At 46.5% G+C, this 104,150-nt stretch overlaps 2 protein-coding genes across 9 annotated transcripts; one reads left to right on the forward strand and one right to left on the reverse strand.

The window, feature by feature from the left end:
- The first annotated feature begins 784 nt into the window (after window positions 1–784).
- On the forward strand, window positions 785–10,513 carry HNRNPH1 (heterogeneous nuclear ribonucleoprotein H1). Of its 8 annotated transcripts, none has more exons than XM_045999946.1 (14): window positions 1,274–1,429; window positions 1,913–2,041; window positions 3,305–3,460; window positions 3,672–3,815; window positions 5,350–5,488; window positions 6,428–6,606; window positions 6,690–6,761; window positions 6,818–6,951; window positions 7,106–7,241; window positions 7,649–7,708; window positions 7,801–7,890; window positions 8,551–8,643; window positions 9,107–9,156; window positions 9,760–10,513. In XM_045999946.1, the coding sequence occupies exons 2-13, from the start codon at window positions 1,945–1,947 to the stop codon at window positions 9,154–9,156; spliced, it is 1,350 nt and encodes a 449-aa protein (XP_045855902.1). In that variant the 5' UTR covers window positions 1,274–1,429; window positions 1,913–1,944; the 3' UTR covers window positions 9,760–10,513. The 8 variants fall into 8 exon arrangements, with proteins under 8 accessions (XP_045855899.1, XP_045855902.1, XP_045855903.1 ...); XM_045999947.1 differs by having other exon boundaries at window positions 7,801–7,860; XM_045999943.1 differs by lacking the exons at window positions 1,274–1,429; window positions 9,107–9,156 and adding an exon at window positions 785–807.
- A 1,793-nt stretch (window positions 10,514–12,306) lies between these two features.
- Window positions 12,307–71,878, reverse strand: RUFY1 (RUN and FYVE domain containing 1). The gene is made up of 18 exons (XM_045999941.1): window positions 71,604–71,878; window positions 62,616–62,789; window positions 60,708–60,825; window positions 57,285–57,386; window positions 55,292–55,415; window positions 48,545–48,606; window positions 46,031–46,096; window positions 43,324–43,393; window positions 40,870–40,971; window positions 39,980–40,096; window positions 38,780–38,947; window positions 22,466–22,563; window positions 20,752–20,871; window positions 20,020–20,149; window positions 17,896–17,990; window positions 15,713–15,761; window positions 14,566–14,643; window positions 12,307–13,513 (listed from the first exon to the last, which is right to left on the reverse strand). The coding sequence occupies exons 1-18, from the start codon at window positions 71,875–71,877 to the stop codon at window positions 13,370–13,372; spliced, it is 2,091 nt and encodes a 696-aa protein (XP_045855897.1). The 5' UTR covers window position 71,878; the 3' UTR covers window positions 12,307–13,369.
- Window positions 71,879–104,150: the final 32,272 nt, after the last annotated feature.

Consider the following 104,150-nt stretch of genomic DNA (forward strand, 5'->3'; position numbering starts at 1 on the left):
TCCCTATCTCTGGGATCCTATCTTGGATCACGGTCCCTCTTTTTTAAAGATTTTTTTTTTTTTTTAATTTATTTGACAGAGAGATCACAAGTAGATGGAGAGGCAGGCAGAGAGAGAGGAGGAAGAAGGCTCCCTGCTGAGCAGAGAACCCGATGCGGGACTCGATCCCAGGACCCTGAGATCATGACCTGAGCCGAAGGCAGCGGCTTAACCCACTGAGCCACCCAGGGGATCACGGTCCCTCTTTATTCCCCCGATGTCAGAACTGTTTTCGGACTCCAGACGGTTGCACTTGGGCAGGGATACGCGGCGCCTGGATGTTTCCATGGCAGCATTCAGAGAGGCCCTCGAGAACTGTCCCACGCTACCTTATTGTTAATGTGTTTTAGGGCCCGCGTCCAACAGGCCTGAGCGGGAGAGGACAGGCGTGTCGTTTTTCCGCAGTGCTGGTGGGACTCGCGAACCTCACTCATCTTGTGTCATATGCGCACACGAGGAGACCCGGGGTCATCCACCCAGTGTCTCCGCCCAGGAAACGGACCGAGCGGTACCTAGTTCGCCTCGGAAGAATTGAGCGGGAACCCGCTGCGGCGAGCGGAGTCTGGCGCTCACGAGGCGCAGCGGGACGCGGCATCCGGCCACCCCTTCTCGTGCGAGCGTCCCGCGGCGTTCAGGGCCCGCCTACCCCCGGGGCGCCGCAGCGGGAGTCGCGGGGTGCGAGTTCGTTAGGGCAAAAGCGGGGTACAGGACTGAGGCACGGGCACGGGGACCCCGCGCGGGTCCGGGCCCCAGGCCCGACGGTGGCAGGTAAGGGGAGTGGAGGCATACGCGGCTCGGACGTGCTCCTGGCGTTGCAGCCCCCCAGGAGGCCCAAGTAGTCAGGGGCTGGCTCTGCGGAGAAATGGGGTACAGGCGGCGCCAGGGCCGGGAGCGGCTGTCCCTTCAGGTCCGCCGAGAGCGCGGGTAACGGGCTAGGGTAGGCGCAGGAACACGGCTTCCTCACCACAACCCAGAGCTCTGGACTGCCTTACACACGGCCGCCACGGGGATTTGATTGCCGCCATTCCCCTCCCCCACTCTGGCGGGTAAGGCGACAGAACGGTTTGAAAGAAGACGCATGCGCATGAAACGAAATCCTAAACCGCGGAGGCTTCAAGTTCAAGAATCGCGGGTTGGCGCAGGCGCAGAAAGGCCCAGCGCGTTTATGGAGGTGGGAGGGGAAGGAGCCCAAAACGCATGTGCAAAATAGTGCGCCGGCTGGAGGGGCCCAGCTCCTGAAATTACGCATGCGTCTGAGCTCTATGTGACTCAAGGGGGCGGCGCGGGCACCTAGCTGCGCGTGCGCAGAGCTTGTTCAAAAGGCCTTATTTAGGTTGCGCAGGCGCTTGCTGGCCATTTCTTCTCAGCCACGCCGAAGTCGTGTGTTCAGGTGAGTGTTTGTCGCCCTGTGTTTGCCGCCCAGGGGTCCCCGAGGGTGCCATTTTTGCGAGGATCACCTGCCCCCAGAACTTTGTAGAGCCCGGGGTGCCCTAGCAAGGTGCGAGCTGCCGGTTGGAGCCAGGTAGAACTGGCTGAGTAGCGGCGGGGCCGCCGAGGCCTGCAGGCCGCGTCGACTCTATTGTGTGAGATGTCGGAGGAGGCGGAGCGGAAGCGGCCGCCGCCATTTCCTTGCCTCCACGCTGGCGCTAGGCCAGGGCCCCCTCGGCTTGGGGCAGCGGCCCCTGGTGTCTAGACTGGCTTCGGGGGCCCGGCCGCTGGCCGGAGGGGTGTTGAGTGTTGGTATCGCCGGGATTCGGGCGTCTGCACGGGCTCGGGTCTCCGTCGGGCCCCGCGGGCGGGCGGGCGTCTGGAGGGCGGGGGCCAGTCTATTCTGCCCCTTTTCTTGGTCTGACGCTCGTCCCCCGCTTTGCAGTTCGTGTGGACGCCAGGACGCACTAGGAGACGATGATGTTGGGCACCGAAGGCGGAGAGGGATTCGTGGTGAAGGTCCGGGGCTTGCCCTGGTCTTGCTCGGCAGACGAAGTGCAGCGTTTTTTCTCCGGTGAGTTTGAAGCGGAGGCGGGAGTTCGCCGCCGGGGCGGCCGGCGGGCGGGCGGTAGGGCCGGGGGGCGGGCGGGCTGGGCCCGGGACGCCCCCTGGCGGGGCGCGGGCGGCAGACGTTCCCGCTGGGCGGCTCGCGCCTGCCCAGCCGCTGTTACGCAATGGAAATTGCGAAAGCCCCGCCCGCCCTCCGAGCCCTCTGGAGGGTGGGGGGAGTGCGGCGCCTCGGGCGGATTTTTTGTCCTCTTTGCCTGCCCGTAAGCACCGGTCTGTGTACGGCTGTCTTTTCTGAAGGATAAATGGGATTTTTCTCCATCTTGGGAAACTTGTCAGTTAACTGGGCAGACAGTGCTAATAACCTTTTGCGAATCCATAAAGTACAACAACTTTCCAATTTCGGTATGTACTCACTCGAAGCGGGGCTTTCGACTTCAGAAAGTTGAAATGTCACTAATTTCAAAAAATCTTCCTGATCCAGATTGGGTAATTGTGAAGAGTTCTTGCTCCACTAGTTATTGATCTGGCTCACTTCACAGTTGACACTGCAGCCCAGGGAAGTTCACTTGTCTACATAGCTTCTTTCCAGTGTGCAGGTTTCCTGAATAATTACACCAAAATGTCCTTGTCCGCGTTGTTAGTGTGAGTTTAGACTGATACAGCTATATTTGGAAGAAATTTACAGGTTTTGGAAGGACACTTGTAGGATTGACTTACTATCTGAATTTAGCATTCGTAATGGAAAACGACCTGTAAAACGAGAACCAGGTACACTGGAAGCCACCTTGCAGTGAGCAAGACTGGGTTTGGCTTCAGCTGTGCAGCTTGGAGCATTTTAGCTTGCTAACACTGATCCCCTTTTAGGTGAGTATTGGCCCTGCAATTTGGATTCGCAGGAGAAATTGTATGTTGCTGCTAGTAAGGTAAAACCATCAAGTGCCCCAGACCAGAACTTGAAACCAGACTCAGAAAATGGCATAAAATGAAAGTCCAGACTTGGATATTCAATGGAGAGGACTTGGAGATAACTTTAAGAAATTGCATGAAGAAAATCCAATACAATGGGAGGGTGTCCAGGGAATAAGAATGTTTGGGGGAAGATAAGTGTTTAAGTACTAGACAGCGGGCCTGGGAGTTGGCACTACGGTCAATCTAGGCTTTGTGGTAGCCTGCTTTGTAGCAAGGGAGTGAACAGGCGTTTCATCTGTATCACCCAGAGGTGGTTTTTTAGTTTTAAATTCTGTATTAACGGTTGTTTTCTTTCCAGACTGCAAAATTCAAAATGGGGCTCAAGGTATTCGTTTCATCTACACCAGAGAAGGCAGACCGAGTGGCGAGGCTTTTGTTGAACTTGAATCAGAAGATGAAGTCAAATTGGCCCTGAAAAAAGACAGAGAAACTATGGGACACAGATATGTTGAAGGTTTGATTTATGTTGCCCTAGTAACAGTAAATAAAATATTAAACGCATAGAGCTCTATCTTACCCCTTCTGAATTTTAGGTATTTGACCGCATGGAAATGGTCATCTAAGGGAGTTTATGGCAGCTCTTCCTAGATTATCTAAAGACCCAGGAAGTCTGAACTTTGTTCTCTAATTTTCCAAAATTGACTAATTCTAAGCACCTTTTTCAGTATTCAAGTCAAACAACGTTGAAATGGATTGGGTGTTGAAGCATACTGGTCCAAATAGTCCCGACACGGCCAATGATGGCTTTGTACGGCTTAGAGGACTCCCCTTTGGATGTAGCAAGGAAGAAATTGTTCAGTTCTTCTCAGGTATGTAGTTGTGTTTGATGCTGAGCAGTGAGTTCTGGCTAGCTTCTGGCAACATGTGATTTAATAGACCTTAAAGTCCGTTAGCTTAGATACTTAAACAGGTATGAGTATATGCAGATGAATTAAATGTTTTCTTCTTCCTGGAGACCTTCAAATAATTTAAGCCCATCTTAAAGGTGGAAATTAAGTACTTCCAAAATGCTAACTTTGCTTGTATTTAGTGTTTGTAGTTCAGAGTAGATCTTTGAGGATTGTCCTCAACAGCTTAACTACTTTCCTCACAATGCTGTTCAGCAAGGTACTTCAAGTTAAAGGTAAGATCCCTTAACGTTAGATTAGTATCAGGTTGTTACTTCTGGCAAGTGCCTGTGTCTTAAGACACATTGGGTCATGGGCCCAGAATTGTCTCTAATGGTCTAATTCTCTTTGTGGGAGAAGGAAAAAAAAAAAACTTCTAGGATTGGTTTAGACAGGGAATTACATGAACTTACTAAAAGTCAGTCTAATGTAGGAGTAGTTTGAATATACTCTAAGTATCTGAAATACATAAAGTGTTTTGAAATTATTCTGGGCCTAAAGTATTTGAATGTTTTTATGCTGAAGAGCTGATAAAATTGCATGTTTAGCAGAATGTTAAATCTTATTTTAAGTAACTATATTAATGTGATAAAGTGGAATTAAGAACAAATCCTTTCATGGTTCAGTGTAGTATGTAATAAAACCTTAGATATGTATCAAGTCCTAATATTTTGCCAGAACTTTTGAAATCAAGTCTGTTCTGATTGTTTTTGTCTAAATTGGTGAGAATTGAATGCTATCTGTCAACGTTAAATATGAACATAATTTCATATCTTCTAGGAAAGTGCTTTAAGCCCTTTTTGTAAGCTTGGGAATGTATCCACGGAAAGGATTTTTCATAGACGGAATTTCCAGAAGTGAATCATAACTACTGTTAGAGCATAAGAGTGCATGATTGTGTTGTGTAGATCAGTTGTTTGTTGAAAAGTTTATAGATTGTATGTTTGTCAATTATATTACTTAAAGCAATGTTTCAATTTGTATATAAAATGTTTAAATGTGTAATTTTTTTTTAAAGTTGAAGTTCCACTAACTTAAAACATTGAAATATAAAATGAGGTAAAAGGTGTGTTTTAAGTTTAGTAACTGTTGTATTTAATGCTTGAAACTTTCTTAAATTGTTGTGTAATTCTCAACATTATTTTGCATAGATTAGAGTGTTAATTGTTGAATTCTTAATGCATCCTGTGTTTCAAGTGTTTTTTTTTGTTTTTTTTTGTTTTTTTTTGTTTTTGTTTTTACATACTATGCCATGGGGTGTGTTAAGAATTGAGTTATACTTTGTAATAATGGAACTTCATATTTCTACAATGCATATGTAAAGAGTACTTGTTGAAAGCATACCGTTCGCCTAAAGTTAAAATTCTGGTTTATTTAAAGCTATAAGAAGAATCATTTCTGGGCTTGTGATGTTAATATTGCCCCCCTACTGGGGTTATTTGTCCTTGGGTTGAAGGGTTGGAAATCGTGCCAAATGGGATAACATTGCCGGTGGACTTCCAGGGGAGGAGTACGGGGGAGGCCTTCGTGCAGTTTGCTTCACAGGAAATAGCTGAAAAGGCTCTAAAGAAACACAAGGAAAGAATAGGGCACAGGTGGGGATGGATGGTTGGTTGGATTTGTCACTTTTCTTATGGTAAACAATTAAATCCATATTCTCTCTGCTTAGAAGGAAGAAATCTATTTTCTAGTCCCAATTAATATTTTGCCACAATTTTCAAATTTCCTGTATAAAGTCCCACAATGCATTGAGATGAAAGTTTAGGTTTTAAAATTGTCCCCAGTTAATTTGATCTCCCTGACAATATTGCAAGATTCCTAATTCTAAACAGTAGAGTTGAGAGACTATGGCTTTAAACAAATGTTAATGCAAACCTGGCTTTAGCTGTAATAACACCCACCCAGTAAATTAATATTACCATAAGAAAATGTGATACTTTCTGATCTTGTTTTTAAAGTTGAAATGCAACAAACTTTTTCTTGCTGTATAAATATTCTGCATATGTATTAATAAGCATAGCTTTCAAGAAATTGTCACAAAAGGTTTTATTCTCTTTGCTTGTGACTATTTTTCATTGAAGCATGCGCTTACCTATGCTGATTCCTACTAAAAGCATAGGCCTGGGGTATTATTGGCGAAAGGAAATGTGTAGTGTGGGCTAGACTGTTGGTGGAGGCTGGCTTTTTAGCCCACTTGCTATACATACTGCCAATGGATTTAAGACCTGAAATGTTGAAAGTTGAGTGGAATTCTTTCCCTCCTAAGATACTGATTTCTAGTACTCCTCTCTACCCCTAAGGTTGGGCTCTCTGCCTCTGAGGAGTGAGTTTTACTCTATGAATTTTACGTTAAATCTTAAAATTGAGTGAATTTCTGGTCATTGCCTATGCAAATATAAGAAATCTGGCTTTAAATATTAGTCAGTTTCATGGCTATGACTACATTGTTTTCTTGTGTAACTAAATACCTGTATGAAATGGACTAATGTTCTCTCTCCCTTCCCCATCCCCTTCTCTCATGAACAATGCTTTAGGTATATCGAAATCTTTAAGAGCAGTCGAGCTGAAGTTAGAACTCACTATGATCCGCCACGAAAGCTTATGGCCATGCAGCGGCCAGGTCCCTATGACAGACCTGGAGCTGGCAGAGGGTATAACAGCATTGGCAGGGGAGCTGGCTTTGAACGGATGAGGCGTGGTGCTTATGGTGGAGGTACGTGAGGACATGCAGGCATCATAAGATCTGTTCTCCTGTAACTTGTTTTCATTTGGTTGATTGTACTTACTGTCTTTCAGGTTATGGAGGCTATGATGATTATAATGGCTATAATGATGGCTATGGATTTGGGTCGGATAGATTTGGAAGAGGTAAGGTAAGAATTGAATTTCTCAACTGAAGGATGCTTACACTCTTGTCAATCTAGACCTCAATTACTGTTTTTCAGGAATGTCTGATCACAGATACGGGGATGGTGGCTCTACTTTCCAGAGCACAACAGGACATTGTGTACACATGAGGGGATTACCTTACAGAGCTACTGAGAATGACATTTATAATGTAAGTGAAGGATAAATTTACCAATTGTCTTGTTCAGGATAGCAGTAAAAATGTGGTTCTTAATAATCTAAGTAATTGAAACAGTAGGTTATAAATTGTGCTTTCTTGTAATGGTAGATCTTTGACTTTGTTCTTTGAAACACCTTGTGTTTAGTTTTTTTCACCGCTCAATCCTGTGAGAGTACATATTGAAATTGGTCCTGATGGCAGAGTAACTGGTGAAGCAGATGTTGAGTTTGCGACTCATGAAGATGCTGTGGCAGCGATGTCAAAAGACAAAGCAAATATGCGTAAGTGTGGTTTTAAGTATCTTGGGGTCTCTCTAACAGATGATTGAGTGACCAAGGTTTGTGATAAATAGGGTGTATGAGAAATGTGTTCTCCAACAATGGATTAGTTTTTTGGTGTGTGTTGAAAAAGCATATGGGTTTTAGAAATTAGTCTGATTGTGAAAAGGGGTTTGTGATAACCTGGTCTTTGAAGTATATCCTTAATTGGCAAACTTAAAGCAATTTAGGTGAATGTTTAAATCAGAAAGCTGGTTTTTGAAACCAATGTAATCAGCTGAGAAGGAGCTAGAATTTTTTTTTACCAAAAGTATTGAAATTCACATATTTACTTGTTTAAGAACTTTAAGTGCTTATCTTCTTTTCTTTCACCAACAAACACTTTCAAACTTTTTTTTTTCTCATTTCAGAACACAGATATGTAGAACTCTTCTTGAATTCTACAGCAGGAGCAAGCGGTGGTGCTTACGGTAGCCAAATGCTAGGAGGCATGGGTTTGTGTAAATATCACTTTAGTGTCTTTTTTTTAAGCTAACCTTGTATGCCTTTTCTCTCATTTCAGAACACAGATATGTAGAACTCTTCTTGAATTCTACAGCAGGAGCAAGCGGTGGTGCTTATGGTAGCCAAATGATGGGAGGCATGGGCTTGTGTAAATATCGTTAGTTTTTTTAAAAACCAAAACGTTTATATCTATATAAGTCGATTATGTAAGTTAAGTTAATTTATATTTTAATGAGTTTAGCATAATTAAGTTAAGCAAAGAGGTTTCAGTTTGAATTTTGTGTCTGGCTTATTTAAATTCTTTCGAGTTAAAACTGTTTAGATAACGTTTTAAGTAGTTTTGGGGGAGGGACTGCAGAAACTAGTTGAATTGTCTTAAGTATGAAGTAGAAGTTTAAGATGAATATTTAGTTAGAAGCACAAGGTTAGTAAAGTTTTGGGCATGGTTAATTGGGCATAATTAGGTATTCAGTGATAACCTGTATATGACCTATCAAATTATGGGGGGAAACCCCACTAAATCCATTTAAGCAGTATCCTAAGATCTTCTCAAAATGCCTCTACTTAGAGAATCGTGGATTTAGTCCTGCTGATGTGCATACTGTTGGCCTTGTGGTTTATAAATGTTTGTCTAGTTCATATGGGTAGAAAGGTAGTTTGGTCATAGGCTATAGGCAGAAGGAGGCAGAGGGTTGTAGTGATACCAGGTCAAGACTGGAAAAATCATAGATTTAGAATTACAAGCCCGGTACCACCAGGTACCACATTACATATGGAACAAGGTCCTAATGTTCTCTTAACTTAACAGCAAACCAGTCCAGTTACGGCGGCCCAGCCAGTCAGCAGCTGAGTGGTGGTTATGGAGGCGGCTATGGTGGCCAGAGCAGCATGAGTGGATACGGTAAGTGTGTTTTTTTATGTACTTGAAGTAAGTTTTAGGCAGGTTTCTTTAGTTTGGGGAATATGCAGGCACCTTTTTGGCGAAACTGGGTTAATGTTTGCTTTTGATCCAAATGTAACTTGTTCTTGATAGCTTAACTTTCAGCACCAATCATTGGGAGGGGGAAGTGTTCTATATATTAAAACTAGTCATTGCAACTTGGAATAATGTCGAGCCAGCAAACATCTGCCTCCATTTATTAAAAAATTAAACTGTTGATTTTTTTTTTGTCTTTTGATAAGCATTAAATCCATTTTAGATGGAGGGAGACTTTTAAATATTAGTAGAATGGTGGTTGGGTTTAGGACCGTATTTACTAGTCAGTTTTATCCTAGGATTGCTTTTATTTTTATTTTTTTTTTCAATTGGTCTAAAGAATGGTGATTTTGGTATTATAGTCTTACCCTACAAAATCCTTTTGCAGACCAAGTTTTACAGGAAAACTCCAGTGATTTTCAATCAAACATTGCATAGGTAAATATTTTCTCAAAAAATATAATTTAAATTCCCAATAGCAAATACTGATATGTTGTAATAACACTATTTCTATAGCAGTCAATGGCTCTGACTTAACTCCATGGAGGCTGCCATTTTGGGCACAGTGAGTTGCCTTTAGTCCCAACTTTTGTCCTCTCACTCCCTGCCCACCATCAGTAGGAAAAGCAAGAGACTGCCCCTGTCCTCCCTATTCATATATATGCCATTCGATGGACACATTGTGAATGTTTATGGTAAATTTTTTTTTTTAAATGCCTTGCTTAGCTTTAAAAACAACATGAAGTAATTTTGCAATTTTTGAAAAACACTAGTTTTCCTTTAAACTTAAATTTCTATGTTGATCCTGAAGCATCCAATTAAATGGTAGCACAAGAGTCTGGCAAGTTGGTACTGCAGAGAAAAGGGGTTAATTGAGACTTGTTTGGAGTCGGGAGTCCCCTTTCCCAAACATGCTTCTCGCCACTTGGACAGCAGCCATTTGTACTCGTATACTTTTTAAACCTTTTTCTTGGAATGCTGTATTTTATTTGGCTGATGATCTGATGATTCTGCTGACTTGTCGCATCGCTCTCTCTGCAGGCAGCCAAGGAGCAGTGAACAGCAGCTACTACAGTAGCGGAAGCCGAGCATCTGTGGGCGTGAACGGAATGGGAGGGATGTCTAGCATGTCCAGTATGAGTGGTGGATGGGGAATGTAACTGATCCTGATCACTGACTCTTGGTCACCGTTTTTTTAAAAGAAACAGAGTTTAACAGTTTTGCAATACAAGCTTGTGATTGATGCTTACTCTAAGTGGAAATCAGGATTGTTTTAAAAGACTTAAGGTTCAGTATTTTTGAACACAAACATTCATCTAGGATGTAACAAATGAGTAAACTATAACTGTTAAACAATTTTCAGCTTTTCTCTAGTTCTATTGTAGGATGTACTTAAGCAGCAAGTGTATTTAGGTTAAAGCAGTTGAATTATGTTAAATGTTGCTCTTCTACATTACATTGAACACTGTTGGGATGCATGTTGAAAGACATGCTTTTTTTGTAAAACTCAATATAGGAGCTGTGTCTACAATTAAAAGTGAACACATTTGGCATGTTTGTTAATTCTAGTTTCATTTAATATCTTCTAAGGCACGTAAGTTGAAGCTTTTTTTTTTTTTTTTAATTAAGTTAATGGGGAACTTTGAGACGCAACACCATACGTTAGGATTTTGGTCTTGGTGTTTGTATGAAATTCTGAGGCCTTGATTTAAACCTTTCCTTGTATCGTGATTTCCTTTTAGGTGTATTGCGCTAAGTGAAACTTGTCAAATAAATCTTCCTTTTAAAAACTGCACTTTGTCTTGTCTGTGCTTCAGTGTCATGTGGACTGTTTCTTGGTGCTCTCTTCCTGCCTGGGGCGTAGGTGACAGTGGCCCATGTCTCTGGCTGTGGCAGAGAGGCTCCGCAGCCAAGGCTGTTGTGTAGATGTCGGCCGACTCCTCTTCCCTCCGGTGCGACTGAAGGTAAACGTAGCTTTTGGGGGCCCTTGTGGAAGGGCTGCGTGTTTGGCCTGGCTGCACAGGACCTAACCCAAACTCCTTTTGACTTGCTAAGCGCTTGCACAAAACCCAGGGAGAGGTGGCACTATACTGCATGATCTGCATGTCCCCAGAGGCCCGTGGCAGGCATGGCTGAGAAGGCAGTGCCAGAGGCAAGGTGGGGGGGACTCACTAGGTGACCAGTGGCCTCTGAAGTTTCTCTTACATGGGGCATGAGGGAGGGTTTTAGGAGCTAGCTTATAAATGGCTTTGAAATGGAGTCTTTTGGTCCTATTTTTGATTCCTAAAGATCAGGTCCACTTAGGGCAGAATTCATTCCTTATATGTCTGAGGTAGACTACCAAGTTGCATTTCTGAGCAAGGACTAGTTTAATTCAGTAATTGAAATCCATTTGTTTTGGTAGACCTCTGAGTAGCTGGCATTAAGCACCTTTTAAAGGTGGTGTCTCCAAAGTCCCTTCAGTAGATCTTCCACTAAAGACTGAAGCTTAAGCCAAATTGATCTGAATCCATTTTTCACTCTGACAGTGCTCAAGATTCTCCCCTTGATCCTGGGTGAGATTTCTACGTGTCTGTACATGGCAGCATTGCACAAGCATGTGCCACAGGGGCCCTGCAGACCCTGCCCTGGTTCATGGCTTCGGCACACCTGGGGGCACTGCTGTCCTGCATGGTGGAGGGGAAAGGTCTGCAGTGGGGCTGGGGTACGGGAGGGTTAGACTTGGCATGTGTCCTCTAGCTGGTCTTCTGGTTTAGAGCAACCGTTTTCGGGGGAGGCATATCTGAGCGTTTGGTCTTCAGCTGTGTTCTCGATCTAGTACTGCCCCTAGGATCTTGGGGTCGCTTAGGGTCTGTGGAACTGACACGTTGCACGTTGAGAAAGCCCCAGGAGGGTTCCTTCCCTGGGTGCTTCATATTCTTTATCTGTGTTGAGAAAGGCCTGTTGGTGGAAGAGGAGGAGGGACTGTTAACTAGAGGCGTGGGAAGGAAGGCTGAGTGAGAGCAGAACCATGCAGCTTCTGCAGAGTGAGTCTTGGGCCATTCTGGTGCGTTGGAACCTCGTGCTCTGTGGACCTGCCTCAGAACCCCCCCCCCCGGGGCGCTTGCTAGCTGGGACCAGAACCTCCAGATGCTACTGGGAGTTCATGTTCTCACATGATCCCTGTCTCTGGGTTAACAGCCCTGTGTGTGTCCACTTGAGCGGCACTGCCCCAGGCCATCTGTGGTTTCTTGGTACTCAGGAAGGTTGTCACACCATAGCCTGAGGGTTCCAAAGTCCAGGGGCATGTCTGATGTGTGAGGAGAAAAGTTCTGTCTCAAGCAGCTAAATAAATACTCGTGGCAGAGGGGTACCTGTTAGACATCTGTTGCTTGTGGGTGGGGGAGGGAGGGGAGAAGAAAACTGGTTATGATACACGGAAGAGCACTGAGCGGTGGGAACATTCCCACTTAACTGAGTTGCCTGAACAGTCTAGGAGTCAGGTGTCTCCTGCTTGCTTTTCTGTGTGCAGATGAGCGCTAAGGCCCAGAGGTGAAGTGACATGCCTAAGACTCCCCAGCAAGCTGGAATCCAAATTGGGTGCACTGAAAACAAGGTACTGACTTCTACTGCTAGACCAGGTGGGGGCAGTGCAGCAGCACGATAAGCATTTTTGGAAAAGCTGAGTCCTGGATGAGATTTAAAAAGCTGCTTAGAGGAAGTGATGGAAGGGGAGAGGGGGCCTCTGGCAGCTGCTCTTAATGCCATGTTCTTCCTGCTTCGATGGGAAAACCAGCCCGGAAGGAACATGGCTTTGGAGTTGGGCCTGCAGATCCTGGGACCTAACCTCCCTGAGCCAGGCGGCGGGTCAAAGCCCACGGAGTGAGGCACTGGGCAGTGAGCAAGGGGAGTTCACCAAGGGCTCCGCAGATGGACAGACTAGTCTGGACAGCACTATGGCATTAGTTTTGGTTTCTTCACCTGAACATTCAAGACCTGGACCTGTCAGGTGGGGGTGAGCATGCGTGGAGTCTTGTTTCCAGAGCTGACCAGTGCCTGTCCCAGCACTGCTTGGAAAAATGGCTGCCTGGCAGGTGCTTCCCACAGGTATCTCCACCTGGAGTGCGCTAGACGAAGCTCTGTCCTCTGGGTCAGCTTCCTGTGGCTAAAGGAACACCTTCCGAGCCGAGCGGGGTAAGCTCACTTCCTCTGTGCCTACTGGTGGAGGTAATGGCCTGTCCTGACATGGGGGACACGGGGTGGGTCTGAGGCCTCCTGCAGAGGCTGACATTTTCTGCACCAGAGTGAAAAATAAAGGATTTTATTATAGATCTTGAGATGCATTGTGACACGGCCAGACTTGGGAGCAGGGAAGGCACAGTGTGTGTGTGGGGGGGGGCATGGGGTGCTCACTATACTAGTGCAACTGCTGGAAAACCGCTCAACTGTGTGGAAAGTGAAAAATGACAGTAGCAAAATCCTGAAGTTACGTGGGAGTCTAGCTGGTGATGCGGCCAAGAGAGAAGGAAGAGTTTCGATCCAGACGCTCTGGAAAGGTACGTGCCTCCCTGGCAGACCCTGCGAGGAGTGGAGTCCTTCTTGCGATTTCCTCTGGCAGCAGACCTGCCCAGCCCCCGTCAGCCCCTCAGTCCCCGGGGACCCCCTCTGACGCTCAGGAGCCGGTGGAGGAGCAGCGCTGCAGGAGCAGGGTGTGGCAGCTGTCGCAGACGCGCACCGGCCTGGGGTAGGAGGGCAGGGCCAGCTCGTTGCTGGAGCACGTGTTGCAGAAGATGTGGCCACAGTGGCGGCAGTGGTGCTGGAGGACACAAGACGGGCAGTCAGGGTGGGCCAGGCGCCTCTGTTTGCCTAACGCCCTTAGAATCCTTCCCCAAGAAGCTGGGGTCCATCGGTAAGGGGTCCCTGTAGACTTTGGCTCCCCCATGTAGAGCGTGGGTGGAGGGTGTGTGGTTAAGGCCCTAAAATGCGTCTTCCCCGAGCTGCTGCATGAAGAGCCCTGCTTAACTCCCTGTCATCCCTGCGCCTGCTGGAAACTCAAGTTTCCGTGGCCAGTGCCTCCTGCTGGGCGAGGCTGGTTTTGTGCAGGTGCTGCAGAAGCCTTGGGCATGGAGGAGACAAGGTGGAGGCAAGCGTCCACGTAGCTTCTGCCAACTGGCCAGTAGCAGGTTCCTGGCTGGGCCATTCAGGTGTGGGGACTGTGAGGCCCCAACCTTCAGCAGGTCTTGGGCAAGGGCCTGATCTCAAGGCCGCCTCAGGAGGGCAGTCTTCACCTCTGGACCTACTGTGAGGCACAGGCCAGGACAGGGGAGTTTTCCTTCTTTTCCAGAGAGGCCTGATGAGACGCAGACGGGGGAAAATGCACAGCCACACGGTGGGGGGTAGGGTACTTTGGGCTGTACAGGTTTCCAATTTTGCTAGGTATCCGTGTCCTGCTCCTGTCCTGCCCAGCTGGTCCATCAATGCCCCAAAGGCCAGGTGCAGGACCTCCTGCTCTGGAACCGGAAGGCAGAGGCCGAGGCCCTGTGGGAACGGGCCCTGCCCAGGTTGCCAGGGAGCTCTAGGTGCCACGTGGATGCCTGTCCCGAGACCCATCAACTACAGGTTCTCTCTGGATTGTTTTTGCCTAATTGAACCAGGTTTTGGTCCTGTTGCTGACAATGAACCTTCATGTTCTGTACGTGAGCAGCCCCAACTCCCAAAGAAATCTCATCCTTGAAAGGACGGACAAGCTGGGACGCCATCTGTGTGGGCCAGCCCAGCAAACCAGCGAGTGCCATGGTCATGCAGTGGCCCCGGGAAAGGGTGGAAGGGGAGGCCGTGTGGGAGCTGGTGCAGAGCCACCCCACGTACCTTCCTCCGGGAGATGGAGAACTCCTTTTCACACTGCTTACAGTGCGTGGCTTCGTCATCCTTCAGCCAGGTATGGCCCTGCGGGGGAAAGACCACAACAGAATTCCATTTTCCAGCTCGGCTCCTGACAGCCCCGTAGCCATGTTCTCACTGCCCACCATCAGGGTCTTTTGAGGGGCTGGAGCTCTGCTGCTGCAGACTGGAGGTGGGGGTGGGGGGAGGCCTGGGAGGCCCTGGTCCACATGCTAAGCCCCCACCCCTCAGCACAATGTGGGGAGGTGGGACCTGAGGCTCTGCAGAGCTTTCTAAAGGACAGAGGATGGGCCATGTACTCAGCCGGAGGGACTGGGCGCTCAAAGGGGCCAAAGGCCTGATAAGCTTTTCTGGCTCCTTGGCATCTGGCGGCCATCACCTTCCTGGTGACAGAGTGACCTTATGCAAGGCCCGACAGCTCATCCCTGTGGTGCTGCTGGCTGTCACTGTCTGACACATCTGGGCAGGGCAGGGATGGAAAACATGCTGCTCACAGCAGTTCCGTTCAAGGAGTTTTCCAGGTACAAGGCAGGGGACGCGAGTGCAGCCAAGTTCACGTCCAGGCCACTGTAAGTGGCTAGGACAGTCCACCGTCCCCGACCGGGCGGGCGCTAGGGTCTCTGATCCAGCGGAGAGCAGACTCGCCTGTCCCTCCTCTTTAAACTGCCCCCTCCTCCTCTCCTGTCTGCACCCCCAGCGGGCCAGTCTGGTGCCTGCACCGGGTCACCTGGTCCACACGTTCCCACTCTCCCTGGGTGGCAGGCATCCTCGCCAATGGGCCCCTCACCTGCAGGGAGAGGTCTCATGCTCCCTGTTTCAAAATCCCTGGGTTTCTTTGGCCACTCTTTGCTCCCTTCACTTGGGCACCTGTGACCTAGGCCTACTGTCCCAACTAGGGCCAAGGGGCCGGAATCAGCACCAAGGCTCCCAGCTGGGCCCTGCCGCTGTCAGTGCCGCCCGTCCCTGGGTCCCATGTCTCTGAGCAGCATTTTTGGATGCCTCTGGGGCACACCCTCCCCTGACTCCGGAGAACCCGGGCACCTGGGGCATTAGCGTGAGCTCTCTAAGCCGGGGGCAGGGGGTTCTGAGGCCGAAAGGGTTAATAATCCAGTACCTTCAGCGCCTTGTTCACTTCTTTGATGTCTTCCATCTTAAGCTTTGACCTAAAAAAAAAAAAAAAAAAAAAAAAAGATGATTTATGGCTGTGAGAGACTCTTGAACTCGGTAAGCCCACTGCCACTGCCTGACTAGCTGGCTTGGGGAGGGTGACCGGGAGCAGGACAGAGCAGCCCCGCACAGGAGCTGTTCCAGAACATGCTTTCTGCCTTTTACCATCCCAGAGTCACCTCATCATGTTGGCTCACATCTGCTGCTCTCTGAGGCGGAGCCTGTGGACCAAACGGGGTCCCAAGACAGACTGTTGAGGCTGCAAGGTTTAAAAAGACTTTGAAGTAGTTACAACCATTTAAAAACTGGAAGGGATGCCTGGGTGGCTTTGTTAGATGTCTGCCTTCGGCTTAGGTCGTGATCCTGAGGTCCTGGGATGGAGCCCCATGTCAGGCTCCCTGCTCAGCGGAGAGTCTGCTTCTCCCTCTGCCGATCCCCCTGCTCCCCTGCTTGTGTTCCCTCCTTGCTGTCAAATAGGTAAATAAAATCTTTAAATATTAGCAATAATTTACTAAAAATCAGGTTCCTGGCTTCTCTGGGCCACCATTCCTGCGTGGGACATGTCCTAAAGGGGCTGCGGGGGCTCCCCTATAGCAGGCACCCAAATCTGCAGGGCTCCCCCGGCCCCTTTTGGGCTGCCTGCTCCTAGAACAGTTCTGCTCTGATGACAGGCTCACTTGTTCTTGCTCCGTTCTTGTTAGGGAAAGAATAATTCCTTACTGTCCACCTACAACACAGGCCTGAGCATGGTCTACACTGGCAGAATTAAACCAGAGAAAACGCAAACTTTATATATTTGCAGTCTGGGTGACGTCAGCCTAAACTGTCACTGGATCAATCGAAGGGTCAAAGTAGCAGGGCTCTGAGACACAGATAAGACTTCCAGGCGAGGACTGGGAAACTGAGCATCAGGACCTTTGGTCCGCCCCGAGCAGCTCAGAGAAAGGCCTGCAGCCTGACAGGACTAGACGCTGCCTCGGGGGAGACACCAGAGGACCCCAGGTTGAGATGGCAGCCTGAATGTGCAGGCAGGTCCCTGGAAAACACAACCTGGGAAGGATCCAGATGCTGCCCAGACAGAAACTGGGCAGCTGCGTCTAGCTGGTTGAGGGATCTGAGGAGAGCCCTGTCCTGTCACCTGGTGCTGGCTTGCAAGATGGAGAGGAGAGAGCATGAGGCAGGGAGGAAGCATCAAAAAAGCTCCTTGGGGATCCCCGCCCACGTCACAGTCCTTGACACAAGCCCAGCCCAGTCTGACTGATACGCGTGCTGCTGCATCGTGTCTCTAGCCACTTCTCTGTTGGTCCCCGTGTCTGAACCTCTTCTGGTCACAGGCTCCCACAGGACCCCCATCTCTCCAGTCACTGTGTTTGGGGCAGGAGCCAGAACAGGACTCTGCTGGGGGCCAGCCACCGGGGAGGGAGCAGCAGACAGGATGGCAGAGGAGGAGGGACAGACTGAGTCCCAGTGGCTTTTTTTGCCTTGAGACAGTATGAGTTGGATTTCTGTCCCTCTGCAAGCAGGAGTCCTGACTCCTAAGGAGAATAAAGCTCCCCAGTGGCTTTGAAAACACAAACATCAAACAAATGGGCAAATTCTACAACCTGCAGTGTAACCTATCGGACCGGCCAGAGCAACCTGGCAGGATGGGAACCCCAGGGCAGAGAGCTGTCAGGTCAAAGGAGAGACAAGGACCAAGGTCTGTGCTCTTTCAGCAGCACCCAGCAGGACAGACAGACAGATGCTGGTGGGCACAATTATCCAGAAGGGGAGGTGGTGACTGCTTCCACTACAGCAGGTGGAAGCCCCCCCATCTGACCATGGGCCCAGTGAGCACCCCGCCGCCATCCCGACTCGCCTAGGACCTTACTGGCTGATCTAGTAAACAGGAGGGCTCACTAGAATGGACTTCCTAATTCATTAGTTCGACTGGCACTTTGTCTCCAAGGCCTCACTTTCCTGGGGGGTGGCCCTCGAACACTTGGCCGGCCTCCTGCCTGACACAACCCCCACCACCCCGGACAGCAGAACTTGGTTTGGGGACTGGTGGGCAGGCTGATGTGATTCCGGGCAGGGGCCAGGCCCAGCAGTCATGATGCAGGTCGCAGGGGAGGGGGCTGGGCTTCTTACTGGCTGAGGTGCAGGCCCATTTCCTGGAGGGCTTGTTCCTGCTCGTCACAAACCTTCTGCAACTCCGCCTTCTCGTCCTGGAGCTCCCGCAGCTCCTAAAATGAACCAACCAGAGGCCTGACACACTCATGTAATTGCAGTGACAAGCAGGTCAGAATGTTTTTCAAGAGCAAAAAGCAGTTTTTGTTGTGTTAATCTCATTCGAGCTGGGGTTATTTCATGAATTACTTCTCACTAGTCTGTTTCTCCACGAATGGGCACCTGCAGAAGGGACAGTAACATAGGACAGGAGAACAGATACGTGTAAAGCAGCCACCTGCACAGGATGACGAAACCCTTGCCTGAGTTGCTATTAAAAGGCTGTGTAAACAGAACGGCTTCAGAACATGCACAGAGGAGCCTTATGTGGAAGTGGGGGACACCTGCACAGTGAAGGCTCATTTGAATAAACGTTTTGGAAACGGCTGGTTGAAACTTGAGAATGAACGAACGAGGCTGATGAAGGCCAGGATGTGGGAGCTCATGCACTGAGATCACGAGCGTGTGTGGGAAGTGAAGCTCACATGCTGATAAACACTGTAATCTGGGGCCAGTGACCCTTGAGGACACAAAGCTGGCGAGGGCCCTGACAAAGACCCAGGACAGTGATTTGGGGTTCAGGGCTGATGAGAGGTAGCAACAGGGCTTAGGCCTGAGTGGTGGACACATCCCTCCCAACTGCCCCCTAAGGTTTCTGCCCCCGAGCCTGGTGACACAGGAACACAAGGGCACCCTGATGACGTCACATGTGTTGTTTCTCATGCGTGTACTTAAGTGTGGGTGCGGGAGTGAGGCGGGGGGGGGTACAATTCAAATCTTTGACCAAAGTGGAATTTTGAAGTGGAATAAAGGAGGCAAGATGCAGAACTTTCTAGAAGTCCTCTTCTGCCCTCCATTTTTCCTCCCCTCAGAGACTGAGAGCTCTTGAGGCACATCTCCCCACCTCCCCAGTGGTCTCCACCCGTGGCCCACTGGGCTCCCCCGGGAGGGGCTATTAGACATGTTCCCACAGGATCAAAGGCTCTTTGTGCGCCCATTCAGACCATGCAGCTGTACCCACCACCATGTTCAACACAACGTCATCGCCGAGGAGCCTCCGCAGGTGTGTGGATGGCGTGCCGGTCCCACTAGGAGAAGCTGCGGAGGCCAGACACACTCCGGGGCAGCCCAGGCCGAAGCCAGCTCCTGCCAGCACTGTGGACACCTCCTGCCTTCAGGGGAGACCCTGCAGCCTGCCTGGGTTCCCAGGGAGGCCTAGTTCTGTGAGCAGACCAAGGTGCCACTCTGGGTCCCCAACCCCCTCGCACTCTCTGAAGCTTTGCCACCGGTTCCAGGCCTCGCCTTCCCCAGAGGACCGAGGTGACTCCAGGGAGAGACGAGACTCGGGTCTCGTCTAGGGGAGAGGGAGGCTTTTGGTTCACTTGGCTTCCCAGTGGTGGCCCAGGACCAGATGGCTCTGGGGAACCAGGATACCCGACCCTCGGCAGAGTGGCCAAGTCACTCTGAGGGAAGGTGTGGACTGGCACTCGTTGGAAAGCGCCTGTGCTTACTGCTCCCCTCTTGTGAGCCCCCTACCCCCGCCCCCAGGAGCTGGTGGACTGTCCTAAAACGAACCAGCTCCGCTAGCTTCCTACTGAGCTCCGGAGAAGATCCAAATCTCTTTGCATGTCTTCGGGGGTCCGCAATCAAGTCTGCCCGGTCGAGGCGGCAGCTCCCAATGCCTCCCTCCTTTGTGCGCCACAACTCGGCCTCTTGGCCCTGCTCTTTGCTCCTTTACTGTGACAGACCCTCATGCTTCCTGCAGTCTGCCTGAGCCATCCTTTGCTCGCCTCTCCACACAGCTGGCCCTTGCTCGTCCCTCAACTCGGCCTCCCTGGCACGGTTCCCTGGCCACGGCCGCACTGCGGGGTGTCTCCCTGTTTTATTCTCCCCACTGCACTGCTCCCCGAGTGGCTGGTGTGCACGCACCATCTGCCTCGAGCAGAGGCTCCACAGGGTGGCTCTGGCTGTGCTGAGGGGTCTCCGTGTGGCCGGGGGCTCCTGGAGATGCCAGCAGCTCTTTCCTTCCCCCGACAGCTGCCTTACCTTTTTTAATCCTTCCACTTGCTGCAGTTCCGCTCGGAGTAGAGAGGAAGTGTCTTTCTCCTGCTGTAATTCTCGCTGAAGAGCCTGTCTCTGCTCTTTTTCTGATTTCAACTCTTTCTCTAGACTCGAGCTGTTTTCCCAAAATGAACTCGAGTTAGTCTTAGTGGGAGAGGTGCATGGAAAATGCACAATGTCTAACCCAGTTCTCTGCCCGGGAAATGGGGCATTGACAGGAATCAGAAGTGCCACACATGCACCTAAACCCGTCACGCGAGCAGGGAACCCAGGCTCTCTCTCCCGCAGGGCCACCTGCCCCTCCAGAGGGAAGACCAGGACCCCATCAGGGGAGCAGGGTGGGCATGCACTCGATAGCACGTCAGCAGACAAAGGAGAAGGGCCTCCAAACACTTAGGACCACAGCAGGGGGTCCTCTACCAAGGTGGAGACCTGAGGGGAGAGAGACTGCAAAATGTCTTCTGCTTTTTCCAAGCCAGAGAGAGCTCCCACTGGAGGGCCGGGGGTGGGGGTGGGAGAAAGCTCCCGCACTCCTCTCACCAGCTGAGAGGCCCTGGGACGTTCCCGAGCGCCCTGAACCAGCACTCTCACTTAAAAAAGGGGGACACTGACACACAGCCTGATTCCAGCCTCTGGAGGGGTAAGCTCAGGAGGGACTGGGCCTGTGCCCAATAGGGAGCTGCCTCCGCCCCCCCACCCCCGCCCGGCCCCGCCTACCACTGCTCGTGCAGCTGGGAGAGCTGCTGCTGCAGCGCGCACGTCCGGCCGCCCAGCTCCTGCTGCAGCTTGTGGCTCCGCTCCTCCGCCCCGCGCCGCGCCCTCTCTGAGAGCTGTAACCTGCACCCAAGAACCAGGTCGGTGTGAGAAAGGAGCTACCCTCGAGGCTGAGGGCAGCATCTGTTCACATTCCTGTGGCTAGGGTTTGAGATACACACACAGCAAAACTGTTCCGAGTTTTTAGCGCACGGATAGACTCGTGTAACCACCGCAGCGGCCAGGAGCCATCTGGAGACAACAGCGCCCTTAGCAGGAAAGCTCCCTAGGGCTGCCCTCTGGAGTCACCCCTAAACCCCGGCAACCACTGCGGTGCTGATACCATGGCTTTGTCTGTTCAAGAACGTCCTAGAAATGGAATTATGCCTCATACAACCTCTTGAGCCTGGCTTCTTTTGCTCAGCACGGTCTCTGAGGTCACTCCAGGTTTGTGTCGGTGGCTCATTCCTTCCGATGGCCGAGTACTACTTCATGGTATAGGGTGCCAGGTTGTTCCTCCTTCAGCGATGAAAGACATCCAATTCGCTTCTAGTTTTGGTAATCCAATGAACAGACCTGCTCTAAACCTGTGTGTGAACATCAGCCTTCACTCTTCTAGGGCACACACCCAGGAAGGGGCTGTGGGGTCCTCTGGTAAGGGGATGTCTAAGAGACTGTTCTCCAGGGTGGCTGTACCATTTGGTAGTCCCGTCGGTACTGCAGGGGCGTTCTGGTCACTCTGGAGCTCCGTCAGCATTCAGTGCTGTCGCTGAAGAGACGCTTAGCTGTTCTAATAGGTGCGCAGCAGCCCCCGCCGTAACTGTAACACGCACGTCCCTGCTGGCTGGAGATACTGAACGTTTTTGTGTGCTGGTTTGCCGTCCGTATGTCCTCTTTGGGGAGGTGTCTGTTCAAGCCTTTTGTCCATTTTTAAACTGGATTGTTTGCTGAGTTCTGAGAGCTCTTTATACATTCTGGATACAAGTACTTTGTCAGTTATGTCATCTGCAAAAGTTTTCTCCCAAACTGTAACTGGTCTTTTTATTCTCTTAACCGTGTCTTTCACAGAACAAAGGTTTCAGGTTTTGATAAAGTCCAATTTATCAATTTTTTCTCCCATCGACCCCAGGCTTTCATGTCACATCTAAGATCTTTTTGACTAACCCAAGGGCACAAACATTTTCTCCTACATTTTCTTCTAAAAGTTCGAAATTTTAAGTTTCCCATTTAGACCTATGATCCATTTTCAATTAATTTTTTATAAGGCATGAGATATAGAGTGAGATTCATATTTTTTTGCTTATGAACGTCTGACTGTTCCAACATCATTAAAGAGACTTTCCTTGCTTTGCTGAACCGCCTTTGCACCTTTGTAAGAAAATCAGTTGCCATATTCATGTGAGTCTGTTTTCAGACTCTTGTGATCCACTTCTGACTGATGTGGAAATGTGACCGTGATAAGGACCTCACTGTATCGGTATGATCCCAACTACGATATGATACAGGAACCCAAAAGTTGTTTACGGGAATACACACTTAGCGCTGGGAATCAGCCCCTTTCAGCAAGACTAGGATCCCAAAGGACCATCACCCCAAGCTGTCTGTACTTCTGAGAGACGGTCCAGGTCCAGAGAATATCCCTACCTTCTAGGGAGTATCTGTCAGGGGGACTAATTACCTTTCTTCCATCTGTTTCATGCTGGACATAACTTGGTTGTTTTTTTCTTCAAAAGATGTGATGGCTTCATCCTTCTGCTGTAAACAGCTCTCTGCACTCTGCCAAGGCAAGGCAAAGGGGTCACACTCTGCCACTCCCTCACCGCCTTACCTGCTCAGGATTATGAGCAGGTATGATTTCACCCTGTACTTTCACAGCACTTTGAGGAGCATTTCATTAGTTGCTGCTCTCCCTGACAGCCCTGGAAGACAAACTGGGTTGAAGTGCCCAGTTTTATCAACAGAAAGAAAGGAGCAGAAGGAAGTAGTGAGCTCTCCTCTATGAAAGGTCCATGTTCCATTTTTTTTTTTAAGATTTTATTTATTTGACACACAGAAGGAGAGATCACAAGTAGGCAGAGAGGCAGACAGAGATGGGGTGGGTGGGTGGGGAAGCAGGCTCCCTGCTGAGCAGAGAGCCCGACCAGGGCTCAATCCCAGGACCCAGAGATCATGACCTGAGCCAAAGGCAGAGGCTTAACCCACTGAGCCACCCAGGTGCCCCTCTGTGTTCCTTTTCAAAAAGGAACTTCAGAGTGGGATCTGACAGTGTCACTGAGCTGTTCCCACATGCCCAGCGCACATGTGAGTTCTCCAGCCCTGGCAGGGGTCACTAGCCCCCCTTCTGTAGGCAAAGGGAGGGTCAGAGAGAACGCCGGGTGGGGAGACTGGTGCACATGCATGGGGTAGCACGTTCACACCTGAGACTATGTGACTTCTGAATCCAGGGTTTAAGCCAATGCAGGTACTGAGGGACCAGGCAGGGCAAAAAGCACCATGTTCCTGTGTGTCTATAAGAGACTCTTTTAAAAGAAAAGGGTACAGAAAGGCTGAAGACAGAAGGAAGTCCTAATAAATTCCCAAGAAAATGTATTCTTGGACAGTAATGTGATACAATTCGACATTAACAACGAAAGAATGACTAAAAACAACTCGTATCTTGTTAACAAAACTAAATGGCGTATTACTAAAGCTACTGAGCTAAAAATATAAACCAGAGGAAGGATTATGAAATACTCAGAGGTAAAAGCTAATGAAAACACTATGCAATACTGTATGGTACTGAAGACGCATGTAAGGTGTGTCTTAATTTTCTACACCACTAAGAAAGAAAAACCTGTTACCTGGAACATGTCAGGCATTGACTGTGAGGTGCATCTAGGTTTTAGAGATGCTAAGATGTGAAAAATGTGCTTCTTCGATGATATTTTTGTTAAAATTTGAGGACGATGTCTAAATTAGCATTTGCAGGTAATTTTTAACTTTAAATAGCATTTCTGTTATTTATTTATTTATTTATTTATTTATTTATTTATTTTTTTTAGAGAGAGAGAGATCACAAGTAGAGCAGCAGGCAGAGAGAGAGGGGGAAGCAGGCTCCCTGCGGAGCAGAGAGCCCGATGCGGGGCTCGATCGCAGGACCCTGAGACCATGACCTGAGCCGAAGGCAGCGGCTTAACCCACTGAGCCACCCAGGCGCCCCTATTTTTATTTTTTAAGTAAACTCTTCCCGCTGGTATGACCCTGAGATTAGGAGTCACATGTTCTACTGAGCCCACCAGGCACCCCCAAATGACATTTTTTATTTTTAGGGGGGAAGCTAAAACAGATGAGCTAAGCATGCATTGCAACAGCCAAAAAGGAACTAGAGAGGAAACCCAAAGAAGGCTCTCCTGGGTGGCTCAGTGGCTGCGCGTCTGCCTTTGGCTCAGGTCATGATCCTGGGGTCCTGGGATAGAGTCCTGCTTTGGGCTTTTGGCTCAGCAGGGAGCCTGCTTCTCCCTCTCCCACTCCCCTTGCTTGTGTTCTCTCTCTAGCTGTATCTCTATCAAATAAATAAATAAAATCTTAAAAAAAAAAAAAAAGAAAACCCAAAGAAATCAGAAAGAATATAAAAAAAAGGAAGGCGGGAAATCAACAAAAGACATCAATCAACAGTGCAGAGTATTAGGGGAAAAAGGTGGCTCTCTGAAAAGATTATTAGAGAAGACACACTTCTGGCAAGAATAAAGATAACAGAAAATGCAAGTAAGGAAATCTTGCACGAAAGAGTTTTGAAACCGTTGTAAAAGAACATTATCAACAACTATGAACTAAAATATTTGAGAACCTAAAAAGATACATTTTGGGAAAAATACACCAAATTCTCCTGAGAAGAGACAGAATGCACAAGTAGGTCAGTGAGCATTCAATAACCGGAGATGCTCATCAAAGACCCCCTGCTCCCAAAGACTCAGACCAGGTGAATCCTATAACACAGGTGGGTTTTCAAAACGTTTTGAGACTAGACCCTTGCTACCTCGTATGAATTACTCCAGAGAAAGAGAACTTCGAGAGAGCACGAAAGCTCACAGTGCCAGCCTACCCTTGATTTTGAAGGCAAATAAGGTTAGTAAGAGGAAAGGTAACTAGAAGTCCATCTCAAATATAAACTAATGTATTCTATATAAAATATTAGCTAATAGCATCAAGGGTATATTTAAAATATCATAATCAAGTAGGATTCCAGGAATATTAATCAATATAAATTACAACACAAATAAAAGGAAAAAAAAAGAATATGATTATCAAAGTAGATACAGTGAGGCACCTGGGTGGCTCAGTCAGTTAAGTGTCTGCCTTCGGCTTGGGTCATGATTCCAGGGTCCTGCAATCCAGCCCTGCATCGGGCTCCCTGCTCAGTAGGAATCTGCTTCCCTCTCCCTCTACCATTCCCCCTGCTTGTGCTCTCTCTTTGTCTCAAATAAATAAATAAAATCTTAAAAACAACAACAAAATAGATACAATATAAGGGAAAAAAACATTTAATAAATTCAATACTGGGGCATGATAAAATTTCTAAGCAAACAAGAAACAGAAGTTATGTTCCTTAACCTCACTGAGGATCACACAGCGAACATGGAGCAAGCACACAGCTAATGGAGAAACTTAGATGCAATTCTTTTAAGAGCTGGACCACAAGTTTGCTCACTGTTTCTGCCACTGTGTAATGCAGTCTTAGAAAGCCCAGCCAATGCTCTAAGAAACAAAAATTGAGGGTAAAGAGATTAAACTCTATTTGCCAATGATGTGATCAATCACACCTAAAGGCAGGAGGATCAAGTGAGGAACTATCAGCCCTGGTGGTGTGCAAGGCGGCTAACAGAAGATCAGGCCTGCAAACACACAAGTTCTTTTCTATACCAGTAAGACCTGACCAGATGATGAAGCCAAAATAAGGCACTGGTCACATAAGCAACAGGACTACTATATGGGAACTCACCTGGAGAAAATGCAAGACTCTTACCCAGTAAAAAGGACAAAAAAGAGAAAAAAGAATTATTTGACTAAACGAAATCCACCCCATTCTCTTGGATGGAATAACTTTATATGCTATAGAGGTAAATTTTTTCTCAAGTTAACCTATAAATCCAATGTAACCCCATTTAGGAAATCCATTTGTGTTTTGTTTTGTTTTAATAAATTTAGCCTGGGACCTGCTACCTGGATCCCGGCCTCTGCTCTAGTCCGGCCCTCCCCCCGCTGCTCATATTGCCTCTGTCTGGGGACTGATCCCAGCTTGCTCCAGCTGGGTTTTTATTTTTAATTTTCTTAAAAAAAAAAAAAAAAAAAAAAAAGATTATTTATTTATTTATTTATTTGGCAGACAGAGATCACAAGCAGGCAGAGAGAGAGGGGAGAAGCAGGCTCCCCGCCGAGCAGAGAGCCCGACGCAGGGCTCGATTCCAGGACCCTGAGACCATGACCTAAGCCGAAGGCAGAGGCTTTAACCACTGAGCCACCTAGACGCCCGTTTATTTTTAATTTTTATTAAAAATTTTATTTTAGAGAGAGAGAGCGATAGCGTGTGTGTGCCAGTGGGGCGGGGTGGGGGAGAGGGAGAGAGAGAGAATCCGAAGCAGACTCCCTGCCAAGCTTGGGACTTGATCCCATGACCCTGAAATCATGACCTGAGCCAAAATCAAGTCAGATGCTCAACCAACTAAACCACCCAGGCTCCCCTCAGCTTGATTTCTAAAAGGAACCTCATAACTATTCTAAAATTTTCACCAAGAATAAAGGTTTACAAACAGATAAGTTGATCTTAAAAAGAGGGGGCAAAACAGGGGACAAGGAGGGCAGGCTTGACCTCCGTAATGGGTTGAGTTCCATCCCTCCCAAATCCGAATGTGGAAGGCCTAGCCCCTAGTACCACGTAGTGGGGCTGTATTTGGGAAGTGGGCCATTGCAGACATAATTAGTTAAGATGAGGTTAGGGTGGGCCCTTAATCCAGTATCACCTGTGTCCTTATGAGAAGAGGAAATGTGGACACAGTCATGTACACGGGGAGCATAGCAAGTGAAGGTCTGCCAGCAGTGGCCAGCAACCACCGGGAGCTAGGGGACAGACACGCTACCATCTTCCCCACAACCCTGTGCTGACACCAGCTGCAGTTGCCTGGCCTCCAGACTTCAAGACAATGAAGCTCTGTCAAGCCACTCAGTCTGTGGTACTTTGTTATAGCCAACTAATAGACTAGATATAAAACACACTACAAAGCTATGGTGATTAGGTAACTCAAACAGATGCAGAGAATAGAATTCAGACACAGGTCCACTACATACGAGAGTGAGAAGAGTGGACTAGTTTTGAAGTGGCGAACTAGATGGAGAAAGCCACACCTAGATCCCTCGGTAAGGCTGTAAAAGAAATTTAACTCTAGACATTGAAAACCTGTGTCAGGTTTATAAAACTAGCGTAGAATGTCTTTGCCACCTAAGCTTGAGAAAGGGCTTCTTAAAATCCCCAAACCACAGCCCATAATGTGAAAAGTCAGCATATCTGACTATCCCAAAAATAAGGACTTAAGGATTCCAGAGAAAAGGGACACCTGGGTGGCTCAGTTGGTTAAGCATCTGCCTTTGGCTCAGGTCATGATTCCAGGGTCCTGGGATGAGTCCTGCATTGGGCTCCCTGCTCAGCGGGGATCCTGCTTCCCTCTCTGCCTGCTGCTCTGCCTACCTGTGCTCTCTCTCTGACAAATAAATAAATAAAATCTTAAAAAAAAAAAAAAAAGGGAGGGCGCCTGGGTGGCTCAGTAGGTTAATCCTCTGCCTTTGGCTCAGGTCATGGTGTCAGGGTCCTGGGATCGAGGCCCGCATTAGGCTCTCTGCTCGGCGGGGAGCCTGCTTCCCCCCCTCTCTCTGCCTGCTTTTGATCTCTCTTTCTGTGTCAAATAAATAAATAAAATCCTAAAAAAAAAAAAAAAAAGATTCCAGAGAAGAGAGGAGGTCTACCATAGGTGAACCAGTAAGGGCCTAGTATTCACGCTATACACGTAATTACTGCTAACTTGCAAGGACAATCAAAGCAAAGAGAGGGTCTAAGATGGTGACATTGGAAGACCCTGAACTCTCCTCCTCCACAGACACACCAAACTCTCACCTGCACCTATAGTGACTCCCCCTAAGAACTGAGGGCAGTCTTCACCCCAGCAGGGGGACCACCCGGAGAGGGGCAGGAGAGGTGGAGAGACAGTGAGGCTGCTGCATGTGCATGGGAAAGGATGGCACTGTGGGGCCTGCATGCTGATGTGTCTGCCCTGGGGCATGGGAAGAAGCTGCAGTTTAAAATGGCAACTAGACTGTGGGTGAACTAAACCCAGAGCATTTGCCAGGCGCTGGGGTAGTTGCTGGAATGCTTGCCTGGTAGGGAGGTGCTGGTGAAGACCACTGTTGATGGACCCCCTCCACCTTGACTGCACAGACAGGAGCACGGTCTGGCCATTCTAGCCGGCCTGACACCTCAGTGAGCCTCAGTTCCCTCGCGTTCATCAGCCCCAGGCATTCCCTTGAGGCAGCCCTCCCATCTGAGCCCATCCAAGCTCCAACTGTCCCACCAAGGCGGACCCAGTGCAGCACACACTGGGAAACCCTGGATGGTACCTGCTACAGCTCCAGCTGTCTTGCCCACACAGCATGGGTGAAAAGCACCTTGGGACACCCCAGGCCCACACCTGCTTCAGCTCTACACAACCTGCCAGGACACCCACTGCCCACCCCAAGTCTGTGCTCACTTCAGGTATCCTACCAGGCCCTCTACCACTTGTGGAGCACCTTGGGACCCCCTGGCCTGTACTCACCTAAGTTCTAGCCATCCCACCAGGGCTTCCACTATGCAGAACACCCTGGGACCCCCTAGCCTGCACCCCCTGCTCCAGCTGTTCTGCCAGGAACCCCTTGCTTTATGGATTACCTTGGGACCCCCTGGCCCCTGTCCCCCTCAGCTCCAGACTCCCATGGAGTGCCCTGGGAACCCCAGCATGTGCCTGCTACAGTTCCAGCCAAAGACATCAGGCACATGCAGACTACACAGGGCACAGTCCTACACAAGGCCACTCACTCCTTTAAGACTGGGAGAGGTAGCTGCTCTGCCTAATACACAGAAACAAGCACAGAAAGTCAAGCAAAATGAGGAAACGAAGAAATATATTCCAAACGAAAGAATAAGACAAAATTTAGAAAAAGAACTAAATGAAATGAAGGTAAGTGATCCCCCGAGAAAGAGTTCAAAGTCAAGGTCATAAAGATGTTCACTGGACTTGACAAAAAAGTGGATGAACTCAGTAAGAACTTCAACAAAGAGAAATTATAGAAAAGAATAAGAGTTGAAGAACATTAAGAACTGAAATAAAAATACACTAGAGAGAGGCAACAGCAGATTAAAGGATGCAGAAGGTCTGGATCAGAGATCTGGAAGACAGATGGAAAATGGAAAGCACCCAAGTTGAATAGCAAAAAGAAAAAAGAATACCACCCCCGCAAAATTAAAAAAAGAGGTTAGGTCAAGGAACATTTGGGACAGCATCAAGCATGCTAACATCCACAGTGTAGATATCCCAGAGGGAAAAGAGGGAGAGAAGGGGGCAGAAAACTCAACTGAAGAAATAACAGCTGAAAACTTTCCTAACCTAACCTGGGGGAAGGAAGAGAGCCCCAAACAAGATGAAGCAATAGAAGTCCACACCATGATGCATAATAGTTAAAATGGCAAAGATGACAGAGAGATATCTTAAAAGCAGCAAAAGAAAGGCAAATAGTTACACACAAGGGAAACCACATTAGGCCATCAGTGGATTTTTCAGCAGAAACTGCAGGCCAGAAGGGAGTGGCACGATGCCTCCAAAGCACTGAAAGGCAGAATCCTATACCAAGAGTACTCTATCTGGTGTGAGAGAGGAGTTTTCCAGAGAAGTGAAAGGAGTTCATCATCCCTAAACCAGCCTCACAAGAAATATTAAAGGGGCTTCTTTAGTGGAAAAGAGGAGGCCATAACTACACTAAGACAATTATGAAATGGAAATACTTTACTGGCAAAAGCAAACATAAAATAAAGGTAGGAGATCAATTACTTATAATGCTAGTAAAAAGCGTAAAAGACAAAACAGTACAATCAATTATATCAAAAAGTAGTTAAGGAATACACAAAATAAAAAGATATAGAATATTACATCATATATATAAAAAGGAGTAAAAATGTAGTACATTTATTTATATATTTATTTTTAAAGATTTTGCTTATTTCTTTGACACACAGAGAGAAAGAGCACAAACAGGGAGAGAGGCAGAGGAAGAGGGAGATGCAGGCTCCCCACTAAGCAGGAAGACCAATGTGGAGCTCAATCCTAGGACCCAGGGATCATGACCTGAGCCAAAGGCAGATGCTGAGCCAACTGAGTTGTCCAGGTGCCCCAAAATGTAGTGCTTTTACAATGTGTTCAAACTTAACAGACCGTCAACGTAATATAAACTGTTACATACTCAGAATGTTATACATGAATCTCATGGTAACCACAAATGAAAAACCTACAACAGATATACACACAGAAAATAAAAAGAAAGGAACCTAAGCACAACACTACAGAAAGCCATCAATCACGAGGGAAGAGAGCAAGAGAAGGAACAGAGAAGAACTACAAAACAACCAGACAATGAACAAAAAGGCAATAAGTATACATACCTGTCAATAATAACTTTATTTTTCATTTTATTTATTTAAGATTTTACTTATTTGAGAGACAAAGAGAGTGCATGTGCATGAGCAGGATGAGAAGTGATGGGCAGCGGGAGAAGGAGATTCCCTACTGAGCAGGGATGCCTGATATGGGGCTTGATCTCAGGATCCCGGGATCATGACTTGAGCTGAAGGCAGGTGCTTTACCAACTGAGCCAGCCAGGCACCCCTTTATTTATTAAGTTTTATTTGTTTGAGAGAGAGGGAGCGTGTGTGCATGCATGTGTGTGCAAATGTGCAAATGAGGAGGGGTGGAGGGAGAGACGGAGACTCTCTGCTGAGCAGGGAGAGTGACTTGGGGCTCTATCTCATGACCCTGAGATCATGGCCTGAGCAGAAATCAAGAGTTGGACACTTAACCAACTGAGCCACCCAAGTGCCCCATCAATAGTAACTTTTAAATATTTTATTTGAGGGAGAGAGAACGTGTGCTTGAGTGCGTGCATGCATGCAGGCAGCGGGGAGGAGTGGAGAGGGAGGGAGAGGGAAAGACTCTCCAGCAGACCCATTGCAGGGATTGATCTCATGACCCTGAGATCATGACCTGAACTGAAATCAAGAGCCAGCTGCTCAATTGACTGAACCAGCCAGACATTCTGTCAGTAGTAACTTTAAATGTAAATGGCCTAAATGCTCTAATCAAAAGACACAGGGTAGCAGATGGATTAAAAATACAAAATCCATTTATATGCTGCCTCCAAGAGATGCACTTCAGACCTAAAAACATACAAACTGAAAGTGAAGGAAGGGACAGAAAAACACTGCAGGCAAATGGAGGCAAACAAAAAAACCAAAACTGGGGTAGCAGTACCTATGTCAGAAAAACAGTATTATATAATGATAAAGGGATCAATCCAGCAAGAAAATGTAACAATTGTAAATATCTGTGCAACAACACCAGCGCACCTAAATACATATGGCAGCTATTAACAAACATTAAGACAGAAAATGACAATGATACAACAGTAGGAGACTGTAACACCCCATTTACATCCAAGCAGATCATCCAAGCAGAATATCTATAAGGAAACAGAGGCTTTGAGTGACACACTGGAGCAGATGGACCCAACAGATCCACACAGAACATTCCATCCTAAAGCAGCAGAATATGCATTCTCTCCTTGTATACGTGGGACGTTTTCCAGGACAGATCACATGTTAGGCCACAAAAGCAATCTCAATAAATTTAAGAAACCTGAAATCTTATCAAGCATCTTTACTCACCACAACAGTATGTAACTTGAAGTCAATTACAAGGGAAAAGAACAACAACACACACACAGAAGAAACACAAACATGTGGAAGCTAAACAACATGCTACTAAACAACAAACTGGTCAGCCAAAACGTCAAAGGAGAAATTTTAAAAAGTACCTGGAGACAAATGAAAAGGGAAACACAATGGTCCAAAATCTCTGGGACACAGCAAAAGCAGTTCTAAGAAAGAAGTTTAGTGATATAGGCCTCTCTACAGAAAAAGAAAAATCTCAAAGAAACAATCTAACCTTATACCTAAAGCAGCTAGAAAAAGAAAAGCAAAAGCCCAGAATCAGTACAAGGAAGGAAATAAGAGTAGATATAAATGAAACAGACTTAAAAAACAGTAGAAAAGACCACACGGAAACAAGAACCGTTGTTTGAAAAGATAAACAAAACTGATAAACTTTTACTCAGACTCATCAAGAAAAAGAGAACTCATGGGGTGCCTGGGTGGCTCAGTCAGGTCAGGATCCCAGGGTCCTGAGACTGAGCCCCATATCAGGCTCCCTGCTTGGTGGGAAGCCTGCCTCTCCCTCTCCAGCTCCCCTGTGCTTGTGTTCCCTTCCTATTATCTCTGTCATAAATAAATAAAATCTTAAAAAAAAAAAAAAAAAAAAAAAAAGATGGGCGCCTGGGTGACTCAGTGGGTTAAGTGTCCTCTGCCTTTGGCTCAGGTCATGATCCTGGGGCCCTGGATGGAGCCCTGTGTCTCAGGCTCTCTGCTCAGCGGGGAGCCTGCTTCCCCCTCTCTCTCTGCCTACTTGTGATCTCTATCAAATAAGTAAATAAAATCTTAAAAAAAAAAAAAAAACAAAAAGCAAAAGAGGACTCAAATAAATCTGTTCAGAAATGAGAGAGGAAAAGTAACAATCGACACCACAGAAATATGAAGGACTATAGGATATGCTATGAAAAATCATATGCCAACACACTGAACAATCTAAAAAAAAAGGGTAAATTCCCCGAAACCTATGATCTTCCAAGACTGAATCAGGAAGAAATAACCAGTTTCTAGTGGTGAAACTAAATTTGTAATAAAAAAACTCCCAATGAACAAAAGTCCATGACCACTTGGCTTTACAGGGGAATTCTACCAAATATTTACTTAGAGTTAATACTTAATCTTCTCAAACTATTCCAAAAAAACAGAAGAGTAAGGAAAACTTTCAAATTCATTCTACCAGGCCAGCAGTGCCCTGATACCAAAACCAGAAAAAGGCACTACAGAGAAAACTACAGGTCAACATCCCCGATGAAGACTGATGCAAGAATCCTCAACAAAATACTGGTGACCTGAATGCAATGATCCAAGAGAAGGATCATTCACCAAAGTCAAATGGGATTTATTCCATGATGCAGAGCTGGCCCAACATCTGCAAATCAATCAACGTGATACAACATATTAATAAGATGAAGGATAAAAACCGTATGATCATCTTAATAGATGCAGAAAAAATATTTGACAAAATATAACATCCACTCATGATAAGAACTCTCAACAAAGTGGGTTCAGAGGGAATGTACCTCAACATCATAAAGGCCATGTATGATAGACGCACAGTTAGCATCAGATGCAATGCAGAAACACTGAGAGCTTTTCCTCCATGATCAGGAACAAGACAAGGATGTCCACTCTCCCCACTTTTATTCAACATAGAGCTGGTCGTCCTAGCCACAGTAATCAGACAACAAAAAGGAATAAAAGGAATCCAAGTTGGTAAGAAAGAAGTAAAATTGTCACTATTTGCAAATACATGATACTCCAGACAGAAAACCTGAAAGACTTTACCAAAAAATTTTTAAAACAGATAAACGAATCCAGTAAGGTTGCAGATACAAAATTAATATACCGAAGTCCGTTGTATTTCTACACACTAATAACAATGTAGCACAAAGAAAAATTAAGAAAAAAACCAATCCCATTTATAACTGCATCAAAAATAATAAAATATCTAAGAATAAATTTTGCCAAGGGGGTGAAAGACCTATCCTGTGAAGACTAATAGGACATGAATGAAAAAAACTGAAGATGACAGAAAGACCATGCTCACAGGCTGGAAGAATTAATATGGTATTCGTACAAAAACAGATACCAGACTGATGAAAAAGGATGAGAGCCCAGAAGTAAACCTAAGCTCATATGGTCAATTAATCCACCACAAGGAGGCAAGAATACACAGTGGGGAAAGACAGTCTCTTCAACAAATGGTGTTGAGAAAACTGGACAGCCACATGGAAAAGAATGAAACTGGACCACTTTCATACACCACACATACAAATAAACTCAAAATGGATTAAAGACCTAAATGAGACCCAAAACCATAAAAATCCTAAAAGAAAGCATAGATTGCAATCTCCGGGACACTGGCCTTAGCAAGGTGTTTCTGGCAAGGGAAACAAAAGTAAAAATAAACTACTGGGACAATATCAAACTTAAAAATTTTTGAATACTGAAGGAAACCATCAACAAAACGAACTGGTAACCTCCCGAATGGGAGAAGACATTTGTAAATGAGCTGTCTGATAAGGGGTTAGTATCCAAAATATAAACAGAACTCCTACAATAAACCACAGCAAAAAGTACTCTGATTAAAGATGGAGAGAGGACCTGAATCGGCGTTTTCCTATGGAAGACATCCAGATGGCCAACAGACCTGTGAAAAGATGCTCGTCACTCACCAGCAGGGAAATGGAAATCAAAACCACAGTGAGGTGTCGGTGGACACTGGTGACAAAGGCTAGGGTGGGAAAGACAAGAAATAACAAGCACCGGTAGAGGATGTGGTCTCAGTTTGCTGGCCTGGGGGCTGCGTTAGCGATCAGTCACAGACTTCTTCGGGCCTGACTCATGGTTTCTTTGATAATACAGTTCTCTCAGTCATTGTCTCTGGCTTATCTCCCCTCAACCCATGTGACCAGTTTATTGCTTCATTTATTAAACACAGTTCTTGTGCCTGTCTCATTGCACAGTTTGGGGGAACGTACATTGGTGCAGCCACTTTGGAAAACAGACTGGAGGATCCTTAAAAAAGTAAAAATAGAAAGATTTTATGATCCAGTAATTTCACTGAAGAAAATAAAAATATGAATTCAAAAAGATACTTGCACCCCTATATTTACTACAGCATTATTTCCAAAGGGCCAAGATATGGAAGCAGCCCAAGTGTCCATGGATAGATGAATGGGTAAAGAAGATGTGGGGTATACACACAATGGAGTATTACTTAGCCACAGAAAAGAATGGGATCTTGCCATTTGTGATAACACGGATGGATCTAGAGGGTAACACGCTAAGTGAAATAAGTCACAAAGTGAAAGACAAAAACTATCTGAATTCACTTATATGTGAAATCCAGAACACAAAGCAAACCAGAAAAAGACTCAAGAATACAGAGAACAAACTGGTGGCTTCTAGAGGGGCGGCAGATGGAAGAAAGAGGTGAAGGGGATTAGGATGTAAAATTTCCACTTACAAATTAAGTCAGTCACAGGAATGAAAAATATAGCATAGGTAATTGAGTCAATAATACTGTAACCATGTTGTATGGTGACAGATGGTGACTGCACTTATTGTGATGAGCTCTGTGTAACAGAACTGGATTCACTAATGTTGTACACCCGCAACTAATGCCAACTGTACTTCAATTTAAAAAAGAAAACAAGGACGGCGGGCCTAGGTGGCTCAGTCAGTTAAGCGTCTGCCTTCAACTTGGGTCACGGTATCAGGGTCCTGGGATGGAGGCCTGTATCGGGCTCCCTGCTCAGTGGGGAGTCTGCTTCTCCCTCTCCTTCTGCTGCTTGTGCTTCTCGCTCTCATCAGCAAATAAAATCTTAAAAAAAAAAAGAGGACAAAAATATGAACAGGCAAGAACAGGAAACATGAAAGGCTAACAAACATATGAAGGGATGTTGCTGACACTCCCCAGGCCAACCAGTGCACATAAAACAAGCACGCTCAGAATACAGATGTCAGCTGACGGCACTGAAGGGGGCAGCGTGTGCTGGTGCAGCCCTCCTGGGAAGAGATGTGGCTGGGCTTCCACAAATCAAGGACACAAAAGGAGGGTCTGTCCAGCAGGTACTCCAGCTTCTGTCTGGCAGAGAGACCCTCCTGAACCCCCGGGGGGGGGGTGCGGGAGGACGTGTAAACCAGCCGCCATGGGGGTGTTTGTGCTGCCTGCTGGTGGAGTGGCAGGAACAGTGTCCACCACAGGGGAGGGATGGGCAAGAGGCAGTGACCCCATACACCAGGACTAACCACTTCGAGCCCAAACCAGGTACACCTCCGGCTATGCAGAGCTCTGAGGGGGAAAAAAGGAAGAGAAGAGAGCCACGCACAAGACCAAGATGATACGCATTTTAGAATGACAAATATCCATACAAAAATAAGCACTTTACAATGTGGGCCCAGAGGAACAAGGATGGGAGAAGGCATGAGGAGAAAAGAAAACAAGGGGTGTTTTATGACAGTGGACCCCACACTGAGGGGCACTCCTGAAGCCCCCGTGCCAGGAAAAGTCCTATATGTAGCAAGGACTAGGGAGTCCAGGGCTGGGCACCGTCAGAGCAGGGGTGACAATCGTGGTGAACAATAAGCAGAATTATTTGCCCAAGCCTGGATGTGGAACCATACCAACCATGCCAGGGCCCCAGGGGCTATGGCTGTAAAGAGCCAGAGTGCTGCTGTGGGCGCCGTGACCGAGGGGGCTGTGGGCACAGGAGGAGAGTCCAAGGGCAGGGGCCTGACCGGGTGAGGAAAGCCACCTGCTGCTTCTGCGCCCAGAAGGAAGTGAGAGAAACTGGCAAGTGAGCCCAGAGGCCCCATGGCATCCTGCAGCAGAGATCGGGGGTGCGGGAAAGCCCTCTGTGGGCTGCTGGGGCAGCTGGCTGGCCACTGATGTGAGGGGGTGGGTGGGAGAGGCTGAGGCAGGCACGAGAACTGCGTTTAGTAAATGGGACAGTTAACTGTGGGCACCGACACACAGACTAAGGGCAAACACACACACAATGACCGAGGGGACTGCATTGTCAAATAAAACCAGTCAGGCCTGAAGAACATCTGCGACCTTTTGATCCTTAAGAAAATCTCCAGGCCAGCAAACTGACATCAGGAAGGAGTTGGCCACAACAGCCACGCTCCCACCAGGAAGGCCCCAACCCCAAGAGCCCGCTTCTCAAGGCCACAGGGACGGCAGACCTCCCAGGGACCATGGAAGTCCGCAGACAAGTTCTTCAGTCCACAGAAGAAGGGTAGCCAGACAGGCTAACAGATGGGGCCCCTGGTGCCTTGGCTAGCCTTCACGGTTCCTGCCCAGAGACGTAGTGAGCGCCATGGCCGACTGGGGTCTGCCCTGCGTGTCCCTCGTTTCCCTTTGCAAACAGGCATTTGGCAATCCTGTTTTGTCTCCCCCATTTTACTTTGGGCAATGTGAAAGACATTTATGTGAAAGACATTAATGTGAAAGACAGTTGGTCTTGTGGTTTAAACAGGCTTCAGAGTGCTGCCCAACACGCAGGGGCTGCGGACAGTGAGAACTCTGAGACTGAACCAGACTTCCAGGAGATCGGGGGTCGGGGGGGAGCTGATGGGGGTAGCGACAACTCCGTCTAGTAACCCATATGCTCCCCTTCGTTGGGCTGGCAGCCCAGAAATGCCAGCCCCAGGCTCTGCTCGCAGCCACGCCTGGCCATGCCGCCTCGTGTCGCCCTTCACTGTGGATTCGAACGTAATGATGCGTGTAACTTCTCTCTCACTGTCTGGGAGGAAATCCTGCCTCTGGACTTTTCTTTTTCTCTCCCCTTCCACTGGCAAGAATAGCACCGATCAGAGTGGCCTGGGTCCCTGAGGGACCGTGGGGAGCAAAAATGCTGGTCTGGAATGCTCTCTGTTTTAGGGTCTGCTAAGTTATTATGGCAGGATGGCTTCCCCTAACATGAGTTAAGATTACGTTTACAGATGGACCCAAAGCAGAAGAAAACATGAACAAATTAAAAAAGAGAATGTGTCAGGAAGGAAAACAGTGGGGCTATTTTCCATTTCCTCCCTACATATTAACTTCCAACTGCTGCTATTATGATAATGTCGGTTACATAACAGTTTAAAAACAGCCGGACAGAAGAACACACGCGTGTCCGCCCTCACGCCATTTCTCACACAGATGCACGACAGCTAAGGAAGGGGAAGTGGGACAGTCTGGGCTTCTGGGCAAGAAAGCTTTGTGATTTTTTATTTTAAAGATTTTTTCTTCAAGGGGGACTGGGAGAGAGCACATGCAGGAGCAGGGCGAGGGGTCAAGGGAGAGGGAGAAGCAGACTCCCCACTGAGCAGAGAGCCCCAATGGGGGACTCGATCCTAGGACCCTGACTTGAGCTGAAGGCCAACACTTAACTGAGCCACCCAGGTGCCCAAGCTATGTGACCTCAGACACTAGCTTCAAACTATGGCACGACTGTTTCTTTCTGGGCCAGCTCCCTTGGACCACTCCAACACGACAGGAGACACGGCTGGAGACTCGGGAAGATGAGTGTCACAGCAAAGTTTGAAAAGACAATACTAACTTATATCACTCTGTACTTCATTTCTCCAACCCCTGGGGCCAGGCAGTTGGTCACTGAAGCAGAGGCGACAGACACTGGGGAGACAGAGAAGGGAACAATGGGCCAAGATCGGGTTTGGGTTCAGAAGGCACAACTGTGTTGTCAGCTCTACTTAGGGGCTGGGCCAGCCCCGGCATGTGATGCAGTCATGGGGTTCTGCCTTATCACTTACGTTTCCCCCACATTATACATTTTTCTCGGGGACTGCTGGGAGGCCCAAATAAAATAAGCACAGGAATGTGCGACAGGGCCTAGGGTCTAGGCCTGCCTCATGTGAGTCTCCTGCAGGAAGAACGGGGACGGACTGAGAGGCAGTCTGCAACAAGCAGCAGGAAACCAGGCTGTGGGACACAAAGCTAACTCCCACCTGAACTTTGTGGAACATCTGTAAATTAATCGCTTTGACTTCTTCCAGCTGCTGGCGGAGGGCGACCAGGGTGTCCTGCTTCTCGTGGGTGTCCTTTTCGAGCAGCTTCATGGCAATTTCCATTTCTGTCTTCATTCCAATCTGTAACTCCAGTTCTTTTTCTAGTTCCTTAAGAGGGTATTAATAAGGAAAGTATTATTGAAATAGCTGCAGAGATGTGTTTACCTGGGGCTGGATCCTGGGCAGTGCCAGAAATAAAAAACCCAAAGTCAGAATAGGTTAGCAAGATGCAGGAGAGTTTGTCTGGAAAGGACTAGATTAAGTTTTCCCCTTTTTCTCACTGTATAATGAATACTGGCTTTGTATGTCAGAAAGCTGGTAGGTGGCACTCAGCCTCAAGTTGCAGCAACCATGTTCTTTAAGCCTGAAGACCAGAACGCGGAGACTGAAAGAATGTCTGCTCAGCAATGCAATGTGAGTTTTTGGAATGGGATGCTAGATTATGGCAACAAGGGTGCGACCGTATTGAACCAGTTCCATCTTGGATAACTCAGGACACGTCTCCACACTGGTGCAAAGAAGCAAAGAAACAAAGCATTTCCAAGAGTTGAGTCTAATAAAAAACACTGGCTGGGGTGCCTGGGTACTTGGCTGGCACCCTTGACTCTTGATCTCAGGGTTATAAGTTCAAGCTCTACAATGGGTGTAGAGCCTACTTAACACAAAAAACAAAACACTGGTCACTGGCATGCAGATTGGGTAGAAAGAAACAGACCAGAGGTTGTGGGTGAGGGAGTTGTACTGGCAAAGCAACCATGAATCTGATCTCATGGTGATCTCTGACAAAGGTTTATAGAGATGGAAAAAACTAAAAGCTTAATAGTAACCCTTAAAAAAAATTTTTTTTTTTTTTAAAGATTTTATTTATTTGACAGAGAGAGAACTAAGCGGGAGAGTATGAGAGGGAGAGGGAGAAGCAGGCTCCCAGCTGAGCAGGAAGGCTAATGAGGGACTCCACCCCAGGACCCTGATATGACCTGAACTGAAGGCAAGTACTTAACATAGTGAACTACCCAGATGCCCCCTAAAACGCATTTGTTTTTAAAAGCAGATCAAGGAACGTGTTTGAAACACGGCAACAAAGAACCTGGCAAGCTACCAGGGAATACCTTCTCAACACACTCAGTCCTCCATACTCACCAAACGGACTTTCTTCTCTTCTTTTAGCTGCTTCCACACATCGCTATACATTTCATCCAGACCTTGCCGAGTTTGCTTGTAAGTCTCCAGCTCAACTTTCGTGTCTTGTTTTGTTATCTGTGTCAAACAAGAACAAGAGGAATGGTTTGTTTATGGAAGTGAGCTGACTATTTTAAAATACACCATTGGGATGCCCAGCTGGCTCAGTCCATAGAGTATATGTGACCCTTCATCTCAGGGTCATGAGTTCAAAGCCCCACCCTGGGCATAGAGCCTACTTAAACTAAGAGAAAAAAAAATTCTTTTTAATGTCACAATTTTTAAAGATGTAGATAATTTCTATTTTTAAGCATAATAGAAAAAGATTAAAAGATATTTCAAAAATATCTTTGAACTTGAAGGACAGAAGCAAGTCCCCAGACGTTTGAAAGCTGGATTCGGAACACAATTTGTATTTAATTTTCTTTAAAGCAGAGCAGTTGTTCTCAGTGGGAAAGGCCCCCATTTAGCGCGGACTTTTCTTTACCCGGCACGTTCTTCAGCACCCGGGGATTTGGAGATGAACCAGACACGGTCTCTCCGTGCTCTCAGGTCATCAGGTAGGACAGCTGCCGGCCAGCAGCTGTGCACCACAGGAAAGGGGTTCTCTATCGCAGGGAGGCGCAAACAGCTGTGGCACCGGGGGTGGCATCCCAGAGCCGCCCAGGTGGCCCGCGAGGGGGGAGGGCGGGCGCAGCGGCCCCAAATGCTGCAGCTGCGCACTGCGTGCGGCCTGCATCACTGCCGCACAGGGGGCTCGAGGTTGGTCAGGGATGCATACGCGCGTGCGTGCGGCCGATGTGCGTGCGTGCGTCGTGCCGCCCCACCGTGAGGCCCGCGTCTCGTCTCACCTCCACGCTCTTCTCACTTCTTTCGCGAATTAACTCGTTTTGTTCTCTCAATTGCTGCTGCTCTTCTTGAAGTGAACAGATCCGGTCTGTTGCAGCTGAAAGCTGGTAAAGAAAGACGTTTATGTTTCTCGGCGTCAGGACTGCTCTTACCGCTCAAATTTTAAAAGCTGACGTCCGGCACCTTCGCAGGTGACGATGGATTTCCACGTATCTGATACTTTGTTTCTCGTTTCAGTTCTGGGTTTTGAATAGGTAATGCACGGACGTAGTTTAAAAGACACGAGAGCAAACTAGTTCACGGCAAACATTCGCGGACACAAACTGACAGACGCTTGAATGTCCAACCCTGGAGAAGCGGTTTAACGAATGGCAGTGGGAGCATCAGATGAACACGTAGTTACTAGAATGTCTGCAGAGGCTTTTAATGACCTGAGAACATACTTAGGGCAGAACAGCGGGAGGGGAAAAAGGTGGGTTATGGAGGATGTTCTCACCTCTTTTAAAAAAAAATCCCCTAGGTGAAAAGTGCCTAGGAAAATTTGGGGCCTATATGAACACCAATGATGAAAGGAGTCACAGTAGCTCTCACCTAGCAAAGGGATTGTGGGCTTTTGTTCTGATTCTTGGTTCTTTTCAGTTTTGCCAGCCATTAAGCAGAAGGATATTTGATCCCTGGAGGGAGAGTGAAAGCCTTCTGCGGGAGGAATCACACCAAACCATTGAAGACAGGCCCTGGAGAGCCTCTTTCTGTCCTTGAGTGAGTTCCCACAGTTTAAGGCAAAGTGTATAGGAACAGGATGCCTAGGGAGAGGTAGGCAGAGGCATGAGCACATCCACCAACCTCTCCTTATCCAGCCTCCCAACACAGCCTGGTGAGAGAAGGGCAGGCTGGGGAAGGGGTAAGAAGAGGGACACTTGGCGGTGCTCTTGGCATCACTCACTGAAGGGGGGAGGGCCTGAAGCACCCAACTCTTTGCTCACCTTCCTCAAAAGCATCTAAGTTCAAGCAGACCAGGAACCCATGACTGGGGCTTCTAACCATGACCTGCTGCACCCAAATAAGGAACTTCAAGGCTCTAGGGGGTGCTGGTTGCTACAAGGGGAAGAAGCAGGCAAAAGCCAGACGCTAATTCCCATCCGCTCTCTGAAGATGGAGAGAGCATACCCTGAGGAGGGACTTTTCTCTAAAGCAGGTTTTCTATGAAAAGGGTTGGCCTTTGAAGAAAAAAATAACCCAGTTGTTTAGTTTCAAAAGCTAAGATTAGACCTTCACTGAAAGTATGCCACCTAGCCAGGAGAGCAAAGAATCAATCTGTTTGATCTAAAATCAACTGATGTCTCCACACGCCAAGTGTTGTATTAGGCAAATTTACGGAATACTAATCTAATTTCTACAGTACTGTAAGGTATGGGTTATCATGCAATCTGGAGATGAGAACCATGAGTCCAAAGACCTGCCTACCTAAACTGAGGCCCAGAGGCCCACCCACCCCAGGGAAACGTGGGTTCTCTAATTCTAAGTGTGGTGAAGCTGCTCCCGGGAAGCCCATCTATGAAGGCCACCTCTGAATTTCCTTCTCTCAAACAAATCTGACCTCCTCTCCTTAAAGCTTCTCAGGGCTGGCCCTGTGGGAGAGAGCAGTCAGTTTAAAGTAAGACTTAAACTGGGCCCTCCATACAAAAGCATGCTCTGTGTCTCTCCTTTGGCTGTAATCTGCCTCCACACCGAGGTGGGGGGGGGGTCACACCCTGGCCCCTGTCACAGCCCTCTTCCTCCCCAGGGAGACCTGGTGGGGAGGCCCGAGCAGCCAGGGACCGCTACCTGTGGAAAGCCTCAGAAAGGCTGAGCAACCCCCCTCCTGCTAACAGGAGACAAGATGTGTCCACCAAGGAGACTGCCGGGCAGCTGGCAGCAAGCTTTCTTCCTCGGCCTCAGCCCTCCTTCTTCCTGTCCTTTCATTCTCTCTCTTCCTAGTGAGAAAGCAGAGAAAGACCACACTGTGGGGAGACTGGTTCCATACTCCTGAGAGGCCGAAACACAGAAGGGGTGGGCGAGGGTTACTTTTACCTCATAACAGTCTGTGCCTTCTGGGCAGCAAGGGGACAGACTACATCAGAGGAAGGTGGGTAAAGAGGAAGAGAAAAGCATCTTCACCACAGGAGCTGGGCTTTCCCAAGGAGGCCTGATCTTCCCCGGGTGCACTGTGTGGTGGTGAAACCTAAGTCACTTAGAACTGGCTCATGATCAGCTGCCCTGGCTCATGGGAAGCCCCGGCAGGGCTGAACACAGACATTCTGAGGATGCAGAACTCTGAGAACACTGACCCCCCGTGCAGCTCAACCCAAGCTCAGCAATGCCATTCTGACCAGCGAGAAGCTCTGGTCAGATACACCAACCATACCATCTCTGCACCTCGGGCCACTCTGTTCTAAGAACTTCAGAAAGTTACAAACCTCTTCTTGAAGTTTTGAATTTGTCTTTTCCAAGCCATCTATCTTGCTTTGAAGATCCCCAACTGTGCAGCTAGAGAAAACAACACATTAAGTAACAGTGAGCTTATAAAGGCTGTCTCCCCAGCCTGTGAACAATGAGAACAGATTCCTAGGTTTCCTGTGCTGTGCATGGAAAGCCGAGGGTCTCTAATGAACGGAGACGAGAATTCTAAATACATATGTATGAGTGCGTGTGTATACATTTATTGAAAAGGCTTCAATGTCTTTCCCCCAAAATATGCTATCCATTTCTTTTTTAGCCAGTTGGAAAGGAAACAGATTTTTTTTCCCCTAACACAAAATGCATCGGTGGTCATTTATCTAGATCATTATCTGTAACAAGATATTGGTACTCTGGGGTTGTAGGATCAAAGGAGGTTTTAAATTGTTTTTATACTTTGCTTCATTTTTCAAATGCTCTAAGTAATCTGTACTACCTTCCTACTGAAAAATATGTCAAACTGATGTAAATTTGATAAACAATAAAAACAATGGCAACAATAACAAGCAGTAACTTCCTTTCTGGACGATGTGCCAGGCCCCGTTTGTTCTAAGCACTTCAATGCATCAACTCATGTGACCCTCCCCCCCATGATTCTGTGAGTAAATCTCACTGTTACCTGTTTCACAGATGATGAAATCATAACTTTACATTGGAAAACTCGCTCATGTTCATTCCCCACTGGTGGGGCACCGGGATCTGAACCTAGGTGGTCTGGCTTCAGGCCCTGTTGCCCCAAACTGGTGCCTTTTGCCACTGGGGCAGGGACAAAGAAACAAACCCTGCGAGACTTGTGAATCAAGGTTCAAGCATTGCGGGCGGGGTGGTGGTGGTGGGGGAATGGGGGACGGAAGGGTGGTGAGAAAATTATACAATGACACAAAGCGGAAAAAGGGAACACAAACAAAAGATATGGAGGTAATTACAAGGTTTTTGTTTTAAGTGGGTGCCACACCCAGGGTGAAACCCAATGCCGGGCTTGAAGTCAAGACTTGAGATTGAGACTTGATCCAAGATCAAGCATCAGATGCTTAACCAACTAAGCCACACAGGCTCCTTGGGAGCTACAAATTTTGAAAGTGTACCACTTTCAGTTCTATTCCAACTATATAACTTAGAAAATGTCACTAAAATTTATACATTTCTTAGAAAATATAGATGACCAAAAGAGATATATCCTCAGAAGGAAAAAATCTAAACAAACTTAGGAAAAACTGAAAAGCTAAAAAGCAAAGTACTACCTCAACAAAGGCTTTGAGCTTCACATTTTCTTTCTTCCTTTTTTTTTTTTTTTTTAGTAATTCCTACGCCCAACAAGGGGCTTGAACTCAAAACCCTGGGATCGAGAGTCCCCTATTCCACGGACTGAGCTAGCTAGGCATCCCAAGCTTCATGTTTTCAAGCAGCAAAGAATGCTCATGAACCAGAAGCTCTTCCTAATTCATTTTGTGAAGCTGCATAACCCAGACATCACACTGGAGAGGGAAAACCAGATATCGATTAGATCAGTTTACATATTAAAAAATGATTATTAAGACTACAATCAGGGTGTGCTTGGGTGGCTCATATGGTTAAATGTCTGCCTCCAGCTCAGGTCAGGACCCCAGGGTCCTGGGATCAAGTCCTGCATAGGGCTCCCTGATCAGCCGGGTGTCCATTTCACCCTCTCCCTTTGCCCCTCCCCCCTGCTAATGCTCTCTCTCAAATGAAAAAATTCTTTAAAAAGTAAAATAAAATACAACTACAATCAAGTAGGGTTTATCCCTGTGATATAGAAATGGCTCAATATAAAGATTTCTACTAATAAATATATCCCATCAACAGATTAAGCGATAAAAATCATGACTGCCTCAATGAAGCAGAGGGCACTTGATAAAATCTGACATCTGTTCCTTATAAAAATGCTCAATAAATAAGGGATCTATCAAGAATGTCTCGCAATAGCAGCCAACATCACACCTAAGGAGAACTTGGAGCAGCTTTCCCCGTATGGCGACACTGTGCCAGCTCCTTCAGCTGTCTCACTGGCTCCTGGCGCCAGAGGGGCCGCTCCCATGGAGCGGGGCTAACATGCACCGCGCACCCTCAGAGGGAATTCAGAGACACAGAGAACAACAGGTCTCCCAAACCCCTGACTGAGAATCTCTGCCTGCTCCCCACCAACACCACCATCGGCTAGTGCTTCAGGAAACACAGCAGCAGCTTTCCAATTAAAATGAAAAAAAAAAAAAAAAAAAAAAAAAAAAAAAAAAAATCAAGGTACAAGACGCCTGCTCTTTGCTACTGAATTGTTGTCAAAAGTCTAGCCCTGAAGGTTTTTCAACCCTTTTATCCTGCCCTGGCACCCCAGAGGGATGCGTGCTGACTGCCAGCCAGAACAGGGCTTCCCGTGGCTGTGACTTCCAACCAGGTGGCTGAGGGGCGAGGGGTGGAGATTCAGGGTATAATCTGGTTGCTTTCTACATTGTCTAACTGCACGAAACAAAGAATCCAAGAATTCCCAAAGCTCCTTATCGAGAAATCATACTTCTCCAGTATGCATGATAACCTTCTTTGTTGGTTTGGCAAAAGCGTCAGTTATGAATATATGGCAGTTCAAAAATGTTCCATGAAACAATTATTGGGTATTGAGACCAAACTAACTCTGGAGAAAGGAGCGAGTCCTACCTTAAGTGCCGGTTAAGTTCTTCCACGTAATTTTTTTGATCAAGGACATCAGTAATTCTTTCGTGCCTTTTAAGAAGAGCATAAAGAGAGACATTCCTTTTATTTGTGGCTAATACTTTCTAACCATCCCCCAACCCGCTGATCACCTTGAAGAAGTACCAAAGTCATCAGGAAACTAAGGGACAGTCAGACCTCCGTAATAATGTCTGCCTGGTCCCGATCCCGGAGTGAACAGAGAGCAAAGCCGGCCAAGGGTTGGGGTGTGGCAGGGCCAGCGGCTAGGGTCTTGGGAGATGCACAAACATGAGCAGACCTCTGGCAGACCCCCTCCTGCCCTGGCAGGCCGGGCATCTGGGGAGAGGAGAGAAAGCCATCTGGCACAGGTGCCCTCCCTTGAGGTGGCCAATGAAGCAGCCCCTGTCATGCTGAAGGGAAAGTGGGTAGCTCAAGAAAGCACACCAGAGGCTTTTAAACACATAAAGCTGACCAGTCTGGCTTAAAAACCAACCAACCAACCAACAAACAAACAAACAAACAACCCTCCCAAACTTCTACATTTTAAAGTTATGCTTTCCTCCAAACCCCAGCTTCTTTACATATATATGTATGTTCACACAGGTGCATGTCACGGGAGCTGGATTGTTCAGCGTGGTCAGTTGTTTCTTTTACCTGTTCTGCCCTTCACATAGGTGTACAGGTAACCCGCGTGAATAGTCTGCTGAGCCTATATGCATATGATCCTAATATCCCTCTGTGTCATACACACAGGTACCAACACATAGGTAGGGTATGTAATTGAAACATAAAAATATATTAGGGATTTCTTAGGTTTGTCTGCAAACATGATATATGGTTGACCCTTGAATAATGCAAAGGTTAGGGCACTAACCCTTATATGCAGTTGGAAATCTGCATGTAACTTTTGACTCCTCAGAAACTTTAGTAATAGCCTACTATTGACTGGAAGCCTTATCAATTACATAATCAACACATATTTCGTGTGTTATATATATTATATACTTTAGTCTTACAAAGAAATAAGTTAAAGAAAATCACAAGGTTGGGGGGGCCTGGATGGCACAGCTGGTTAAACAGCCGATTCTTGGTTTCAGCTCAGGTCTGATCTCAGGTTTGCGAGACCGAGCCCCACACCAGGCTCAGTGCTCTGTGCAGAGTCTGCTTAAGATTCTCTCTCTCTCCCTCTCCTTCTGCCCCTCTCCCCTTCTCTAAAATAAATAAATCTTAAAAAAAAGAGAGAAAATCAGAAGGAAAACACATTTAAAGTACTGTATGTATTTATTGAAAAAAAAATCTATGTATAAGTAGACTTAAGCAGTTTGAACCCGTGTTGTTCAGGGGTCAACTGTATACACCTGTCAGTATCATACTTTTCTCACTCAGGAGTACCTTGTGGAAATCCCTTTAAGTCTATTATACCCAGTAGGTGAAATTTGTTCTGTCTGCGTAATATATCACAGAGTGGAATATTCTGAATGTTCCATAGTTTATTCAATTATTCCCTTACTGATAATCAGTTTATTTCCATTTCTTTACATTAATCATATATGTATATATAAATTTTATTTTTAAGTAATCTTACACCCAACCTGGGGCTCAAACTTGCAACCTGAGACCGAGTTGCATGCTCTACTGAGTCAGCCAGGCGCCCCAAGAATCTATTTTTGTTTAAGTCTCAACTGGGTGAATTATTGTACCCCTGAAACATTAATGGGGTTCCCACTGACAGATAAGGTGTGCTGCTAGGGCACAGAGACCGTGAGAACACTTCTCAGAACACACTTGAAAGATAGGTGGTAAAATATTCAAACACAACCCAAAGGCTTACAGTGAAACTCCCCCCGCCATGCCTGCCTCCCAGCACCTTCCCGGGCAGGCAGCCCATGTTAGCTGGTCCATACGCTACTCTAGAATAGAGTCCACGTGCGGGGAAGCACAACATGTAAATGTGGTTGTATATTCTTTATTGTAACTCAAATGGCAGCATGTAATACACAGTGTTTGCTTTGTTTACTTCTCTTCTGTCCCAGAAAAGCTCCTTTAAAAGAATGTTCTTGCTAACCAGCATGAAGGAAAGCTACGTGTGGCACGAGGAGACATCTGAGACACCAGGATCAAAGAACAAGTCCCAAGGAAACTTATGTCTATATAATCGTACCGTCCCACTTATATTCAAACAAACCATAAGGCAAGTTATATGACCAACAGATATGTCTGCAGCATTTGGAAAAGCCATGGGAGGAGACCCAAGCAGGGTCTCCCCGCCGAGGGAGGGGCAGGAGGGGCAGTGAGCTGGGGATGTGAATGGACATATTTCACTTGTCCTCTCTATTCTGCCGAGCTCAGTTCCTTGTACGAGGGAATATTACTGTATTACTTCTGTAACTAAGACACCCGATGAGAATGAAAATGGCACACAAAGCCAACGCCAATATAGCCTTGTCTGCAGAATTTCACGAAACCGTGAAGAGCAGCAGCATGCAGGGCAGTACTTACTCTTTGCCGCCATCAAGCTCCTGCACATCCTTAAGGTAGAGGGAAAAATCAATCACGCCAACCTGATTGACATGAAAAGCACAAGTTTAAATAAGAGAGACTTGTCCCGTTCTCCACAAACCTTGTAACTTTAAAATTCAGGGTATTTACGTTCCTGTCTCTTTCCTACAAACATCTAGTTGGCTTAACCAGCTCTATAAAAGCAATCGATGGAACACACAGAAACCAAGAGAAAAATAACCCTACGCCCTTCTAGAAGAAAAACATATTAAAAAACCAGAATTTGGGGGAGGGAAGTGCACCAGCATGGCTCAGTCGGTTAGGCAACCGACTCTTGATTTTGGCTCAGGTCATGATCTCTGGGCGGAATCGAGCCCTGCATTGGGCTGCACGCTCAGCAGGGAGTCAGCTTGAGAGTCTCTCTCTCTCTCTCTCTCTCCCTCTCTCTGCTCCTCTTGCTCTCTAAGTAAATAAATACATTTTTATTTATTTATTTGTGTATTTGACAGACAGAGATCACAAGTAGGCAGAGAGGCAGGCAGAGAAAGAGGGAGAAGCAGGCTCCCCGATGAGCAGAGAGCCTGATGCAGGGCTCAATCCCAGGACCCTGAGACCATGACCTGAGCAGAAGGCAGAGGCTTAACCCACTGAGCCACCCAGCCGCCCCAATAAATACATTTTTTTAAAAGATTTTTATTTATTTATTTGACAGAGAGAGATCACAAGTAGGCAGAGAGGCAGGCAGAGAGAGAGAGAGGGAAGCAGGCTCCCCGCTGAGCAGAGAGCCCGATGCGGGACTCGATCCCAGGACCCTGAGATCATGACCTGAGCCGAAGGCAATGGCTTAAACCACTGAGCCATCCAGGCGCCCCCAATAAATACATTTTTTAAAAAATCAGAATTTAAGGGAATTTTCTAAAGTTTTCCTCCCTTGTCAAGGTTAGTTTTGTGTATTTATTCGACAATCAAGTTGGTGACAAAGATCAATAACAACAACAACAACAGAAAAGAGGCCTGGGTTGCTAGACCAAGGTGGAAGGTAACCTTAACTGATATCCTGCCTCCTTCTGTCCCTAAATTGTGGGTGAAATTTCATTTTCCAGGGGACATTCTCTGCTGCTGTGGAGAACAAGGGAGGACCCAAACCCCTCCATCTGGATGTTAAGGGCTTTGTCCAGAAATAAAGCACTTGGAGAGAATGAGAGCCTGGTCTGCCACTGTCCACTCCAGTGTGAGTAAATGAAACCACTCTTATTTGAAAAATGGGAAAACTGGGTCCATCAGTAGATACTTATCATTCATGTAAGAGCCCTATCACAGATCCTTACACAACCGTAACAAAGAACGCCATGGAGGGACGTAAAACGTATAGCGACATGAAAAAAGTTTCAGGAGAAAATATTAAGTCCCAGAGGGACAGGTACCGCATTAACTCTTTATAGTAACACCATTTTTTAATTTTAATTTTTAAAGAAGATTTTATTTATTTGAGAGAGAGCTCAAGCACGAATGGGGGAAAGGCAGAGAGAGGGAGAAGCAGACTCCCCACTGAGCAAGGAGACTGATGGAATGCGGGGCTTGATCTTAGGATCCTAGGATCATGACCTGAGCTGAAGGCAGACGCTTAACCGACTGAGCCACCCAGGTGTGCCATAACACCATTAAAAACAAAAAACAAACAAACAAAAAAGATTTATTTATTTAAGAGAGAGAGGGAACACACGTGCATGGGAGAGAATCTCAAGCAAACTCCAGGGTGAGCACGGAGCCCAAGCAGGGCTCCAGCCATGACCCTGAGATCATGACCTGAGCTGAAACCAGGAGTCAGATGTTCAACTGACTCAGCCACCCAGGCATCCCTATAGTAACACCATTTATGTTAAAGCCAGAGTCATGTGGGAGGGCTTCTATAACTTCTCTGCCACACCTCCTACCAATCTATATTCCCGACGCTTGAACCTGGGCAGTCTCAGTGTCTGTCTTCAGTCAAAAGCGGCAGAAACATGGCTATGATTTCTTAATGAAGGCAACACAAGCTTCTTCCTGGCTCTCCCTATAGGGGTGTATACCTCTGAGCTTCCACGGAGGAATTCTGGCCACCCTGGAGCCACCATGCTGGAGACCAAGTGGAGAAGTCCACATGAGGACAGAGGTGCCTGAGAGGCCTCTGCTGTTCCAATCCCAGCTCACTGAGCCCCTTCTCAGCCCGGAAGACAGACAAGCAAGACAGGAAGCCTCAGTGGTTGCTGCCCTGTCACCAACCTGACTGCAATCACAGAGCCCTCAGTCAAGAAGTGCCTGCCTCTTTCAGCCCAGTCAACTCCCAACCGGAGATACAGTGATGACTACTGGTTACCGGGCTGGGGATTTCTTACCCAGAAATAGGAGCAAGAAAGGATTCACTTTGAAACAAAACCTACGTAAACATAAATGCAGAGAAAAAAGGAGAACTGGTTCTAGAAAGACTTTCCCCTCAGTTTTTACCATTCTCTGTGGGGATGAGTGAGATTGACAGGGGAAGGGAGAAAGGAGTTTGAATTTTACTTTTCATTTGATATGCTTCTATATAAACTTTTTTCAACAAGCACACATTTCTTTTGCAATAAAATTAATAATAAAAAGAAATAAAGGCCGCCTGGCTGGCTCGGTGGGTGGAGCAAGCAACTCTTGATCTCGGGTTATGAGTTCAAACCCCAACTGGGTGTAGAGATTACTCAAAAATAAAATCTTTAAAAAATTAAATAATAAAATTAAATAAGAAAGAAATATATTTTCAACTGCAAAAAACCACATACACCCAACAATAGAAAGAAAGAGAGGGATGCTAGGGTGGATCAGTCGGTTAAAATCTAACTTCGGCTCAGGTCATGATTCCAGGGTCCTGGGATCGAGTCCCGCATCAGGGTCCTTGCTCAGCGGGGAGTCTGCTTCTCCCTCTCCCCTTGCTCCTCCCCACTGCTCATGTTCTCTCTCTCTGTCAAATAAATAAAAGCTTAAAAAAAAAAAAAAGAAAGAAAGGCAGAAGGAAAGGAGAGATTTGCAATATTGCAAATGAGAAAGTGAGATTTTAAGACGCTATAAAGGAATACTCTCATGTAACTAATAGATTTGAATGAAATAAATGACTTCTGGAAAAATATAAGTGACTAAAAAAATCGTCCCAAGCCACAGGAAACCAATACACAGACCAACAGCTAAGTAAAAAATTAAAGTGGTCAAAGAACTAGGACCAAAAGAAAAGCATAAAGCTGAAGAGGTCATACCAGGAAGAAACCTTCAAATAAAAAAAATAATTCCTGCTCTAATAAACAGTTATAGAAAACAAGAAAAGAACATTATCCGCCTTATTTATGAGATTAACACAATTCTGACGCCGCGAAGGGACAAAGAGCTGTGAAATCTAGGTGTATGCTAGAAGAATAACACGCCATGGCCACTGTGGATTTATTTTAGGAATGCAGAGGCAATATCACAACGGGAAACCTATGCATGAATTCCACTGTATTTATGGGATAAAAGATAAGACATTTTAAAAGATGCCCAAAAAAGGGTATGTGATGGCACGGCATGCTCATTTTTAATAAAAACACGAAATAAACTAGACTGGAACAGTACTTTCTAAACATAAGAGGCTCCCTCAGACACTAGCAGCAAGCCTTCACACCTCCTGGCGGCATGAGAGGCACTGAGCTGAAGAACAGAGCACGGAAATGTACAGAAGCCTCAAGTCACTACACTGTCCACCTGAAACTAATAAAATGCTACATGTCTACTAGAATTAAAAGGAAAAAAAAATTCTACCCTGAGCACAGACACACATACGGAAATTCTTTTTTTAAAAGATTTTATTAATTTATTTCATAGAGAGAGATCACAAGTAGGCAGAAAGAAGAGAGGGGGAAGCCGGCTCCCCGCCAAACAGAGAGCGCGATGCGGGGCTTGATCCCAGGATGCCGGGATCATGACCTGAGCCGAAGGCAGAGACTTTAACCCACTGAGCCACTCAGGCAACCCGACATACGGAAATTCTATTAAAACTAAAAAATGAGGGGCGCCTGGTGGCTCCGTGGGTTAAGCCTCTGCCTTCAGCTCAGGTCATGATCCCAAGATCCTGGGATCGAGCCCTGCATCGGGCTCTCTGCTCAGCGGGGAGCCTGCTCCCCACCCCCTCTCTGCCTGCCTCTCTGCCTACTTGTGATCTTTCTGTCAAACAAATCAATAAAATCTTTAAAAAAAAAAAAAAAAAAGGTAAATTTGGTGGGGCACCTGGCTGGCTCAGATGGTAGAGCATGTGACTCTTGATCTCAAGGTCCTGAGTTCAAGCCCCATGTTGGGCATGAAGCCTACTTAAAAAAATAAATAGGGGCGCCTAGGTGGCTCAATTAGTTAAGTGACTTTTTAAAATTAAATTAAAAAAATATTTTATTTGAGAGAGAGCACACATGTGTGCGCTCGCATGAACAGAGGGAAGGGTAGAGAGAAAGAGGGAAAAGCAGACTCCTCATTGAATGGAGAGAGTCCAACACAGGGCTTGATCCCAGGACCCTGAGATCATGACTGAAGGCAGATGCTTAAATGACACCCTTAAACTGACTCTTGGTTTCGGCTCAAGTCACGACCTCAGGGTTGTGAGGTCCAGCCCCATCTGGGGCTTCACGGTCAGTGGGGAGTCTACTTGAGATTCCCTCCCTCTCCTCCAGCGCGTGCACACTCTCTCTTTCTAAGATGAATCTTCAAACAAAACAAAACAAAACAAAACAAACCACCCAAACTAAACATGCTTTAAAAAAATGTAAATTTGAGAGGAGCTGTTTTGGTCTGTGAGATTGAAAAAGATCAAGATGTTCATCATGACGTCATAACACTGACGTAGGATGTTTACTTTAATACAGAAATTCCATAATTTATCCTAAGGAAGTCAATGGACAACAGTGCGAAGAGGCATGAGGATGTTTATAGTACTGTTGTAATACGGAATCAACCTCAGTTAATAAGGCCCTGGTTAAATAAATTATGGTACGCTCATCAAATGAATCCAGGCATACATTGTTTTATTACCTTTTGCTTTACTGCACTTCCCAGACACTGCATGTTTACAAGGTGTGGGTCGATGGCAGCCATGTGTTGGACAGGTCTATCAGCGCTGTTTTCCGAACAGCATTTGCTCCCCCTGTGTCTGTGTCACATTTTGGTAATCATGGATTTCAAACTTTTCCTATTACTACATTTGTTATGATGATCCGTGATCAGTCATCAGGACTTGCTGAAAGCTCAGATGATGGTTAGAATTTTTTTTAGCAAGAAAGCAGTTTAAAATTAAGGTATGGGGCACCTGGATGGCTCAGTTGGTTAAGTGTCTGCCTTCAGCTCAGGTCATGATCTGCGGGTCCTGGTATTGAGCCCTGCGTTGGGCTCCCTGCTCTGCAGGGATTCTGCTTCTTCCTCTCTCTCTGACCTTCTACCCTGCCTGTGCTCCCTCAAATAAATAAATAAAATCTTTAAAAAACATTTTACATTGACTTTTTGTTTAATTTACTTAGCTTAATTTATTTTTATTATTTATTTACACATTGATTTTTTAAAAAAGATATGGTGCTATCCCACACTTAATAGGCTACAGTATGGTTAAACATAACTTTTATATGCACTGGGAAACCAAAGAAGGTCATGATTCGCTCTACTGAGATATTCGATTAACTGCAGTGGTCTGGAACCCAAGCCACAGTCTCTCTGAGGTATGCTTCTACTGTGCAGCCATTTAAATGGCACATATCTCTACTGACATTGAGAGCCACGTGGGACACAGTGACAAATAAAAAAAAATTACAAAACGGGTGTGCCTGGGATAATCGTATTTTGGTTGAAAGAAAGAAAGAAGGAAAGATCCAAATACCTCTAAAATACAAACACACACAGCCTTTATTCATGTGTTGAAAGGATAGGTATCAAAATGTAACATTAAATCATTCAGCTATCTCTGAGTACTGGGATTCTGAGGCCTGGTTCTTTTCAAAAATACTTCTCTGTATTTTTTTGAAACATTTCAACATGCAAAAACAAAACTATTGGGGGGAAATAGAAAGGAGTGGCTTGGGTATGGAGGGGTTAGGGGAAGCTTTAGATTCTACAGATCTGAATTTGAACTTGTGGCAGGAAGAAGGCCAGGCAGTGGCCCAGCCACAGCTACATGTGTCTCCCCGCATCACCGACTCACTGTCCCTGCTGCTAGGAGTTTAGGCCTCAGCCCTGGTCACCCGCTCCAGGGCAGGGAGAAAGGAGGGCTGTCCTGCTCTCATTTCATGCCCCCTGCACCATCTCCCTTCCCCAACCTCTCCCAACTCTATCCTCACCCAACATTGGGGACTTGTCTGCTCCATGTTTTTGATGTCTCCACTCTTGGCCATGTCTAACTCATTTCCTGGATGGTTGCTAGATTGCTCTTTCTCAAACCCGGGCCTGATTATGCTGGCACACTGCTTAAAAACCTCTAACGGCTTCCCAAAGCTCCAGGGACAAAAGCATGGCCGTTAGCATGGTATGGATGGCCTGAAAACTGAGGCCGGCCTCTAACTTTGTGGGTCTCCGTGCCCTGGCCCGGACCCCACCCCAGCACAACACCCGGCACAGCCCTGGAGCAAACACCCTCTGCCATTTGCCCCCAGGAAGGTTGGCCACGTATCCACAGACCTGTGTAAAATCCCAGGCCCAAAGAAGGAACTCCACCTAGAGTCGAGATTCCCATCCTACCTGAGAATCCAAGTCTTCTCCTTTTAAGCAGAGATTGGCATCAAGAACATTGAGTCCCACCAGCAGACCGACAATCACCATCCCTTCTTCCTCCATCATTAATGCCTCGGGCTCATAGAACTCACTGCAAGAGATTGACACAACGGGGGGCTGGCCCCTCAGGAAGGGAGGCTCACCACCACTTCTCCCTGACCCGCCCTCCCCTTTCACCCCTCAGTGATGGGCCAGGCTGTCAGCTTCATCACGTACCCAGCAACTCTATGGTGCTATTTCCTGTCCCCACTTCAAGTGCTGCTCTTTTTTCTCTGGCTCCTCTTCTCTTTCTGTGGTTGAGGATGCGCTCCTCCTGCCTCCAGTCTGAGGCTGACTCCTCCACCTGGACCCCAGACCCCATCCTTCCCATCTCCTCTTGGCTCCCGTGCTCCCAACCATCACTCTGCCCCGCCTGTCCCCACTGGCGCCTTCTTCTGCATTGCTGTGTACTACTATGCCAGCAGGAAGCGGGATCCCACAGCCCCTCACATCCAAGAATAAAACTCCTCCCTCTTCCCTGTGTCCCATGGAGCCACACTGGCCGCTTTACTTCCTTACCTCCCAGTTGCCTTAGCCCTTTGCATGGGGACTCCATTCCCCATCTACTACTGCTCCTGGTCACCAAGGATGGGCTCATTTACCCACTGTGTGTGTGTGTGTATGTGTGTGTGTGTGTGTGCAAGAGAACTCGGTGACTTAAGAATTAGGGTATGAGGTCATGGGGATGAAAGGTACAAACGGGGAACATAGTCAATGGTACTGTCAGAACTTTGTATGGCGACAAATGGCAGCGCACTTATGAGCACGACACAATAGTGTAGACTTGTGGAATCACTCTGTTGCATGCCTGAAACTACTGTAACATTATGTATCAACTCTATTTCAATTAAAAAAAGAGTTAGTTCGTCAGAACAAAATGTGCACCTCAAAGTTACTCAGTGTGATTGTACTGAAAGCACAAAGTACACGAAGTATTTGAAATCCCTGTGTATCATGTAAAGATATGTGCAATAAGCCATGACTTGCAAACAATGAAAAATTCTGAGTGGCAGGCCATACTGTAACAGATGTTTTTAACTCAATCAGACAAAAAACACTACCTCTAGGGAGACTCTCCCCTTCCAAATTCCCAGGTTCTAGAAAAAAATTCCTTTGTGAGGATTATTTGTGTTTACATGTGAGTATCAAAAATGAACCAGTCATCAACTTCAGGGACAGCCAGTTAGTCGTTACTGATGCTAAGAGATAGAAAATTTTACAAGATGGATATGGAATCCTAAAATAGGTAACACAGGTATTCTCTCTTATAAAAGGCAGGTTTTTATACTTTAAAATTGTCCACTGCCTCTAGTTTTAAAGGCCTTTCCCCCCATTATCAATAAATCTAATACGTACCATATCATTGAAGTTTAATAGAATGGGTTGTCTGCTTCTTAATCTTAGGTATTTCTAAAGAATTATCTTTTAAAGGGCTTTTCAAAATGAAAAGCAGTAGGAATCTTCATTCAAAATGACTTTCAGATACCCAAGTTCGAAAAATGAAATACTCTTTAAAAACTAAGCCACAGGGGACACCTGGTAGCTCAGTCATTAAGCGTCTGCCTTCAGCTCAGATCATGATCCCAGTGTCCTGGGATCCAACCCTGCGTCAGGGCTCCCTGCTCAGCAGGGAGTCTGCTTCTCCCTCCCCCACTCGCCCTGCTTGTGTTCCCTCTTTTGCTGTGTCTCTCCCTGTCAAATAAATATAAAAAATCTTTAAAAATCTTAAAAAATAAAAAAATTAAAATTAAAATCATAAAAAAACCACCCCAAAACCAAACCACGGGATGTTTACGATGAACAATAACCCAAATAAAAGCTGTGTACGTCGTACACTCCTGTTGTAATTCCAAACCATTTCCAGAACTATGTTCTAAGTATTTACAGAGCAAAAGACAAGCAAAGACAGGAGGTAAAATACCTTAAGAGATGTTTATTGTCTATGAGCACTTTCAGATAATCTGCCAGTTTCTTCTGCATGAGCGCAAGATACAGCCAGGCTCTGCCTCTTCCCACAGCCGTCCTGGAATTTAGTGAAGCAGCAAACTGTTAAAGCATGACACCAAAAACCCCCAAGCCCCCAATTTACCTGAAGAGAGACACATATTCCCGCCTGTACGTGCATGTGAACACAGGGAACACCGTGGGAATAGCAGCTTTGGGGTCTGGCTGCAGCAAAGTCTGGGAAGGCCCAGAAAATAGCTTTCTGCAAACCTCTGGGTACAGTTTGAATTTTGTATCACGGACATGTATTTTTGGTTTGTTTTGAGGAGAGAAAAAAACTCTTAAGCCACAAAAAATATCCGATTTCTGGAACAAATACAATTAGATAAAACTTGGCATAGATTCATAAAATTTCACATGGGGCCAGGAAATAGCTGATTAGTATACTGCATAAACACTTCTTCGGGGCGCCTGGGTGGCTCAGTGGGTTGGGCCTCTGCCTTCGGCTCGGGTGATGATCTCGGGGTCCTGGGATCGAGCCCCGCATCGGGCTCTCTGCTCAGCGGGGAGACTGCTTCCCCCTCTCCCACTCCCTCTGCTTGTGTTCCCTCTCTCACTGTGCATCTCTGTCAAATAAATAAATAAAATCTTTTTAAAAAATTAATATAAGGAACATAGTGTTTGTTGATGTGTTGAAGTCTTACGTCTTTAGGCATTAGCTCAAAGGTGCAACTTTATTTTTAATTGTGGCAAAATACACAGAACATAAAAATTCACCTTCTTACGTGTACACTTCATTAGCATTTAATATGTTCATGCTGTTGTGCGGCCAGTCTCAAAGAGGTAATTTGGAAAAGGCCTGCTCTAAGCATCAGAAGAAACCCAAAAGCCTCCCAGCTGTAGACCTAACACTGCTTGAGGAAAACTTCTGTTCCAGGCAGAGTGACAGCATCTGTGACCTCCAAGAAAGTTGTCGAGGCACTCTTGTAACCAGTGTCTGCACCGAAGAGAGCTGTGGGGGTCGCTTCCAGGAGCCAGGCCCGTAAGGGTTAATCCAACTCCATCAGTACAAAAGGCTTTGAAGTCCTCCCCTCCCCCCAAAATAAATGAGCTTAAATCGGAGTAAAAAAGGAAGTAAAGAAGAAAAGGAAGATACTGACTGTTGGCAATGATGCGGCAAGTCGACACAGACAGGCGTGCCGTGTCAGGCACATAAACCCGCACCACACTTCCAGCCAGTGATTTGATCAGGGTATCAAAACTCTAGATCTAATAATGTGTGGTAAGGAAATAATTCAGGATGCACATAAAAACGTACTTGTGGGGCAAGTCTGCCACACTCCTCAGATAATGAAAAACTGAAGAAAAGCACAAGGCCCAAAGAAGCGTTAAGATGATGAGCTCCATAAAGGAATGCAATGTGGCCATTTCAAAAATGATGTTGTGGGGATGCGTGGGTGGCTCAGTCGATTAAGCGTCTGCCTTCAGCTCGGGTCATGGTCCCAGGGTCCTCGGATCGAGCCCTGCATTGGGCTCCCTGCTCAGAGGGGGTGTGCTTGTCCTCTGCCTCCCCCTCCACCTTCTGCAACTGGTGCTCTCTCTCAAATAAATAAATAAAAATCTTAAAACAACAACAAACAAATCAACAAACACCACCCATGACTTGAAAACAGTGAAAAACCTTGGGTCACGGGGTCATACTACGTAAGATATTTTCATTTCAATTAGGGGAACTGAACTTGAGGGAGATTCCTGAGGATACAAAACGCACCCTGCCAAGTTTCAAACTACCCTTCCACCCCCCAAATTTTAAAACTTTTGTAACTATTTAATGAAATAGGAAAAAAGAAAAGTCCTTCCCAACACGACCCCTGGTGAGGCTACTTCTCTGCAGGCATCAGAGAATGCCTGTGTCTTTCCGTCTGGGGAAGACAGGGGAGGATTTTGGTACCTGAGCCTGTCACCTGTTTATAGTTAAAGAGTTAAGAAGGGAACAGAGGTAGTGGGTTTGGCAGACAGTGAGCTCTTTGATAATACAAGACTTCAAACCTGCCTCTCATGCTGAAGTGGAAACAGAGGTCTGAGTGTGGGAGGGACAGCCCTGGTCTGCTGCAATCTGAATACACTGGGACTCTGGACTGGGACTCCATCCCCCCGGCCTCACTCAGAGGGAGGGAGCTGGATGGAAGGGGTGGGCAGCAGGACCACAGAAGGAACTGCTGAAACAAAGCAGACGTGGGAAGTGCCTGAGAGCTCATCAAATAGTATCTGAAAGTTGTCATGGTGCAAAAGGCTTTCACCTTCTGTGGGCTAGGCTCAAGGGCCGAACTAGGGACAGGGACCGAGGCTTCAATTTCACCTTGAGAAGACCACACAGGGCTCTGCAGCAATGGAGGTCAATAGACTTAGAGGCTTCTAGAATCCCCCAGACCTGTGTTCCCTTCCTGGCTCCACCACTCACTTGCCAAAGGGCCTTGGGCAGGTTACTTAGCTGCTCAACTGTGATCCCAATAGCTTTCCCGGAGGCTTTGTTGTGGGGAATTCAATGAGATCCTGAAATGTCCTTAGCACAATGCCTGGCACACAGCAGGCCCCTGGTAAATGCTGACGATTATTATCTGAAAACGGAACAGGCTGCCTCCCCAGGAGAAGCACCTGAGGCTGGACAGTGGTGTCCCCCTGCAGGAGACTGCACAGTGCTTGTTTGCATGGGCCTAGGGATCTCTAGGTCCCCTTTTAAATGCAGACCTCATGATGATGCCTTGTTTGTATTGTCAAGTTTTTTTATTTTGAGCCTATGCATGGGGATCTCAAGGGCCAACCCAGACATGGTAAATGATTTGTCTCACCTTTTCACAAATGTCCCATATCCCAGAAGCTAAAATCTGGCCTGAACTATATTCTGAAAACCGCCCAGATGCATCCAAAACTCAGATTCCAGGGGGCCTAATGATGACCCTTTTACTTTTGTAACTGCTTCTCAGGTAACAACACCTTTTCTCCCCGCCCCCCCCCCCCCTTTTAAAGTAATCTCTATGCCGAACATGGGGCTGGAATTCATGGCCTGAGATCAAGAGTTGCATCTTCTCCTGACTGAGCCAGCCAGCTGCCTCACGACACCTTTTCAAACTACATGACCTAAGTGTGACCTACAGGAATCATGGTCCCCATCTTAAAGATAAGGTAACTGAGGCTTAAGGAGGGAAAATATTGCTCAACATCTTGAGCATAACGAGCAGCAGAGCTGAGACTAAAGTTTAAATCGAGTGTGGCTCATGTTACAATTTGTTTGAAATTAGAAAAAGTTTTAACAGCAAGGAATTGAGAAATAGGTAAATATGAGGGAGTTTTTTTTTTTTTTTTTTAAACATTAAATCAGTGTTAGCTACTTCTCACTCACTTTAATTCTGGCAGGTTTCTGACGCTAGTGGCTATATCCGATGCTTCTGGACAAAGTTTCTCCACCAGCTCCAAAGGACCGAAGAAAGATTTATTTTGGCCAATAAAACTCTTCTTAACTAAAAGGGAAAACCAAAGTGTTATTCATAAGAGTAGGTTGCAAAATGTCCTCGGGTGCCCACAGTCTCTCTCCCAAAAGCCAAATGGACAATGCACACAGCTCTACTGCTTAATCCTGATTTAGTCCTGGGGACTCAGAGATGTCAGATAACAAATGAGCCCTCCCCTCCTCTGGTGACAGGGTTTCTGTGATACCCTGACTATATACACTTACTCCAAGTATTTATTGCCCATGAAAGCAAACAAACAAACAAATACACACACACACACACACACACGATATATATTTATCTTGTAGAAATCCTTCCCCTTTCTCCCTCCCACCTGATGCCAACATCAATGCTGGATTTCAAATCACCACCATCCCTCATCTGAATTGCTGCCAATAAGCTTCTAATGGGTCTCCTTGCTCCTAAGAGGGACACCTCACCACCCTCCTCCCCCTCATAATCTCTTCGTACACGGAAGTTCTTTTAAAGGGGCGCCTGGGTAGCTCAGTTGGTTAAGTGCCAGCCTTCAGCTCAGGTCATGATCTCAGGGTCCTGGGATCGAGCCCCGTGTCAGACTCCCTGCTCAGAGGGGAGCCTGTTTCTCCCTATCTCTCTGCTGCTCCTCCTACTTGTGCTCTCTGCCAAATAAATTAAATCTTAAAAAAAAAAAAAAAAAAAAAGGAAGTTCTTCTAAAAATGTTAAGTCAGGCCATGTTTTTCCCTTTGCTTAAAATCCTCCAGATAGACCTACGATACAATCCAGTTCCTCACGTGACCTGCAAAAGCCTACATGACCCAACCTTTTCCTGCCCCCCAATCCATTTCCCTGCCCTCATCTCCTCCCACTCTCCCTCTGAGCCCACTGGCATCTTCCTCAAACCAAGCCTCGTCTCACCCAGGGCTTCTGCCTACCTGTTTCTTCCCCCACTAAGGAATGCTCTTGCCCCAAATCTTGGCACAGCTAACTCTTTCTCCTTTAGGTCTCAGCTCACAGTTCACCTCCCCAGAAAGACCTCACCTCTCACTCTCGCTGAAATGCTTGCTGCTTCCTTGAATTTGTGGCATTTTGTAATTTCGTTTCTGCATTCATCGTCTGTCTGGTCCCCTAGAACTGTGCTGTCCCTAGAGTCACTGGGTACTGTGTGCTCTTGAGCACCTGAAATGTAGCCAGTGCAACTGAGATGTGGTATAAAACACCTGGTGGGTTTTTAAGCCTTAGTAGAATAAAGAATGTAAAATACCTCATCGATAAGGCTTTTAATCACTATGTGTCAAAAATCATAATATTTTGGATATACTGGGGTCAATAAAATGTGTTCTAAAAATTAATTTCACCTGTTTCTTTTTAATTTTTCCTTTCTTTTTTTATTTAACAAAGATTTTTATTTATTTATTTGACAGACAGAGATCACAGGTAGGCAGAGAGGCAGGCAGAGAGAGGGGGAAGCCGGCTCCCCGCTGAGCAGAGAGCCTGATGCGGGGCTTGAACCCAGGACCCTGAGATCATGACCTGAGCCGAAGACAGAGGCTTTAACCCACTGAGCCACCCAGGCGCCCCGTCCTTTTTTTTTTTTTTTTAAACGTGCCTACCAAAACACTAAAAATTGCACAAGTACCTTGCGTGGCATTTCCCCTGGCCAGTGCCGCTCTCCAGGTCGGGTCTGGCGTGCTGGGACCCCCCGTCTGTTCTGCACCCCGCCGTTACCCCAGCACCCAGAACAAGGCTCGCCACTGATGAATACATGTGGAGCAAACAGCTGGCCCGAACTCCCCCGCCCCGAAGGCCCCCTCAAGTTCACCTTTCAGCCCGTGTTTGAGGCAGTGCTCCATCACTACGAAGAACTGCTGCAAGGGGGCATGGTCCGCATCCAGGCTGCGGCCCAGGCTCAGGGCGGACTGCAGCAAGACTTTGACGCTGAGTTTCATCATGTGCATCAAGTTGGCACGCTCCTCCATCATCTGGCACCTGGAAGCTGTAGGGGCACAAACAGGGACAGCCCCGTTAGTGGCCTGAGGGTGGTCCGGGGTGAGGAGGTTGGAAGATCGGCCTGGCGCGGGGCCAGGCGATCAGTTCCGAGAGCGGACGTGTGGCTGGACGGATAACTGGACTTCGTAGTCAACCGGCCTCTGATCCCAGGGGGTCACGGCTGCACCTGGGCAGCCTGAGCCGCGGGTCAGCCTCGGGAGACCTCTCCCAGGCGGCTCCGCGCGTTGCCTGGGCGACGGCTCTACTAAGACTCGTCGCGATTGGCGTTTTCCACACCCAGTATTCATTTTCGACCAATGGAAGGGGGCATACTCCACGAAGCTCCGCCCCAAGCTAGAAGGCGAGCTGGGAAAAGTGCTCCTCCCTTGGACATTCCGATTGGACGGACTCAGTCAGAGGCCACGCCCACGAAGCCCACGGGCGCCATTTTGCATTCTCGGTGTGGGTAGCCCTGTCGTGAGCCTCCCCCAGAGGGCTCTCTGAGCCTGTTCCTTTGTCCGACGGTGTCAACCCAAGTGCGTTTGGGAAAGCTTCTGCCCCTGAGCTCCAGACTCAAATTCTCAATGCCTAGCTTTAGCCCACAGTGGGTGGGCAATACGAGTTCGACGCTTTTTTGTGGTACGTGAAACCGCTACAATCAGAACCCAGCTACGTTTCCATTTCAACTCCTATTAACGCTGTCTCGGTTTTGAGAGTAAAAAGTTTGTGGGCCGTCGGTATCAGGTACCCACGACAAATGTTTACCACGTGTCCCCTTCATGCCCAGAAAGCTGCCCGCCTAGAAATTAAAAATGCATACTCCACGAGATTAACCGCGTCCTGGCGGGAAAAACCACCCCACGCACTCCCCTCCGCGCACCCCACTCCGCACCCCGCCAACATCCTGAAACACTGGCGGGCCAGACGGTGGTGGGGGTGGGGTGGGGATCGTAGTGGCTTTTCATGTTTACGTCTCCTTGGATTCTGCGAATCCTTGCTGAATACACTGATCCGTATATTCTGTATAAATTAATATTGATACTAATCCTTTCCTTATAGCTGTTTGATCTCACGGTCATTCATTAACACGACCATCAGGATAGTTTAAAAGAGGGCACACATGGAGAGCTGAATCGAGAAGTAATGTTATTATGGCTGAACTGATAATAAAGGTATTAAGTAAACACTATTGAGACCTGAGACAGCCTGGGACTAAAAATTCTAAAAAGTCTCAGACACCCACAAAGACAGCTACTGGAAATGAAGAGTCGGTGGGAACATTTCATCAGAGGAAAATGGGTTGATTAAAGGGTGGGGGCGGTATCATTATTTTTAAATTTACAGAGAATCCTAGATATTAAATGTATAAATTTGAAAGCATTAGTGAGCGGGAGGATCGGCAAAGAAAAGAAAAATTGTGAAAGCCTCATCAAGAGGAGGGAGAAACCCTAAACGGACCAATAAAAGATGCAGTTTGCAAAGACTGACTGCTCAAGAAGCCACCACGCCCAGGTCTGCAAACCACCGCCTGCTCCTCGGAATGCAGAGCGAGGATTATGCGGAGCTAGGATTGTGGAGCGCCCGCAAACCTAAAAGTTTGCAGAAGATCCGTTTTCAGTCCCCGAGGTTTCACCCTCTGTAACAGGGTTTCAGCCAGCTCTATTTTCACCTCATTCTGTACTTTCTAATTAAGTTCCTTCCAGCTTATCTCTTAGGTCCCCGCAAGAGCCTGCGGGCCAGGCGTTCCCTCAGGGGAACCAAACTACCATATGGACTGTCCTGAGCCAGCAAGACTCCTTGTGTGACTAACCCCAAGACAAGGATGGACGCGGCCTTTACTGCCCACCCGCCTGTACCTGTACCCACCGACCTCTGCCCCCACATTTTCCTTACAGAAATCTAGAGTATTCTCAGCACTTTGTAGCCCACCTTTGAGATGCTACTCCCCCTCACTGCAGTAAATTCCTTTCTTGGCTCATCACCCCTCCTCTCTCTGCCAGTGGCTGAACCTGGTCTGTTTGGGACCCCCCCCCCCCCCCGCCCCCAGCCAGGTGCTCTTGCATTCCTGCGGCCTGGTTACAGATTCCCACATCTTCCTCTTGATGTGCCTGATGACCGAGCAGAAGGCAGGCTGAGGACAGGACCTAAGCTCAAACCCTGCCCCCACCAGGCTACCACGCCCCCCCAACAGGCTGTGTGCGGCATTCCTCGGACACTGCTGACTGCCCTAAAACTAAGGAAAGGGAAAAACAAATGGTTAATTGATAAAGATCACAGTCCTTTATAGGACAGGGGTCTCGATCAGTTTACCACTGTCCTAGAGATTTACAAGGCAAAAGCATCCTGTTACTAATAGCCTAATATCCAGAGACCCAAAGACTCAATTTCCTGGAGCCCTAACATCACCCTCTCCTCCACGGCAATGTGGGAAACGAAGGCAAAAGGGAATGTCAATAAAATTAAATTTCTTCATTACCTGTAGCCCCACTGACAAACACTAGAGGCAGGCACAGTCTAATACTCCTCCGGGAAACTCCCAACCGTCTCAACACCAATGCTTTCCTAGAGGGAAAAGCAACCTCAGTTTGACAGTAGCAAGGCCTGCAGAGTCTTCTTTAGCATATGGAAGTCCTTTTGGACACCTCCCTTTGTCCCTATCTCCCCCAGCGCCCAGGTTCGTATCAGCCACTCCACACAGCCCCCGTGCAGCAGCTCTTTCAGCCGACCTGCCCTGTCCCATGAAAAATCACCTCTTTGAACCAAAGACGTCTCAAGAATTCTTTCGTGGCTGTTGGCTCCAGGCCTCACCAACTACGCAACTCAAAACCACACACACCCACATCCAGGGAGTCCCACACAGCCAAGTGCAGATTAAACCTCCTTTGATGATTCGGGTCACCCAAAACATGAAAGCCTTCCAACCTCTCGTTGCTTTATTGTACTTAGTTAAGGAAACCTGGTCTTGAGGGAGGGGGATGGTTTCTAGCTCTCTGCTGGCTAGCCCAAATTCAGAAAATTAAACACTTTTTTCTCCCACAGATATATGTAATCAATCAGCCCATCTCAATAGTCCTCCCTGAAATGTACCATTAACTTGAAGGATGTGTTCCATGAATTAGATGGGCTCTAATAAATTATAGCTCCATGTTTTTTAAGAAAATGGATTTGAAGTACACATAAACTAAATCCTTTTGTCAAAAAATACTGCGTTGGCAAAGATATAATGAAATAAGCAACATTCACGTGTCGCCAACTGTTCTGAGTGTTCCGGGTTAAACAGGGTAGCTACTGAAAGAATTACAAGTATAATTTCCATTTGATAAGTCTCGGTAAAGGCTTTTAGGGGGAAACATTTTGAGGCTGGGAAATTTAATATGACTGGGTAGCATCCTCTTGAAAGTCAGGTGATTTTCATTTGTTTTAAACAAAAATAAAGGAACGAAAAATAATTTTTGATAATAGATCAATGTGACTTGGGGCATATAACTTGGAAGGGATTCAAAAGTTTGACAACGTTACTAAAACAAAACTATCCATTTCTATTTCCTGTTTATGTAAACCAGCATTCTCAGGGCTAACATCTATTTAAAAAAAAACCCAAAAAATGGGAATAAAATTGATGCTAAGTCCCATCATATTTTATCTGTAAACCATAAATGTTCATCTCTGGATATATGCTAATGAAAAAACCAAACCAGCCCATTAAGAGAAACAATAACAAGAAAAGTTTATAGTATTTACATATAAAAATTATATCCTTATGTCAACTTTTATTTCTTATTTTAAGGATAATTCATTCCACAAGAAAAATATACACGTAGAGCTTTAGTTACAAAAAAAGTTTACTGAATTTTATTTTTCCCTAAGAGGTATATAACAGGATGATAAATAAAATTTTTCTAAATAATAAAAAATTTTAAAACATATAGAAGTGGAATAGAAATTCAAGTTCAAGGAGTAAAAGGGAAAATGTACAGTTTTCAGGGGCTACTGGTTGGCTCAGTTGGTAGAGCATGAGACTGGATCTTGGGGTTGGTTTGAGTCGCACGCTGGGTGTAGAGATTACTCAAAAGAAAAATCTTAAAAAAAAAAAAAAAAGTAAAGTTTTCAGGGGCACCTGGCTGACTCAGTGGGTTAAAGCCTCTGCCTTCGGCTCTGGTCATGATATCAGGGTCCTGGGATGGAGCCCTGCATGGAGCCCCACATGGAGCCCAGCATTGGGCTCTCTGCTCAGCAGGGAGCCTGCTTCCCTTCCTCTCTCTCTCTCTGCCTGCCTCTCTGCCTACTTATGATCTCTGTCTGTCAAATAAATAAAATCTTAAAAAAAAAAAGTAAAGTTTTCAAATAACATTTATATTTAAGATGGATGGTAGTACTTATCAAATCATTTAGGTGTTTACATACCACTTAAAGAATGATGTAATGCTTTTATTTTAAAAGCTAATATTTACAGTATGCCAGAAAACAAACTTTAAAATTATGATGAAGAATTTTATATGTTAACCTTAAAAGCTGATGACTTCTTGTAGGGGGTCATGTGAGCAAAACACATGAAGACTAGTGTTTTAGGTCATCAGAGGTAGGTGGAAGTGGCTTCTGTTGATGTAGGAAAGATGTTAGGGTTCAGAGCCAATGGCCAGGAAAGAATTCCTGATCCATCTTTGATGCAAAAAGGTGGTTTTATTAAAACATGGGGACAGGACCCATGGGCACTGGGGTCATATACACTTTTAAGTTGGGAGGGGGTTAAGGATAGTGTAAGTCTATAAGGAATTTTAGAAGGTTTCCAGGACCTTGAGTGGGCTAGTGGTTTTTGGGAAAAGGTCATTTATTACTACCTAATAAAACCTTAGTCATGAGACTGTTCAGATGTATATCATGGGCTATATGCTTGGGGGATGATCGCCAACACGTATCTTGGGTGGGGGTGGGGAGCGGGTAGAGATAAATGAAGCTTCCAAAGGAATTTTTATATGTTAAAGTAGACTTACAGGACAGGGGGTTGGGTTAAGACTGTCTTTTGTCCTTAGCAGAGTATCAACATTGAGACAGCAGAGTTCCTAGAAGAACGTCACTGGGCCTGTTTCAAGGACTTGTCTATGGGCTTCAGGTAGTAAGGAAATTTAATTTTTCTTTTGCCTTTGTTCCCCACATCACTATCACCATTCCTGGGTACATGGCTGTGTTCTGCAGTCATCCCATCCATCCCTCTGCTCCATGACTCACCCGTTCCCATCCATGTTCAATTTAGAGAGCTACAGAATGGATCTTTGAGCCATTCCATCTCTCAAGTTTACTGGCTTTGTGACTTTGGCGAAGCTATTCACCTCTCTAAGCTTCATTAATAACAGTTCAGCACGAGGCGCTTGGGTGGCTTAGTCGTTAAGCTTCTGCCTTTGGCTCAGGTCAAGATCCCGGGGGTCGGGGCACTTGGGTGGCTCAGTGGGTTGAGTCTCTGCCTTTGGCTCAGGTCATGATCTCAGGCTCCTGGGATTGAGCCCCACGTCGGGTTCTCTGCTCAGCTGAGAGCCTGCTTCCCCTTATCTCTCTGCCTGCCTACTGTGATCTCTCTCTCTGTCAAATAAATAAATAAAATCCTTAAAAAAAAAAAGATCCCGGGGTTCGTGGGATCGAGTCCTGCATCAGGCTCTCTGCTCAGCGGCGAACCTGCTTCTCCCTCTCCTTCCCACTTGTACTCTCTCTCACATCTCTCTCTCGAATAAACAGGATCTTAAAAATAATAATAAATAAATAATAGCCCAGCACATCAGCACACACACAGGACGTCACCAAGTTCTATACTTCCTAAATTGCCAAACAAATGGTCTGTCCAGGGATCTCAATCTTGACTGTTGTGCAGGGGCCAGGCCTGGAACAGAAATGAGGGCTGTTGTGGGAGGATGAGCTGGAGGGGACTGGGGGCCCCATGAATATCCAGGGAGCGACCCTGCTGAGTACCACCCTTTGGTGAGAGGAATGCTGGTCAAGAGTGTCAGATGCAGAGTTTTCAGAAGCTGGACGTCTGGATTTCTATGTAAAGCCTGCTCACTAGCTAAAAAAAAAAAAACAAAAAAAAACTGCTTTATTTTTTATGTTTTTCTTTATTTTTATGTTTATTTTTAAAAAGATTTTATTTGTCATAAAGAGAGAGAGTATGCATGAGCAAGGGGAGCAGCAGGCAGAGGGAGAAGCAAGCTCTCTGCTGAGCAGGGAGCCTGATACAGGACTCGATCCCAGGACCCTGGGATCATGACCTGAGCCAAAAGCAGACACTTAACTATCTGAGCTGCCCAGGAGTCCCAAAATTTGCTTTAATGCTTTTATACCGTGCAGCATCTAAGATGCAACGACCAGGAGCACCTGGGGGGCTCAGTTGGCTGGGAGGCTGCCTTCGGCTCGGGTCATGATCCTGGAGTCCCGAGATCGAGCCCCGAGTTGGGCTCCTGGCTCCACGGGGAGTCTGCTTCTCCCTCTGACCTTCTTCCTTCTCATGCTCTCTCTCTCTCTCTCAAATAAATTAATAAAATCTTAAAAAAAGAGAAAATTATATAAAATGCAATGACCAGACACAAGCAGCTCACAGCTTGTTGTCACCTCTATATACAGAGTATAGAGAGTGAGTACACAGGATGGGGAGTGGGCCGTAGGGTTTTTTTTGTTGTTGTTGTTGGGTTCTCAATTATAGAGGTGTAAGGAGATTCTTGATAAATCTGAGTTTTAGTTTTGAGTAGCCCTTTGGTGTCTTGAAGGATCTTACAATACGATATTCCCCTCTATGGACAAGGAGGAAAACTTTAACACTTTCCTGTCAGGAATTTTCACTTAGCATCTCAGGGGCTAATGTGAGTTCAGCAACATAACTGGGAAAACATTACTGTGGTTCACTGTGAAACGAGCTGCACCAGCTGTGGAAGGCCACTTGGACACATGGAGAATAAAGTTTCCCATGGAAGAAGAACAGAGAAAGGTGAACACATACCCCTGTCCGATGGGAAGGAAATATATATCTGAATAATTCTAAAATGGGAGAATGCCCTTGGGATGCCTGGGTGGCTCAGTTGTTAAGTCTCTGCCTCCAGCTCAGGTCCTGATCTTCCTGGGATCGAGCCCCGCATCGGGCTCCCTTCTCGGCAGAAAGCCTGCTTCTCGCTCTCCCAATCCCCTTGCTCGTGTTCCCTCTCTCACTGTGTCTCTATCAAATAAATAAAATCTTAAAACAAAAACCAACAAAGATAACAAGGATAAAGTGTGGAGCTCCTCTGAGCACCCAGGTGACCACCCAGATCAACCGCACTGATGCACCCCGCGGGAAGCCAGTCCTGCTACCACCTAGGGTTATTCTGAAGGTTAAAGGAATTAACGCAGGTACAGATCTAAGACTAATGCCTGGGATCTAGTAAGTCAACAAATATTTATTATTAATTATTCTGTGCTGGGTGCTATTTTAGGCACTGGCATGGCATTTTAAAGTGAACGGCTAACATTATTTGCTTCCTATACAATCTCGGAGGCCTCTACTTCACCCCATGCCTTGCTTTCGGGACTCACCGCCAATGGCTTGTTCGCAATCAAACACCCACAGGTGTGTGCAAAGGCAGTGAACCAGTGGGAACTAGAATCCTGTGTGAACAGGCTGCCTCATTACCTGCTAGTCCTACTCGCCACAGCCAGAATCTCAAAACAAGTCCGTGTGTAAGCCTTTCTCTACTCGCTACTCCATCTTCACCACCGAAATTCTCACAATTCACAATGCTGGGTCAGCAAGGACTTCTAAGCAGCAAAGACACCGGTGGGTAGAAGGGAATCAAGAAACCTCAAAGACATTATGGTTCTTAGCACTATAGTCTTCCATCACCTCTGCCCCACAGCACTCTATGAAGACGGAACTGAATTTTTCATTTTTGGTTTTTTTTTTTGTTAATAACGTTATTTATTTGACATAGAGAGAGAGAGTTCAAGAGAGGGAATACAAGGAGAAGAAGTGGGAGAGGGAGAAGCAGGCTTCCCGCGGAGCAGGGAGTCTGATGCAGGGCTGGATCCCAGGAGACTGGGATCATGATCTGAGCCCAAAGGCAGGCAGAAGATTAAGGACTGAGCCACCCAGGCGCCCTGGAATTTTAAATTTTAACATTTGAACATCACATGCGTGTCATGGCTACTCTATTGGTGAGCAAAGCTCTCAATATCTGTCTTTATAGGGCTTTCCAAGTCACACTCTTAATATCATCATTTAGTATTTCCATTCTTCTAACATGCTGAAACTCTATTCCAGGAAACAAGGGCTGAAAAGAACTAGAAGAGCTCACGGGTGAATCAAAAAACTATTGCACAGTCTGAGAAACGCGGTGACTGGTGCGCCTCACCCAAAAGACTTGGCGGCTCTGCTCGCCTGGAACCACCGCCTCCTGACTTCCACCTCAGAACTTGCACTCCTGGGTGGACAGTCGAGGCGCGAGTCGACCTGGCATTTGGAGATTCGCGGCCCACAGCGGAACTGCATTCAGTTCTCGAGGACTTTTAAACTCGTGCCCTTACTTCAAGTCACCCACCGGGAGTCAGGACGTTGTCTGGGGCACCCAATTACAAGGGTCGGCTCGGGGAGCCGCCCCAATCTCAGCCTGTGCAAACCCGCGCATTTATCCTGACTCGGCTTGCACGGCAGGACAAAAAGCACACGAGTACGGGCGCGTGCTAACAGGTTGGTTCTGAACAACTCGTCTGACAGGCTGCGGAGGTTTGACGCCCTCGCCCGCCGGGCTCCCACCGCCAAACTGTCACCTGTCCCGCGGGCGCGCGCGGGGCGTGCCCGGCCGCAGCCTACCTGCGCGTGCCGCGCCGTCCGCGCCGCCGTCCGCTCCGCCCAGCCCCGCGGCCGCGCGCAGCGCGCTCCCGCAACTCGCCGACAGGTTGCCGGTGGCCTTTCGCGCCAGGGTCAGGATGGGCGCCGACCAGCCCTCCGGCCCGGTCCGCGGCTTGGCCGCGCTGCGCAGTTCGGCAGGGCTAGGCAGCTGGCTCCGGTCCACGATCTCGAACTCTTCTCCCGGCTCCTGTCCCGGATCCCGCCCCGCCGGGCAGCCGTCTTCCCCGTCGGCCATGTTGGCCGCGTCACGTGGCCGCGACGGGAGGAGGACGGCGCGGGCGGGCGCGCGGGTGGGCGGCGGGTTCGGCGCGGGCGGGCAGAGATTTTTTTTTTCTGTTCGCGAAGTTCTCCCTTCCTCTTCACCACTTTATCCCCTCCTTTCTTTAGCCTCCCAAAGATTCAGGAAAGTACAAATCACAACATAAGACACGCCCATGTTCCCACCAGCAGGGAAGACTCGTGTCCAGAAAATTACTCTTGCCCCCTCTACCCCCACCAGGGTTGCCCGCAGCCTGGCTTGGAACAGCCCCCCCTCGGCTTTAGTTTCATCGTGACTCAATTTCCTCTTTCTGATTTTCATTTCATGATGTACTTTTTCTACTTCGCCACTTTCCGGCAGCATGCTTCAGAGCAAGCCCGAGAAGGGCGGGTGAAGGAACTGGGACAGGCGAGGCAGAAATCAGGATTTAAAAAAAAACTATTTATTTTAATTAATTTATTTTTTATTTAAATATTTTATTTATTTATTTGACAGACAGAGATCACAGGTAGGCAGAGAGGCAGGCAGAGAGAGAGGGAGAAACAGGCTCCTCACTGAGCAGAGAACATGATGCCAGGCTCCATCCCAGGACCCTGAGATCATGACTTGAGCCGAAGGCAGAGGCTTACCCCACTGAGCGACCCAGGCACCCCAGGATTTTTTTTATTAAAACAAAAAACCCTACAGACACGACAGGTTGGCAGGACTGGGAATCAGAAGGTCCGGATTCTATAAATTAGTTAAATGGGGATAATAAGGGAGCCTACTGCATGATGAAGTTAGATTTTGCAGAAAGCAGCGCAAGGCGGACGTCAGCAACGTGAGGACTGTTACCGCCACGGGTCGTTTCCACCCGGCAAGGTCCACTTTGCAGGCAAGCACTGCTCGTCTGTTTCCTCACTTGGAAAAGAATGGAATCTGACTAACTGGAAGCTCACATTTCATTCGCATTCAACACTTCCCCAGGCCACTGGGGTCCTCATTGAACTAGGAGAACTGTTGTGTTTGGCTCCCAGAGCGTTTAAATCTTAAAAAAAAAAAAAAAAAAAAAAAAAAAAAAAAAAAAAAAAAAGATGTTGCAGATATTTAGAAATCAGGAGATTTGGCATGAAAATCTGGATTTGGCCGTCTTGAAAGAGCGGAAGCTTTGGCAACTCAGAGTCTATTCCGTGGTGTCAACAAATTGGTGAAGTGGGCAATGGCGGTCCCTTTAGAAGCTCCCTGGTTCTCCAGGCATTTTGGTCCAGCTGTCTCCACTCCACTCGATGTTTATGAACCGTCTGGTCCTTGAAGGCCAGTTTTCTATGGGGAGAGTGGAGTGCAGAGATAGTAGGGGAGCTGTGGAATGGTGTTTGAGCTGTCACCGTGATGGAGGGATTTGCTGCCAGTCTCTACTGAAATGTGGTGAGCAGGGGAGTTAGATCTTTTTATTACCATGCAGCGGACCCAGATCTTTCATGACTTTTCAGTGCCAGTGGACATTCTTGTAGGTGAAGAGCTCGTTTATAATGGCCAGAGCCTGGATCATATTCCAATTTGCATAGAAACATAAACTCCTTTTAGAAAAATAGTTTAAAAAGCGATTTTATTAATTTATTTCAGAGAGAGAGAGAGAGAGAGCACAAATGGGGAAGGGGAGGGAGAGGGAAAAGCAGGCTCCCTGCTGAGCAGGGATCCCGAGGTGGGGCTGTATCTATCATAAGACCCCAGGATCGTGACCTGAGCCAAATGCAGACACTGACCCGACTGAGCCACCCAGGTGCCCCAGAAAAATAGTATTAACATTATATCAGACTAGGTTTTGCTGCAGTAACAAAGAACCCCCAAGTCTCAGTGGTTTAATTTATTGGAAGTTTGCTTCTTATCATCCTCCTCTTGGGGACCCAGGCCATCGCAGTTTCTATCATTTAGAGCAGAATTTTGCATCACCACTAAGTGCCACAACCCTGATGTGATGATGTTCACTTATATACGTTTCTTTCTTTCTTTCTTTTTTTGATATTGTATTTATTTATTTGTCAGAGAGAGAGAGAACACAAGTGGTGGGAGCAGCGGGCAGAGGAGGAAGCAGGCTCCCTGCTGAGCAAGAAGCCTGATGTATCCAGGACCTGGGGATCATGACCTAAGCCAAAGGCAGATGCTTAACCGAATGAGGCATCCAGGCGTCCCCACTTACGTACTTTTCACTGGCCAAAGCAAGTACCTGCTCCTCTAACTTCGAGAGAGTTCCAAAGTTCAATCCTACCAGTGTCTGGAAAGGAGAGCAGGGAATACTGGTGAGCAAAATGACTACTGTAAATGTACTCTGAACCTTCCAGAATGCAGTGACAATGATTTGTTCAGAACCGAAGAGCTATTATCCATTTCAAAAGATCACACTGCCTACAACATTGTTGCTTTTGGTATTAAGACAATACCTGTGCTGTTTGTCACAATCATGGGGATTTCAGGTACAAGTGTCTGGCTACCGTATTTCTTTTAGTGTTAGTGGTGACTTATTTGCATATTGAAATGCATTTTAGAGGCTTATTTCTCCTTGATATGATAGTTAGGACTTTGTATTAATTTTTTGAACTTTTGGGTGTTGATAGGTTTATTATCTATGAACAGCCTTTCATAGTAGACAGTGTGGCATTATAAAATATGTATTCTCTAAAAGTGTGATGGGCCTAATTGGATAGGTGACTGAGTTTGCATGTAACTATGTCAAGTCTAGCAACAGACATGACAGTTCTGAATTCTTTCCAATTTTACTGTATATGAGGTCAACTTTGGAGAAAACTTGGTAAGAGAGATCTGTGATTTGGAGCACTCTTGGGGAGGAGAATGTGTATGCTTATTTTCTGTACAAATAGTAAAATTTAAAAGACACCTTACTGTGTTTGACATTTTCTATAATTTTTCATGTGCTTGGAATATGCTATAATAATTAGAAAGTCCCACCCCCAAATATGTAGCCCAATCCTCCCTCCCTGTGTTCTCCCCTACTCCCCCACATCCTCCCTGTCCTTCTCTCCAATCTTCTTCGGACCCATTTTTCTTTTTCCTTTTAAAGTTTCATTTATTCATTTGACAAAGAGAGAGAGAGAGAGAGAGCATGAGCGGGGGAGTGGCAGGCAGAGGGAGAAGCAGGCTCCCCAGTGAGCAGGGAGCTCAGTGTGGGGCTCCATCTCAGAACCCTGGGATCATGACCTGAGCTGAAGGCAGATGCTTAACTGACTAGGCCACCCAAGTACCCCTGGACCCGTTTTTCTTTTATTTTCTTCTTCTTCTTTTTTAATGTTATTTAAAAAAAAAGATTTTATTTATTTATTTGACAGAGAGAGAGATCACAATTAGGCAGAGAGGTAGGCGGAGAGAGAAGAGGAAGCCGGCTCCCTGCTGAGCAGAGAGCCTAATGCTGGGCTTGATCCCAGGACCCTGAGACCATGATCTGAGCTGAAGGCAGAGGCTTTAACCCACTGAGCCACCCAGGCACCCGCGGACCTGCTTTTCTACGCCTTGAGTTTCACCTGCTTGCTGCTTCCTCCTGAGTGTGATTCTATCCTCTGCCCATTGCCTGCCGCATTCTCCTTTCTAATCGTCCAAAGGTTTCTCACTATATTTCTCAGACTCGGTCTCTGACTTCTGGCCCTGCCCTTTGCCCGCTCACTGTCCCTGGCTGCGTGGCCTCTCGCCTCATTTTGCAGACACTCTCCAGGACAGGTTGTGTCTTGGGACTTTCCTTCCTCCCTTCTGTTCTAGACACCTTAGCCTGAGGACTTCCAAAGACCCAGTGCTGATCCTTTCATCTTCCTGCTTGCAGATCTCTCCTTGCTTCCCGTTGCAGGAGACTTTGTCTCGTCTGCATGCCATACTTGCTGATGGATCATTCTCTCCTTGATGTGCACTTTAAATTGAGTTAGGCAGCATCCCAGGTGGGTTCAGTGACTTGCCTGATCCCAGAACGGTATCCAGAGAGGTGGAATCTCAAGGTTTCGTTGGTTTTATGTGTTGGCCCATCAGCTGAAAGCCCCTGGATCTCCCATGCACACGTTTCACACTTTGGCATTTCAGAATCTTCAGTATCTGGACATAGCTGGTACTCTGCTGCCAGGAATGGCCAGTTAAAGCCAAATCACTTGGGATACCAGGATGGCTCAGTCGGTTAAGCATCTGCCTTTGGCTCAGGTCATGATCTCAGGGTCCTGAGATCGAGCCCCGCATTGGACTCCCTGCTCAGCAGGAACCTGTTTCTCCCTCTCTCTCTGCCCACTGCTCCCTCTGCTTGTGCTCTCTCTCTCCTTCTCTGACAAATAAATACATAAAATCTTAAAAAAAATAATAAAGCCAGATCATTCCTCTGAATGATGAGACATGAAGCACACAACATTCTGTAAGGTTTTTTGTTAAAAAAAAAACTTTTTTTTTTTTTGGCATACTGACCTGCCTAGAACATGATAATGATTACTGTATTACACAGCATTCTGAATGGACAGAAGTAACACTTGGGGAACTTGGCTTCCTCAGACTTTACTAGGTCACCCCAGGGCCAAGAGCATCAGTATCTCTGTACAGCTAATAGTCCAGTAGCCTCACTAGTCAAGAAACTCTGCTCTGGTTGAAGGGAAGTTGAAACCTGCCTGCTTCCCAGGCAGGAATATCCTGAAGGCTTTTAAATTTCTGCCAAAGACTGAACAACTAAGTAACAAATATCAATGTTTGGCTCCACCTTGTGGTCTAAAGTGGACTTGCGTTTCTAACTGTCCAGGATTCGACAATCTCCTTCCCTCCATCCATCCTCCCATCCATCCATATCTCCTCCTAGCCATTCTCTCACCCATATAGCCATCTCAGCCTACAAGGCCCTGTGTGATCTGACCCCTGCCAATCTTTCTGACCTTATGTCATATCATCATCTGTAGATTTCTTTCTTTCTTTAAAGATTTCGAAAATTTATTTGACAGAGAGAGAGAGCACACAAGCAGGGGGAGTGGCCGGCAGAGGCAGAGGGAGAAGCAGACTCCCTGTGGAGCAGGCAGCCAGATGCGGGACTTGATCCCTAGACCTGGGAATCATGACTAGAGCCAGAGGCAGCCACTTAACCGACTGAGCCACCCAGGCAAATCTGTAAATTTGTTAAGTCCCACATGATTTCTTTCTGTTTCTTAAACACACCACATGTATTCTTTTCATGTATTTTCCTCTCTTTGCTTGGAATGATTTTCTCCTAGTCTTAGACCAATCAACCCCCCCCCCCAGATATTTATTTATTTATTTGACAGACAGAAGGAGAGAGAGGGAGAACAAGCAGGGGGAGCAGCAGGCAGAGGCAGAGGGAGAAGCAGGCTCCCCATCGAGCAGGGAGCTGGACACGGGACCCCATCCCAAGACCTGGGGATCATGACCTGAGCTGAAGGCAGACGCTTAACCACGGAGCCACCCAGGCACCCTCTGATGGACTTTTTTTTTTTTAATCAATGTCTTTCACATTCAAGTTCAATTCAACTTTCCAAAGACACAGTCCCTAACTTCTCTAAAATACGCAACCCTCCCAGCTTCCCGTCCTTGGTCACTTCACCTGGTTTAATTTCCTCCATGGTACTTACCAGTTCCTGACATTTTCCAGTTCCGGTTTTGTTTAGTATGGTTGCCGCTCCCTCCCTGGAAGGGAGCTCAGAGGGAAACTTGTCCCTGTGGGTCACTGCTGTATTCCCAGGGCTCAGAACCGCACCCTTGTGTCAGTGACTTTAAACCACAGAGGTTTACTAAGTTTATTTCATGATCACACCGCACAGCTACTTTCATTGCCAGAGTCCCTCCCCTTTCTCCCCACTTAGAGACTGAGCCAGCAGAGCCCCCATCCTGTGGAACTTCTTTATCATCCCAGCAGAGGGAAGGGACAGGGGGAATAGTGATCGCTCCTCCTACAGGCTTCCTCTTGGAAGTCACCCAGATGCTTCTGCTCACATTGTGTTGACCAGAGTGGACATGTGGCCATGCCTCACAGCACGGGGGAGGGACATGCAACCCTACCATGTGCCTAGGAGAAGAATCAGAAGTGCTTTAAGCTCTAATAATCCAACAGCTGGGTCATCGTGAAGTTGGGGCGTTATTTGCCATTTCTTTTGAAAATTGATCACAACGGCCCGGTTCTTCGTATATTAAAGAGGCCTGGGTCCTGGTCGCTTGGCCAACATGTCATTCAGTCCTCAAAGCCTTTGGTTTCCTGTTTGGGGTAAGAGCCCACGTGCAAGTTGGCTGTGAGGCCAGGAGTCCAGAGATTCCCTTATTTATTTGTCAGAGAGAGAGAGGGCACAAGCAAGGGGAGAAGCAGGCTCCCTTGCCAAACAAGGAGCCCAACACAACACTCGATCCCAGGACCCCGGGATCATGACCTGAGCTGAAGGCAGACACTTCACCGACTGAGCCACCCAGGCGCCCACTTTTATGTCCTTTAAAAGAGTGTTGAAGTTTTCTCCACAGTGGCCTTGTACAGACGGGTTAATCTATAAATAATTTTTATATTTGCATATATATTTGCCATTGTGTCTGGTATCTTACTTAATTTTGTGTTGGTTTGTGCTAGTGTGCACCAATGTCATTAATTTGGTTATTTTCACAGGAAATGCATCATGTGTATTTAGATTTCTTAAATTTACAGTTGAAAACGTAGATCGGCATCCCCGAGTTGTTTCAAACATCTGGAAAAATTTTCAAGTAAATACACCCATAAATTGCATACTTAGGATTCCGTTTATAATGACATCCTGGAAAAGGCAAAGCTCTGGGGACAGAGAATAGATCAGTTTTTGACAGGGGTGAGGGGTGGAGGGAAGATTTGGCTAAAAAGGAGAAGTATGAGGGACAGTTGTGGAGCTAGAGAACTATTTTGTGTCCCAAACATGATGTCGGTTAAACGGTCTAATGCATTTTATCAAAACTCACAGAACTGCATACCAAAAGCAGTGAATTACAACTTACTTCATGACTGAATAGGTTTAGGAAGTACCGAACTGAACAGCATCAAAAAACTTTCCCAGCGGAGCCTGGGTGGTTTAGGTCATGATCCTGAATAAAACTCATTGTCCCTGCTCAGCAGGGAGCCTGCTTCTCCTTCTCTTTCTGCCCCTCCCCCCACTCGTGTTTTCTCTCTCTCTCTCTCTCTCTCTCTCTCTCTCTCTGTGTCAGAGAAATAAACAAAATCTTAAAAAATTTTTTTTTCCAATAGTGGAAATCAGTATTGGTTGTTCAGTTAAGCTTAAAATTAATGAAGGTAGGGGCACCTGGGTGGCTCAGTGGTTTAAAGCCTCTGCCTTCGGCTCAGGTCATGATCCCAGGATCCTGGGATCGAGCCCCGCAGCATCGGGCTCTCTACTCCGCAGGGAGCCTGCTTCCTCCTCTCTCTCTGCCTGCCTCTCTGCCTAGTTGTGATTTCTCTCTGTCAAATAAATAAAATATTAAAAAAAATTAACGAAGGTAAACTAAAAATAAAAATTTGCCAGTTCTGTTGACCACATTTCAAGGGCTGCTAGCCACTGCGGACTGGTGGATACTGGGTGCAGTTCGAGAGGACGGCTGGTATAAGAGAACTAATTCTTGCTTGAAAGTCTGGAAGGATTTACATGTACAATAACTGGACCAGGGCCAGGTTTTTTTCTTTTTGTCTAGTCTTGGGTGGGAGAGAGATCTTTGACCACTATCTCAATGAAGACACAATTATTAATCTAGTCAAATTATCTTTCCTTCTTGTACAATTTTGGTCTTTTAAGTTTTGTCTGTCAATGTCTCATTTTGTCTAGGTTTAAAAGTTATTAGCATTTTATAATTTATGAGTATCTATCATCTTTACTAGTCTTTCCTACTATGTTTTAAAAAAATTTTTAATTTTTTATTAACATATAATGTATTATTAGCCCCAGGGGTACAGGTCTGTGAATTGCCAGGTTTACGCCCTTCATAGCACTCACCATAGCACATACCTTCCCCAATGTCCATATCCTATTATTATGTTTTTATCTGTAATTCTCTTTGTTATGTTTCCCATTCTCATTTCCTTGGTTTTGGTATGTTGTTCTTCTTCCAGTTTTTTTTTTTAGTTGAATGTTTTTTTCATTTTTTTAAAAATTTTTTTCATTTCTCAATAAATGTCTGTAGAGATACACATTTTCTTTAAAGTACTGTTAGTTGCACCCACAAATTTTGACATCTCTCTGGTTCAGTTTTAAATATTTCATAATTTGCTTTCTACTAAGTTATTTAGCAATACATTATTTACTTTTTAAACTTTCTTAGTTTCTCTCCCTCCGTCCACCTCCCCCTGGTCCTTTTCTTTTCTTTCTTCTTCTTCTTTTTTAATATTTTATTTATTTGTCACAGAGAGAGGGAGAGAGAGAGCGCACAAGCAGGGGGAGCGACAGATAGAGGGAAAGGGAGAAGCAGGCTTCCTGCTGAGCAGGAAGCCTAATGTGGGGCTTGATCCCAGGACCCTGGGATCATAACCTGAGCAGAAGGCAGATGCTTAACCAACTGAGCCACCCAGGTGCCCAGGAACCTTTTGTAATTTTAAGTAGGTGTTCAGAGTAGTCTTGGGAAAGTGAGATTTAAGAAAATAAGGCGAGGGATGACATTTTTTTTTTTTTTTTTGAGGGATGACATTTTCAGAATCTGGAGGAGGAATGTTCTAGAACAAAGGTCCTCAGAAAGGAGCATGCCCTATGTGTTGGATGAAGAGCAAGGAAGCTGGTGTGACTGGCCCAGAGTGGGTGTGGGGATTCTGACAACTAACAGATCTAGACCCTGTAGGGTCTTGAAGATAGAGTAAAGACTTTGGTTTTACTCTACCTAAAATGGGAGGCTGTTATAGGCTTTTAAGAATGAAGAATGACTTGATTTGACCTGGTTGTAAAAGGCTCTTTTTCACTAAGCTGCTAGGACGAGATTGTACAGTTACAGAGTATGTAGAAATAGTTTGGAAAGGTAGAGGCGGGAGCCCTCCTAGGAGGACGGCTATACTAATAGCTGGAGTCAGGGTGGTAGAAGTGGAGGTTGGTCCCTCCGGACAACAGTGGTTTGGTAGAGTTGCTACCAGCCGAAATGAGAAATGCTATGGGGGTAAAATCAAGAATTCGGGTTTTGGATCCATTATGTGTGAGATGTTTCACACCTCAGATGGAGTGTTGAGTAAGCAGTTGTGTATTTGAGCCTGGAGTCTAGGGGACAAATTCGGCTGGACCTATAAACCTGTGCGTTATGGGCATACACATGGTATCGAAAGCTGTAATACTGGATAAGGTGACTGCATTGGTCAGGAAAGGTTAGGGTTCTGTCTCGGTAACAAATAGCCCCCGAATCCCAGTGGCCAGACACATGAAAGCCTATTGCTCAATCATATGAAGCCTGACGCCAGTCTGGGCTCATGTCCAGGACATCTGTCTTTCATAGAGTGACTCACTGATCAGGCTGCTTTGGTGTTTTGGTTCCGCATGCCAACACGAAGATTTCTCCAAATGAGCTGCAGCAGGAGAAAAGACAGCTGAAGAGTCATGCGGCAGGCAGGCTTTGCTGGGAAGTGACCTGTGTCTTCTGCTCATGGCTCATCGGCAAGAGTCAGTCTCATATTGTTTTCCCCTTGCCGGGAAGGGCTGGGAGGAGCTCTGGATGAGCAGTTCCCAGGGGAAAAGAAAGGCATGGAGAAGAGGAGGAGCCAGCAAAGGATCCAGGGAAGGAACGTTTAGGTAGGCGGAAGGAGGACCAGGAAATAGTATGAACCCAAAGAAGAAAATGTTACAAGGAGAAAAGAGTGGCCAAGATGGAGCAGTGGGTGGTGACTGAGGACTGGCCGTGGGATCTAGGTGAAAATGATCTGTAACCTTGGGAAGAACAATTAGTCTGCTCTGTGTGCAAAAAGTCTGGCTGAAGTGAGGTAAAGAGAGATGAGAGATGAGTATAGACCAGAAATGGGGTGGATACTGGCAGGGGGAAATAGGTGCAAGCCAAGGGTCTTTTCTTTCATTCTTCTTCTTCTTTTAAAGATTTTATTTATTTTAGAGAGAGTGAAAGCGATCACAGAGGGAGCGGGATCACAGAGGCAGAGGGAGAAGCTGACTTGCCACTGAGCAGAGAGCCCAATGCGGGGCTCGATCCCAGGACCCCGAGATCACCACCCCAGCTGAAGGCAGATGCCCAACCCACTGAGTCACCCAGGCGCCCCACCAAGAGTGTTCTCATTTGTTCTTCTGGGCTGGGAGAGATAACACCCTTTTTATATGCTGTTGAAGAAGATCTTATGGATTGAGAGCTGATGATGTAGGAGAGAGGGAAAGAGTTGTCGAGCTGAGCCTTAAGGAGGAGAGGAGGGACCCGCTGGGGATTTCCGGTAGCAGGTGGGAGGTAGAGAAGGTCGGCCAGATTCTGGGGGAGGGTGGAGGAAGCGGGAAATGGCCTTCTGTGCATGGGGTAGTGGACAGAAGAGGGAAGCATGGTGTGGGCTGGGCAGGAAGTACCTCTGGGTGCCCATGAGGCTCATGGTCAGGGACAGAAGTAAGGCCCGTCAGGTCCTTGTGGCTTGTGGTTTTCCCAGCTCCCTTCTGTGGGAGAGTTGGATTTAACCCAGTTGGGGTTTTATCAAGAGAGTTCAAGGAAGCAAGGGGCGAGAATTTAAGGCATGTGCCAGGGATGGTAATGGGGATAATGTTAGCTCTTGTTTTTTTTTTTTTTTAATTAATTTTTTGGGAAGATTTTATCTATTTATTTGACAGAGAGGGACACAGCGAGAGAGGGAACACAAGCAGGGGGAGGGGGAGAGGGAGAAGTAGGCCTCCCACCGAGCAGAGAGCCTGATGCGGGGCCTGATCCAAGACCGGGATCATGACCTGAGCTGAAGACACACGCCTAATGACAGGCACCCAGGTGCCCCAGTTCTTGTTTTTGACCTTTTGGATCATGAATTATGTTACTAGCAACATCCAATTTATTATTTTTTTACCACCTCTACTGAATTTTATAAGCTGAATGCATGTTTGTGTCTATTATGTATGGATGGGTGTGTATAAAATATATAACTGTAATAAAAAGAAATACAAGTAGGCTATAAATATAAAAATATGTAAAAGTGTATACGTAAATGAAAAAGTTAAAACTGTAATAAAAATTTAGAAAGTAATTTTTTTTTAAAGATTTTATTTGTTATTTATTTGACAGAGATCACAAGTAGGCAGAGAGGCAGGCAGAGAGAGAGAGAGGAAGGGAAGCAGGCTCCCTGCTGAGCAGAGAGCCCGATGCGGGGCTCGATCCCAGGACACTGGGATCATGACCCAAACTGAAGGCAGAGGCTTTAACCCACTGAGCCACCCAGGCGCCCTGAAAATCAAGATCTTTTTGACTTGGTTTGACTCTTGAGGGACAAATCCTGAAGGACTCTGTGTAAATGTTTCTTTCTTTTTTTTTTCTTTGAAGATTTTATTTATTTGAGAGAGAGAGAGAAAGAAAGAGAGAATGAACGGGGGTTGGGGGGAGAGGGGCAGAGGCAGAGAGAGGAGCAAATCCCCCACTGAGCAGGGAGCCCGATGTGTGACTCCATCCCAGGACCCTGAGATCATGACCTGAACTGAAGACAGACGGTTAACGGACTGAGCTACCTACATGCTCCTGTCTAAGCCTTTATCTGCATGAGGAACAGAGTGGGGGGAATGGAGGTTGATGTAGGAGCTGGGAGATGGGCTCGCTGGCTGGAGGAACCCCCAGGGCTGGGCTGTGGATGTGTTGAGAAGGGCCCTTGGCCTGGAGAGCAGGCGGGCCAGAAGGTTGAAGGACCCCAGGGGCTGAGAAGGGGAGAGCAGCTGCGTGTCCCTGGATCTCTCTCTCTTGAGAACCTCAGGACTCCTCACAGTATTGACAAAAGCATGCAGAGAGTTTCCCCTTCCAGCAGGTGGCGTGGCTGGGGGTGGGCTGGATTTCAGTGGATGCTGGTGGGCACAGGTGCAGGAGACTGGGAGCGGACTGGGAGTGACATCCCTCTCCCAGAAGCCTGGCTCCACCCGAGGGAAAGGGTGAGGACGGGGTGGGATGATGCCGCCCTAAGTGCTGAGTGACCATGGATGGAGCTGAGTGTTCCTGGGAGGGACTGGATTATGCTTACAGGAATTGGAATCAGAAATTAAAATTAAGTGTCGAAAAACAGTTGCATTTCGTGCATGTGCCTTTTCAAATTGAGGACGTGTATGTGTTCGGTCCACACTTGAACGTGAAAATGTCTTGCACGTGGCTGGGCGTCTCATCAGTGCCCCGTAGGTGACAGTCCATGTCTTTCCAAATCTGCACGTAGCCTAAGCATATGCACACGCACCATGGAGCAGAGTGGATGTCTTCTTATTTTTATTCAGAAATCTGTCTGCCTTTTAACATATTGTTTGATCATAACATACTGAGGATTTTTCTAACCTAGAGGCAGTCCTCAGTACAAGGTGATTGAATGCCACGGTGATCAAAGACCCGGGTCGGAGTCCTGGACCCACCACTTAGGGCTTGTGGAACCTGGAGCCTTCTGCCCTCCCAAAGTCACTCCAACACGCACACATTCAACGTTGGTAACCATAGTTGCAATAATCAGAGGTATCACGAGGGGGCACCAGGACACTTTTATTCAGATATTTTTCAGTCTGTTTTTCCAAAGCTGTGATTATACTCTATACTAGCAGTTCTCAAAGTGTGGCCAAAACTATTTTCATAACAACGCGGCGATGTCATTTGCCTTTTTCGTTCTTTCTCCCTTGAGCGCCCAGTGGAATTTTCCGGAGACCACACTCCCTGTGACTTTGTAGCAGGTTGAAGGATGGAGTGGATCTGAGAATCCAGCTGTCTCACTAAAGCTGGGCATTAAAGAGATTCGCAAGTGCGAGCAGAATGCCACCTTCCTCACTCCGATGTCCAAAGATACCATTATTTTTCATGGAAAGGCTACTTATGTTATCATGCAGTGGGTTTTTTAACTGCCATTTAAAAATAAATAATTGGGAATCGCCTCTGTTTTAATATCTAACACAGTTAAAACTGATGGCTGTAACTCCTATAAATAAAAGTTTTTTAGGAGATTTGCAATCCTTTTTTAAGAGCAAAAGGCAAACATGTATGTGTACGAGTGTATGCCTCCAGGATGTCTATGTAAATAGACGTACAAGACTATACGAAGCAAAATGTTTGACCATCGTGGTTCTTTTTTTTTTTTTTTAAAGATTTTATTTATTTATTTGACAGAGGGAGATACAAGTAGGCAGAGAGGCAGGCAGAGAGAGTGAGAGGGAAGCAGGCTCCCTGCCGAGCAGAGAGCCCGATGCGGGACTCGATTCCAGGACCCTGAGATCATGACCTGAGCCGAAGGCAGCGGCTTAAACCACTGAGCCACCCAGGCGCCCCATCGTGGTTCTTTTTGTGATTACGTGTCCACAGATACATTTCAATGTTTTTATTTATTTACTTATCTTTATTTATTTTTAAAGATTTTATTTATTTATTTGACAGAGAGAGATAGTGAGAGAGGGAACACAAGCAGAAGGAACGGTAGAGGGAGAAGTAGGCTCCTCGCAGAGCAGGGAGCCCAAGATGGGACTCGATCCCAAGACCCTGGGACCCTGGCCGAACGCGGACACTTAACGACTGAGCCATCCAGGTGCCCTATTTACTTATTTTTAAATTAAGTATTATTTATTTATTTATCTGAGAGAGACAGAGTGAGAGCACGAGCAGGGGGGAGGGGCAGAGGGAGAGGGAGAAGCAGACTTCCTGCTGAGCAAGGAGCCCCATGTGGGCCTCGATCCTGGGACCCTGAGATCATGACCTGAGCTGAAGGCAGATGCTTCACCAACTGAGCCACCCAGGCACCCCACATTTCAGTATTTTTAAATTATAAAGTTATAAAGAACCAACAGGTACTGAGAAGGGAAAAACCACTTGTGATCTTACTGCTAAGAGATTAAAGACAGTTGCTACTGACATTTTGTTTTGTTTTCTCTCAGTTGTGTTTCTGCACCTCTTTCTCCGCCGCTGATGCCTTCTGAATACAAGCGTGGAGTGCCACGCTTGTATTGACCTCTGGATCCCAGGTTGGACCAGCCTGCGGGTCCGAATGCGGTCTCGTGCAGTCTGTACGTGAACTGGGCCGCTCTAAGGCACCACGCATTCACCGCTCGAGCTGCAGCCCAGGCTCCTGCGGCGGGGCCGCCTCTTTCTATCTTTTCCAGGGCTTTCCAGGAACTCTACCTGAGTAATCCCAGTTGCCTCTGTGTTGTTACCTTGAGGGCTCTGGCTAAGGTATGCGTCCAGGTGCCCCTCCCGCCACAAGGCAGCCCTCAGTCCTCCCTCCTTGGTCCCTTCTTGCCTCCCTGGGGTATGGAGGGCGCCTCTCATCCCCCCTCTCATGCCCTGACCTCTGCTCGCCCTGCCTTCCTGGGTCAAGGCCTCTGTCCCCACCTGCCACCCTACTGACACAGTTTTTAGGCTCTGTGTGGGTCCCCATGGTGTCCACTGCTTTAACACCTGTGGCAAGGCCAGGAAGAGCTTCCCAAGTGGGTTTGGGCCAGCCTCCTGCTGCTTTGGTTGCCAGTTGGTGCCTCACCATTCCTGCTGCTCACCTGCCTTCCTTGGCCTCCATCCCCACCATCTGGCGGACAGGTTTGACTGCTATCGTGCACCCAGCTGAAGTTCTTCCCCATGGTGTGGGTGGGCCCTCAGAAAATCTAGAGATGTGGCTAGATCCCATGCTCCATGAAGAGCATTCCAGAATGTCCGTGAGAGCACAGAGCTTGGTCTGCCCAGAGCCCACTGGGTCTTGGGGGTTGTCCAGCTCCACAGATCGGCTTATCTGCCCCTCAGCTTAGCTGGACACTGTATCCAATTCCACTGATAGGCATTTAAAAATTGAGGATCGGGGAGCTTCGGTGGCTCAGTCAGTTAAGCCTCTGACTTTGGCTCAGGTCATGATCCCAGGGTTCTGCGATTGAGTCCCACATCGGGTTCCTTGCTCCTCTCTTCCACTCCCCCTCCTGCTCGCTCTCTTTCTCTCTGTCAAATACATAAATAAAATCTTTTTTTTTTTTTTAAGATTTATTTATTTATTTATTTGACAGAGAGAGATCACGAGTAAGCAGAGAGGCAGGCAGAGAGAGGAGGAAGCAGGCTCCCCGCCGAGCAGAGAGTCCGATGCGGGGCTCGATCCCAGGACCCTGAGATCATGACCTGAGCTGAAGGCAGAGGCTTAACCCACTGAGCCACCCAGGTGCCCCCATAAATAAAATCTTTAACAAAATTGAGGTACAGTTAAGCGAAATGCACAGATCTTCAGTGTAGGGTTCAATGATTTTTGACAAATACTTACATATCTGTGTAACCCGCACCATGATCTAGATACAGAATATTGTCATCACCGCCAGAAAATTCTATCCTTTCTCTTTCCACTCTATCTGCTCTCCCTCCCCAAGCAACCACTATGCAGAGTTCTCTTCTGGAATATTAAGTTTTTGTGTTTTTTTTTTCTTTCTGGTTTTCAACTTCATATTAACATATCTTAAACTATGTACTCTTTGGAATCTGGCTTCTTTAGCTAAAAAACACTTTTTGGAGGTTCCTCCTTGGTTTTGTGCTTATCAGTAAACCATTCCTTTTTAAATTGTTGAGCAGTTATTGTGGACACTCCTGCTATGAATGTTGGGGTGCATGTGCCCCTTCTTTTCACTGCTTCTGTATCTTTGGGGTAAATACCCAGTAGTGCAATTGCTGGGTCATAGGGTAGCTCTATTTTTAACTTTCTGAGGAAACTCCATGCGGTTTTCTGAAGTGGCTGCACCAGTGTGCACAGCCAAACTTTTGAAGGAGCTGAGATGTCCATCAACAGATGAATGGATAAAGAAGACGTGGTCCATATATACAATGGAATATTATGCAGCCATCAGAAAGGATGAATACCCAACTTTTGCATCAACATGGATGGAACTGGTGGAGATTATGCTAAGTGAAATAAGTCAGTCAGAGAAAGACAATTATCATGTGGTTTCACTCATATGCAGAAAACAAGGAATAGCAAGGTGGACATTAGGGGAAGGAAGGGAAAACCGAAGGAGAGGAAATCAGAGGGGTGGATGAACTGTGAGAGACTGCGGACTCCAGGAAACAATCTGAGGGTTTCAGAGGGGAGGGGAGTGAGGGGATGAGGTAGCCCGGTGGTGGGTATTAAGGAGGACACAGGTTGTAATGAGCACTGGGTGTTATATGCAAATAATGAATCACTGAACACTAAAAATATAAAATAAATTAAAAAATAAAAAATTGGTGAATGGTGTTCCACTGAGCGAATACACCATGGTTTGTTGTTCCTTGTTGAGCATTCCAGCTGTTTCAATTTGTAATAAACTTTCTGGTCCAAAGACTTGTGTGGATACATGTTTTCATTTCCCTTGGGTCAATTCCTAGGGGTGGAATTGCCGGGTCATAAGGTTTAATATTATGAGAAGCTGCCAGAGAATCAACTTACACTCCCACTGACAATGTAGGAGTTCCACAGCCTTATTATTTTATTATTTCATTTTATTTTAAAAATTTAAAAGATTTTATCTATTTATTTGACAGAGAGAGAGGGAGAGCACAAGTAGGGGTAGGTAGGGGTAGGCAGAAGGAGAGGGAGAAACAGACTCCCTGCTGAGCAAGGAGCCTGCCCATGATGGGGGTGTGTGGGGGGGGGAGCTCTTGACCTCTGGATCCCAGGACCATGACCTGAGCCGGAAGCAGATGCTTAACCAACTGAGCCACCCAGGTACTTGTCAAGTCATTTAAATGTGAGCTTCTTAGTGGGTGTGTAATAATACCTTGTAGTTTTAATTTGCACGTGTGCATGATTGTATACATACTTATTTTGTTTTCACTTATCAATGTATTTCTCCTCTGCCTTGTTCCAAAAAAGATTTTAGATGGTTAATTTGTGTTCTAGGTTTTTTTTTTTTTCTGTATAGCTTTATATCATCTATTTTTGAAGCATTTAAAAAACAATTGTGTACTTTATTTTTAAATGGCTGCATAACACTCCAGAATGGGAACGAATCATGGATCTTCTTTTGGCCATTTTAGGTAGCGGAGCATGGAGGTTAAGACCGTGGGCCCTGGAGCCAGAGGTCTGTATTTGAGGGCCTCGGGAAGGTGATTCAGTCTCTCGATCCTTGTCTGTAAAGCCTCACAGAGGTTGTGAGCATTGAATGAGAACTTCATGTGAAATCCATCAAAGGGTAAGTGTGCAGTCAATGCTTCTTTCTATTAGGGACCACATTGCCATCATGTTTTAAGAAGCTTTATTGCTTCTCCCCTTTTTAGGATCAATATTCGGAAATGAGATCAGCTGAGTCAGTAGATGTGAGCAGTTTTTGGAATCCTTTTTTTTTTTTTTTTTTAAATTTTTTAAGTAGGCTCCATGCTGGGGTGGAGCCCCATGTGGTACTTGAACTCATGCCCTGAGATGGAATTGGCTGCTTAATGAGCCCAGGAGCCTGACATTCTTTAGAATCTTGATAGCTGTCCCCAAATTGCTTTCTACAAGGCCCCTGTTTAGCCTTCCTCCAACAGCATATGAGAGTGCCCATGTCATCACAGCATTCCCGGGAAGCAGTGACTTTTACTAGAGTGGAATGTTCTACCTACCAGCGAGGGAAGCCATGTTAATAAGGCAGTGACTCAGGAATTACTCCTCATACCTGTGACAGTGACAGCTGCCTCCTGTCCTTCCAAGTATTAGCTAGCTATCGCCACAGTTTTGCTGGCTAACAAATCATCCCCAACTGTCAATGACATACAATTACGACTATTTATTTCCTACTTGTGTGTTTGTAGGTTGGCTGGTGTGGCTCTGCTCCAAGCTGGGGTAGGACAGGCTCCTCATGTCTCTCATTCTCGTCTGAGGACTGGCAGGGACACGCTTGTCACTGGGTGATGGCAGGGACCTGGGAGAGGGCACCCCTGACCACACAAACACATTTCAGATTTTTGCTTGTATTGTATCTGCTGTATCAGCCAGGTCAAGGAGTGGGAAAGTACATCCCACCCACAGCGAGGTTGTGGCAAGGATGTGGGTGTAGGGAGGACTGAAGAGTCAGGACCAGTAATTCAGACTCCTACTTCTGCTTTCCATTGTTATAAATTAAAAAGAAGATTCTTTTTCCCTCTTTTTAAAAAAATGAGGTATAATTGACATATCACATTATATCAATTCCAAGTCTGCAACATAATCATTTGATACTTGCATACACTGCAAAATAATCACCATGGTGAGCCTAAGTTAACACCCTTCACCACACATCATTACAGTTTTCCTCTTATGATGAGAACTTTTAAGAAAAGATAAAAAAGAAGAATTACTCTCTTAGCAACTTTCAAATACACAATATGGTATTATTAACTAGAGTCACACGAGGCTGTACCTTACATCCCAGAACTTACTGATTTTATTTTATTTATTTTTAAAAGATTTTATTTATTTATTTGAGAGAGAATGAGAGAGAGCTCAAGAGGGGAGAGGGTCAGAAGGTTAGAGGGAGCAGCAGACTCCCCGCTGAGCAGAGAGCCCAACGCGGGACTCAATCCCGGGACTCCAGGATCATAACCTGAGCCAAACGCAGTCACTTAACCAACTGAGCCACCCAGGCATCCCAGAACTTACTTATTTTATAACTACAAGTTTGAATCTTTGGACCGCCTTCAACCATTTGGCTAACTGCACCCCTCCCCCCCACCTTCCCTGCTTCTGACAACCACCAGTCTGTTCTCTGTATCTACAAACTCAATTTTAATTTTTTTTCATTTTTAGATTCCACATATAAGAGAGATCATATGGCATTTATCTTTCTCTGCCTGACTTACTTCATTTAGTGTCATGCCCTCAAGGTCCTCCCATGTTGTCCCAAATGACAGGATTTCATTCTTTTTTTATGGCTGAGTAATATTTCAGTGTGTCTCTATATACCACTTTTTCTTTAGCCATTCGTTCACTGATGAACACTTAGGTTGTTTCCATATCTTGTTTGTTGTAGATCATGGTGCAATGAACACAGGGGGTGCCTATGTCTTTGCAAATCAGTGTTTTTCTTTTCTTCAGATAAGTCCCCCAAAACATAATTACTGGATCATATGGTATTTCTATTTCTAAATTTTTGAGGAGTCTCCAGACTGTTTTGCACAGTGGCACGCCAATTTGCATTCCCCCTGACAGCGCACGAGGATTCTCTTTTCTCTACCTGCTCACCAACACTCGTTATTTCTTGTCTCAAAGAAATTTCTTGATTGGATTCGAATGGATGAAAGAGATTGCTGTTTAACTCAATATGTTGATATATGAGGAATTCTTATTTTTCATGTTGCATCAACTCAATAGTCTTTTTAAGAGACACTGTCAGGGTTCAACTTTTTGTGCTTGGTTCCTAATCATATGTGTTCTCTCTTCCATCCCAGGGGGCTCTCTGTGTGCATGACCTGACGTCCTGCAGCTTGGAGGGTGCTGAAGATGATACGTGATAATTGAAAGGAATCTCCAAGATGAGCTCCCACCTTACCCTTGCCCTCGAGTAAATTCAAAGGCAAAAATTTATACCTTCATTAACTTAGAAGAGCAAAACCGACTTTCTAGTCCAATTATTTAGTGAAGAAGTGTGGTTTAGTAAAAATCCCAAATTAAGTTATTTTCAGAAGAATGGCACTTCTAACGGGGTGATTAGCAAAAAAGATCCATTCTTGCAGTGGGATAGTAGGGTGTGGACCTTGAGCACGGTTTTGCTTCTTTCCTCCCCTGCTGCTCCCATTATCCCTACCACACTGAGCATGTTTAAGATTTTAATTCCAGACTAAAATGAAACTTTAAAAAAAAAAAAACTTATGCATCAACTCTATTTCCCTCCCTGTTATTTCTTGGATCCTCTATCTTCCACTATTCTTAAGGGCAGGTGACAGGTGGTATGAACCTACCTCCGCTCAAAAACATCTTTATTTTGATCTTCACTTGAATGCTAGTTTGGCTGGGTATTGGATTCTAGGTTAAACATGTTTTTTGTTTGTTTGTTTTCTGTTTTGGTTTGTTTTTACCTTTCAGAGTGTTAAAGGATTTGCTCTACTATCTTCCAGCTCTCAGGGTTGGTTGATGATAGAGATGTCCAATGTCAAGCTGATTTTCATTCTTTTGTGATAATCTATTTCCTCTCTTGGGAATTTACTAGGATATTCCTCTCATCTTCGGTATTCCAGACTCTTTCTTTTTAAGATTTTATATATTCATTTGAGAGAAAGAGAGCACGAGCAGAAGGGGGAGACAGAGGGAGAAGCAGACTCCCCAGTGAGCAGGGAGCCTGACATGGGGCTTGATCCTGAGACCCTGAGATCATGACCTGAGCTGAAGTCAGAGACTTAAACGACTGAGCCATCCAGGAATCCCTGGTATTCCAAACCCTTACCACGATGTGTCTAGATTTCTGAAATTTTATTTCACTTTTCATTCCCTGCATTTGGTATTCAGTGAACCCTATCGGTCTGAAGGCTGGTGTCTTTCTTCAACTCTAATCCCCACTCACCATCCCATTCTTTCTTTGGGTACTTCTTCACTCTCATTTTATCTGTTTTCTCCCTTTGGAACTTCTGTCATACAGATATTGGAATTTCTGGGCCTACCCTCAATGTCTCATGACTTTCAACTCACAGTTTTCTACTTCTTTGTTGTTTCATACTAAGCCCAAGGGGAATTCTTTACTTGATTTTCCATGTTATGAATTTCTCCTTACCTGTGTTGGTGTTGAGATTCACCCCAACTATTGAGTGTTGGAAGTTAATCTTTGGTTTTGATTAATTGCAATTAATTTTTTATGGATGAAATATAGTCTTCTATCTCCCTGGAGACATAAATTATCATTATTAGAATATCTTTATTTTCTCTATTGATTTCCTTTGGTTGTAATTCTTCTAGGTTATGTTTGGTGTTACTCTACCATGGTGTTGGTTTTCTCAAATGTCAGGTGCTTCTTGGCCATCTACCATCCTTGTATCTAAACATCCCTGCTGGCTTGCTTATTCTATTGATCATACCTGCTTCTGATGACTGTTGGGGTAGGGTGGTGTCTACTCTTCTGAGAGTGTAGAGGTGACCTGTCCTTCGTGGATGGTCAGTCGTCACTGGGGTAGTCTCTGCTTTGCCTCTCTGGACGAAGTATTCATACCTTCAGATTTAGCTTGGGGACAAACACTATGTTTCAGTGATGGTGTTCTTATTTTCCCATGCCATTACGAATTTTTTTCCTCTCCTTTTCCTTCTCTTTTCTGCCTTTTCTAATTAAGCAAGAATTTTCTGTTATTTAATGGGATTTTGGTTAGGAGGGAGGTCAAATGGGGGTGCTCAGTCCTCCATCTGGCTCTGATCTGCATTTTTAGCAAAACAACTAAGTTTGGAAGTTTGAAACTAACGACATTAGGGCTGAGAGATTTCTTAATGTAAATATATTTCAGCAGAGTTAATGAAAACTTGGAGTGCTTACAAAGTTGGATATATTACATGTGTGACAAATTATATATAAACCAGATTTCATTTCCTGTTTTTTTTTTCAATCAGCAAAGAAAAAATGGCAAGAAAACCAAGTCTTCTGTATTTTAGCTACGCATTTTAAGGGATAATGCATATTTAAACATTTTCAGCATTTGCTGTTAAAATGAATAAAACTGTACAATAAAATCCCCCCAAAGCATAAAGTTCCAGCCGGCAATGAGCCCCTCGTTCAGATATGGTCCAGGCTTTGCCTCACAGGGCCCGTCGGCCTGGAGCTGCTGCCGTTAGCAACCACGCTACCATTCTTCTCACTTGCCTCTCATCACTATGGTGATTCTTGTTAAATAAAGTGAACAGTCCTGATCATGTGCCCCGACGCCTTGTCATTTTTTTCCCCCCTGTGGCTGTCAGTTTCCACAAAACAGCAGCCATCTAGTCAAGAGCTCTTTGCCGAATGCCTACTATGCACTCACTCCTGGAGGCACAAAGATGAAAAGGACAAAATGCTTTCCCTCAAGGACACTCACTATGGGGAAGAAAAGGCAAACGATGTAGATTCCGTGGGTCAGAGTGGACCCCAGCTTCACGTATTGTGATAGTTATTGGACTTAAAGATGTTTCATGTTTATGAAGGCATAATCCTTTTCCAACCACTTTTAATTTTTGAATGGGAGGTAAGTTACAGGGTTCAAGAATCAAGAGATAACAAGGAGTTATTCTCATCTGCTGTTTCAACTCGGCTCACACCCTCTGGGTATTAGATTCTTGTTTCTACTTCTAATGTTTCCTTATGCAATCGTATATGAATATGTATTTTAATTTTCCTGTCCTAAAAAGGGTGCCATGCTATGTATGTGCCAATATATCCTGGAGATCTTTTCTTTTTCTTTCTTTTTTTAAAAAATGATTTTATTTGTTTATTTGACAGAGAGAGAGGGAACACAAGCAGGGGAAGTGGTAGAGGGAGAAGCAGACTTCCCATTGAGCAGGGAGCCCGATGTGGGGCTTGAACCCAGGACCCTGGACTCATGACCTGAGTGGAAGCCAGGCGCTCAATGACTAAGCTGCCCGGGTGCCCCCTGGAGATCTTTTCATGGGGGTCCACAGAGACATCCCTTGCTGCCTCTCATCACTCCTTCGAGTTCCCTAGGTGGATGCCATAAGACAGTAACCAGCTCCTTATTGAAGTCCTTTTGGGATGTCTCCAATCTTTTGCCATTACAACGAATGCCCCAATGAATAATCTTGTACGTCTTCCATTTGTATGCATGCTGGGGTGTTTGCAGAATCGATTTCCAGAAGGAAGATTGCTGCCTCAGAGGGTACTGGCATCTCTAATTTTGGCAGATTTTGTCAGCCGTCCCCGTGCAGGGGTTAAACCACCTTATCCCTTCCGGCCATGTCTGAGAGCACCTCTTTCTAATCCTCCCTTGTCTTTGGGTCCCAAGGAACTGGGCTTGCACCTTCTCCTCGCGGCATTGCTTCTGCTTCCGGGTCTTACCCGGGTTCACATCAGCACAAGGAAAGCTGCCCCTAAGTAGACAGTGTGTTCTTGCTTCCTGGAGCACCTGGTGAGGAACGGGTGAAGGGAACCCAGACTGTTTAAGGGATGCTGTTGGAGCACCGGGTGGCTGGGGGCCAGGTCCAAGCTGCTGAGCAGTGGGAGGGAAGATAGGGAACAGATTGTGGAGAACTTGGGTGGCTATACACCAAGAGGTTTGGATTTTTCCCGCAGGCCATGGGCAGCCGCTGGAGGTTTCCCAGTGGAGGGAGGAGACAGGGCAAGCTGCGTCCAGGCAGATGTTAATTTTAGGGGCTTGTGCTGGATGGGGACGAGACCAGAGACTGGACTTTTGGATTCTGAGCACAGACCTGCTGTGGTTTGCTGTGGGAATAATGTGTAATACTGCCGTTTGGGTGTTGTCTGTCGCATCACATGGACGGACAAGGAGCCGTGGCGGGGTCATGTCCCTATTATGTGCTCTGCCTTATCATCACCATTCAACACACCGTAATTGAAACACTGAGTCACTTCAAGCTCCCCGAGTGGCTGGAGTCTTTGAATCAAGGTTTCTTCTCCCCCAATCTTGTGATATTATCTCCCGCCTTCGAGGGAGAGGCCACCCCGGGTCCCAGAGAGCCGCGAAGACCAGGTGTCAGACCCGAGACAGGAAGGCCAGCCTCCTGAGGTTTTGCTTAGCTGTTTTCTACCCACAGAGTGGCCTTGCCAAACCCCGTGGCCTGCCTCCTCGAGGGTGCCGGGAGCCGCGAAGCTGTGTGCGGTTTCCATGGCAGTCGGCGGCGGGGACAGGCAGCCAGGTGGCTCGCTGGCTCCGCTCGGTGCTGGCTCACCTGCTTTGCTGTTGGCAGCCGCCCCCTGTGCTCCTCTTGGCTCCTGGAGCTTTCGAATGTCTTTTGTTACCCGCCTTTATGAGTCTCTGTGTGAGAGGACCTTCAAGTTCTGAGCCTATAAAAAGTGTGACTTTGTCTCCAAGTGGATTGAAGAGCAGGAATTCAGGATGCCAGGGTGGAAAAGTACTGGGGGACAGCGCGTCTCTCCCACTCTCTCTCTCTCTGAAGCGAACCTAGAACTCTGGGATGAGGCTGAGCTTTGGGCAAAGGGTGGCGGGAGGAGCCCTCCACGGTGGAAAGAGAGGCTCGCTCCCCAAAGGACCCCGGGATTGTCTTTACTGATGCGATGGGCACCAGGCTCTTAGAATTCAGGGTCTGCCTGTCTTTGCTTGTCTGATCTCTTTATTTAATTAAGTGCAGGTGACCGTGCCTTGCTGTAGCCCAGAGATGCTGATTTAGTCATTGTCCCTGGTTTTCCAGTGAGGACATGTTATCACAGAATCCCAGGGATAGAGGGCCAAGGGAGGGAAAGGACAGATCTCCAGTGGAGAAGGAAGGCTAATTGGGGAACAAGTTCATCTGTGTTTTTTCTCAGCCGGTGCTGCCTGCTTCAGCAGGCTGGGGCTGCTGAGTTCCCGTGAGGTTGGGACTGGCCAGCTCCTCAGGCAAGGGATCCCATCGGCCCTGCCCAGCAGGGAGGACACCAGGCTCCGGGCTCTGCCTTCTGGGGGATTGTGGAGGACCAGAGTTCTCTCTATCGAGTCAATGTTTAGAAGAAACCCCCGACAGGGACGGAGACAAAGGCTCAAGGTCAGGGACAAGGACTCCGTCTTGGGAAGGGAAGCTGCTCTAAGCAAATTCAATTTGCTACGGTCATGAAGGCATCAGGGATGGGGGCTGTGTGGAACCCGGAGCTTGAGGTCACGTGTTCTTCTTGGACATTGTGAAGAACCACCAAACAGATTGGAGTATCCTGGGCCACTGGGAAACAAACAGAGACTCCACTCAAACCTGCATAGGAATCAAAGAAGATTGATTTCGTTTGCTTAAGGGGCGAAATGGTCTTTGTCCTAATCATCTGCAGTTAAGTCATGAACGGAGACGAGGAAATTCCCTTTGGTAAACCCCCAAACTAATTAAACGCATTGCTTGGGTTTGCATTCTGACTGGGAAAAAGACAAGGGAAGAGGGGAAGCGTGCGTAAATCAGTCGTCCTATTAGTTCTTGAGCCAGTGTTTTTGAGTACTTAATTGCATTTTTTTCGGCCTGGGAGGAGGCTCTGAGGGAAGCTCAGTTTGCTGGCGATTCGGGAAAGCAAGCAGCCAGCAAGGGGCAAGCTGAGACCCGAGGACCTGGCCTTGCACCGGTGATGTAGCTGGGCAGCTGGTGAGGAGGGACAGTTGAAGGCAAGGTTCAGAGGTGAGAAGAGAGGGAAGCCCATTTCAGGCCCAGAACTGGGGACGAAGCTGCTGGAGTGAGGGGAGTGAGGAGAGACGGGCAGAGCCCACCAGCCTGGGGGGAGGGGTGGACGCCATGCTGCCTATGGGGGAGGCCTTTAAACAGGGGAAGGGGGCTTCTTAGAGACCCTACGGTTGGCGGGTGGGGTGGGGAAGACAAAGCTGTCACGGGGACGGGGAGCCACGTGAGATGGTTGAGCTGAAGCCAGAAGGAGAAGAGGTAGGGACCCAGGCTGAAGGGCTGGGTGCAGATTCGAGAGACACCCCTCCCCTCAAGGATGGGCCAGCTGACTGGGAGCAGGAGGGAGGAGACCAGTTGGTTTCTGACATGGGCAGATGCAAGGCAGGCCATGCGGTGCCCCAGGATGAGGACCTGGTGGGAGAGCCCTTGGCGGGGGGGCACAATGGTGGAGGCAGAGGGAGAAGGATGAGTCTTGAGTTTATGAATGGTGTTAGGTAGAATATCAGTCAGTGCCTCCCGGGGAAACAGAATCAGTCTATACATGAAAACAGAGAGAGAAAGAGAGAGAGAGAGGAGATTGATTTATTTGTTGCAAGGCTTACATGATTCTAGGCTGCCCAGGCTGGTCTGAAATCTGCAGGAGAAGCCGTGGGGATGGGCAGGTTGGAAGCATCAGGGAGAAGCTGACCCTGGAGCCCACGGGCTGGATTTCTCCTGACTCAAGGAAAGTTGTGCTCTTAAGGCCCCTCCAGATTATTGAGGATAATCTCCCTTCCTTCCTGTTGACTGGTTTTAGGAGTGAATCACGTCTGCAGCATACCCTCGAAGCAACATCTTGACTGGTGGGGGGTTGAATAAACGGATACCACAACTAAGCCAAGTTGACGCATAAAGCTACCCATTCCTAGGGACGCCAGGGTGGCTCCATCTGTTGGGCGTCTGCCTTCGGCTCGGGTCCTAACCCCAGGGTCCTGGGATCGAGCCCCTCATCAGGCTCCCGGCTCAGCAGGAGGTCTGCTTCTCCCTCTCCCTCTGGCCCTCCCCCTGTTTGCGTTCACTCTTTCTCAAATAGATAATAAAATCTTAAAAAAACAACAACAACAAGCGGGGCGCCTCAGTGGGTTAAGCCTCTGCCTTTGGCTCAGGTCATGATCTCAGGGTCCTGGGACTGAGTCCCGTATCGTGTTCTCTGCTCAGCGGGGAGCCTGCTTCTCCTTCTCTCTCTGCCTGCCTCTCTGCCTACTTGTGATCCCTCTCTCTTTGTCAAATAAATAAATAAAATCTTAAAAAAAACAAACAAAAAAATGACCATCATAGTGGGAAAGTCCCAGAATTGTGAAATATTCAAGTAGTCATGGATGAATTAAGTAGAAAGTGTGTTCCTCCCATCCCAAATTCAACCATGGGTAAAAGTCTCCATCCGCAGAAGGGAGGAGGTCTTGGGTTTGGAATAGGCACTGGGGGTCTCTAGTGTTTGGGTGGGATGGGAAGCCATGGCTCTCAGGAGTACCTAAGGACAGTGTGAAAGTCGTGGGCACAGAAAGAGAAGGGCAGCTTCTGGGGACACCACACATAGGGGATAGGACAGATGGGGAATGAGGAGAGAGAAGACAGGTTTTGCCTTTCGGAATCCCCAAAAGCCTGTGCAGGGCAAGTCCAGACAAAGCGCCCCGGAAGACAGACGTGGTAAGCAGCAGAAGGACCAATGACAGGCTTGGTCCAGCTGCTAAAGCGGGAGGAATTGCCTCACCCCTGCCCACCTTTCTGGTGAGGGCTCTGCCAACAGCAGTCTCAGGGGATATTGAGGAAGGAGAGGTCAAAGCTTCGGCTCTTGGCCGTGGAGAACAGAGGCCAGGGGTCCCTGGCACTTTGCTCAGCATTTGCCTTAGTGAGTTTCTGGCTGAGGAGGGTTGTCCTGGAGTCTCATTCGGGGGTTGCATATGGGAAATTGAGGCTAAGAGGCTGGCGCTATGAGAAAAGGACCAAGTAGACCAAGCCCATGGCAAGAGATGTGAGGAGGAGAGATGAACTGTGAGCTCTTCCCAGACAGCCTTTTCAGACTATGTCTGGGAGTCGATTTGATGCTGCATCCTGTGGTATACAAAGGTGGGCTCCCCGCTACTCCTCCATCCCTCCCACCACCCATGACATACCAAACCTGGAGGGGCAGCGACACAGACTCTATGTTAACTGTGTGTGTGTGTGTGTGTGTGTGTGTGTGTGTGTGTGTGTTGAGGTCTATTGTGATTTTCCGTGACCCTCGGGGTCACCTGGTCCCTTCCCTGCAACAAGGTTCAGAACTTCCCTTTAAACAGGAACAACATTCTCCCCAACGAGTAACTTGTCTCCTGGACCCAGAATTGCCCGTTTCTGGCTTGTCTTCTGAGGCCAGAGGAACAAGTCTCAAGAAAGCTCTCTTGGGAGCTCTTTATGGAAACAGCCCTCCTATCTGCCATCCTCTTTTTTCCGGGGCCCTTCTTTCTTGGTCTCTTTGGCTGCTCTGATGACAGGTTTTAGCCTCCCACTGTTCTGGGCACACTTAGCCGAAAGTCCTTATGTGCTATAATAAAGATTTGTCTGCTTTTGTTCTTGGGTTCCTGGGATGAAGCTTCTAAGTGCTGGGAATTTTCTGAGTGGCAGGAGAGCTGTTGTTCACGGCGGCCCTTGGGCCATACCTGACTTTATGCTAACGGATGACTCAGGAAGACCAACCGTGTGATTAGAGGCTTAGGGCTTTGAGCCAGGGGATGTCAGCCCAGGCGCACGACCCCAGGATAGAAGAGGGGGTGGAGATTAAGTTTAATCACACGGCCAATGGTCCAAGCAACCGTGTCTACATCATGAAACCTGGATAAAAATTCAGGTGATTCTTGGTTGGTGAACGCCTCTTCGAGCAGGGAAGGTGTTTCGTCCTGATGCTTGGGGAGAAGACATGGAAGCTCTGTGTTTGGGTCTTTCCCAAACTTTGCCTTATGTGTCTCTTCATTTGCCTGGGTCTTTTTACAACTTTTTTTTTTTTAAGATTTTATTTATTTTTTTGAGAGAGAGAGCATAAGCAGGGAGAGCGGCAGGCAGAGGGAGAAGCAGACTCCCCACTGAACTGGGACCACTCCCCGCCCCCACGAGGTGGGGCTCATTCCAGGACCCTGAGATCATGACCTGAGCCAAAGGCAGACGCCTAACTGACTGAGCCACCTAGGTGCCCCCTGATTTGCATCCTTTATAATAAAACTGTAAGTCTCGTACTTTCCTGAGTTCCATGAGGCACTCTAGTGAATTACTGAAACTGAGGGGATTGTGGGGACTCCCCAATTTGTAACCATCTGGCCAGAAGTGCAGGTGGCCTGGGGACCCCTGAACTTGCAGCTTGTGTCTGAAGCCAGAGAAAGCTTGTTGGGGTCTGTACTTTTACTCGTGGAGTCTGATGGTAGTTCTGGATGGTTAGCATTTGAACTGGACTGCAGTAGTTTGCATCCTGGTTCAAAAACCCCAGAAAATAAGGTGGTATTGAGCACGCAAGGGGGCAGTATCCTCTGTTCCTTGGTGAGAAAGCCACGTGAGTGCAGCCTAGGACACCCCTCTGCCAGTCCCTTACACTGGGAGAGCTTCTTGTACCCTCCTCGCTTGAGCTGTGGTCAAGACTGAGTTACTTGGTGCTCCTTGGAGGAGCAGGCAGGAGGTTAGTTCCAGACCTCCCCACTTCTGCCTGACACCCCCTCCCCAAGACAAAACAAAACAAAGCTGCCACCTTTAGTGAAGTCAGGAGATAAAGGAAAGCTCCAAGACTCAAATTACATTTTTTTTAAGATTTTATTTATTTATTTGACAGACAGAGATTACAAGTAGGCAGAGAGGCAGGCAGAGAGAGAGAGAGAGGGGGAAGCAGGCTCCAGAGAGCCTGATGCGGGGCTCGATCCCAGAACCCTGGGATCATGACCTGAGCGGAAGGCGGAGGCTTAACCCACTGAGCCACCCAGGTGCCCTGACTCAAATTACATTTAACGGCAGCCCAAAACTTTCACAGTGGGGTAGCAGGACCAGAAGGGGGAGTGGGGTGGAGTCTAACGGGCAGGTTCTGGAAGGTGAGGGCCCCTCCTTGAGGAAACACTGCTGTGAATTGGACTGAAAATCAGTGGGAGGAGGGGAGAGAAGGAGTGGGTGGGCCTGGAGGGGGCTCAGAAGTGGTCCATCTAGAAAGAACCCCTTTGGGAAGAGAATGCATCCCTGGAAGGCAGGTCCAGCAACCTGAGGGGGGACCAGTTGCTGGCGGGGGCTGGGATGCTGAAGGGGTTCAGGGCTTGGGAAAGGACCCTCTTTTTGTCTTACTTTGCTCATTTATTCTAGCGTCTTAAGGTAGAATGGTAGGTTATTGATTTGAGATCTTTCCTCTTTCTGAATATAGGCATTTGCAGCAAAAGATCTCCCTCTAAATACCGTTTTAACTGCCCTCCCATAAGGGTTGGTACATCATGTCTTCATCTTCAGTCATCTCAGAGTATTTCCTGATTTCCCTTCTGATTCCTTTTTGGACCTGTTGGTCATCGAGGAGTACGCTGTTTAATTTCCATGTATTCGTGAGCTTGGGAAGAGCCCTTCCAGACTGGTGGCCGGGCTCAGCAAGGCCACAGTGGAGGAAACCACCCTTCACAGCTACAGAAGAGCACGTACTTCTCTGGAGGCGTGTCTCGCAACACCACCAATGCACCGGATTCCCCTGCTAAGAGCTGGTTCGAGATCATAGAATACACTTAAAGTATAAGTAACATAATAGGTATAATTGCACCGTCATATAGAACACCAGAGGAAAAATCCTGAAAAGAATGAACAGAATTAAAAAAAAAAAAGAATTAACAGAATTTTTCAGCAGATGAAGCAAATGCATCAGAAAAATGTTTTTTTTTTTTTGGTGGGGGGGGGTAATTGCACCCTAATCTTCCAACATAGTAATAATAATGATAATACCTTAGGTAGCTGAAGCTCTGATGATGACCACAAAGCAGAAATAATTTAGGACCTTGGGATAGAAATAGCCAGACAAGAGGAAGAGATGGATGGATAGTGGGTGGACATTAGGGACAAGGAGAGGTTAGGAAATAGAAGAAAAAAAAAACCAAAACAATTTCAACAATGAACAGGGGCCCTTGGCTGGCTCAGTCAGATAAGCATCTGATTCTTGATTTCAGCTCAGGTCATGCTCTCAGGGTCCTGAGATTGAGCCCCATGTTGGACTCTGTGCTCAGCGGGGAGTCTGCTGGAGATTCTCTCTCCCTCTCCCTCTGCCCCTCCCCCTGCACATATGTGTGTTCTCTCTCTCAAATAAATAAATCTTAAAAAAAATGAATACTAAATTAAAGGAAGCCTAAAAGAGAATGGAGCAGGAAACACAATAAGACATAAAGAGGTTAGAAATGAAAAAAGAACATGACATAGAAATAAAAGGATGAAATGAATTAAAGATACCAGGACGAACTGTGAAAGACTTTGAAATGGACCCAAAAGATTATTGGGTGTCTTTGATGGAAAACTCGGGAATGTAATGAAAAACTAAGCACTACCTTCTGGATTGTTCTTTCCTGGTCCTGCTCCTTTCATTGTCTTTGTGCTGTTTTATAATCTTGTAAAGTGCAGGAAACCCATAGCAATGCAAGTGATAAATTTTCTATGCAAATTAATTCTTTCTGATGGAAGGAACCATTCTCCCCACACCCCCATTGTGGTGGGCAAAATCAAGGATCCTCCCAAGATGTCTGAGTCCTAATCTCTGTAATCTGTGAATACATTACTTCACATGGCAAAAGAGATTGTGCAGCTGTGATTATATTAAGGGTGTTGAGAGGAGGAGATTATCTTGAATTATCTAGGAGGGCCCAATGTAATCATGAGGGTCCCTATGACCAGGAAGGTCAGAATTAGGAAAGGAGCTATGACCACAGAAGTGAGGTTGTAGAGATGCTCAGTCACAGGCAAAAGAATGAGAGCAGGCTCTAGAAATTGAAAAGGGCAGGAGATGGATTCTCCCCTAGCAGCTCCAAGAGGTTCGAACACAGGTCTGCCAAAACATTTTAGACTTATGACTGTTAGAACTCTAAGATAATCAATTTGTTGTCTAAGGCCAGCAAAGTCGTGGTAACTTGTCATAGCAGCAATAGGAAACTGATACAAACCCCACCAAAAAAAGTCAATTTCGTATCTCTTTGTACATTCATTTTATGTTCTATATAGGTCTCTGTTCTTTGAATTCTCCTTTGAATTGAAATGAATAATGTCTTATTCATTTTATCATTAATCAATGAGTTAAATAAAATATTTAAATTATGTTTATTTTATATTTTTATTAATTTATAATTTCACTCTTAAAATTGTTTTTGACAGTGTTCCCATTCAATGGGGAGGGGACGTCTTTGCAATGGTACTATGAAATGGTGCTCAGAAAACTTGATGTTCACATGCAAAAGAATGAAGGTGGACTCTTATCTAGAACCATATGTAAAAATTAAGTCAAAATGGGTAATAGACCTAAATGTAAGAACTAAAATTATAAAACTCTTAGATGAAGCCACAGGGAAAATTTCATGACATTGGATTTAGCAATGATTTTTTTTTTTTTGAATATGACACCAAAGGAACCGAGAACAAAAGAAAAAAAAGGACAAATTAGATTTCCATCAAAATTAAAAACCTGCCTACATCAAAGGATAGTATCAACAAAATGAAAAGGTAGTCCATGGAATGGGAAGAAGTATTTGCAAATCCCCTATCTGATAAAGGACTGATATCCAGAATATAGGGAGAACTTCTAAAACCTAATAACAGAAAAATCAAACACAACTCAATTCGAAATTAGGCAAAGGGTTTGAATAGACATTTTTCTAAAGAACATAGGTAAATGACCAGTAAGCACATGAAAATATGCTTAATATCAGTAATCCTAGGGAACTGCAAATAAAAA

This window comes from Meles meles, chromosome 3 (genome assembly GCF_922984935.1).
Source record: "Meles meles chromosome 3, mMelMel3.1 paternal haplotype, whole genome shotgun sequence".
Taxonomy (NCBI): Eukaryota; Metazoa; Chordata; class Mammalia; order Carnivora; family Mustelidae; genus Meles; species Meles meles.

Bases quoted from the DNA above. Each gene is read 5' to 3' on its own strand.
- RUFY1 (XM_045999941.1), bottom strand. From the start codon at position 71,877: ATGGCCGACGGGGAAGACGGCTGCCCGGCGGGGCGGGATCCGGGACAG. The intron at 40,972-43,323 runs GTTTGTAACTTT...TTTCTTTACCAG, and splicing joins ATTCAAAACTTCAAGAAGAG to CTTTCAGCTGCAACAGACCG. The intron at 13,514-14,565 runs GTACGTGGGGTG...TGTGTCCTCCAG, and splicing joins TCTCCATCTCCCGGAGGAAG to CACCACTGCCGCCACTGTGG.
- HNRNPH1 (XM_045999943.1), top strand. From the start codon at position 1,945: ATGATGTTGGGCACCGAAGGCGGAGAGGGATTCGTGGTGAAGGTCCGG. The intron at 6,952-7,105 runs GTAAGTGAAGGA...CCTTGTGTTTAG, and splicing joins CTGAGAATGACATTTATAAT to TTTTTTTCACCGCTCAATCC. The intron at 8,644-9,759 runs GTAAGTGTGTTT...CTCTCTCTGCAG, and splicing joins GAGCAGCATGAGTGGATACG to GCAGCCAAGGAGCAGTGAAC.